Here is a 103,013-nt window from a genome sequence, read left to right as displayed (position 1 = left end):
ACCTTCATGTGGAGGCATGCTCACTCCATTTGATACGACTATATAAGCCTACACATTGGTCTGGATAAAGCCTATACGGGTTTTTCCACTATGGTGTAGCTTCTATATTCTTAATATGCAATAGGCATTAATATGCTAGGCTATATATGTTGTAAACACCTGTTCAATTTAATGTGGCTTACTTGAAACGTCTTTGTGGTTGATTTTTGAATTTTAATGTACAGGTCTATAATTGCTCCACGTTGTTATTTGTTCCTCTTCAGCTGCAACAACAATGGTTTAGCGTTTAAAGCAAGCCTATTTCTATGGCACTGTTTATCCAAGTTGATGTTTTTGATTTATTATTTTTCTTTTAATCAGTTAATTTAAGCTACATCCATGCATACTTGCATCGGTTGACCAAAAGTGATCAACATTGAAAATGCTGTACAGCTCATAAAAGTCGATTCTAAAGGCCTGTTCCGTGTGAATTATGCACTCTATAGAAAAAGGGTTAGTTATGATCACATTGAGCTCTAACTTTAAATAGGCTCACACTAAATAGGTCTTTAATGGACAATAATCGTTTTTAAATATAGTGAGTAAGCTCGATGATTCTGATTGACTGGCGAGGTCATGACGTCAACCCGAATAACCAGAAACTTTTTGCAGCGGAGGGAAAGATGCCACAGACCTCCACACTACAGATAGGTCTAAATCAAATGGCAAGAAACAGCTAGTGGATTCTATTTTTGTATTTTGCTAAAAAAGCAAACCAGAGAAAGATTGGAGGTCTGGGGCAATTGATGGAGCTATACCAGAAGAGAACCATTTCATATGAATAATGCACATGAGCGAGTGAGCGAGAAACCCTTCAAGATGCCCACCCAGCTAGTCTTGAGTCCTGTGAACCGTCGTACCGATCCAAGTCAAGGTAAAGTGAGTGAGATCGATAAACTTGTCGTTGTTTTTCCCCCCGGCTATTTTGGGGTTCGTTTTCTGATGTGATCAGTATGGAAACGACGGGAATGCTTGGCAACTCTAAAATCAAAACCCATGGCGGTGGCGGCGATCCTCCTCCCTCCATACGCACACCTCCACAGCCACAGCCGCAAGCGTTCAATCAGTTTATTGAACATCACCACCCACGACAAAGTCAAAATAACAAAAACAACCACCATCAGCAGTCGGTACAAGGAGAAAGTGGAAACCGCCAACATGGAGGAAAGGAAAACATTTCGGGGAATCGAGTCGAGCGCCATCATCCACTGAATAATAAAAGTGAGGAGGTGGAGGGGGATCTGTCGAGGTACAAACCCGAGGAGCGGATGGACAGCAGGTACGAGCATGTCAGCCGGGGATCAACGAACAACAACAACAACCCCCGCAATGACAACAGCTCTGTTACCCAGTTTAATAATTATTATGGGAATGGAAGAGGAGGGCCTAGCTTTGATCAACATGGCGGACAACAAAGCGTAGGGTCTGGGATAGTGCATTCGGTACAGAACACCATGGATGAAGTTCAAAACTCCCACGAAAGCTACAACAGCCCGTACAACCACTACCAGAACTATCGACCTGGCTACGGTACCAGTGGGTATGGAGGTATGGCGAGTCCCTCGCGCCAGGGCAATAACCTAATGGGCCCTGGCAGCAACGCTACGGCCACTAGTCAAAGCAAAGCGGCTATGGCTGCTACAGCTTCCCCGGGTGGAGGTGGTACTCGTGCCGGGGGTTTCCAGAGATTCCCCGGGCCAAATCAGCAGCATCCCTCCGGTGCCACGCCAACTTTGAACCAGTTGTTGACATCTCCAAGCACCATGATGCGGGGTTATGCGAGTGGCTACCAGGATTACAACAACCCTGCTGCACAACAGCAGCCCAACATGGGGCTCGGTAAAGATATGGGGTCCCAGTACGGCTCGGCTAGCCATGGCTGGGGAGGACAGCAGCGAAATCACCCCTCGATGAGCCCGGGAAACAACGGACAAGTCATTAGCCGAGCTCAGGTAAATGGCACGTTTGATTATATATGGTGTTTACGGCTCAATGTGAAACGGAAGTTTGTTGCAAATGAACCGTTGACTTGCTTAGCATTCACCCAGCTAGCTAACGATAGCAGGGCTTCGTTCTTTTTATTCCCACTGCCTTTTAGATGCATTTTTCATCATTATGTGTACATTTATTGGATACATATAATCGGGCAATGTAGTCTTACACGCAACTCGTTGGCCGTGCGAGCAAAACGCAAACACGGCCAACAGATTTCCATGGACGGTCTAAAGTTTGTTGCAACACCACGTCCAAGGTGACTTGTTTAGCTTGTTATGCTAGGCGAGGCTAGCATTTCAGAGCTAGGTGATTTATAACGAAGCCCCGAAGCGGTATCTAGCCCAGGCCTGCTTAGAAATGGAACACATGGAAATGGAAAATATTCCCTATTTATACTATACACGATCATTATAATACATTGTTTACGTTTGACGAAATGTCATTTGAGGTAGACTATATACGGATCTAGCATCTGCGCCCGTCTCGTTTTCTTTCCACAAAACCCCGTCATGGGGGGTTTCCTAGCAAAGGCTCTCAAGTCACCATTAAGTAAACATCACTGTCACTTTTTGTGTAGGCTTTTCAGACCTTAATCGCTTTACATATGTCATGGTAATGGCCTCGTCAGGGGAGTTTGTTTACGTTGTGTATTTGTGCTTTACACGGTAGTCTTGTTGCTGCCTTTGATGTGGCCTCACGCTTCTGCAGGGGGGCCCTGCTGTCCCCTGACCTTCACACATGCAGATTAGCCACGTGTCTTCGCCCACATGCATCATTTCACAACAAAACATACAAGTGGCCAATTCTACAGTGTAGTTTGAAGGCTAGCGGCCTTGTGTGTGGCATATTGCTGTGTTGTAATGACAGGTAACCGTTATTTATTAAATCAATATACCTTGTTTTTTTTATATGTACTTATGATTATCTATATATAGTTTTATATTGAATTAATTGAATTGATTCACTGAGAATGAATTCAAAGTATCGCAAAACTCTACGATGGCTGTCGGGGAACTCTTACCTTATTCATCCTCCCTTCCCTAGGGTTGAAACTTATTAATAAGTATGAATAGAAATACAATATATACAGTTGGTTGTTTATGAGCTTGTCGTACTCTATTATTGCCAGTGCAGTGGAGGATCAAATAATCACAACACCAATTTGGGCAGGCCAGTCGGCTGGCGTTTGATTGGGAGGAACAGCAGGTCAAAGTGAAAGTCTCTTGCAGTGGCGAACTCCAGGCATGTTACATTATAACAGGGTCCGGAGGTGGAATTGTTGAGGGGGGGGGGCGGGTGGAGGAGGCACCAACTCTGAGGAAACAGAAGAGCATGGTGGTCTTGGAGTTGCATGCGGGACTTTCTGTTCCCAACTGTATGTTATTGAATATAATATAAGACATTTGCCAATTTTATCCAAAATTATTTTCTGGTCATGCAAACGATGACATCCACTATGCATTATGGGTTAAGAAATCAGTGTGACTGACGAGTCATACACTTATTACACATTGAATAATCGGTAATAAGTTGTGCAACTTAATTTAAAAAAAAATCAGTGACCTTATCCATGGTGAATTAATCATAATAATTATATGAACAATTTTGTTAACCTTTCTTTATCGATAGTTAATTCTACCTACATTCTCTGTTAGTGACAATGAAAACGTTTCTTGGCTTTATTGAAGATGATAGGAACATGTCTTCCCATGATCATGCTCCATTAAACTTGGGTCAAGAAGTTTCTAAAATGAATTCTTTTTTTTACCAATAATATAGGGCACAGAAGATGGACCCATTCAAACACAGCCCTGGTTAGAAGAACTCTACATAAGGGCACTCCCTTGATTACTGGGACTACCATACTATTTACAAAGCAACTTCCAGTAAATTCAGATACAGGTCATTAAAGAGCAGGTAGGGATAGAGGGATGTTACTAAAGGATGCCTAGGTAGGCTGTAAAGCATTTAACATAGGCAAATGATAAAGGAAATCAGGTAAACACATTAGATTATCATGCATTCCTGTCTCAATATTAAATGGTAGCTTGCTAGCCTGTGGTATCTAAATGGTATTTACTTGAATAAGCATTTAACCAGCACCCTACTGTAATGTCTGCAGTGGAATATTCTTCGTTCAAGATAGCGTATTCACAACTAACGTGGGAGAAGGGGACTTGTCTGGTTTTGCATGATATATAATGCTAGGCTGCCAATGACAAGCTAGGTGATTTATAACGGAGCTCTGCAGCAGTGTCTAGCCCAGGCCTGCACAAATATTCCCTAATACAGCATAGAATGTTAATTATAACACATGTATACATTTGAAGACTTACAAAGGATTACAGTAGCCTCTTCTGGTTTTCTTTCCACAATACCCATGGGTCATCCTGAGTGGTTTAATCTCAAATGCTCTTGAATCCCATTTTAGTAAACATCAGTGTAACAATTTGTTTATCCTTTTCAGGCCTTTATCGCTCCACCGGTAGTTGCCTATTTGCATGATTAGGGGAGTTTGTCTCTTTAATGCTTTGTATTGGTACTTTACACAGAGGCTCTGCTGTTCCCTGACCTTTTGTATATGCAGATTAGCCACGTGTCTTCACCCGCATACATAATTCCACAACAAAACCTCCAAGTGGCCCTTTCCCCAGTGTACTATGAAGGCGAGCAGCCTTGTGTGTAGCATATTGTTGTGCCTTATTTACAGTGCACCGCTGTTCATCTAATCTAATTAATTAATTTACATTGCAATGTCAAGTGAATAAAGTACTAATACTGAGGACAGAGCAAGGCTGTTAGCTATAGCATTAGGAAAAAAACACTACTAATAACCACATACTTACTTATGTGGTCTTGTGGAACTATAGAAGCGCACCTTGCCCTGTACTTCATCTGGCCCTGCGAAGATGGAAATACAAGAACATTTGTGAAAGTGTCAGAAAATACCTACAACATAGAGACAGCCCATGGCTCATGTGTATAGATTGATGAGTGAAAAGGTGAACAATAAAATAGGCTGGACACCAACATGTAACACAGGTGAAATTAAGGTGGTCATCACAGTAGCGTCGGTTTCATGTGGAAAGGTCCATCCTGGCTATGCCCCCCACAGCGTCTTTGCTGTGGTTGGGCGAGGGGGGTCTTTCTGCTCCCATTGGGTGAAGCTCATTCGATCACCCGTCATCCAAAGCCAGGAGCTGTTGGAATAGGTCCTACCGTACAGACATTTGAAAAGTCACTTTGGCGGGAACGTAACAAGGCCAAAGATACGTTGCTCAACCGAGCAATGTAGGTGTTGAAAACCCGCACACTCACACACCTGTGAAACGTCTATTTCAATGTTCTGGCTGTTAAATTGTAGCTAATTAATTCCCTCAATGATAAATAAGGTACTGATGTGGATTACCTACCAATGAAACTGCATACAAGACCACTGGACCTTATGGTTCTGAGGAGTGAAATTACAGTTACTGTACTGCATTATTGAAATTTACAGTATATGCATATTGGTTTATTATTTGTAATGCTTATATTTAATTATTTCATGTTTATAGGAAAGATATACAATAATTTAAATAAAGAACCAAATATGCTCTTTCATTTTGATATGACATTCATATTGTGGAATGGACAAGGAACAGAGCATTTTTTGCCATAGTCGTCAGTATTTTTACCCTTACCTTTTTATGGTTTATTTTTAAGTTAAAAAAAGATATAAAGTACCGAATAGAAAACTTTGTATAAAAACTTTGAAATAAACAGACTTACCTGAATTGTGACACTCCTAAAATATATATATATAAATATTATGATTGATGAAGTATGATTTGAGTCAAAAAAAAGTCAAAAATAATGATCATATTACCGCAATTTGAGGTTACCATTACCCAGCAACCAGAATCCCAGCTAGTCTTGTCTTTGATTTGAAGATTGTACTCACGAGTTTAGCCTGGAGGTCCTTCAGGGATGAATAAATACTCTCTATCCAAGACAAGCAGTTTAGCTTGGATTTACATGTATACGGATGATTGATTGCAAATGACTTAATTTGCAAATTCTCCCATTCATGATGCAAAGAAGCACCTGCATACTTGAGGATGCACAAGAAAGCAAACCAATAAACTCAGTGCTCAGAATGGCCGTAAATCAAGTTTTACAATAGATTAAAATGTATATTATAATTATAACATATTGCAACATAACCACAATATATTTAACAATTATTCGCCAAAGGCGAAGTGAATAGTCGAAGCCCGAAGGTTGAAGAGGCTATTCCCCACTATTCACGGAGCCTGAGGTGAATAATTGTTTTAGTATATACTACATGTGAACACTCCAAAAATAAACAAGATAACACTTTTTGCCGGGATTTATTTGTTTTTATTAGCGGTTTATTTATTTTCATTAGCGTGACGAGACGACCGCCACGCGCGGTCCCCATTACGTCAGACTCAATAACAAACAAGCTACAATACAACTCAGATCATTCAACATTTATGGAAATAGAACTGAAGTCTTGAAATCTGTGGATATAAAAAGCCAAAATATGACATTGAAAGTGATCAATGGCCAAACGGATGGAGGTCAAACTTGTCTTGCTGTAGTATAGCTTTTCTTTTCTCTGATTGGTTTGAGGAATCCATCTTGCCTGTCAATCTCCTTCAGATAATCTAATAAAACACTCAATAGTAGAGAAACTCAGGGACTCACAAATCTTACCTACAGCCTCTAACCAGTTTTGATTTGGTTATTATAGTGCACATGATTAACAAAACATGTAAACCCACTATTGAGGGAGAGATTTTGCGTCTACCCGGAACATTGATTTTACTATTCAAATTTTACGATACTGCCCTACGCCACTTCTTGCCTCTTTCTCAGAATCATGTCCCCCTCAACTCAAATTCTTGGCACATACAATAAAAAGCCAACAGACACCACATAGACACAAACAGGCTGCACACCTTTTGCACATTAACAACTTAAAAAAAGGGATCTTGTCCATGGCTTGAAAGAATCTTCCATTAGTCTTCTTTGGTGTCTAAAGAAGTGTCTAAAGAAGTTCTTGATAGAACAACGTCACAGTAAATTCTCCACTTATCCCTCTTCCTCTCTCTGTTTAGGTCCCGCCCATGGACGCCATGGCGATGAAGCGTTCTCAGCTTTACGGCATGAGCAACAACCCGTACTCCCAGCAACAGGGAGCGCCGTACCACGGCCAACCCTATGGCTCGCCTTTGCCTCACCGTTATCCAATGGGAATGTCCGGAAGAGGTCAGATGACCACAATGGGTGGAATGCAATATCCTCAGCAGGTAGGCTGTCAGGTCGTTGTGTATGTTATCGATTTTCAGTTTGAAAATCGAAAACTGGTTCGGTTTTAGATATTGGTATTAACACACAAGCCCAGAGGCTCTGATTGGCCACCACGATGAGGCCAGATGCATCATTGGTTTGCTTGAATACACCTTGAGGGTACGAGCAGGAGCACTTTGAATGCACTCTGACCACTGGGCCAATGGGAAGGCAGAGTGGCCTGTAAGTCGAGATGATTAGTCTCTTGGTCGTTGCAGGGTTGCGGGTTAGACTCCCTCCTACTTATGACAAAGTATTGACGTGTGTGTGTGTGTGTGTGTGTGTGTGTGTGTGTGTGTGTGTGTGTGTGTGTGTGTGTGTGTGTGTGTGTGTGTGTGTGTGTGTGTGTGTGTGTGTGTGTGTGTGTGCCACAATACCAAGAAGATATTGTTAAACACTGTGCTCTTACGTTTAGAATAATCAACCCAGTGTTCCACAATGGGAGAATATCCCCATATACAGGAAATGCAGTCTGAGAGTGCTTCTTAGAAAGCCGTGGCAGGTTCTGTGAGGGGATGGGGTTTGCGTCCTGCAGCGTGGTAGTGAGACTCGGACTATAAGTACAACGGAGCCGTTGAAGGTGACATGCCCCATGGCTGCTGCCTCGCACGGCAGGCCGCCCGCCCGCCACCGTGGCTGGTGCTATTCCTGGGGCGCGGAGCAGCACTGGGCTCCGGTTATATTTAGACTGCCAGTGTTCGAACGCCTGTGAGAGTAAGATCTAGAGAGGACCGTGAAGCTAGCTGCACAGCTCTTAGGTCAGATGTTGATGACCCTGGCCTGTCAACTGTCCGTCTATTGACGAGATGTTCCACCAAATAATTATGAATCAATTCAATTATTGAATCAACCAATCAATTATCATTCCAATCCAACATTGGTCTTGTGTGTGTATTTATGAACGATGTTAGGTTTTTTCAGTAACGGGGTAATCTAACTAATTACTGTTTCTGTCGTTACAACGCTGTTATCGTTACTGAACGTTAAATGTGGTGCGTTACAATGAGTTGATTGAATAAACTGCGTAATCCGAACGCATCCCTGGCTCCATACACAAACTTCTAGTGAGGAGATCGGGTGGGTTAACAACGAGATAAGCGATTATTATTGGCTAAGGCAGAGTCATGTCAAAAGTTGGCATTTTCAAGGTGGAGATATAAGCACTACTTCAAATTCATTGACATAGCAACTTTTGTTTTTACAGTAACGCAAATAGTTACTTTCCCTGGTAACTACTACTACTTTTATTATAAAGTAATCAGTTACTAACTCAGTTATAACTAACTCACTTTTTGGAACAAATAGTGAGTAACTATAACTAATTACTTTTTTAAAGTAACGTTCCCAACACTGTGGAACACGGGTGCTTTTGAACGTAAAAGGTCATCGTACTAGCCCCAGTGGAATCTGTAGTACCACATTCTGGAATGAGACAAGGAGTCGTTATCCCAGCAGTGTCAAACTTAATGTTGTGACCTACTTCCCGCTGTCCCTTGTGACGGTACCCCTGCTTCGATCAATAACTCAGTGTAATTTTGGCCTGTTTGATAGGGTAATACATCCCGGGAACTGTAAAAGAAAAGCTCATTTTCCCCCTGGTGCTTTTCATTGAAGCGTCTCGGATGTGTGAGTGATAACCCCTCCCAGGCGCAACACGAGAACTTCTATTTATTCCAAGAGATGTTGTCATCATCTCATTACTATGTGTTGATTACATCATTACCCCTTCTCACCGTCTGCTTTCTCGTCATTGAGCCGAGAGGCGCAGTGTGCAAGCTTTTCCATCTGAGGTAGCGAGTGTGTTAATGACTTCTGGCAGCCCTGTTCCAGAGGGCCTGGGGACGTCCCCCCTTAAAGCCTCCGGGGTCTGGTGGTGGAGAAGGGCTCGTCTCTGGTATGGAGGGGCTGTCCACGCCGCTATCCTTGATTTGTCTGCTTATACTTTATTGTATAAAGATATTGACTTGGCCTGCTGGTTGTTTCAATTGTTACCGCGAGTTGTATCATTTTAAAATCTGCAACGAAAGCCTCGGGAATCTGTGCTAATGTAATGCATTTAATGTGTTGGTGCCAGTCATTAATTGATGACAAAATGTGCTGGCATGTTTGGCCTGGTTTCTGATCATCAGTAAATCAGGGCTCGCTGCGAACCACGTCCCTGATGTAGTAGAATGCATGGTGAATTCTAGCTCTGCATGTGATCCCAGTGTGACTGTTGTGGAACAGAGGACGGCCTCAGCCATCCTCAAACCACAGCCCTCACACATCACACGTTGTGATGGACAACGCAGGCAGTGTGCAACGTTAGCTTCAGAAGAGCAGTTATGGTAAGCTTGCCGGTTATTTCTATGCAGATATTCTATGCAGATATTTCCCAAACCTTCACGGGTTAATGTCATTTATCCGACTGCTCAGGAAGTTAACAGAAGAATGTGGAATGGGCTCTGATGAAAGGCCTTGCGTGGCTCAGTCACGTGAGCGTATATAATTAATTTAAAGAGAATCATCGCCATTAATTGTGTTCCTTTCGTCTACACACGCATTTCAGTGTAGACGCAGAATGTTATTCTGTGGAAATTTGTGGCGTCAAGCAGAAGTGCTTAGACTCTGTTGACCCTCAGATGAAAGCAGGCGGCAGTCCATTACACAAAGCTAGCATTTAAACTGTTAAACATAGTCCTGTTTTATCGTACACTGATCAGCCTGGACATAAACTGGCCACATGAAAGGGATGCGTATGAGGTAATTTAATCAAAAAGATACCACTTATGGTTAGCAACCTAATGCCATCTCGTTAAAACCGCCAAACATCCAGTAGGTTACGGCCGGAATGCATAAATGAATCAACTCTCAATTCTGGTGGGACCAGTGTTCCATGACGCTTAGACCCAAGATGGCCTGAAAGGGAATAAGTCCTATTCACGCTGGCTTCCGGACAATAGAGGTGGTTTTCCTGTGTTACTTGGTGTTTGGAAAATGATACCCAGCATTGAGGTTCATTCACAACTAGATCAGAGTGAAAGTGACATGAATCCTAATTTCTTCTTTTGTTTCTCCATACCACTATCTCCTCTCCTCTTACTCCTCTTTATCTCTCTTCCTCTCCCCCTGTCCTGCCCTCTCCTCTCTCCCCTCTCCCCACTCCCCTTGTCCTGTCCTCTCCTCTCTCCCTCTCACGCCTATCCTCTCTCCTCCCCTCTCCTCTCTCACCTCTCTCCCTCCCCCCTCCCTTCTCCTCTCTCCCCCCTCTCCCTCTCTTATCGTCTCTCCACTCTCCTCTCTCCTCTCTCCTCCTCCCGCTGGTCAGTTGGCATCGGTGGGGTACAGTCAGCAGGGTATGGGGGGGTACAGCCAGCCCGGGCAGCCTCCCTACTACAGCTCCCCTCAGCACCAGCCGGCCGCCCCCAGCCAGACACCGTACATGCAGCCTCCAGCACCCCTTCCTCAGCAGGTAGGACCGCATCTCCCACAATGCTCTGTTTTTCTAAGAAAAGGGGCCCTGTCATTTCCTTTTGGAAATGACAGGGCCCTGCCAGTTTTTGCATTTAACGTTTCCTTACAGGTTAGACATGATGATATATTTCTTTGACTTGGTTTTTGAAATGTTTTTTCCACAGAAATGCTATGATATATCATATTGTTAGCCTCTTGACCGATTGTATTTCCTGATGGTTTGAGGGCTTTTTAGACATGGGAGAATAATTGTATACCTCTTTTCCCTGACTCTCATGGACGAGAGTCAGTAGTAGCTGTAGACGGTAGATGTTGAGATTTGTGTAGAACATCTCCAAATTGTCCAACCACTTTTTATTTGTATTTATGAGCTTTGTCCCTCCATGGCCAGGAGAGTATAGACAGACCACAGGCCACAGCCCTTTTTGCTAACCATGCTGTCTACCCCCACCTGCTCCAGGAGGTGCCCCAGGAGGCGTATGGTACCAGGGGCCAGTCGGCTGTGACCCCTGGGAAGACCAGCCACGAGGACCTGGGTCTGAGCCTACAGGACAGACCTTCCAGCCTGCCTGTAAGACACACGCACGCACACGCGCAAGCACTCTAACAATACCATAACAGCACACTCACACGCAAACACTATAACAATACCATAACAATACCGTAACAGCATCACATGAACATCAGCGGACAAACAAACACGCACCCAAACACTATAATAACACTATAACAGCACACGCAAACACTATAACAATACTATAACAGCACACGCAAACATTATAACAATACTATAACGGCACCTGACACCCACAAGCAGACACTATAACAATACTGTAACTGCACCTGACACACAAACACTATAATAATACTATTACAGCCCCTGAACCACACACACACACACACACACACACACACACACACACACACACACACACACACACACACACACACACACACACACACACACACACACACACACACACACACACACACACAGAAGCCATATCTTGTGCCACTCTTCTCGCTCTCTGTCTCTGCGCTGCATTCTAACCTCTGTCGAGCTCCAGTTGAGGTGGCGACGTGCTATTGGAGGACAGACTCCTCAGTCAGGCAGAACCCCCGCTTCTCTCAACCAATCACAGCCCTCTGATTCTACCAAGTGTCCTTCTCTGTGTTAAATCTCTAGAATATATGTGGCTGTGTTTTGTGCATATGGCACTGTTAGGGCTGTTGGTTTAATAGGAGGGCTTTGAAAGGAGAGGTATATACGTTTGGCTGTTAGGCTTGAACACGAGTCTTTACTCGCTAACTCCACTTTTGTCAGCCATCTCTTTCATTCTCTCTGTCTTTCTCTTCATCTAACTCTCTTGTCCTCTCTGTTTCTAACTCTGTCTTACTATTTCTCTCTCTGCCTCTCTTTCTCTCTGTCCCTCACTCTCTGTGTCACTCTTTATCTCCGTCTCTCACTCTCTCTCTCACTCCCTCTGTCTCCAACTGTCTCTCTCTCTCTTCGTCTCTTTCGATCTCTCTATCTCTCTCTGTCCCCATCTCACTCTCTCTCCCACTCTGTCTCACTCTGATGTATTTATCACATTTTACTCTAAAAAAGCGGTTATCCTTACCCTCTCAAATCTCTAGTTACTCTGCCTCCTTCCTCTCCTCTCCTTTCTCTCTATAAATCCCTCTCTTCCCCATATCAGCAGCAGCAGCTGCAAAAAGCTGCTGCTGCTGATGGTGTTGCCATAGTTACAGGGGCCGTACCGAAAAACAGCGGTTTCTGGGAACAAAAAAACAGAAAACGCTAGTCTGTCCTGAAGGCGGATGGATCAGCCTCCTTAATCTAAACCTAAGCATTGCTTTTGCTCCCTCACTTCCATTTACAAATGGATTGGTGGGTGCAGCCAGCCATTGGTCCATCAATCTCCCCCGTTCCTCCCTTTGACTCGTGCCAAGCCCAATCACAGGTCAAGCGCCACCCGAGTGGCCTTCCCAAACTTGGAGTTTGCTCCCCCAGGGCTCTCTCGTACAATGGAAGACTCTCAAGAGACACTGGACATTGCTGAAACTGTGAGGGCTATCGCAGGTAGCTGAGCCCAGGAGGCTTTGATAACAATATAAAATCTGTTACAACCCCTCTATAAAAGAGAAATATTTCCTCGGAGCAGGGCATTACTAGAGATGTAAAACGGCACATAAAATCTAAAATGATTGTCCTATTAAACCACTTAACTGGTGGAGAATTCCTCCATTATTGAATTATGTGAATTATAGCATAAGGTTAGGCATAAAGCATTGCCTATTCACACTAAAAAGCTGTTGCATCTTTATTGCTCTATTCTTGCTGTATTAAACTAGTCTCAATTGGGTCTGTTTTTTTTGAGAGAGCAAGAGAGATATGAGTGATGCGCTGAGAATAACAGAGCTGATTTGGCTGAGCTGTTGGCAAGGGGAGGGGGTATGGGATGCTGGCCTGCCATTGGCCATCCCGGGGCAGATGGGAGATCTGAGAGCAGTTCCTCCCCTCTTTCATCCCTGTCTCTCCTCCTTCTATCCCTCTCTATTATTCTTCGTTCCACCTTCTCCTGTCGTCCTCCTTACTTTACTCCTCTGCTGAAAGGAGTGTCAGGGTGTGGGTTTTGATCATGGCCGCTGAAGGGATGATTCTCATCGCATTCCAGCCTGCTGTGATCAGGGATGCTTGCCTCCATGAGAATTTATCTGATTTATTTCTAGGATCTGAAATCAGTCGCTTTGCTCCTTTTCACTTGTGTGTGTGGGCCGAATCATGTGCCCAGTTATTGTGTAGCGTTGTATGTACTCTACAGAGTCTTTGGATTCAATTCTAATGGACACAGTGGATTCTTGGGGTTCAGCCCAGGGGTGACAAATATGTGCCCCATTCTGTTATCTGATTAGTGAGTCCCTCATCACAAGAATCAAGGATTTCACAAGCTATCAGTTCAACAGCTTTCCAGTACTTTATGCTACAATATTATTAATTGAGATTAGGATTATTTTATCTTAGAAAAGTAATTTATTTTCTTCAAATGCAATCTTTCATCTGTGCAAGAATCTGTAATCACAGCAATCACTGTAGTCAACATTGATGGTTTCTTGAGGGTTTTTTTCAGTTTTGGTGGCTTTTAATGAACTGTGGTAAATGTAACTTTCTATAAGCTTCCTGTTCGCTGAAAGGACATTTCTATTTCAGGGTTTCCACTAACCATTGTCCCGGAAACTGCTGAGAAACTCCCTATAAATGGCACAAAGCTGATCCTAATTATCTCCAACAACGTCTCTCGTAGCACTACTGACAGTGGATGCAAAAACTACGTGCAAATAGAGTTTTACCAACAAAATGTGCAAAGCAACGTTTTGAGGTTGGAATATTGTTGCATGATCTTCCATTTCCAGCCACATAAATTGCAGACCAGGTAATTATTTTAGCAACAACACAGAAGGTGGTCTTCGTATTGAAACCTATTGTTTGACGATGAGTAGCTGCTTCATAGAGAAAGAGAGAGTCATTCAGTGCAGAATATGTTACGCATCTGCTCCTCCTCTCTGGCTCTTGTGAGTCTAAAGAACCGCTCGTTCACCAGCCAGGCTCTCAAGGTGAAGTGGTCCTTCCATCGAGACCCACGCACACACGCGCGCTGTCGCTGGGTTCTGTGTGTCGTTATAAATCAATGTGTCTGTTGGCTTTGTGTTTGTAGCTCTCCTGATAGAACTTCATGTGCTCACATCAATTAAGTTAATTGTATACACATGCCCCGGCTCACGGCTATTAATACGCGTTTTATCACTATTCCTATTACTACCACCAACCCCACCCCCACCTCGCATTGAAGCGAGCAGGAGGAGGGAGGAGGGGTTTCTCTGCTGCCAGATCAGGGCAGTAACTTGGAGGGTCTGATAGAGTTGTCTAGTTTCTGAGTTTCTGAGTGGTTCTGCTGACCCAAAGGCACCTGTTTTATCTCGTCCTGCACACAAACTTCACGTGGGAGACCCATGTCTGGTCGTATCATTTTTTTCTTTTCATAAATAAATACACAAAATGAAGAGTAAACTGAAGCCACGACCATGCAGCAAAACATTCTAAAGTGTTGTATGGGACATGATACAGTGACATTACATAATTAAATCGTAGGGTTAACCCCCCCCCTCTTACGGGCATGTCTCAGAAAGTGAGACCTGTCTCCCCTGTCTGGGCCTCTGATCCAGAGCTGCTGGCTGATGAGGTGACTCATAAGAGGTCCCTGCTGTGGCCCCTCAAGGACCCCCGGGTCCCCCTAGCCAGCTGTTTGGTCCATGTCCTTCCCCTCCCAGTGACTCTGTTCCTGTCCTCTCTGTCGCTCACTGCATTTAGCCTCCTTGCCTTCTCTTTAATACCTCTTTATTTCCTCTCGCTCTCCCTTAATCTCTCTCCGTTATTCTCTTTCTGTCCCTCCATCACCATCCCTATCACCCCATCTCTCCCTATGTCCCTTGGTCTTTCTCTCTGTCCCTTGGTCTCTCTCTCTGTCCCTTGGTCTCTCTCTATCTTCTCTATGTATCTGTGTCTCACTCTCTCTCTGTGTCTATATTTAAAGGTGCAGCTGTCAGTGGAGTGCCTGGCTCACTCAAGGGGCTGCTGGGAGATTTTCTCCACTCCTAATTACTCTCAGCACTGCTATTACTCTTACTGTTTGTTAAAATCCCTTATCCTTCGTGTGTGTGTGTGTGTGTGTGTGTGTGTGTGTGTGTGTGTGTGTGTGTCTTTGAGTCTTTGAGACTTTGAGACACATCTGAATAAGTGGTGTAGCTGGAAAGTCCCCCTCGGTTGTGTTGATGTGCGTGCGTCGGGAGACCTTAACCAACCTTGGTAATTGTGACTATAAATCACGCAGGCAGCGGCAGCCGGCACACCTCAACCCCGACGCCTGCGGCCGCCGGAGACAGGAGCTGAAACGCAGCCAGCGCTGTCCCCCCCCCCCCCCTCCCCAACGGGGAGGTCGGTCCGCAGCATGGACATGGGGCGTCGTTACCATCCGGAATATACATTAGCATGCTAGGCGGTTAGCATGCTAATGTATTTAGAACAATAGCATGTGTTAGCATGCTATCAGTAATGGGCTAGCATGCGATTGGAGTCTAGGACAGTGTCTCTAAAATGGGGGTACGGTACGGTTTTTCTATGCGAGGGGGTTCTTTGAAGAATTGCAGGGGGTACTTGGAACGTTTCAACAAGGAGGAAACAAAAAGATACAACTAAAATACAAACACATACAATTGTCAGTTTCAGGGAGAATAAGTTATATGTTTTGATGGGGTACCTTTGCTGAAAAAATATCTTCTTTTGTTAAAAATGCCATGACGTAACAGCCCTGTGAGGATTTTGGCTTGTGAGCATTGGCCCAGATTGAAATCTCAGCATATTTTCTTCTGAAAATGAACCGAAAAACTTCCGAAAGTGCCATGGTCCTGTTGCCATGGTCCTGTTGTCCCTGTACCATGTCTGTATGTATGACATCTGGCAGAACAAAATTATCTGTACAAAATAAATGCGTAATCGTTGGCATCGCGATAAACATCTCGCCACAGAGTGTCGTAGCTCGTGGAAAAAGGCGCCTATGTTTTTCACTCTGTGAGCAGCCTTTTTCCGTGGGTTTGATGTTTTCATTTTGTGACTAACAACAAACCAGTTTCCTTAGCTGATTCAGGAGCGGGTGAAGAGTTTGTCAGTGATGTGTTTCTAATGAGGCTGTCTGACAACGTACCGCTGAGCTAGCACTGGAGACTTCAGGACTCGATGGGGAAACCACAGCTGGTTTTGCTGGCTCGAAAGAGAATGCAAATAAAGTAAAAACACTGTTGATGGGTGTTTTCCAATGGAAGGTACCGGATGTTGACAAGGAGATCAGAATGGGGAAGGAATTAAATTTAATTTCTCATGACTTCTATTTAAAGACTGTCCAATTGGTGTTGAACTCCCAGCCAAAAGGTTGTGGGTTGTATTTCCAATGTCGACCGATAGGCCTCCTCTGAGATTGATGCCGTGATCCTACCCTACCTGCTCCTTAATGTTGGGATCTGATGGCGTTTAATGTAAAATATAAGCGTCTGCTTAATGTCTAAAAAGTCAAATAGATATGGCTGATTGCTAAATCGCTCTCGTTTCCCTCCCTCCCTCCCCCCTCTCCCTCCCTCTCCCCTCTCTCTCCCAGGACCTGTCGGGCTCCATCGATGACTTGCCCACGGGCACGGAGGCGGCCATCAGCTCTGCGGTCAGTGCATCGGGGTCAACCAGCAGCCAGGGGGAAACCAGCAACCCGGCTCAGTCCCCCTTCTCCCCCCACGTCTCCCCCCGCCTCCCTGCCATGCGCGGCGGGGGGGCATCGTCCTCCTCCCCCGTGGCCTCCCCCGTGGGCTCCGGCCAATCACGCTCCGGACCCATCTCCCCCGCCAGTGGCCCCGGTAGGTCATGTGGTGCACGCAGTCAGTCAGTCAGTCAGTCATTCATTCATTCATTCTCCCTTACACACGTTGTCGCAATTACAAATGACTACATTGGTACATTCACTCGACAGTCTTTAACATGGACTGTCACAATAACACACAGCCACAAATACACATTTACAAGCAATTACAGATTTTGACTTCTGTTAAACCAAATCTGCACATAATCAACACGCACCACAAGGCTACATGAAAATCACCAAAAATTGGTTCAACGTTATTAGAACCATCATCAATGCAATTACTCATAATCAAACTATCAAACACGACAAAACAACAACCCACACATTCAAAAAAACGATGGGGCTGGTTTCCCTGACAATTGTGGTGGTAGTCAGTCTCAGCCAATCAGGCTGTTCTCACTAAATACCCACAATGCTCTGGGAACACAAACCAATTCTTCCCTGTGTGAGTCAACACGAAGACTAGCACCGTCCTAGCATATAGAATATAGCCTACATACAGACAGATCTATCTGTCTTTAACATTAAGAAGCTCAGCTTCTTCTGAAAGAGGACAAGTGTCACTTTCAACCCACTTCCATCCCTGCACCTCACATGCCATGTAAGGTTCCAATGCCAGATCATTTGGTGGTCTAGTTATGGAAGCCATTTTTTTCTTTTCACCATTTCCTCGGTCAGTTGTCTAAATTGCCAGTGGCATAACCCCAGACCCCAACCGGTTACACACACACATTCACACACACACGCACACACAAACACACACACACTCTGTGTGTCCAGCTGTGATAACGAGGCCAGCAGGTGCTTGCTGGACTGAGGCTCAGTCTAGGAGGTCCCATTAGTCTGCGTCGCCGTGGAAACCATATGCACTGTGGATGTACAGGTTCATCTTCAGGTCTCCCAATACTGCTGCAAATGCAGTGATATGCTCACACGCAAAATGATTCTCTGTTTGTTTCCGTTCTGCGTTTCATCATGTGATCATGGGTGTACCTGTGTGCAACATTATTAACATATTGATTGTTTTCTCCTGTGTGTTTCAGGGACCCAGGCAGGCCCCCTGACCCCAGGCAGTGTGGCCCAGGACATGGGCCCCCACGCCTCGATGGGGCAGTCCCCGATGTCTCAGGACATGGGCCCCCACGCCTCTATGGGCCAGTCCCCCATGTCACAGGACAGAGGTGAGGGCCCTCAGCAATTCTAGAAAGTTACACAGCTGTACCAAGTATGGTTCCTCTAAAGTATACTATAGAAACTGTGTTTCCCCGTCCGTCCGAAGGGTTTCCTCACGGCATGCAACGTAACGCCCCGGTACCTCAGTTTGGCCCCCAGCCACCGGGGCCCCCGATGTCCCCTCACGGCTCCCCCGGGGGGCCCGTGCACCACGGCTCCTCCTATCAGCAGGGAGGAGGCCCCTCCTACGCCCAGTACGGGCCTTCAGGTACAGCCGGGCCCTGAGCAAGACCACCTGTTCACCATAACCCATGGGTCCCCTGTCAACCGGGTCCACAGTTGAAGTGTGTGTGTTTCTCTCTGTACGCTTGGGTGATTAATCATCTGTAATGAATGAATCATCTGCTGCTGACTGCCTCAACAGATGTCTTACCACGAATGCCAAGTGTGTTCACATTTTGTTGTTTTTCACAGCAGGGAACTACAGCAGCCCCACACTCCTGTAGTCAGGGTTCAGTGTGAATTTTACAAAGAAAATATCCACATATAATGGAAGGATTTCACCTCTATGAACCACTTTGAATGTATTCACTCTATTCTGTGGTTGTTGAGCGTTAACTCTCGTTCCCTGTTTATTTAGGGAACAATAAGTTCTAGTTCCCTATTCATTCAGGGAACTAAATGTTCTAGTTCCCTGTTCATTCAAGGAACTATAATGAACCCAATTTTCCAACATGCTATGTTTGGGTGGGCTTTGTGCCTTTATAGACAGTGCAGTGACGTTCAGTATAGAGCCAGAATTCAGTCACCACAAGACATATTGCTTACATGCTGGTTTATGTCTATATGTCTAGTTCATGGTACCACGTGAGACCATTCAAATTTGCATTTCACTTGGCCGGGAGATAATTTATTGAATTGCCGCCTATGTATTGGGTGGGGTTTTAACATTTTTGTACTCAAATCAGATTTAACAGCTGAGCAATGCTTTTGCTCTTATTGAATCAAGTTGGAAGTGACATACTGTATGTTCATCCCGCCCTCTGTTGGCCCCAGGTAACTACCCGAGGCCCCCACACTACGGCGGGGCCCCCACAGCCGGCTACAGTGGCCCCGGCCCGGCCAACAGCATGGGGATGAACGCCGGCAGCCCCATGCATGGCCAGGGACCCTCTACCCCTTCAGGCCGCAGCCTGGGCCCCGGGGGCCCCGGCGGCCCCGGGGCTCCCGGGGGCCGGCCCTACCCTGGCGCCCCCAACCACATGGCCCCCACGTCCCCTGGCATGCCTCAGCCGGCTGGCCAGGGCATGGGGCCCCTGGGAACCAAAGGCATCTGCAAGCCCTGCGAGACGGGCCCCCACACTGTCCCAGGGTCCAACTTTGCCTCGTCCTCATCCGCCACACAGTCCAGGTGAGTGTGGCTGCAGTAGTGAAGCAAGGTCCAGCCACGTATGAAAGAGTGACATGTATAGTTTAACCATTATAACTTATTTAACTGCTATCGTTTGTTTTGAAGTAGTTTCTTTAGTTGTTCAGAAAGATGTATGGTATAGTCGCCATTTCCACCTGTCCATCTGTCTATAGTCGTATATTGTAGTGTATTGGACGTTATTTTCTTGCTTTGTCTTTGAGTTATTATCCTTTGGGTCCAGTGGTGGATGAAAAACACAATCAACCGCTGTGTGATTTCTCTCTCCCCTCCAGACCCCCCTTCCCCCGCTCCCCAGCCTACCCCCACCACCCCTGGCCGCCGGCGTCCCGGCCCGCTCTCTCCCCCACCCCGCGTCACCCACACCCTCCATCCCACCCCCACCCTCCACCCCACCCCCACCTCCACCCCAACCCCAACCTCCACCCTCACTCCCCCCAGCACCAGCAGCGTAGTGGTGTGACCCCAGCTCCCTCCTCCCCCCACCACCCCCCCAATCACCGTGGGTAGGTTCAGCATGCTGATGTCATCGCCCCGCAGAGTAATGAGTAACCGAGGGAGGGCAAAACCCGACATGTCTGGCTGCACAGACCTGGGAGCTGTCTCAACGGCCGATACTGGCCCAGAAACCAAGAACCATGAGTTAACAGAAGGGAGACTGGAGAGTACAGGTTTGGTTGTATTAGAGGTTTGGATCTCAATTGTCCAGACTACCTGGGGATCCTTGAGAGCCAGTTACCCTAGCAAACCCCTCCCGGCACATGGATCACTGGACGTCGCTTTGGTTTAAAGTGTCGGCTAAATAGTGAATAGGGAAAGAAGACTTTGGGCAAAATTTGACAAAACAGTTGGATAAACGTTTCAAAGCCAGTCTGAATAAATGGAGAGTGGGCCGGTTCTGCAATAGCACTCCCTCGGTTTATGTGTTACTCTGCGGTCATCTAAGGGTGTGACCGATGCATAACCTACTGCTGGAATGAAACGGAAACTCCCTGTATAACCGACTCAATCTACTGCAATCCTTACAGTACACTCGTGACATCCTCATGAGTGTACTCCCCTGTTCTTCACTTAACAGGCCTGCCACCTTGTTCTCTTCTGTCTCTGACTGTTGAAACACATGACTGGATTTGACATGTGCTGGTTGGGTCTCGGCCCACTGAAACGTAACCATAACTGCTTCTTCCCTTCCTCCTCCAATGACACTCTGCTTCTCCCCTCCCTCTCTCTGGCTGGCCGGCTGTGGTGCTGAATTGGTTCAAACTGCACGGCTTGTCTAAATACAGATGTGTGTTTGGTGTTAATGGACTAACCCCTCCCTTCCGTCTGTAAGACTGAGAGACGCTACACACTAGCTAGGTAAAGTCCAAAATGTATTAATACAACACCCATTTCTTCCTCTGTGGTGTCCAGACAGGGTAGTTTCCCGGGTATGGGGCCGATGGGAGGAATGGGCCCCGCGGGCCCCTACACCCAACAGCCAGGTAACAACTGTGGAAGAATAACCTCTCAAGGGCCCGCCTACAATGTCCCGCCCTCAGGTTAGGACTGTTGTGTCACTTCCTGTCCCTGAGGGAGCTTCTAACTGAATTAATGAGCCTGGAGTTCATTCGTATTTCTCTTTATTTTCCTAGTTGTACTGTTCAGCTCAAAACCTGAAATCTATTTGAAAAACAATTCCCCATGGCTACTTTGTTGTAACCAATGGGAATACCTTTCTCCCATCCAGGCCCACTGATGATGTCCCCAGAGAGGATGGGCAATCCCCCGGCCAAACAGAGGGCGGAGCTTAGCCAAGACGGCCACACCCCCCATACCACTACCCCCACTGCCCCCATTGAACCACCCAAACCCAAGGTAACCCTCTTCACTGACCGATCCTAACCCTCCAATCAGCATCCACGTGGTAAGGAGCGGTCGGGGGAACGCACCAGAAGAATGTTACGTTCTGGCAGCCAACGAGACGAGAGTCGACGGAAATTAAAACGGGCACAACATCAGAGGTGTTCAGCAGGCTGCCTTCCCTCTGTGGCATTTATTCGCTACATCCGACCAGCGATCAAGAGTAGATCTGCATGTCTAGTTATCTCCTGTATCAGTGCTGGTGTGCGCGGCGTGGAAGCAGCGTTAGATCTCCACCTGGGTGCTCACCACACCTGCAACACTCTCTCTCTCTCTCTCTCTTCTCTCTTCTCATCTCTCTCTCTCTCTCTCTCTCTCTCTCTCTCTCTCTCTCTCTCTCTCTCTCTCTCTCTCATCTCTCTCTCTCTCTCTCTCTCTCTTCTCTCTCTCATCTCTCTCTCTCCTCTCTCTCTCTCTCTCTCTCTCTCTCTCTCTCTCTCTGCGCTTTTTACCATTTTTAGACGGGCTCTCATGGGCCTCAATTGATGGATTCCATGATAAGATATCAGCAGATATCATCAATATTGTGAAAAAGTCCAATATAATCCTGATCCCTGAATTTTCAAAAAGATTAGAACTAGAATATTTTTGTGTATTTATACCGTTCATTTTCAAATTGTTTGAATTGTATTTATTTCAAAAGAGTCCCTGAATGGAAGTCCATAACTGGTTGATAACTCCCACCACATAGCCTCTCTCTCTCTTTCTCTCTCTCTTTCTCTCTCTCTAGACGCCAGGGGGCAGCACGTTCTCCGGGACGGGGGACAAGGCGGCGCGTCTGTACGAGCTGGGCGGGGAGCCGGAGCGCAGGGCCTGGGTGGACCGCTACCTGGCCTTCATGGAGGAGCGGGGGACCCCTGTACCGGGCCTGCCCACCGTGGGCAAGAAGCCCCTGGACCTCTACCGCCTCTACATGTGCGTCAGGGAGATGGGCGGGATGGCCATGGTGAGCTACTGGTGCATGATGGGAGATGGGGGGGGGGGGAGAGAAACGAAAGAGAAGGGATCCGTTTAGATATTCCTGGGAACGGTTGTTTTTGTTAGCTGCTGTTCTGGCGTTACACCTGGAAACCAGTCCGCCCTGGCTTTGAGGAGATGCCGCAGATAAGATGAGATCACGCATTTCAACCTAGTTTTTAAAAGTGGTAACACTACCAGGACGACCAGGTAGTGTGAACCAGAAATATAGTCAACGTGATGGCCCATTCTGGACCATTCCCACGCATGGCCATGACATTTATATTCTGACTTTTGCCATAACGATGCTGTTGATGCGGGAAGTTCATGCACAAATGTGCAGGACACGCGACCTGCACAGAGCAGTGATTATGCAGTGATTTATAGTCGTATAAGTGGGAACTGATTACATCAGTTCCCGCTAGACAACTATAAATCTGGCTTTTGGGCTCCCAGGCGAGCCAGGCTTCTGAGTTTGAATGAGGGGAAAGACAAAAATAAAAACTTAAAATGATTCATGTCAGATGGCGGTAGATTGTTGTTTTTTTTTAAGATGACTAACCACTTTATTAGTCGCTTTGTATAAAAGCGTCTGCTAAAAGCCTGCACCACCCTCTGGTCCTCAGGTGAACAAGAACAAGAAGTGGCGGGAGCTGACGGCCCACCTGAGCGTGGGCGCGTCCAGCAGCGCCGCCAGCTCCCTGAAGAAGCACTACATCCACTTCCTGTTCACCTATGAGTGCCAGGCCGAGCGGGGGGAGGAGCCCCCCGCCGAGGGGGTCCTGGCCTCGGGGCCCGGCCCCGGGGACCCCAAGATGGCCTCCCCCCAGCAGGCCAGGGTCCTGCCCCCCTCCCCTGGTGAGACACACCATCTGTCTGTCTGTCTGTCTGTCTGTCTGTCTGTCTGTCTGTCTGTCTTCAGCACTCCAGCTATAGGTCGGTCTGTCTGTCTGTCTGTCTGTCTTCAGCACTCCAGCTATAGGTCTGTCTGTCTGTCTGTCTGTCTTCAGCACTCCAGCTATAGGTCTGTCTGTCTGTCTGTCTGTCTTCAGCACTCCAGCTATAGGTCTGTCTGTCTGTCTGTCTGTCTTCAGCACTCCAGCTATAGGTCTGTCTGTCTGTCTGTCTGTCTTCAGCACTCCAGCTATAGGTCTGTCTGTCTGTCTATCTGTCTGTCTGCCTGTAGCCGGGCTGCTCTGTGTCTGTCTGTCCCTGTCCTTCCAGATAGGGGTCTGTATGTCTGTCTCTGTTGGTCCTCAGCCATCAAGCTATGTATCTTTAATGGCTGTCACCACAATAAAAGTCGCCAGTCGGTCTGATCGCCACAATAAAAGTCATCATTACACTATGAAATATGTGGGAAGCCATGAAATACATTATAAAACAATGCAATCTTTTAAACACTGTCATATCTACCACTTGCCAATCTCAAACCTGTTCTCAAAACGGAAATTGAGACATTGTTTAATTTCCCTGATATTGTTAGCATAATTAACTGCAAAACTGAGATTAAACCAGGAGGTCAGAGGTTAAAATGTGACTCGGTGGGTCTGGTCCAAGGACTGAGAGGCTGTTTGTTTAAGCAGCAGAATGTAGAGGGAGTGGGACAGAGTCACAGTCATCACGGAATCCCCCTGGCATACGAAAGTTTGTGTTGGTGGTAGATTAACACACACACACACACACACACACACACACACACACACACACACACACACACACACACACACACACACACACACACACACACACACACACAGAGACACACACACATACAGAGACAGAGAGTTTGTAAACAGCAGTGACCTGAATCTGACCTACTTTCCCACGGTTTACAGACCAGTGATACTCTCTCATCCTTGTTCTCTCTCTCTCTCTCTCTCTCTCTCTCTGTCACAGTCTCTCGCTCTCTTTGTCACACTCTCTCGCTCTCTCCCTCGGTGACACAGCATTCTTCATACACACACAGACACACACACACACACACAGTAGCTTTCTCTTATCCTGAGCGACACAACATGGGTTAGGAGCCAAATAAGAGCTTAAAGAAATCAAATCAAAAACCAAATAAGGATTTGCATTTATCGACAAAAGGAAGACACAGTTAGGGCAACCTGTCACCTGCTGATTTCATTAGAACTTTTGAATAGATCAGAGAAGACCAGAGTAGCAGAGAAAGGATTACATGGAATAATATCACCATGAATCGTCAAATCAGATTTTATGAATTCAGCCAAGTTCATACTATCAAATGCAACGTCTGCTGTATGTTAAATTCATCATAAATCAATCATAAAGCAAAGCATGCAGTATAATAATATGATGTACCAAATAAAACACTTGCTCCAGCTCCCTCGGGCCTGCTGCAGCGGCCCGCCACCCCCCAGGCCAGCGGGAGACCAGAGACCCCCGGGGAGCCCAAGCGCCCCACCCCCGCCTCCACCCCCCACGGACCCCTGACCCCCCAGCCGGGAAACAGGTACACCCTGAAACCAATGTTAATAATAACATTGTGGAAAAAAACTCTATTAACGTTGAACCAAGTTAATGACATTATACTCGCCATTTTAAAATAATGAATAATATCATTCTAACTATGTCTAAATAACTAATGCTATTACTTCCCACTCTAGCGACCCAGCGGTGTTCCACGGAAAACCTGGTCCAGGTCCCAGTGGTGCCCCCTGTCAGCCGGGGCTGGGAGTGCAGGGAGACGGACTGACCATGAGGCTGCCCTACGATGGACCCCCTCGCAAGGGTGAGACCACCGGAACTGTCCGACCAGACCAGCGGTGATGTTTTCTTCTAAGGGAGACCCAAACTCTGGTTTGCATTAGAAGACTCCCTCTCTAGGTCAAACACATGCTATTGCATGCAAAGCCTCTGATTGGCTGATATAGGTCCCTGGTCACCTGCTGATTAAGCCTTGATGCAACACACCTGTCCTCCGCTTATTTATACTTAATATAAGGGGTGTTTACAGGAGAGCCAGCAGCCCTTCCCCAGGCTGAACAAAACCTAAAACCATATCCATGTATCAAGATGATAAGGGTCAATTTGAATCAGTATTTTATTTGTGAGCAGGTCCTGGTCCCAGCGAGGTCTACGGGCCGGGTCAGATGCCCAGCGGGGCCATGCAGGACATGTACCCCCGGGGACCCCGCTCGGGACCCCAGCCAGGGATGGGGGGCGGCCCCAGACCGCAGTACCCCTACGGCCCGGGCTATGACCGCAGGTAACACTCACTCTCTCTCACTCACTCACTCACTCACTCTCTCGGTAGTCAATTGAGTCATTTAAGACTTTACCCAACCTTTGTCCCATGACACAGATTCTCCATGTAAAGTCGTTATATCTGTCATTTTACATCTGTCATGTTACATCTGTCATGTTAATCTCTACCTGTCTCCCCTCCTCCAGACCAGACCATGTTCTGGGTCCTGAGGGCAGCCTGGCGCCCCCTGCTGGACAGAACAGCATGGCTCCGTCCGGGAACGACCCGGGCCTGTACCCCGGGAACAGATACCCAGCCCAGAGGTAGGACCCCACTCAGCCCTGTTCAGAACCACCAGGCAGCCTGAAAACCTTTCTGAAATTCATCTAAATCTAGCAATAGTCATTAAAAAATAAGTATACAAATGATGAACCACCGGTGCCGACTCTCAAAATATGTCGTATTTTTGAATGAACCAGAATAAAGAAGTGTGTTTCTAACCCATTGATTATGATGATGATGTCCATGGTGATGGTTTCTTTGACTCCTCCCCCTCCAGGCACGCTCACGACGGCTACGGCCAGCAGCAGTTCCCTCCCAGCATGCCTTTCACCGCTCACCAGCCCAACATGTACCCCCAGCAGGTCAGTGTCCTGGCCACAAGGGGGTGCTACCACTTCCCCCGCCTCCCCATACCCCCCTCAATTACTTCTACAACTACTGCATTTATTCCTATTCCTAGATGGCTGTAGCTACTAACACTAGGGTCACTGTGACCATATATGGGCAGGGCATGTCCTTGTGGGTGTGGCTTCCCCCTGAGGGTTTCCTGTCGGTGGTAGCGGTTGACATATCTCCCCGTGCGTTATTGTTGTTGTTTGGCAGAAGGGAATGTTGAGAATGGCAGGAATGCAGTGAAGGACACAGAGGTTGGAGGGTCCGCTGAGAAAACAGTCGGTTGAATTCTCTACATTCTATCTTTCATCGTGTGGATTGGATTCCTTGATGCGTGTTTGATGTGTGACTCTGATGTACCACCGTACTGAAATGTCTTGTTTAGGTCAGCGTGCGTAGGTGTTTACCACTCAGGGTTCCTACGCAGTTATGGAAAAGTATGGAATTTAATTTGAGTCATTTCCAGGTCTGGAAAAGAATGGAAAAAGAGAAGAGTATGGAAAAAATGTTGTGTTGTTTCCAGACTATTATCTCACTTTCTAAAATAAAATAAATTAATGTATACAAATCAAAACAAGCTCACTAACGCAACATAACCTACCGGTCGATGATATGAAACGAATCAAGGTGTCTGGAGAACGGTGTCTGGTTACCATGGTTACCTATCGCCGCACGACTGCGACTCTTTCGTTAGATTTTTTTTCCATACGTGTCGTCGAGCCGTCATCAGTGAGAGTGTCATGGGTGACGGGAGGTTCAGTTCTCTGTTGGACGGCCCGTCTAATGATGAAACTAATCCTGATCAGCGGACTCTCTGTAGTTTGAGATATTAAACCGGACGCATGAGTTAAAGTGGTCCATTTTCTTAGTCCAATTATCTTAGAGGTTCGGCGACTTCAGATTCCCACGGTAACGGACCGAAATGTAGCTCGAGTCAAGTCGGTCCGATGAACGGAAGATTTTCCGATCAGTAGTCGTAGGGACGGATGTTATGGTTTGGACCGTACAGTAACTAGCAGTCCCACTGGCCAGCGTTTCTCATATATGTGTGTGTGTGTGTGTGTGTTTTGTATGTTTGGCGTTTCCAGGGTTACAAGAGGCCCGGGGAGGGGCTATACCCGCCAGCCAAGCGCCACGAGGGGGACCCCTACCCTCTGCAGTACAGCGGCCCCCAGCCAGAGGTTTACGGCCCCTACGCCGGAGGAGGGGGGGGCGGAGGGGGGTACATGGGCCCCGACAGACGGCCCATCCCGGGCCAGTACCCGTACCCCTACCCCCGCGACCGCATCCCTCCCGGGGCCGCCCAGGGGGCCCAGAAGCCAGCCATGATGAGTGGGGGCCCGCCGGTCTCTGGGGACTCCGGGGACCAGGCCCCGGGTCACGTGTGGCACCACAGGACAGACATGGGCTACCCCTACCCCGGCCGCCCGGGACAGGGGCCCCAGTACCCCGGTCGCCCCGCCCAGGGCCACCCTTACCCAGGAATGGGCAGAGGGGAGGACCCCGAGGGTAGGGGCCCTCAGGACAGCCAGTGGCCCCCGGGTCACCCGGCTCACCGGCAGCCTCCCTTCCCGCCTCACGTCTCCCCCTCCTTGTCTCCCTCCATGGGCCCCCTGTCCGCCTCCCGCCACCCCCCCTCCCCCTTCCCCGCCGGCGCCACCATGGCCAACCACGTCGCCCGGGCCCCCAGCCCCTCCTTCCCTCGGCCGACGGGAGCTGGCTCCCCGTCGCCGGGCCCCGCCGGCCCCTACATGGCGGTCCTGAAGAAGGGGAGCCCGGGGCCGGGTCCGTTCCCCGGGGGTCCCGGTCAGACCCTGCCTCCGGTCCAGAGGGAGCTCAGCTTCCCCCCCGGGGCGGTGGAGGCCACGCAGCCCCGGCTCAAGCCCCGCCGCCGGCTCACCCCCAAGGACACAGGTTCGAATCCCGGGCCTGCCACGCAACATGACACATCGCCCTGTTAGTCAGGCTTTAGAAACACAACCACTTTAAGAGCTTTTAACAGATGGTCCATGCAGCGGCAACTGTTTGCTGAGATATTCTTTCAGCTTTTATTAAAATACAATGCAGTTTTAGTAGTAATTAGAAATACCACCAGCTATTATAAATCATGGAAACAAGAATTGATTTCCAACTGAATAGTCATGCATGTGGGCGTCTACTGCAGGGCCTAGTCCGTATTAATAGCTTCATATCCTATTCCAAAGATTTGTCTTTTTGTGGTTGGATTCCGTTCCAACCACCTTTTTTTTTGAAAAATAGTCAGGAAAGATAACCTGAGCAGAACAGACCTTAAATTAAGCACTTTTCACACGTACAGAAATGACTCAGCCTTCCTACGTACCGCTACCGCTACAGCTACCGCTCTCACTCTCCTCTCCCCAGGAACCCCGGAGGCGTGGCGCGTGATGATGGCCCTGAAGTCGGGCCTGTTGGCCGAGGGCACGTGGGCGCTGGACACGCTGAACGTGCTGCTGTACGACGACAGCACCGTGGGCTCCTTCAGCCTCAGTCAGGTACACCACCAACCACCAACCACTTCGCAAAGAACCCTGTCACAAAATGGGAACATCCAATCGTTGATGAATCACAATCTTGACATTTTTTGTTTATTCAAATTGCTTTTTTTCTGTAACGTGTTGCCTCCCTTTGATTTGGTCAACAAAGGGAAACGACACTTAACAAGACATAAGTTTTGTTGTGCGTTATAATTTGTAGTATATTAAATGGCCATTCTGCCCCTCGACATATCCTTTTCTTACTTGGTAATTTCTCTCATTGGGATCACTTCAGATCATGTTCCCAACGCGTCCCACCCAGAGGACACAGTCCTTGTATCCCTCTCATTACGCCCTCTTGTAGTCCATTTATACCCCTTGCTCCATCTCTCCCTTCACCCACTGAGCTCCTCCATCTTTCTCCACCTCGACCTCTCTGCCCTCTACCTCTCTGACCTCTGACCTCTTCCTCCTCAGCTGCCGGGCTTCCTGGAGCTGGTGGTGGAGCTCTACCGCCGCTGCCTCATACAGATCTTCGGTATCCTGGAGGAGTACGAGCTGGGCTCCCAGGGGCCCCAGTCCAGCCTGCGCCGGCCCCTGGGGGCCAACCTCCCGGCAGAGGAAACGCCACTGGAGCCAACAACAACAACAACAACCAAATCCGTTGTCAGCCCTCTTCTCTCTGACGGCCAATCACAGCAGGAGGAGCAGAGGCTGCCCAGGCAGTCAACAGAGAAAGAGGAGGAGGAGGAGGAGGAGGAGAAGGAGGAGGAGGAGGAGGTGGTGTTGCTAACAACCGAGGAGCCAATCATCCGTGCTGTGAAGCAGGAAAAAGAGGAGGTCGGCATGGAAACGGAACCACCGCTGTCCACGATTCGGGCAAAAGAAGGAGTCAAGGAGGAGAAGGAGGGCACGGGAGGAGAAGAGGAGCCTTCGGAACCCACCGCTCCTCCTCCCAAGCAGGCCAGCAAGTACGACCTGCTGCCCCTCCTGCTGGAGGAGGTGGGGGAGGGGGCGGAGGAGGTGGAGGCGCGCTGGGCCCGGCTGACCCAGGACTGCAGGTTCACCAGCGGCCTGCTGCACTGGCAGGCCGGCGGGGGGGACTCCACCCGACACATCCTGACCCACATGGAGCCCCCGGGCGGCGGGCAGCACCGCCACGCCGCCCCCCGGGAGGAGGAGGAGAGCCAGGAGGAGGAGGAGGAGTGGGAGGAAGAGATGAGTGAAGAGGAGGAAGAGGATGGGGGCAAGAGGCAGACGGCCAATGAGCTGCTGGATGCCCAGTCTGGTGAGTGTGAGAGTGAGAGAGTGAGTCTCCCTCTGCTGGTAACTGCAAGAATAACATGTTGTTTGACATTGGTTAGCACTGATAGCTCTTGACAGCAAGAAGGCACTGGGTTTAAATCCCCATGAGACTACTCTTTTGATGCCCAGCAAACCTGACTGTGGACCATTTAATGAGTACATAACTCACCCAGCTGTGTGTAGTTTTTGGGGATAAATATATAATTACATAAGGGTAATTATATCACCATGCAGTTGGAACACAAATCGTGCACAAAAATGACCCCCCCCCCCACTCATATATTCCCCATGTCTGCCCCCACCCAGGCTCCTCCAGGCCAGGGGCCAGCGCCCCGCCCCGCGGGCCCATCAGCCCCCTGGAGGACGAGCCGCAGGGCTGGGCCGAGGCGCCCCTCTCCACGGCCGAGCCCTGGCAGGACCAGCTGGCCCGGCGCTGCGTGTGCGTGTCCAACGTGCTGCGCAGCCTCTCGGTCGTCCCCGGCAACGACGCGGAGATGTCCCGCCACCCGGGCCTGGTGCTGCTGCTGGGACGCCTGGTGCTCCTGCATCACCGCCACCCCCCCCGGAGGAGCCAGAGGACGAGGATGATGATGAGGAGGAGGAAGAGGAGGAGCCAGGCGGAGGAGTGGGAGGAGCCGGGCGTGGGGTGCAGCCGGGACGAGTGGTGGTGGGAGTGTCTGGGGGCGCTGCGGGAGAACACCCTGGTGACCCTGGCCAACATGTCGGGCCAGCTGGACCTGTCGCTGTACCCGGACACCGTGTGCCTGCCCCTGCTGGACGGCGTGCTGCACTGGATGGTCTGCCCCTCGGCCGAGGCCCACGACCCCTTCCCCGGCTCCTCCTCCTGCTCCTCCTCCCTCACGCCGCGCCGCCTCGCGCTGGAGTCCCTGTGCAAGCTGAGCATCCAGGACGCCAACGTGGACCTGCTGCTGGCCACGCCCCCGCTGCGGCGCCAGGAGCGGCTGTTCGCCGCCCTGCTGCGGCTGGTGGGCGACCGGCGCCACCCCGTGTGCCGGGAGATGGCGGTGGCGGCGCTGTCCAACCTGGCGCAGGGCGAGGCCTCGGCCGCCCGCGCCCTGGCGCTGCAGAAGGGCGCGGCGGGGACCCTGATCGGCTTCCTGGAGGACGGCGTCGCCGCGGCGCAGTACCACCAGCACCACCACCACCACCACCACCCCCCGCCGCCCCCGCCGGGGGGCGCCCCGCCGCTGGCCCCGGAGCCCCCGAGCGTCAACATGATGTGCCGCGCGGCGAAGGCCCTGCTGGCGCTGGCGCGGCTGGAGGGCAGCGGTGGCGGCGGCGGCGAGTTCGTCCTGCACGAGAGCCGCCTGCTGGACGTGTCGCTGGCCGCCGCGCTGGCCCCGCCCGTGGCCACCATCTTGTGCGAGGTGCTGTTCAAGGTGGGCCGCTCGTCGTGACACGCGCACTGAGCGTGCTCAGAAGGGGTGGGTGTGTGTGTGTGTGTGTGTGTGTGTGTGTGTGTGTGTGTGTGTGTGTGTGTGTGTGTGTGTGTGTGTGTGTGTGTGTGTGTGTGTGTGTGTGTGTGTGTGTGTGTGTGTGTGTGTGTGTGTGTGAGAGACGCGACGCTGGACGTATATTTTTATTTAAAAGAAAAGAATGGTGATGTACGAAATGTTTTTACATAAAGAATATATATCGAATATATATACAGCTTATTGGCTCCTTCCACAAATTTTTATTTGGGACTTTTAAATAATTTGAATACAAAATATTTAATACTTGGTATTTTTACGTTTTGGTTGATTTAGGTGTTTCTCGTTGTTTTAACCAAAGTTGGAAGGCTTTGGTTGCAGGGGGTTTGGAGGTGTGTGGCCTCTGGTTCTGTCTCCACGGAGGGTCTCTGTGGATGTGAACCACTTACTGTATTTAAATAGTGTGTAAATAGAGCCGTGTTCTGGTGTGTTATGACAGCTTGACCTTATGTCTAAAGCCTATGGTGTGCAATAGTGTTTATCCAGCTTGTCTTGGAGAATTCAGGGGATTGAGCAAGAGGGGTGTGTGGTTGCTAAATGTGAATAATTAAGATATATTTGAACTATCTTGGCCAACAATGTCGCAGAACCGTACCAGTATAAAACCGCGAAACATCCTAAACAAAGTTTTGTTTTAGGTTTATTTTTCATCTTTATGCATCACTCTCAACTGTCACTTCACCACCGTCACTGTCCAGGCCCCACGTGTAAATAAAGTTGTACATATGTTTGTCTTCCTCGCCAAAGAGGCTGTGGGATCGACACCGCGATGGTTAACTTTAAAAGAAAGACATTAAAACTCACAAATGTCCTTTACATGAACAGGATTTATCGGGACATGTGTGTGTGTGTGTGCGCTAACAGTACCTGTCATGCAAAAAATAGCATTTTTTTACATAAACATTAACATGCTAGACTTGCTGTACAGCTGAAAGTTGTTAACAGTTGGCCAGGTTGCAACAATTCAAACCAATGTAAAGAGAAGATGGCCACTGTTTATTCCTTATCTTTATACACTTGTTTCACAACATGATGAAATAATAAATGTACATGGCATCTGGTTGCACTGTGACCACTGTTTGGGCTAAATCTCTCTCATAAAACTCTTAAGCAATGCATACAAGTGAAGACCCATGTTTAGTGCATTGCCCTGTTTTAAAGTGCATTAAATCTCTTTATCAGCAACGCAACCACAGGCATAAGACACACAACCACTGTTCTTCAAAAGATGGTTCTGTCCATGAGAACTGGGTTTTGGTGTTCAGCAGAACCAGGTCTGGTCTGAATAGCAATTGACAACTGGGTGAACTCAATTGATATTTGAACGTGTTGGTTCAACTCCCAAAGATGCCCTTGGTCCGAAGTCCTCACGATGTCGGCGGTACAATGAGTTTTCACGTCGACCATCAATCCAAGATCAATCCTAATAGACTTGTCCTACTGTGCAGTCCTCGGGATGCTACAAACTGTCTGACTGAAACACAACAATGGAACATCAAAGTCTTGAGTCTTTTTTAGGGCCTCCCCAAATCAATCAGCAGCAGTCTATTTGGAGTTAAAGATGCCGTCCCAGTTCGTCTGCTCTGAACCTTCCTCTTCCTGTGGGCTCTTGGGGATGGAAGGGAAGATGGTGGCCATCTTCAATCTGAACTCTGATAGCTGAAACAAGACGAGAACGGGTGAGGACACTGGAGGAATACATGCAGCACCAGGTGAGAGAGAGAGAGACTCTGACTGGGAGTAAGAGTAAGGTGATTAACGGATAGTCCCAGTGGGAGTTGCATTCTAATTACATCACACACAAGCCAAGGGGTTTGTCATCCGCTAGTGGTCAGTGTGGGTATTGCGCTTAATCCCACCCAGGCAGATGTCACCAAGTCCTTTACTCCCGTTGCAGTTTTATGGTCATCCTCACATAGATACATTTCCAACGGTATTTAATGCAGATTACAAGCATCAAATCTGATGATCTGATAATCAACATTGCAGTCTTAAGTTTTACTATGAGAATGTCGACATGTTGATCACACTGTTGGTTTTCCTTGCGGCAATATAAAATATTCAATACAGTATCACCCCGGCCTCATAGGTTCCTATACTCACGCTGTGAACGCCCAGGGCCTTCCACACAGTGAAGCTGAGCAGGCCCACGCCGCACCAGGCGTACAGTGACCCCCAGCCCAGCGCCCTCAGGGCCAGTGAGGCCCCGCTCTCTGGGACCGCCGCCGTGGGCATGACCCCCTGAGACAGAGGGGGGGAGACGGGGATACAGTTATCTGATAAACACACACCATGGATTATAGTCTAGTCTTTTGGTTAGGGTGTTTGACTCTTAGGTGGAAGGTTCTGGGTTCAAACCCCCCCCATGTCTGCAGGTCTACCTGTAGGCATCTGGAGCGATGCCCCCAACCTCTACCTGCTCCATAACTCTACTTATGCAGAAAGGGCTCAGGTGCTTTGGATTAGAGTGTCTGCTAAATCACTAAATGCTAAATGGATAAAAAAAAGTAAAACAACCAATCTAAGTAAGTAGTCACTGGAGAAGGGGAGGTTTGTTACATCATTTTAATAACATAATTGGTAGGGGAGAAGCTGTCGTTGGGTGGTTGTCTCCCAGCCAAAAGGGTCTGGGGTTCAATCCCCAATATTGGCAGTCTAGCAATAGGGATCCTTGAGCAAGATGACTAACGCATACCTACTCCTTAATTGCCTATCTGAAGGACTTAACTGAATTCACTCTGAGTCACTTTGGATGAAAGTGTCTGCTTAATGAGCTGCAAGTAAATAGGCATAAATGTCATTTCCCTGCAGCATGGGAAATTCAGTGTGTTTTTCTGTCCCTTGAAAGTATGGCGGCTTCCTCTATGCATCCGACAGGAAGCCAACCATTCACGGGCTGCCGCCCCGCTGGTGAGCCAGGGTGACATCCTGCCGATCTCCTCCTCCTCCTCCACGACCTCATTACCACACTTCACCCCACGCTGCTGATTCAATTTGTCTGACTGTTGAGCAAGGACAGCAGAGGTGGCCAACGACAAGGGCCGTGGGACCGAAATAGCACCAGAAACAGTGGCTGCTTTGTGCCAGCAGGCCATAACGCATAAACAACCAGAGTATGTGGATGATCCTTGTGCGTCACTGCTGGTAATTAGTTCCAGTGAGGAGCTGATAAGCAGCAGGGAAACAGGAATATAGAAGGAAATATCAGGATAGTGTTGCTGTTGTACTCCTTTACATAACCGCTCAGTGACGTGTGACTGTGGTCTTTCTTTAACTTTTTGCATCGCTGGAGAAAATTGCATTTTATGCTAATGAAATAATGCATGTTTTAATTGATAATTGACTTGAAACTGAAAAACCCATCAATGCTGGCATGCTTGTTTACAGAGGATTTTGAGATAGTTTCCAGATTTCTATCTAACTCCTTTTGAGAATATCTCACTCATGCAATATTTTGTATAAAACTTAAAAATAAAAAGACAAATGTTGTGTTCTGATTGCTAAAGCTACGCTTGTTTTTTTTCATTTGGGTTGTGCAGCACTAAACATTTTTTGTAGATAGTTCAAAGATAATTTGAATTCTTTCATTGTTCTCAGCCTTACTCGTTAGGCATTTTGGATAAAATTGCCTGATAAATGGCCAAATGTAAACAACCAACAGGCCAACATTACCTTACTAAACCAGCCTGGGCTTTTCTTCTTGGCGAGAGCTAACGACGAACCAAATCCTGCGATTATCCCTGCGGAGCCCACGGTACCCAGAAAGGCGGCACCTGAAGAGATAGAAGAGCAGTTGGTCGAAAGCGTTCATTAAAATAACCATGATCATGGCTGCTAATATCTAGACTTGATACACCTTAACTGATGCGACTGTTGGTAGGTTTGTGCTGCTTTCAGGTTTCTCTTGCAAAATAGGGGCACAACCTCGATTAGACTAAATAAGAAAACGCTTAAATTAATATTTGAGAAACTGACAACCAGAACAGTGAACTTCGGACAGTATATACACGCCCACCCTTCTGTCCAATTGCACAGTCAGATGTCCGTATCATGCTATGTTACGCTATGTGGATACATAAAAAGGGGTCAAAACGTTATTGATATTGTACTAAAATGGTGTTTCTTCGTAACTACGTCCCAGGAAAAAAAAAGTTGTCTTATACGTTCATATAAATAGCAGAATGGGTCAGTGTCAGTGCCCTTATATTAGCGGTTAGCATCGACCTCGCAAAACATCGTGATGGAATTTACTTAAATGAACATCGATGCGTTGTTTGCCAAATTTAAAGCTCTCATTTGCCAAAGAGTCGTTCTCTTGCCTTTTAAGATCTGTAGTTTGTCTTCACTGACAGTTTCCATGGCAGTAGAGGAGATGACATTCAAACTCGCGTTTTCCTTCTCAGCTGTCATGTTTCCGTGGTCCGTTACCATAAAGACTCCGTGTAGAAACAACACAAACAGAACATACGAGCGCAGTCAATATTGTGCAAATCATCCACAATCTGGTGGTGTATTGTTTCATCTAAATTACTAAACGTTCAAGTTAAATGCAAATATCGGTCAAAGTGTGTGTGTGTGTGTGTGTGTGTGTGTGTGTGTGTGTGTGTGTGTGTGTGTGTGTGTGTGTGTGTGTGTGTGTGTCTGCCTGCGTGTCTGCGTGTCTGCGTGCGCGTGTATTCATGGGTGTGGGTGTGTGGGTGTCTCTGTGCTTATTGGCGTGCGATTCACGCCATCATTCATCATTCGATTCATCACACGCACATCTTGCCTGGACTGGTGCACACCCCTAAAACGCTTTCGCCATCAACACGCGAACGATAAATGTTATGTGGCTGCTTCTCTGGTTTGATGAGGCGTTATCATGTGGGCCTACATTGGATTCAATTAGCACGGAGGCGTGTGTTACCGAAACGCTCCCCCAGAACGCAAGCGAATGAAAGGGGCTTGTGGATGTGGAGGATGAGCATGCCACTCACACTCGTATCCTCTCGTGGAACACAAAGCACGTAACCTCGCGCGCTGCTGTTGCAGTAGCGAATGGGACGCTCGCGCTGCATTCTCCGCCGACATCTGCTCTGTTGACTGAATTGTCTCGGCTCACGCCTCATTCTGCGCGTCTGATGAACTGTCTCGTGTGTCGGTGCCCGCGGAGGGCTTGACGCTCCGGAGAAGAGAGACGTTAAACGCGGAGGCTGAAGGACGATCTTCGGTCGTCGGGTTCTCATTTTGGCTCCGGTGGTCCGCGAGGGGACCACCGGTCTTTTGTTTTTTTGTGAAGAGCGCACGTCTGACGAGGACCACAAGTTAGACCACAACAAAGTCGCTGAACCAAAATAAAATGGAAGGATATTCTAAGCAGACCTATATCCTAGGCTATCGACCAATTCCTGACGGAACCACCACCGATGAACGTTAACATGGGAATAACCGCCGTTTGATCAATTCGAGTTTAAACAAACGGATACAAAAGAAACGGGGTGGAAAAAATAATATCGTATTTATATGTTAATTTGCTTTTAATTGTGCGGAACGGCTTTCGGGAACGACAACATATGTCGCCGATGCATCTCGCGGTGGAGCAGGAGCCCGTGCGGGAATGCCAGTACAATCAGATATGCACGCGCAACTCGTCGCCCGCGGAGGGCTCGCTCGCGAGGAAGGGGGCTCACCGCAGGAAGTGGCAGGTCTTTCAGGGCAGGAATAAATTCTACTGTAACGGCAGGATCATGATGGCGAGACAATCCGGCGTGTTTTACCTGACGTTGGTTCTCATCCTGATGACCAGCGGACTTTTCTTCACCTTCGAGTGAGTAGCCACGAGAGAAGAGAGTGCACGCGATCGTAAACAGTGCGCTGTCGTGCACTCAAAACGTGAGCTCACCGTTTACGATCAGCGTAGACATAAATAATTCAGATTCAGATTCAGACAACTTTATTTATCCCCAAGGGGCAATTCGGTTTAGCAGACTCCCGTGAATATGATAATAATCCCGTGAATATGACGTTGCGTTAAGGATTTTTTAAAATGTATAATCTATCTTCACTTCATTTCAAACACACAGACACACAGACACACACACACACACACACACACACACACACACACACACACACACACACACACACACACACACACACACTACACACACACACACACACACACACACACACACACACACACACACACACACCATTGCGTGCCGTCAATGTGCCCACTTGACTCCCTCGAGGATGCCAGTTTCGGAGTGACAAAACAATCATGGACAGATTAAACCCTCACACACTGTTTATCTCCTCGCCTCAGTGTTGGCAGGGTTAGACTGATCACATGTCTTTGCATATCTTCTTGGTCTATCCAAAAGCTTAATACATCCTAAAACCAATAAAGTAGGCCTAACACATATTATGGGTATAGGACGTTATTAGACATCTGTTTGTAGTGGACGCCGGCCAACTACAAATCCCAACAACCTCCAAGCATTGGAAAACACTTCCTTTGCAATCTGTTTGCATTGATGTCTGACTGTGCATGGGACTATAAATCAGTTTATTCCACCACAAGCCGGGCTCTATCAAATCCCCAACCCAAACCAACGCCATGGCGATATGAAGACCTGGTCTGACCTATCAGTCGCCTACAGCTTCCCTTTTAAAACACACCATAGCCTATAATTAAACAAGTAACTTTTTAAATAAGTGTGTTTCATCCTCCCCCACACCACATTCCACAGCACGACTTCCAAACACCCCGGTGTTCCGGTTTCCTAGGTAACCTCCTTCCTGCCAAGGTGGTGGTGGAACAGCTTGCATCCCCCTGGCAACCGGCGGACCACGCCGCCCAGAAGAAGAGACTGTGGTTGTTGTTGTGCCCCTGGAGGGCTCCTCCGATCAGCACATACCAGGGATGGCTCGGTGTGTGTGGATATGAGTTACCCTGCGAGACGGTCTCGGTCGACGGTTACTCATACCGAGTGCTCTGCGGGCTCGCTGAACGAGAAGAGGCTTAACCGTTGTCAAACTGATTTGCTCCTCATGGAGAAACTGGTCTTCTGCAGTCAGCCGTCCTGGCAACTGAGCTATCCTAGTTTGAACCCTAGTCCGCTTCTAGAAACCAGTGTCGACTGGTCATTCCCTTAGAAACCCCTCTATCCACAAGGTGCCAGGGTGTCTTGCCCTACTTACACCGTTGTCAGTTCCTTACCCCCATATGTAGACAGGTGGTTGTTGATTCAGTGTCCTTCATTCACAGTGGGTTGTTGGTTCCATGCCTCCTATTCACAGGGGGTTGTGAGCTCTTTGCCCATATGCCTATTGCCTACCGCTCAATGTTCAATGCTCAAAGTTTTCTATTTACAGAAGGTTGTTGGTTCTGTACCCCCATATACATACAGGTTGTTGTTGGCTCAGTGCCCTTGAATCACAGTGGGTTGTTGGTTCCATACCAGACAGATGGTTATGTGTTTTATTATTTATTTTATTGTCATTTATCATACAAAGGTCTGTGTCTTGTACAGACAGATGGTTTTATGATTCAATGCCCTTTTCACATAACGTAGCACATTTGCTTCGTGCCACAATCTAACAGATGGTCTTTGGTTCCATGACCCAAAGACCATCCTGCTGTCTACAGCCAGATACGTCTTGATTTCATACTCTATACTTGTGGCAGGTTTTCAGCTCTCAACCCCCTACACAGATGAGTATTCTCTGTTTAGAAAGGGTCGTTGGTTCCCCAATCCAGATGTGTTTTTCTGATTCCATTCCCCTTTTCAATAGATAAAAGTCGATGATTCTATATCAACATGGGTGTTGGATCCACCCCCCCCCCCCCCCCCCCCCCCTACAGCCAGCTGTGTTTCCTCTGTTCACAGGGCTCTCGTCCCCATTACCCCTCACAGCCAGAGGGTTGTTTGTTCTCAGCCCCCCCAACACGTCTAAATCCTTGTTTTCATCCTGCTGTCCTGCAGCTGTCCCTTCCTGGCGTCGAACCTCAGTCCAGCAGTCCCGGCGGTGGGGGGGGTGCTGTTCTTCTTCGTGATGGGCATGCTGTTCCGGGCCAGCTTCAGCGACCCCGGGGTCCTGCCCCGCGCGACCGCCGACGAGGCCGCCGACCTGGAGCGACAGATAGGTAACTACAGTACATGGTTGAAACCGTTCACTGGACGGTTAACAGGAATACGCACACTGTGTGAAGGCTTAATTATGGTTCCACATCAACGCAGCACAAGGGGGTTTACGGACCCATTACGACCCATTACCCTTGTGGACCCTCCTTGCGTCCACCGCAAGGGCCTGACGTGCGCCTCCCAAAAATTGTAACCTTGCGTCGAGGCGACGCAGCAGCAAGGTCTGTGATTGGTCCGTTCACTAAAACCCAACGCAGAACCAAAACAGGTTCACGACTGCGCCGAAGCGACCACAACTGTGTGGTCATTGCGTTGTGTCGTCGTGGAACCATAACTGAGGCTTCACTGGTTACTCTTTACGTTACAGTGATTCTGGAGATACCCATCATTAAGGAGCAGGTAGTGATTTAGCGTTTTGTTCAAGGTTACAGGTGAGGTTAAGCTCTGATTACAGGTTAGGCTCCAAATATTGGGGATTGGACCCAGTTGGGAGTCAAACACCCGAGCCATTACGCACTACGCACAGCCCACTCAAATGCAACAACAATATGAAACAATGAAAAACAAGTGACCCCTTGAGATGTCATCTTTATTGATGTTATAAGTCACAGAGGCATGTGACATTTTCATTCCCAAAGCCCATTTTGTGACCTATATCTACTCCCTGAGGGTAGGTGATAGAAAGTCATAACTTCTCTCCTCCACACTGCGGCTTAGTCACTCTCTGCTCTCCAAGATCAACCAAGAGGCTTTAAGGGGAACCAGAACGCGCCATGTCTACCTCAATGTTATTATTATCGATGACATACACACACATGGACATGTCCCATGCACATAACACACCAGAAACCCTTCATGAAACCAAATCACTTATGAGGAAGATTGATCCATTACTTTTTAATCAATAATTAATAATTCACTTTTATTGTTAGTAGTAGTAGTAATGTTAAAATCCTTGCTGTTATTATATCATATTCACACAAGAATTATTTTGTCGCCTAACCTTTGACAGTCTTTTAACCGTTTGACCTTTGGCCTTCCAGACACCAGCTGTCCCAGCGGGCCGGGCTACCGGACGCCCCCCAGGACCCGAGAGGTCCAGATCAACGGCCAGACGGTCAAGCTCAAGTACTGCTTCACCTGCAAGATCTTCAGACCTCCCCGCACCTCCCACTGCAGCCTCTGTGACAACTGTGTGGGTCAGTACCAGGACCAGTTCCAATACTACCACTACCAGGACTCCAATAGTACCAGGACCAGTTCCAAAAGTACCAGGACTCCAATAGTACTAGTACTAGGAAAAGTACCTCTGTATACTATTTAGTACTATTAAGTTACTTTATCAGAAGTGACTTCTACAGTGAACTTGTTTGGAGATGCATGTCATGACGGAGCAGGTAGGTGTATGAGCAGCAGGGCATCTTACTCTAGGAGACCTGCAGGTAGATAAGGTACATAAAGGAAAAACATAATAGAAAAAATCGAATATAGTAGCAAAGAAAGGATGCCTGAAATGAGTATTTGATTGACACCAGCCAAAGAAGGGTTATCATGGTCCAGACTGGGAGCCTAGGAAGTAGGTAATTGCACATGTTGGCCACAGTGGTGATTACAAATGCAAACTAACATGACACCTTTCAATGGGAGAGAGGGAGAGACGGTTATATAATTTGTGTTATTGTTAGGATGCATTTTTCAATGACATTAACTCTCACCTCTCTCTTTCTCTGGGTTAGGGTTAGTGTTAGTGTTTCCTCCTTCCTCTCTCTCTCTCTCTCTCTCTCTCTCTCTTTCTCTCTCTCTCTCTCTCTCTCTCTCTGTTTCTCTCTCTCCCTGCCTCTCTCCCTCTGCCTCTCTCCCTCTCACTCACTCTCTGTCTGTCTCTCTCTCTCTCCCCCTCCCCAGAGCGTTTCGACCACCACTGTCCCTGGGTGGGGAACTGTGTGGGGAGGAGGAATTACCGCTACTTCTACCTCTTCATCGTCTCCCTCTCCTGCCTCACCCTCTTCATCTTCTCCTTCGTCGTCACCCACGTCATCCTCAGTGAGTACACACCTGCTGGTCCCGGGACCTTCCCTCCCCGTTGGTCCGAGTTGGGGTAACTTGGGCCATTATTATGCCGCGTTTCCACCAGCGGGTGTGCTTCGGCCCAGCATGCCTCGGCCCAGTAGTGAATGTGCGGTTTGGCCCAGCTCAGTTACGGCCAGAGCCGGATTAACCCAAAGGCAAACTAGGCACGTGCCTAGGGCCTGATTGGCGGGGGGGGGCCCAGACAGAAGGACAAAAAAAAAAAAAAAAATTGAAGAAAAGAAATAGCCTATACAAATGTCCTATCTACTATTTATTTCAGTGTTAATATATCAATATATATTAATTAACTAAAAATAGTGACGTTGTTTATCTTAACGTTACGTCACATTAACGCCAATCAGTTAAGTCCGAGGGGAGGTCAGCGGGACAAGACTAAGCGGAACAATAAAGCTAGCAGGCAGGTCGTTTTTTGAGTAGGCTAACATTCAAGATGCTTTCGGGTGTGGCAAAACGTAAAAAGAAAAAAAAATGAAGAGGAACAAAAGAAGAGACAGCGGGGGGCTATTGAGAATGAGGAGTTGTCGTCACGGCACAGAGCCCCTTCCCGCCATGTTGGAAGGTACGCCCCTCCGAGTGCAGCTGAGCTTTGCGTTATTGTTGACACGGTAGCTGCTAGCAGAGGAGGTTGTTGCAATTCTGTACTGTTTAAACAATGGCTGGAAATAACTGCTGCAATGCCTCACACGATCGTCGAGGAAACCATAAGTGGGCTACAGTTTGTCTGGTTCCCTAAATGGACAACGCACTGAAGGCTGCCCCACACTACGATTTTTGAGTCGAATGTACACCACACACATAAAGAGAATCTCAGCCGATTGTTGCTCTCCGATCGTAAATACAAATACATGAGATTCGAACACAAGACGGAACACCACACACTATAGGGCAATCTTGTCCGATAATTGCCCGCTGCAGGGCTGTACTGCGGTCAAGCCAGGCGACGCTTCGAAAACGACAGTCAAGGCAGCCGACCAAGCTTTTTGCTGTACGCGTATATACTAGCCATTACGGTAATAGCGTCTCAGAACTGTTTTTTTTTTTTTTTTAAATGCACTCGTCGCGTATACCAATTGACAGTCAATAGAAGCCTTATCAATTTAAAAAGAAACGCCCTGTTATCATAGACTAATTACACTTCAGGGTTATAGTACACGACCCCATAGTGTGACCCAGTAAATTTCAAGACATTCTGATGTCTGGTTTCAAAATAAAAGTCCACCAAATATAAGCATATGAGACAAATTACATGAATTTGGATTTCAATTAAAAGAAAACGCCCTGTTATCCCAAACTAATTCCACATCAGGGTTATAGCACTCGACCCCATAGTGGGACCCAGTAAGTTTCAAGACATTCTGATGTTTGGTTTCAAAATAAAAGTCCACCAAATATGAACATATGAGAAATATTACATGAATCTGGCTTTCAATTAAAAGAAAACGCCCTGTTATCCCAAACTAATTCCACATCAGGGTTATAGCACTCGACCCCATAGTGGGACCCAGTAAGTTTCAAGACATTCTGATGTCTGGTTTCAAAATAAAAGTCCACCAAATATGAACATATGAGAAATATTACATGAATCTGGCTTTCAATTAAAAGAAAACGCCCTGTTATCCCAAACTAATTCCACATCAGGGTTATAGCACTCGACCCCATAGTGGGACCCAGTAAGTTTCAAGACATTCTGATGTCTGGTTTCAAAATAAAAGTCCACCAAATATTAGCATATGAGACAAATTACATGAATTTGGATTTCAATTAAAAGAAAACGCCCTGTTATCCCAAACTAATTCCACATCAGGGTTATAGCACTCGACCCCATATTGGGACCCAGTAAGTTTCAAGACATTCTGATGTTTGGTTTCAAAATAAAAGTCCACCAAATATGAACATATGAGAAATATTACATGAATCTGGCTTTCAATTAAAAGAAAACGCCCTGTTATCCCAAACTAATTCCACATCAGGGTTATAGCACTCGACCCCATAGTGGGACCCAGTAAGTTTCAAGACATTCTGATGTCTGGTTTCAAAATAAAAGTCCACCAAATATGAACATATGAGAAATATTACATGAATCTGGCTTTATAGTGGGACCCAGTAAGTTTCAAGACATTCTGACGTGTAGTTTCAGAATAAAAGTCCACCAAATATTAACATATAACACAAATTACATGAATTTGGATTTCAATTAAAAGAAAATGCCCTGTTATCCAAAACGAATTCCACATCAGGGTTATAGTACTCGACCCCATAGTGGGACCCAGTAAGTTTCAAGACATTCTGATGTCTGGTTTCAAAATAAAAGTCCACCAAATATGAACATATGAGAAATATTACATGAATCTGGCTTTCAATTAAAAGAAAACGCCCTGTTATCCCAAATTAATTCCACATCATGGTTATAGTACACGACCCCATAGTGTGACCCAGTAAATTTCAAGACATTCTGATGTCTGGTTTCAAAATAAAAGTCCACCAAATATTAGCATATGAGACAAATTACATGAATTTGGATTTCAATTGAAAGAAAACGCCCTGTTATCCCAAACTAATTCCACATCAGGGTTATAGCACACGACCCCATAGAGTGACCCAGTAAGTTTCAAGACATTCTGATGTGTAGTTTCAGAATAAAAGTCCACCAAATATTAACATATTTTAAATAACAAATTAGGCAAAACCTGGCAAAACTATTATACCAATAATACCTAGAAATGTTGTCAATCAATCAGAAATCTTTACATTGAGAGGACTTTTAATTTGAATATATAATGTCTATGATAAGAGGGCATTTCCTTTTAAATTGAATCCAAATTCATATGTAATATGTCTCATATGTTAATATTTGGTGGACTTTTATTTTGAAACCAGACATCAGAATGTCTTGAAACTTACTGGGTGAAACTATGGGGTAATGTACTATAACTCTGATGTGGAATTACTCTGGGATAACAGGGCGTTTTCTTTTAATTGAAATCCAAATTCATGTAATTTGTCTCATATGCTAACATTTGGTGGACTTTTATTTTGAAACCAGACATCAGAATGTCTTGAAACTTACTGGGTCCCACTATGGGGTTGAGTACTATAATTATGATGTGGAATTAGTTTGGGATAACAGGGCGTTTTCTTTTAATTGAAAGCCAGATTCATGTAATATTTCTCATATGTTCATATTTGGTGGACTTTTATTTTGAAACCAGACATCAGAATGTCTTGAAACTTACTGGGTCCCACTATGGGGTTGTGTACTATAACCCTGATGTGGAATTAGTCTGGGATAACAGGGCGTTTTCTTTTAATTGAAATCCAAATTCATGTAATTTGTCTCATATGTTAATATTTGGTGGACTTTTATTCTGAAACTACACATCAGAATGTCTTGAAACTTACTGGGTCCCACTATGGGGTCGTGTACTATAACTCTGATGTGGAATTAGTCTGGGATAAAAGGGCGTTTTCTTTTAATTGAAATCCAAATTCATGTAATTTGTGTCATATGTTAATATTTGGTGGACTTTTATTCTGAAACTACACATCAGAATGTCTTGAAACTTACTGGGTCCCACTATGGGGTCGTGTACTATAACCCTGATGTGGAATTAGTTTGGGATAACAGGGCGTTTTCTTTTAATTGAAATCCAAATTAATGTAATTTGTGTCATATGTTAATATTTGGTGGACTTTTATTCTGAAACTACACATCAGAATGTCTTGAAACTTACTGGGTCACACTATGGGGTCGTGTACTATAACCCTGATGTGGAATTAGTTTGGGATAACAGGGCGTTTCTTTTTAAATTGATAAGGCTTCTATTGACTGTCAATTAGTATACCCGACGAGTGCATTTTTTTTAAAAACAGTTCTGAGACGCTATTACCGTAATGGCTAGTATATACGCGTACAGCAAAAAGCTGGGTCGGCTGCCTTGACTGTCGTTTTCGAAGTGTCGGCTGGCTTGACCGCAGTAGGGCTGTGGAGGTAGAACTAGAGCAACTCGCGTCAACAGTGAAGATGGATCAGCGTCTTTTGACAGCAGTGGTTTCCGCGGTGCTTATGCTTACATAATATCAGAGAATATCCGTGTCAGTTCGGCCGCGGCGCAATTAATGAATAAAGATCATAAACATCATAAACTGAATGGCTGTACAAGTGTTGTGAGACACGGCTGCGAACCGGCAACTTTCAAAAAAAGTAGTGCCGGTTTGGTTCCGTGCCGCTGCCGTATCCAGTGGAATAGCCTACATTGACTATAATGGTTTCTAAAGCCCAGTTCAGACCAAAGATTCGCGACGCAACTGCTTGCAACTGCTTGCAACTCGCAACTCCTTGCGACTCCTTGCGACGAGACGGGCTGAGACGTTCTAAAAACGGGGCAGTTCACACTGCTGCACCGGGCGGCGACGGCAGGTGGTCTCCCTAGTAACTGTGAACGCTCTGGCACAGCTGAGAGCCGCATCAGCATCACTTCCATCCTGCTAAATAGTAACCTAACTTAGGTTTGCGATTAGTTTTATTTTGGTTGAGAGTAGACTAGAGTTGCTGTGTTTCGCCATTCTCCTACGTCTGCATTGTAGTAATTCGCTGGAGTTTAGTTTGTTTAGATCCCGCTAGTTGGATACATTGCATTCTTTCGTAGTGGCGACTTCTCGACTGCAAGGGAAGCTCGGCTTCACCTAAAATTTCGAAAATTAAATGGTCGGATATATACTGTTGTGTTAACATTTCATTGATTACAAATGCGTTAGAACACGTCCATCTCGAAGACGAGTTCGTTCAGAATCAGCTGCTTATCGCAGGTCGACTGACTCGATTTCCTTCTCATACACTTAAGCCCAGTTCAGACTAAAGATTCGCGACGCAATTGCTTGCAACTCGCAACTCCTTGCGACTCCTTGCGACGAGACGGGCTGAGACGTTCTAAAAACGGGGCAGTTCACACTGCTGCACCGGGCGGCGACGGCAGGTGGTCTCCCTAGCAGCTGTGAACGCTCTGGCACAGCTGAGAGCCGCATCAGCATCACTTCCATCCTGCTAAATAGTAACCTAACTTAGGTTTACGATTAGTTTTATTTTGGTTGAGAGTAGGCTAGAGTTGCTGTGTTTCGCCATTCTCCACTACGTCTGCATTGTAGTAATTCGCTGGAGCTTAGTTTGTTTAGTATGGGGTGCCGTTTGTAAAAATTCGGTTACATTTTTTTAGCTGATACATTTTCAACATTTAGCTCACTTTCCTCACATTTAGCGCATTTTCCTCACATTTGAGACAGAAATTCATGTAAAACAACACGTTATATGTAATTTTCAACAATATGTTCAAATGTAAAAAATCCATGTTAAAAATTATATATAAATGTTATATCTAAATCTAAATGTTATATCTAAATGTTAAATCTAAATGTAAATGTTAAATCTAAATGTTACATTTATATCTAAATGTTAAATGTTAAATCTAAATGTTAAATCTAAATCTAAATGTTAGGCCTATATCTAAATCTAAATCTTAAATTCATATCTAAATGTTAAATGTTAAATCTAAATGTTAAATGTAAATGTTAAATGTTAAATCTAAATTTTAAATCTAAATCTAAATGTTAAATCTAAATCTAAATGTTAAATATAAATATAAATGTTAAATGGTAAATGTAAATGTTAAATCTAAATGGGTCGCCAAGTGTAAAGCATAAACATTTAGCTTTACACTTGGCGACCCATTTAGATTTAACATTTAGATTTAACATTTAACATTTAGATTTAACATTTAACATTTAACATTTAGATTTAGATTTAACATTTAGATTTAGATTTAACATTTAGATTTAGATTTAACATTTAGATTTAACATTTAACATTTAGATATAGATTTAACATTTAGATTTAACATTTAACATTTAACTCGAAGACGAGTTCGTTCAGAATCAGCTGCTTATCGCAGGTCGACTGACTCGATTTCCTTCTCATACACTTTGTTTAATTTGCGTGTGTTTAGATGGGCGCGCACACACACACCCGCATTCATTCATTCTTTTAAACACTCACTCGCGGTAAAACTATGTTTTCTCACGATCAAATACTCATAAATCCTAAAAGTAATGGGCTTGTACACGATGTCTTTGTCAAGAACATATGTGTTTGCTGTACGGTGTTTGCAGATGACATTGATTTAAAAGTAGGCCTACAATTTACCGCTGTATCAGCTGTTCTTTCCCAAATCATTTAACCAATCATTTACCCTAAAACTAGATTTTGTTTTGGAAGCCTGGAATATACTTTCTCGAATGTATTATTGTTATTATTATTATTATTATTATTATTATTATTATTATTATTATTATTATTATTATTATTTTAACGCATGGCATAGCTTATATACTTCATTCATGTTCATTCATGCAGCCCTATGGAAAAAAAAAATGTTTCCACAATCCACACGCTATTTCTATGCAGTTTCACACGTATGCATAATCTTTGACATCATATATTTAACATGCAAGTGTAGTGGTGCCTGGTTGCTGCGGGGGAAAATCAGCTTTGCGCCGGGTGCAAACTAGCAACGACACATGCGTCGGTGTAGAAAGTAAATTGCGCCGGGCGCAAGATAGGGCCCTTCTTCTGTTTGGCGCACATGACTAATTTGCATACGCGCACAGGACTGTCGGAATGGGAACATGTCGGACTGGCAGCATGTAACCATAACAACGGCTAACATGTAACGGTAACGGTGGTCCCGTTAAAATAATGTCAATGAATCAGCTCAAGCCTAACGTTATCTACAATCGTTGTTCTGGAACCAAAGATAAGGATCTACAACTTGAAGGCCTATTTAATAAGCCTAAATTGTTCTGTGCTGTGTCCTGATTGGCTGAAGAGAAATAGCCACGTCGTTGCGTTCTAAAACTGGACCTGGCGATTTGACATGTTCAATCTTTGGCGACTCCTTGCAACGCCTTGCGACGCCTTGCGACGACCAGTTCACACTGCTGCAACTTTTCCCCTGCGACGTTCTAAAACCGTCTCGTTGCAAGTCGTTGCGTCGCGAATCTTTGGTCTGAACTGGGCTTAATGTCTTCGGCGAACGTTTTTATTGCCGTGCCGCTTCCGTGACGGTTCTGGTGGAAATTGCCCTTCACTCAACATTCCGAAAATATCTATCATGTTGGATAACCCCGATTTTGCGATCGGGTGCTCTTGGAGTTGATGAGATTATATCTTGGAACACTAGAGACAGGATAATCTTGGCCGATTTTCGTCGATGAGAGTGTGTTCTCTGCATTTTCACTAGGACCCTTTTCCTTCGCCTTATTCTTCTCCATTTATTTCTTTATTTCTATCTCGTAATGTCTCCTGCGTCTCTATGTCGCGTATTTCCTCATCTGTCTCTATGCCGCTCTGACAACGTTGCCCCTGGCAACCGATAGCCGTGGATGCCATCATGGCGGACGGACTCAAACCCCTCCCCAAAAATCATGTGAAAATCACGAGCCGTCCGACAACTGTGAACCTGCAATGCTGACACCTATTGGTGATTTACTGGTACTACTGCCTTAACAATGACACTGGCAATGGATAAGAGATAAGGATAATTTAATAGCATTTAATGGAGCCGTGTAATAACATATAAATAATAAAAATAAAAAAATAGTCTGATAGACTAATATACAACACATGACTTATTTTGGCGTACAAATAACCAACTTGTAACCAAAGACTATGCTATGTAAAATGTGAATTAACTTTTATTAGTAACTTTGGTAAGTTTCAGATTTCAATTTATGAATAACATCGATGGAGGGGGGCCCAAAAAATACAGTCTGCCTAGTGTAGTCCATTTATTTAATCCGGCTCTGGTTACGGCTCGCGTTTCCACCGCCGCCATCCGGCTTAAACCCCGCCCTACCATAAGGGTTATGGTCAAAGTCTACCTAGTCTCTGTTATGGTAGGGCGGGGTTTAAGCCGGACGGCGACAGCCACGGCAGCTATGTAAGCATCGTGATCTCATAGCAGCCCGACTCAGTGTAGCCTGCTAATAAGTCCAAGGAAAAAGAAGAACGTGGCACGATGAATAAAGAGCATCAATGTAGGACGTCCAAGAAGGACGTCAAACTTTTTAATTTTTTTTAACATTCTTTTTATTTGGACGTCAAACTTTTGTGCGACATTTCCTTCAATGAATGAAGCTTTCGCCGTTGTCCAGAAATACCTCACGGGTACTGTGTTTGTTTGTTATTATCCTCCTGTCGCACGGAAGTGACGATTCTGTCCACCAATCAACGGACGCCGTGTGTAGCTCAAACTTGCCGGTGTTACACCGAATTCTGCGACCCACCGAAAAGTGTGACCCCAGGGGGCGCTGTTGCACATTTTCTGCATACATGCACACAGCACGAGTTTGAAATAGACAGCCATGAAGTCGAAAAAACGGTGTGCATTATAACAAAAACATAAATAAGATCTCCCCACCCCCTCACCTTGTTAATAAATGTGCTTAATAAATAGATTTTAGGGCGTTTAGTACGGTCCATCACCGTTGCTTCTTTCCCCATTAAAAGCTACAGTCAGTCTTTAATTACGTAGATTTACCTTTGGGCATTTCCTATTATAGGCTACTGTGTAAAAGGTTGTTTAGAATTAACGTTTGTATCAAGAAAAGAAAGACCCGCCCCCTGGGGTCACACTTTTCGGTGGGTCGCAGAATTCGGTGTAACACCGGCACCCTTTCAGACGTCTCCGTACCCAAACGGAGTACTGCTAGACGAGTACGGCTCATCACGGCTCAGTCCGGACCCCGCCCACTTTTGGCGTTGGTAACGCGAACCATGCCACATCTTGTATACCGAACCGACCCGCACCCGCTGGTGGAAACGCGCCATTATATAGTGGGGTGTTGGTGTTGGTTGAGGCAGTGTGCACTTTACAGGAGCAGTAGGCAAGATTTAGAGGAAATTCAACTGACTTCCTCCTCCACACATTAGTGTGTCGAGAGAGTAGGTCAAAGGTCAACCGTCCTCAAAGCACCTAGTGAGGAGACAATGTCTATGCTTAGAATAATCAGGGCTAGAGCTTGTCTGGCTCTGAAGTACTAGTCCTAGGGAATACACAACTCTGACCCGAGTTGTATTCCCTCTCACTCTCTTTCTATGGGTCTCCTCTCGTTCTCTCTCCGACTCTCTCTATCTCCTGATCCCTTTGTGTGTGTGTCATACACTTCATCAGAAGTCATTTATAAGTCATTCCTTTTATGCAATGTTTTTACATTTTTATTACATGAATTAAAAATGTGCTACTATATTCTCTATGCCCTTTTGGGATATGGGACATCCATTATATTCAACACAATTGCTCTTGGATAAAAGACAGGTCAGGTAAAGTCAAGTTTATTTATTCAGCACTTTATCACGGCTACAGTCTCAAAGGGCTTGTTTGAGATTAATTTCCACCAGGGTCATGCAGGGTCATGTGTCTGTATGAGGGCATTATTGCCTTGCCAGTCCACAGATTTACTGCCGTCTCCCTGACTCAGTCGCCTACCCACGTCTCGCCACTGCCACACAAAGTCACCCTTACGCCTCCTCCTCAACACTCTTTCTCCTCGTCCCTCTCTCCCTTCTCCTTCCCATCATCCCTCTCCCCCTCCTCCCTGTCCCTGTCTTCCTCCTCGTCCCTGTCTCCCTCCACCTTCTCCTCCTCCCTCTCCCCCTCCTCCTCCCTGTCTACCTCCTTGACCTCCTCCCTGTCTCCCTCCTCCTCCTCCTCCTCTTCCTCCTCCTCCTCATCTGTTAATGAAAGTGATGAAGCTCTTCCATCAATCACCCTCCACTCCCTCTGTCCTCGTCTTCCATCCTCTTCCTATCCCCCCCTACCCCTCTGAAAGGGCAAAGAAGCCGCTGCCTTGTCTCATCTGGTCTGAGAAATGTGTGTGTGTGTGTGTGTGTGTGTGTGTGTGTGGGGGGGGGGGGGGGGTGTTTGTAACCTCCACTATTTCTACCATTGATCGATCGATCAAGCAAATCAATCTTGGAAAAAAGATTGAGCACTTTGTCCTGAGGTATAAAAAAGGAGCACCAAATCCTACACTTCTTGCCTTCATCTTGTTGAAGAGATGCTCTCTTCCAGGGGGATTAACATTGAATTCATATCCATTTCATTAAGGATCAGGCATCTCGTCAAGGGTGCCTACGAGGCTGCAGACACTGGGAATCGAACCCTGTTCCCTTTGGCTGGGAGTCTAACACACTATCCACTCCAATATTCTGCCCTCTAGTGTTCCCATGTTATTTGGAGTAAGTGTTGTGTGTCTTTATAAATTTGCAACTGGCGAGCAATCACTGAATATGAAATATGTATATGATAAAAACTGCCTGGGGTGCATTTTGTAACATAACAGTGGAATTGATTTTCTTTTAAAGAGCATGTGAAGAGTTTATTAGGACTAGTCATGAGATGGCCTTGTCGTGTTCATTTTGCACACGCACTAGAAGGTCAGAGATGAACGTGCCGCGAGCACATTTGACCCCAGAACCAGCTGATTCATCATTGGCATCATCTGACCATTTTCCTTTGTTAAATATTATTCCAAGAATGTTTTGTTTTCTGGACCTATGTTGTGCTAGGGACACACACACCATTCACACTAAAAGCATTTGATCTGAGGCTGAAGTGTGTGTCAACAATGGCGGTACAGTTGAGAGACTAAAGCAGTTGAATCAATTGACTCAGTTCAGACCAATGTATTATGTATTATACTAATAATCTCTCTCTCTCTCTCTCTCTCTCTCTCTCTCTCTCTCTCTCTCTCTCTCTCTCTCTCTCTCTCTCTCTCTCTCTCTCTCTCTCTCTCTCTCTCTCTCTCTCAGGATCCAATAGGACAGGATTTCTCAGTGCACTCAAAGACAGTCCAGCCAGATATCCTTTCTGTGTGTGTGTGTTGTAAGCTTCCTCTGGTGTCTTCTCCTTTCCTCCCATCCCCTTCTCTCCTCCCTTTTCTCTCATGCCCTCTTCCCTCCCTCTACCCCTTATCCTTCTTTCTCCCTTTCCCTACCTCTTGTTCATGCTGTATGACTCACTACATCAGCAGGTCAGTCAATAGACGTGACTCAATCACTACTGAGTGGTCAATATGTCCCAGCATGCATTGCCAACGTCACATGCTATTTAGACACACTTTCCATCCTGATGGGATTATACCGCAGTCCTTGACATTGTGTCAGTGTGTGTGTGTGCGTGTGTGTGTTGGTGTGTGTATGTTAAAATGATTAAGGGCCATTCTCATCACACAAGACTGTCGGGGTGTAGGCATGCATCCAACATCAGAGTCTTTACCTTCAAGATGACCGAGACGATAAACTGTGACGAAGACAATGTCGATTCACAGGATGCTGACCAAGATAATACACAGACCTCATTTACATTTGACAGAGCCCACATGATGGTCGTTTACAGGTTAAGACAAGCACGGCTCACAAATGTTCCACCACACAAGTCCGCACATTAACCTCTATAGCATATAATAAGACGTATCACCCTTCTTTCTTCAGTTGCTTGTTTGTTTGTTGTGAATTGTCTCTATATGTCCCACCAAAGACAATTGTCTTCCACTGTTTAAGGAAAATGTTTTTATATTCTAAAGAAATTATTACTTTTGGGAATGACAACATCAAATAAGTTGTACTTCATTAATCCCAGACAGGAAACTGTATTGTTCGGCTTTGGTTGTCTCTGCCCGGGTTATGTGTGTGTGTAATTGTGTCACTGGTTCTCCTTAACTCCTGGCACTGTCCTGGAGGTGGTGGTGTGTTTCTTCTCTGTCTGGTCCATCGTGGGTCTGTCCGGGTTCCACACATACCTCATCAGCTCCAACCAGACCACCAATGAGGATGTGAGTACCTTAAAACCCTCAGACCTAACTCTAAGGGGAAACCCTCAAACCCAAAACCAAACCATCAATCAGAATACTTAATGAGAGGAAACCCAAACCCTTAAAGCAAAAACAAAACCCCAAAACCGAACCCTAGTAGAAACCCTTAACCCTAAAACTAATTCCTTGAATTAAAAAGTGAACCCTTAAACATAACTGAAAGAGGAAAACCTAACCCTGTTGTAGGCGACTAAGGGCGCCCAATGCAAATGTCCTTAATTTGGGCAACTATAGTTGGATTAATTGCTACCCATTTAACCCATTTTGCTGTCTTGAGGAACTTAAATGTTTGGCTGAAGAAAGAATCTGTTTGCGATAAATGTCATATATTATGTTCCTTATTATTTTGTGAAATCTTACCTGGTGGTCTATAGTAACTGTTTTAGTAACTAAATACGCTTTAGTAATTGTATTTTTTGTAAGCACGTCTTCTTCTCTGCCTCCCATTCCTCTGTGTGTCTGTCCTGGTTCCTGGGTCGGCTCTTGGGGTCCTGGGCCTGGTTCAGATTAAGGGTGCCTGGTCCACTAAGAGAGGCAAGGACAACTATAACCCCTACAGCTATGGCAGCATCCTGACCAACTGCTGCGCTGCCCTCTGTGGTCCAGTCCCCCCCAGGTCAGAACACTATCTCTCTCTCTCTCTCTCTCTCTCTCTCTCTCTCTCTCTCTCTCTCTCTCTCTCTCTCTCTCTCTCTCTCTCTCTCTCTCTCTCTCTCTCTCTCTCTCTCTCTCTCTCTCTCTCTCTCTCTCTCTCTCTCTCTCTCACCTCAGGCATCTCACACATAGTCTCTCTCACACTCTCACATAGGCATCCCTATTTCTCCTGGGTTCTTTCTTTCTTAATGTTTCAGCCTTTTCAACCCTTTCTCTCTAGTCTGATTGACAGGAGAGGTCTCATACAGTCAGATGACCCCCAGCCACTGTCTCATTCCAACGGCACCAGTTTGTACACGCCCACTCCACTCTACAGTCACATGGTATGACCAGAAAAAGATCCTTTGCTTATTTGATCTGTCTGCCTGTCTGTCTCTCTCTCTCTCCCTCATCCTCTCTCTATCTCTCTCTCATGCTCTTTCCCATGCTCTCTCGCCCCCTCAGTGTGACCAGGACCAGTGCATCCAGAGCACCAAGTTCGTCCTGCAGGCCGCCGCCACCCCGCTGCTCCACGCCGACCCCGTGGTCCTGGCGCCCCTGTCGGGCAAGACCTCCCTGGGCGACGGGGCTGGTCCCTGCTCCTACCTGTCCCCCAGCCAGCCCTCGCTGCCCCCCTCCTCCAGCGCCACCGGCCCCAGCCTGGGCTGCACGGGCGACATGCTCCTGCTGAAAGAGGCCGAGGCGCGCTGCCGCCACCACCACCACCACCACCACCACCTCCATCACTTCATGGGTCACGAGGACACGCCCCCGCCTCCCCAGTCGCCGCCGTCTGCGCCTCCCCCACCCCCCTCGTCGCCGCCCCCTCCTCCTCCTCCTCCTCCTCCTCCTCCACCACCATGCCCCGCCCACGGCCACGCCCACCACCACGCCGGCGGTCTGTCCCAGGTGTACGACCTGGCCAGCCAGGACTCTCTGCACGACAGCTCGGTCCGTGGTCTGGTGAAGCTGAGCACCGTGTGACATCACACACACACACACACACACACACACACACACACACACACACACACACACACACACACACACACACACACACACACACACACACACACACACAGGGGTTCAGGGCGGGGTCACCCTGGACCCCGCCCTGACCTTTAAGGACTGTGGATTCTGAGACGGTTTACTCGGGTGCTGCAGTGGTGTCTGAACATTTATATAATGAATGGCCTGTGGGAAACACACCCTATGAAGACCAATAGGAAGACACCTGGGATGCCATGTATGTTACACTGAGGCCGTGTTCTGGGCACATCACTAATGCACTACAAACTAACCCTCTGTGGTCCGTTTCCTGGAACTCCAGGAGATCTTTGTGAGAATTCCCTGGGTGAGCAAAAAAGTAAAAGGCGGCCATTTTAGTCATTCCGTTAATACCACCACTTTCTCAGGACCAAGACGACGTCTTGTATTTTTTTTTTCTGACCTCACTGCACTCCGGAACTCACACACCCACACGCACACACGCGTCTTTGGTTCATTGTTTACCACAGGCAGCTCCAGTGCCAAAACGATAATCATGGCCCAGAGCAAAAGCTCCTATCTCCCAGCTCTGACTGGTGAGCGTGCAGGTATGCTGGTACGTGACCCAGGGACTCTGCAGTAGTTATGACTGAGGTCGCATTGTGTGAGGGGGAACGGTTACCCATCAACTGTGAATTCCTCCACAGCAACACGGCGCCATGCCAACAATGACAAACTGTTTTCGAAGGAGGCTCTACGTTCCCTGGACCGAGCTCGGGCGATCCTTGGATCCGTCGAGCAAGGCAGAAACAGTGCCAGGGTTGAGCGTGTTATTCCTCAGTCACTCATGTGAAGTATCCAGTCAACAAGTCAGATGTGACGTCATTGTGGTTCTATTGTGTGTGGCTGTGGTCTACAACTGTTGCCAATAGGACCGACAAGATAGCGTATCTTGTCGATAGTAGTTGTTTGTGTGAAATTATTCTGATGGCGTTCCATCTTAGTAAGGGACCTTAGCCAATCCGGCCGTGGCGTCTGAGGCTCACGGCCTCTCTGCGGAACATGTCTGGAAGCTCATTGGACGGACTCATTCAGTCCGGTTATGTTGGAATTTTTGCATTAATGCGATTGTGTGCCAAGTATCAACTCTTGATCGTAATAAATTCACAGCTTTTATTGTGACTTAATTAGGAAATTCTTTTGAAAATTACTTTTAGGGATAACATTTGGGGGTTGCTTTTACAACCTATCAAAATCACAAGGCAAAGGAGCATTTCCTTCTGATAGGCCATAAGTTACAAGACCACTGCAAAGAAAAGTGGTTTCTCTCGCAGGAGGACAAAACCCTCTGTCTAAACATTAATAACTTTTTTTAAGAAACCATTTTCCCAAACAAAAACATGACTGAGTGTGACAGTAAGGGCTTATTTTCTGGGGATAACATTAATTGTCACTTCCCTGTAAGCTATTTGGATGATTTATTCAGTCCAGATATGTGACAACAAGCTATTATCAACGCTTGACGGTAATAAAGACACAACCTTGCACATGACAAGACTTGCATATTTTATTGCACTTCAATGGTAAATGTAAGCTTTTGTTTTCACTGAACATGGATTCACATTGTTTTATTGAATATGGTTTGAAAGAGCCCGGCACACCGGACTGGACATAATTACACACAGGATTTATGGTTACTACACACATGGTTAATGCAGTTACACACAGGATTTATGGTTACTACACACATGGTTAATGCAGTTACACACAGGATTAACAGTCATGCTCGTTAGTAACTTGGTTTGAGCCATACGCTATGGATTACAAAGAAAACATGTTTGTTCCTCTAAAGCTTTACATACAGACTTGCTGACTGGCTTGTTTATTGTATTGAAAGTTACTTCAGAGTATACAGATGGTGAGATGACAATTTTGATTAATCTACCGTCTTAACAAATCTCAACATTTTCTTAAAATAGATATGCCATGTACACGAAACAGTTGGGGTAAAAAAATATATATTATCGGAAAGATAATTAACCATTTATCCAGTGATTAATCCAGAGTATATCGTATATTATTTTGTTTCTTTGGAATACCAACAACACCCCATTCACTGTCCTTTTAACATTTTGGGTCATCATATTAAACCTCTGGGAGACTACTCACCCAGGTTTATTTTTTATTTTAACACAATCCCTCTTAAAAACACACACACACCTAACTTATTCTTAGAAAACATATTTGTATCCCTCCGTCCTGAGTTGCTTGGTCATGTATTAACAGATTACTCCTGGTTTCACAAAATATGGAAAGACTGTGCAAATTACATTTAAATGAAGTTCCTGTTGTAAGTAGGGTTAGTGTTAAGCAGCACAAGCTGAGCTAATCGCAGATTAGTCACCCAAAGCGTTTAATTTTACACACAAACTTGCATATGGAAATGTATATCAGTGCAAAGTTCTACATTATTGTTAAAATTCTGTAGTGCATCACTGAAGAGGCTGTAGAAAGCTCTTCTTTGAACGTTTTAAATACTTGTTTGAAATACAATGTTTGAAAGCATTTGAAATATTTGGAGTATTTATCAAAATACCTTTATCAGCAGCTAATACTCAGTAAATATGCCAAAACTTGTCACCATTTGTTCCCCCAATCGAGCCCAAAATGACCACTTTTGTATTCTAGAAAGAGAAATCGCTTGTTTTTCCCAGTGGAATGTCAGCCAACCAAAGCATGGTAGCAATGCAGCGCACAATTTAAAAGGGAATTTAATTTGCTTTTCCAACCACACACCTTGTCTCTGGAGTCAAGACACAGAACTTGAACACAAAGCCTTTCTACACTTAAAAGTGGTTAACCCGCCCCCTGCCTCCTAATGCAGTGGATACACCCGCTCTGCCTTTCATATGGGGTGCTGTGATGGGGGGAGTGGGGTGGAGAGGGGGTGGTGTGGGGGGTTTAGAGGATCGGTGTCCGAGGTTACCACAGCTTGACGTCCAGCAGCTGCACGTCCCCCTGGATCTCGAGGTCAGTGATGCGGGTCAGGTCCTGGACGCGGTGACGGTACACCAGCTGGTGGACCCCGTTCACTGCCACTTTGAACTGGTGGGCCTCACACAGGATGATCATCTGGAGGGAGGGAGGGGAGAGGGACAGTAAGAAAGCGGGAAAGATGGGGAAAGAGGAAGGGAGACCGATTTTCATGTCTTAGAAAGCAGTTGGGAGAGAGGATTGTTGTTGAACAAACATCTGGCCAGGGGTGCAATCCAAAAAAAGGTCAGGAAGTTAGCATTTTGCCGAAATATTACTGAGCCCAGTTGTACTATGCAGCAACCGAAGTACAAGTGTTTCCCAAAAATCTCCATCTAACATAGCAATACTTAGCTGACCTCTTCGTTGATAAGCTGAGTACTTATCAGCTAATACATAGTGAACAGATGTGGATGGAGTTGCTCTGAGGCATTCAATCATTCACAGGTGGAAGCCTCACAAACTTTGAGATTTAAGACTACATGCTTGTTATACAGTTGTGGTTAATATCCGCCTACTTGATTGTGTCTAGCCTACCTATCCTTTGTATCAACATTGGAAACAATTTTGGAAATTATTGTTTGTTTGGAAAAAAACCTCACACAAATTTTTAATGACACTGGCGAATTCATCAGCATAGGCACTTGCTAGGCAATACAATATAGTTGCTGCAAACGGTTGATACGATTATGGAAAAAAGATAATTCAAACAATGAATTTTATGAGAAATTTACATTGTCTTCACTATTCTCTGGGATATGGTTGAGTAAATAAATACTTTTCTCCCCTATTCTGTGCAAGAGTCAAATGGCTCTCGCCCTGAGAGTAACATGTTTGTTTTTGTGGCCAGCGGTTCAAGCCCTGCCAGATGCGTCTTATTTCCTCAGTTCTAATGACAGATTTTTGATGTTTGAAGTCTGTCGATCTCTTAACAGTACCTAGGCTGTATATTTCCCCTCTACAATATTTTGATAGCCTATTCATTTTGACAGGGGGGCAGCATCTCGTGTTGTCGCTGCAGTGGATGCTTGTTTCTTGATACTTATTAGGGACCGAGCCAAACATGGCAAGGTCCCTATTGAAACCCTCTTGATTATTATTATTCTTTTCCAGCACTTTGACTGCCTTTTTCCCCCCCTGCACATATTCTAAAACTCATTTTTTCTTGGTGCAATTGTGGGGACTGGTGAAAAATTTGATAATCTAGCCCTCAAATTCACATTCGCCCCTAGGTGGCGCTATAGCAACTGTTCAAAAGTGCAAAATTTGCACAAGCAGCACGCGTCACCGGTTTGACCTACACTCATGAAACTTTGCACACATATGCATGTCCTCATGATGAACAAAAAAGTCTCTTGAACTGAACACTTCCGGTAGCCATATTTTCCGCCATTTTGAATTTAGTTAAAAACAGTAAATTCCCCAAGGATCCCAGGTTTTTCGACTTATAGGCACATATCATATATGGCCCATTATCTTCAATCTGACTTAAGGATTAGTCTGTACAATAAATTTTAGAGCACCAATGAGTTCTAAAAGGGGTGTGGTTGAAACCTCGAAAATAGTTAATTGCTCATATCAACGTCAAGTTGGACGCCTATGATGTTGGCCCCAATACAAAAGTTGTTCAGAATCAAATTATGAACAATATAAAGTCAACATATTTTCAAATGGGGCGTGGCATCGAAATGGGCGTGGCCTGACACTAAAATCGCCACAGTTCATAGACGCAATGTTTGATTTCAGCAGGACTGACTTAGTGGCCGTTAGGTACCAAAGTTCTAACTGCTCACCAAAAATTTAGTCGATTTAAAAAACAACATGGCCGCCAGAGCCTCAAAATCACTGTGCGGAGACCGTAATAGTTATGAATATGAAATTCACAGCACACGTGTAAACTGGTGCCGATAGCTCACATACCAAAATTCGTGTTTCTATTTTTTGTAGCGCCCCCTACAGGAACTTTAAAAAGCAGCCCCTGCGCCACGTTTCACCAATATGTATGAAACTCAGTATTCACGTACAATGTGCCCATACCTACAGAAAAGCCTCTTGGACCCATGCCCCAAACCCCACAGGAAGTCGGCTATTTGTATTTCTAATTTTCACTTTTGGCGGCCATTTTGAATTTTTTTCACTTTTTTGCCTTGTATTTGAATGAACTCCTCCTAGGGAATTTATCGGATCTGCTTCAAAATTGGTCAGTACAGTCATGAAGTGGGGCTGAACCAAAATCGTGCTATTTGTGATTGTACGTTGAAGGGCGTGTCCGTGACATGCCATTAAAGTTGGCCATTTTTTAATTCCGTCGCCGTGTATTTGAACTAACTCCTCCTAGGGAATTTATCGCATCTGCTTCCAAATTGGTCAGTACAGTCATGAAGTGGTGCTGAAACAAAATCGTGCTATTTGGGACTGTACGTTGAAGGGCGTGTCCGTGGCGTGATGTCAAAGTTGGCCATTTTGAATGGAATTTCACTTTTTCGCATTGTAATTGAACAAACTCCTCCTAGGGAATTTATCGGATCTCCTTCACAATTGGTCAGTACAGTCATGAAGTGGTGCTGAACCAAAATCGTGCTATTTGTGATTGTACGTTGAAGGGCGTGGCCGTGGCGTGCCGTCAAAGTTGGCCATTTTGAATGGAATTCTTTCACTTTTTCGCGTTGTATTTCAACTAACTCCTCCTAGGGAATTTATCGGATCTGCTTCACAATTGGTCAGTACAGTCATGAAGTGGTGCTGAACCAAAATCGTGCTATTTGTGATTCTACGTTGAAGGGCGTGGCCGTGGCGTGCCATCAAAGTTGGCCGTTTTGAATTCCGTGGTCTTATTTTCGCTTTTTTCCCCTTGTATTTGAACAAACTCCTCCTAGGGTATTTATCGGATCTGCTTCACAATTAGTCAGTACAGTCAAAACATGGTGCTCAACCAACGCCGTGTTATTTGTGACTGTACATTGAAGGGCATGGCCGTGGCGTGCTGTCAAAGTTGGCCATTTTGAATGGAATTCTTTCACTTTTTCGCCTTGTATTTCAACTAACTCCAACTAGGGAATTCATCGGATCATTGATGTAGGGTTAATAATGTTAGTTAAAGTTGTTACAACATGTAATTCAGTTAAATGTGGTCTTACATGTTAATGTCAAAACAATCAGTAGGACACCACAGGGCACCTCTGCTTCTACAGATTACATATATTTGCGAATTTTTTTTAAAACTGCGCTTTTTTAAAACTGCGCGCAGTGATGAACGGGACCTCGTGCCGGCTTGCGGCTGCGTCACGTGCGGTCCTAACATGTGCACATCTTGCCAGCACACATGTTACGACGGCACGTGACGCGGCCGCAAGCCGGCGCGATTTTTTTTTAAAACTGCGCGCAGTGATGAACGGGACCTCGTAGTGGCGGCTGCAAGCCGGCGCGAGGTCCCGTTCATCACTGCGCGCAGTTTTAATTTTATTTTAAATTGTTGGCCATCACTGAATTCACTTCTCTAAAACCCACTGCCCAGAATCTTATTACATATGTAAAAGTAACAGGGTTGTTAAAGAAAATATTTGTGAGCCATTAAATGTCCAGTGATGTTCCACACCCTAACATTTGGAGGTGGTACTGCACTAACTCAGAATGCTAATTGGGTAAAAAAAAGACAAAGAAGACTGAAAATCAGTCATGTGACCAGGAATATCCAGGAAGCATGTGGCCTAATATGGACCTACAACAGCCCAAGAGCCGTTGTAAATAATTTGCCTCTTTACCATGTGGGTAATAAGGACTCAGCCAGACTATGTTGTTGGAAACAGTCAGGAAGCCTTACCTTGCTAGTACTATGGAGTTTAATAACTTACTCCATACTATGAGCTTACTATGTAAGTGAAATGGTTTTGGGGAACACTTTCCTATTAACTGTTGAGTCCCTAAGAGGTAGGTTGCTAAGGAAGTTAGCAGCTATGCTTTTGGGAAACGAACCCCAGCTCAGTTTCCATGAAAACATAATCATGTGAGCTTTAGAGGAAGTTGCCTTTCGGATAGAGAGGATGATATATTGCCACCAGATAGAGAGGATGATATATCTAGACGGTGGCGACCCCAGGATATGGCTTAGCTAGGAAACAGATGGCCATTTTTATTTTCTCTCCTAATTAGTAAGTATTCTCTTAAATCCAACATCAGCATCTGCCAAGTACAATCTTTGTCATATCAGACGTATAGTCTTGCCTTATCGTTGTAATGACAACCGACGCACAAGGACGGACGCGGAGATGGCCTGGCTCGCCCTGTGATCGGATCACAATCCATCAGCAGTGATGACCAGCCAAGTAATTAAAACCCTGTCCCACACACTGAGTGCGTCTACGTGCGTCTGAGTCTACATGAGGTAACATGAACAGTAACACCAGCTACAATGTAGTCATGTGTAGTAGTGCACTCGTCTCTGCACCAAAGCCAAGTTAGTTTCAAATGTATGATACATTTATTATGGCCAACCACATTCTTTGTCTTAAAGTATTTTTTTTATTGAATATGAAACTGACTTAACCACATCTGGTATTTTCTCCCGAATATAGCGTTTGTTGCAGGTGCTACAAACAGGCCTACATGACATCCATTTTATGAATAAAGACAAAGATGAATGTCCTGTCCCAAAATAAACCTAAAAGACAAAGACCCCTTTAATTTTGTAATCACCATATACCAGGAAGTATTCAAAAACATTGACAACTAGACTTTATGCTGTACTACCCCTCCTTCTCCCCCCAAACATACAGACCAACCCTATAAAAATATCAATGAATGTCCTGTCCCAAAATAAACCTACTAAGACAAAGCCCCCTTTCAATTTCATAATCAACGTTATTATACCAGGAAGTAATAAAAAACATAGCTAATAAGAGATCCATTCACATGCTTTGACACATAGTTTGCATCTAACGTCTAGATGGAACGTTATGTAATTTTTTCCCTGTGTTTTCGCAATCTAATTAAATTGTTTGAAACCTCTGATACTGGTTAAAATCGTTGGTAAGACGATTTTAATAAAATGTTTTACTTTTTAGTAAAAAATAATTTTTTGCCATTTTTTTGCCATTTGAATGGATCCAGAATCGTAGAAGATGAGAACGGTGACTCCGATGTGAATCGATTTCCCCGCATCCCCTATCAAACACCCTGAGCCACTTAACAAATATCCTACCCCGCCACACAGCGCACGTCGAACATAAAAACAAACGTTTACCTCAAAGTACTGATCGGCAACGAAGGGGAAGGCGGAGTCCAGCTCCAGTTCCTCGTCGCCCCAGCAGTCCGACAGGAAGGAGTTCCTGACCAACGCGCCCGCCTTCAGCCGTGGGTTGAGGTGGAGGGCGATGTCGCTGCCGTTGGAGACCCGCAGGTTCACACTGAAGCTAGAAGGAGGAGGGATGGAACACACAACGGTGGGCAACACCCGGGAAACTCAGATGGTCGCATGACGGAAGAGGGAGTTACTTTTGGTTGTATTCTCTGCACTCTCTCCGGTACTTTCTGGATTTATTTGTGGATATTCTAATATTGATCTCATGGTTTAAGCGTTAGACGTCTCAGGGGTGTGTCCCTTTGGATTAAAAAGTCTGCTCAATGAAATAAAGTATGTACAGTATGTACAGTACTTGAGTACTCTCAAACTCAAGTCCTGCTTGAGTTATCAAATTTACGCCACTTATTCTACCTTTTGGTACTTTGTTAATACTTTTTGGGGGCAGAAAGATAAACAGAATAGTCCAATGCTAAAGAAAACAGTGCCAGTTGTGGACATATGCATACCTGTGTGGGTAGAGACTGGTCTTTCCTTTGATTGTAATGGTTTGTCCGGGACTCAAACCCTTCTCCATCTGTCCACGGAAAGGAAGACTCTGGAAGACAAAAACAATATTGTATTTAAAAACATGTAACATGCCTGATGAAGCAACACAATATTAGCTTCTGGTGTTTCTGTATCATGTTTGGCCATCAACAAATCACTGTCTCTCTGATAATGTGTGACATTATCAGAGAAGTCCCTCGACCACACCCCCAAACTCTTTACCCCTCAACATCCACACAACCTACCAGATCGTCTGGGGACTTCAGCAGCGCCTGTCAGACAAACAGAAGAATCACCACAATAAGAGTCATGTTTGAGTAGAAGACATCAAACCGGTAAGCAAATGTTAAATTTTCTTTATGTTTTATCTGAAGGTATACCTCAGAAAGAAAAAAAAAATAATAATGTTGTTAGTTTGTGAATGTACAGTATATCCATTTTTTTAAACTGATATCATTTTGGTTACAATTTCTCCAAAAGAAAATTCAGCGGCTACGGTTTAATGGTGTGTACTCTGAAATAAATACAGCCAACGCTAGATTTGAATGCTGCATACAGGAAAGGCATGCAAGAAGAACGCAAACATGCTGAAGTGGCATGGGAGTGCCACCATCTTACGTGAGGTTTGGTGTCTCTGTGGACTAGAGAGGGCTTTGCAGCTGCAGTCTAAAGAAAGGGGGGGTTCAGCAACAATCCAACTTTAACACAGTGGTCCCGTTTGAATATCTATTAATAACTATTGCACCAGCATTTTCCCATGTATTCATTTCTTTGCTAAACCCAGGAACAGAAGTCACTGGACATAAAAAGGTTTGATGGTAAATTAAATGTTTACATCATAGGAGAAAGAAAGGAGAGAAAGCAGAAAGGAGTGCCTCACTTTTTTTTAATGCACAAGCCACTTTAGCTGAGCTGAACTAGCTCTTCGGAACAACTTCAAAATGCTGACTATAGAAACACAGCTCTTTGATCAATAAAGTTCTCGAAGGAAAATAGAAGAAACAATCACAGACTTCATGCTGCACCTCCTCCCCCCAAACATACACACCAACCCGAAAAATATATATATGAATGTCCTGTCCCAAAACAAACCTGCTAAAGCTAATGAGAACAGGGTGAACATGCTGAGTTTATACATACTTCAGCGGGGAAGAAAGCGATGGCTTGAACGCTGACTGTGCCCGATATGCCCAGAGTGTCCACCTGGTCGAGGTCCACCCTCTGAGTGTACTCCAGCAGATGATTCCCGTTCACCGCCACCTGTAAGGGGACACGCACAGGGACGTCAAGTCATGGGACACTCATGTCATCATGTGACTTCATAGACAAAGATGGCAGCCAAGGCTCCAGATCCAAGACTCACACACATTCTTTTTCATGTATATAAAATAAATAATACAAAAAATCTGAATTTGCTGGAGATTTTAGAGCTAATAATTTTCAATTTTCAGAGCTTCCTCAGAGTCTCGGCCCAAAGACATTTATTTCTTAATCTCAGTGTTCGATTTTGAGCTTAAACAGAGGGTTCACTTGGGTTATTTTCCTACTTTGTTGCTTTATTCTGGGTTCACAGGGGCGAACGGGAATTGGCCATTTCATAGTGCCTTATTCAAAACGCACCTTAAACACTTCCTTTTGCACCAGGATGATGATCTCAAACACCTCCCCGGGGCTGAAGGGCATCTGCTGGTGGATCTCCTCCTTGCCCCAGCGCTCTTTCTGCAGGCTGTTGCACACGATGCCCAGGGCCTTCTTCTTGAACCGGGGGTTGAAGTGGAAGGCTACATCCGCCCTGGGCTTCACACTGCTCCCACACTGGAAGTCCACCTGGAACCTGGAGAACAGTTGCTGGTTGGACACACCTGGCCTTCATGTATTGGTGATCTTTGTTATATCAAGGTTTTTATTTCAGGGGTTTCAGGTTTCGTGATTTTTCTTTCATACAGTATCTCATCCCCTCCCTTTGGAAACTGGCAGTATTCCAGCATGATAATGGCCCCAAACACACCTCCGAGATGACCACAGCCTTCCAAAAGAAGCTGAGGGTAAAGGTGATGGACTGGCTGAGCATGTCTCCAGACCTAAACCCTATTGAGCATCCTAAAAACGGAAGGTGGAGGAGTGCAAGGTCTCTAACATCCATCAGCTCTATGATGTCGTCATGGACGAGTGGAAGAGGATTCCAGTGGCAACCTGTGAAGCTCTGGTGAACTCCATGCCCAAGAGGGTTAAGGCAGTGCTGGAAAATAATGGTGGCCACACAAAATATTGACATTTTGGGCCCAAACATTTTCGCTTAGAGGTGTACTCACTTTTGGTGTCAGCAGTTTAGACATTAATGGCTGTGTGTTGAGTTATTTTGAGGGGATAGTACATTTACACTGTTATACAAGCTGTACACTGACTGCTTTACATTGTATCATTGTACTTACATTGTATGTATGTAAAGTGTAATTTCTTCAGTGTTGTCCCATGAATAGATTTAATAAAAATATTTACAAAAATGTGAGGGGTGTACTCACTTTTGTGAGATCCTGTATATGATATGAGATAAAAGATATGTCAATGAACAAATTTATTTGATTGTAAGAGATTCATTTCATGGAGGTATATAAAGGCAGATAGTTGTTGACTGCCCATGTGGACGTTTGTGAGGTCTACCCGATCAGATGATGTAGCTCAATATCTAATCCAGGGCTTCTCAATCGTTTTGACCCCACCCCTGCAAACCTATTTGTAAGGCACTCATGGGCCCGTCCAAGGTACTTTTCAGGGTACTGGACCATATGGGGCCTTTGGTTCTATGCTGCGACCGTTCCCCAATCCCGAGTCCCATTGGGGTCGTGTGTAGGAATTCACCTTTTAATTTACAGCATGTTTTATTTTTCCCCATGATTAATAGCGTACCGTAGGAGCAATCATGTGGCGGACATTCGTTATCCACTACCACATACATATCTCCATCGATGCAATTTTACCTCTCGGAGTTACTGGGGACCCTGCCTTGGATGAGCAGCATCTCCCCCGGAAGCAGACCTCCAAGAATAGTCCCAGCGAAAGGGATTGCCTGTTGAGAAAATTCGCATTTAATCTAAAATTGTCAAATATGGGGGGATATCAAGTGTAGGTGAAAAATATATCCACTTTCACAACTCCGGTTATAGACGTAGCTACTTCATTGATTCATAAACACAACTTTTCAAAATAGTCCCTCGTTTACAGAGACTTCGATTTTTACTTATTACGAGTAGCTTACCGGATTCAATATAGTCTGTTTAGCATTAGTCGTAGACATCTTGACTGACCCGCAAGATAGAAAGGGTTTGTTTACTTCCGTGTACGTAGACTGCAGGCGCATTAACCAATCAGATGGTCTTTTGTTTAAGTGAGGCATTCATTGGATGGTGGCTACATACGGCATGCAAACTGGTTTGGGGTGAAAAAGGTGAGAATGATGCGTGAGCCAAGGACAACACAGACCCACTAGGGGGTTCCAGGGTTATACTCCAGGGAGTTTAAAAAAAAAAAAAAAAAGATGTATATTAAAAAAAATTATAAATAAATGTATATAAAAAATTTTTTTATAAATTATATTTGACCTGCGCACATCTCTTTTTTTAGACCTGCGCGTGCATCTTTTTTATTGGACCTGCGCGCATCTTTTTTTTTTGACCTTTTGGACCAGATCAAAAAAAAAGATGCGCGCAGGTCCAAATTTTATTTTATTTTTTTTTAAATAATTTTTTAATATAATTTTTAATATATAATTTTTTTAAAATATTTTTATTTTTTTAACTCCCCGGAGTTTATTTTTTAATCATTATTTTTTACGCGTCCTCCTTGGTCTGTTGTTGTTTTGGGATGCACTAGCTTTATTTGCACTCAGTGGCCCATCCTTGTCGGAGGCCTTCTGTACCTGTGAGGTAGAATGGAGGGGGTCCGATTTTTCTGTCTCTCATTCACTCTTGTCTCTCACTCAAACATACGCGCACACACAGCTCCAAGTTGTCTCTATACTATATTTCTGCTCCTTTCTCCCGTCATAAGAACATTACTGTATGTAACCGTGGCTATCCCACTAAGATAGCTTTCTTTATAAATCATTAGTATTCATTTTTAGTGTTTCTCATGTCACAGAAACCACAGTGAATCCTGTGTTTCTGTGCCCCGCTGTGGTGTCGACAGCACAGAGCTCCGGTACCGTCACAGGACAGTGGTTTCTTTCAGCTTGTATTGTATTCCAATTTTAGCGAAAAACACACATAACATTAGCTTGAAAGAAAAAACTGTTTAAGGATGCTTATCTTTGCGTGAATTTTGGGATGACTCGTCTACCAATGACTTCAAGTTGGTTGTGTTTTAACCGGTGATTGTTGCGCCAAACTGTTTACAAAGGGACACTTGCTTGCGACGCAGCAAGCGCCTGCTAGTTGACCTGCCGGGCGGGACAATCAGTACTTCCCTAGACTGGGTAGCCCCACCCCCATCTGCCGGCAATTGGAATTCGCCCTGCACATGCAATCTACTACTACTACTTGGTCTGGCAATAGCCAGGCTAGTACTTCCCCACATAAAGAGCTTAGTTCTGATTGGATCGCTTCCCAAATCGTCCCGCTTACATTTTCGTCTCGTTTTTTAATTTAGTTATCGTCTAGACCCCCCCCCCCCACCCCCAATGTTTTCACAATGGATCTCCATGAATCACACAAGTGGCCAATTTTGTTTAAAAAAAAACTCGGCGAATTTCGCCGAAAGGTGACTAGTTTGCATGCCTGTACATACAATTTAACTTAGAGGCCTAGAATTTGACTCAGATATGACTCAGAAATATGGAATTAGGGTTTTTTGTTGATAATGTTGGGATATTTCCGGAACACATTGCTAGTGTAATGAAACTGGTCCCCTGTGGGCCCAAGGAGCCAGCCAGTGACTTGGGACTAGAAAGTGGGCACTTCAAATTGTTGACAATTTGATTCTGACTAGTCATAATTCAAGTTCAAGATATCTTTAATTCACCTCAATTCAAGATATCTACATGTCCCTTTTCAGATATCTTAAATGAAGTTTTGACTAGGCAAAATTAAGTTGTAGATATCTCTAACTGGAGTTATGACTAGTCAAAACGACGTTGTAGATATCTCAAACTGGAGTTAGGGATAGTCAGAATCAAATTGTAGATATCTCAAACTGGAATTACAGATATCTACAATTCAGTTGCAGATATCCGTAATTCACATAGTGGATATCCTCAATTGAATTGTAGATATCTGTAATGAGAAACCCCATAGACATGAATGGCAAAAAAGACGTCATTTCTCCTAGGAGGAATGTCTTTGTGGATATCTGAAATGACAATTGTGGATAGGAGGAATGTAGTTGTGGATATCCAAAATGTTCTTTTTGACTAGGCGAAACTGAATTGCAGATATCTTTATCTGTCGTTTCGACTAGTCACAATTACATTACAGATATCTTGAATTAAAATTCCAACTATTCAAAATGTAATTACGACTAGTCAGAAAGAAGTTGTTGATATCTACAATGTTAATTCCGGATAGTCAAACTTAGTTGATAAATGACAATTCGGCTTGCCATAACACGACTGGCTTGCCTCTCCCGAATAGTAGCCGTTCGTGTCATACAACATGAGCTCAAAGTACACCACATAAAGGGCACCAACATAACTGATGTTATGGGCACCATTTCAAGTACAGTGGGACCCAAGACTTTCCCACATTAGTCAAAGTCAGGGTTAGACATACAAAGCAATCGAGAAGACGTTTCCCACTATCCCATGGTGAACCGATAAAGTGACAAGACATATCCTAACAGGGAGAGTGACTGCATCTACACGCGCCGCCATCTTAGAAAAACATTAAGTGACGTTACTAGGGATGTCCGATAATTATCAGCAATTATGACGTCATCCCGATAAACCCGATAAAATTATTGATAGCTCCGATAATACAATATATTTTTTGTTTAAAAAATGCGGTGTGGGTGGATTTCTGTAGGCTCCTCCCGTTTTGAGAGTACTGTGGTACGACTGATAGCGTATGGTTTAGGAAGAGGGAGTTTTTCACAAATCCAGCGCTCCCTTTCTCATGCCTGGCTGTGACGTAGTCACGTAACTTTCAGAAGCAGCATGTTAGTAAACAAACATGGCGTCGGTAGTGTGGGACTTTTTCAGTTTCGGAGGAAAACAGTTCGCTTGCTATTTTTAACAAATGCAATGCAGGTTTCCACGAGGAGGGAAAGGGTAACAAGCTATAACACAGCCAACCTAATAAGTCATCTGATACATCACCACCGCTACGATGGTTTGTTAAAAGCCTACGAGGACGCGCAAGCTGCTGCGAATCCAGAGCCAGCTGCAAAGGAACCGGCGGGGCTTGTACCTATTGACGAGGCGTTTGCAAAATTGAAGAAGTTTGACAGAGATGACCCAAGGGCTCAAGCGATCTCTGACTTGATCACAGAGATTATGGCACTTGACGACCAACCCTTTTCCCTCGTCGTTTATTTAATTTTTGAGGCGTGCTGTCCTATAAATGCCAAGTAATAGTTGTTTCATGGACCAAGACCTCCTCCTCCAGTCTCCTGTCTTTTGACAGCAGTGGTTTCCGCGGTGCTTATGCTTACATAATATCAGAGAATATCCGCGTCAGTTCGGCCGCGGCGCAATTAATGAATAAAGATCATAAAGATCATAAACTGAATGGCTGTTTTGAGACACGGCTGCGAACCGGCAACAGTTGAAAAAAGTAGTGCCCGGTTTGGTTCCGTGCCGCTGCCGTATCCAGTGGAATAGCCTATTGACTATAATGGTTTCTAATGTCTTCGGTGAACGTTTTTATTGCCGTGCCACTTCCGTGACGGTTCTGGTGGAAATTGCCCTTCACTCAACATTCCGAAAATATCTATCATGTTGGATATGTTGCGTATTTCCTCATCTGTCTCTATGCCGCTCTGACAACGTTGCCCCCATAGACTATGGTTGCCCCTGGCAACCGATAGCCGTGGATGCCATCATGGCGGACGGGATCAAACCCCTCCCCTCCCCAAAAATCACGTGACTCCTCATTCTCAATAGCGTCAAATGTTTTATCTGCTGACAAAGCACAATACCTGTTGGTTTTTAGTTCACTCATTGTTCAGGGAAACACATTGTTAATGACATTGACGGATTGTGAATTTTGTGATTGACTCAAATTGTATAGAGGGTATTCGCACGCCCCTTTTTACGTCGCCGCGGCCATTTTGTTGACATGACATGATTTAGAGTGAGTTGTCTGAACTGAGTGAAGTGAGCTGTCGTTCTGAGTTATCAATATTATGGCTTCGTTCGCACGTTATCAAATGGAAACCATCCATCGTAACGTTACAACTTACTCCCTGTGATAAAATAATGTATAGACTGTGTGCTAGACCGATCTAACGGGGTCATCCCTATGTTCCCCGCTTTGTATGTGACCGGTGTTTATCGTAGGTGGAATCCGGAAGAATGAATATTGGGTTACGGTTATGGTTAGGGTTAGGATGAGGGTTACGGTTATGGTTATGGTTAGGGTTAGGAGTCAGCGTGTGAGTTTGCCTGACAGGCTGTCTGTCCAATCCTAGCGCTTGAGGCGGAACCTTTTCCGGATTCCACCTACGAAAAACGCGACCGGGGAACATAGTTTACGCTCCCGATCTAACTCTAACTACTACCACAGGTAACTCTCTCGTTACCTGTGGTGAAATGTTGGGAACAGACTTCGCTATGAGTAGTCGGCTGAAGTCTCGCCTATTAATTCTAGCCAGCCATAAATCTCTCCTTCGCTGGCTCAAATCCTCAGTTTGTCGCGTAGAGCCTATGTTAGGAATGTCAACTATGTCAACAATATGGCCGCCGCGAACGCGGTGACGTTTATAGAATAAGGTCTATATTTATTATTAAATAAATATGGTCACTTTATTTGAGTCAAAACTGTTTGTTTTGCTCATAGTAGTAATGCTCATGTCATGATAAATCTGGTTAGGTCAAAACTACAGCAATATACATTTTATACTACTGTAATACTACTATAATACTATATATATTATCGGTTATTGATATCGGTATCGACCTTGAGGAGCAGAAAGTTATCTATATCGATATCAGGTTCAAAAAATCAATATCGTCCACCCCTAGACGTTACTGACATTAAGTGTCAGTATTTCTGTTGCGGGGCTTTCTAGAAGTCAGCGTCAAGTCTGAATGTGTTGTCTTTGGTGCCCGACATGACTCCCATCCTCTGGTACTCTCCCACACGCTTCTCGAAGAAATTGGTCTTCCCCTCCAGGGAGATGTTCTCCATGAAGTCGAAGGGGTTCTCCACCTTGTAGATCTGAGTGACAAAAACGGCAACGGTTAAACCACAAGTTTACGTGACACATTTGCTTATGTCAATACCTAGCTAAAGTTTAGCACTGTTTGAAAATCAACCAGAAACTCTTTACATTGGACACATGTTCAGTAGTACTTTGACCCGGCGTTGCTCAGACCAGCGTCTGTATCGTGCTGACCCCTCCCCTGCCAGTAAGCCACATGCCCGCCGACAGAGGACCCAGGCCAGCACCCAGCCCCCATTACTGGCTGGGGTCCGTACCCCTGCGCGTCTCATCACGGCAAAGCCTTCTCCCTTGTCACTAGCCTATGCAGACATTTAACGTCAGACCAGTTGCGTGAATTTTGGGATGACTCGTCTACCAATTGATTCAAGTTGGTTGTGTTTTAACCGGTGATTGTTGCACCAAACTGTTTACAGTTTCAGATACAGGTCAGATACAGGTCATCAGGTTGCACATGGTAGTTGTATGACAGCTAGATCCCCTGAACCACAAGAGTAATGGTGCCTTTTTTCTGACATGTTAAATGAGAAAGACTTGATAACTAGCAGAATATGTGGCAGGATTAACATACACCACGGGCCACTAATGACCTCTGAACACATGAGGAGACTCTTTACCTTGTTGAATCCAAGCTCTAACATCAGTCTGTCCGCCACAAACTCAATGTACTGCTTCATCATGTCACAGTTCATCCCAATCAGCTTCACTGGCAGGGCCACGGTCAGGAACTCCTGAAAACATAATTGGTATTAGTTTGTGATAAGGGAGCATTTTATTATTCAAGTCAAATGACTTGGACATGCCACATTCAAAATTGAATGTTGTGATTAAACAAACATTTAGCAGAATGAAGTTCTTTGACCCAGCTTTGCTCAGACCAGCGTCTGTATCGTGCTGACCCCTCCCCTGCCAGTAAGCCACATGCCCGCCGACAGAGGACCCAGGCCAGCACCCAGCCCCCATTACTGGCTGAGGTCCATACCCCTGCGCGTCTCATCACGGCAAAGCCTTCGTCCTGGTCACGAGCAGTGTTGTGTGTAACTTGTTACTTTGTAACGCGTTACAGTAACGTAACTACTTTTTTCCGGCTAAAAGTAGTGTAACGCGTTACTACTGAAAATATGGTAACGAAACGTAGTTCCTTTTTCAGTTGGGCACAACGTTACTTTTCCCAGGGTCAGATTTGACAGCGACACTGCCTCAGCTGCGTGCTTGTGCAATAGTCGCGGGCGCTCATTCCACACTGAGGCTGGTACTAGCAATAGCATGCAGAGAGCAGTCAGTCATCATGGCAAGCGCAACAGAGCAACCAATGGTAACTTTTGAGGGATGGAGGCAGTGGGGGTTTTAGGCACGGGCGAAGCGGGCATTATTTTATGTCACATTGGGGGTGGCACGAGCACACAAGCAAAAAAAAAATCATCCGCGCAGCGAAGCAGTTTTCTATTATCTATCATATCACTGTGTGGGGAATTGGCATATTGGCGCCCTCTCCGGCTGCAGGGGCCCCTGCTTGCTGAGGAGGTGCCGTGCACAGAAGCTGTGTGAGAAGGGGAAAGGGGAGGGGGCGTGGGGGACAGTTCACCTCTGCATCTCCCAAATGGAACGGACAAGGGGGGGAACGGGGGATCCACTTTTAGCGCGGATTGAAATCCTTATTGAAGCCTGCAGGGTTATGTGATAAACATACGAAGGAACGCGATCGCTGAGCTGCCCTGCCCCAACATTGCATGAGACGTAGCTAGAATCGCCGCCCACAACCATCATCCAAAATGTGATGTCAACAGACCAAAACCGCCACTGGATGGAGGTATTCACATTATTTCGAACTGATTGAAAATAAGCAACATAAAAGTTAACTTAAATGTAACGAGTAACGGTAACGAGTTACTTTCCATAGAAGGTAACTAAGTAAAGTAAGGGACTTTTTTAAGAACTAACGAGTAACGAGCAAACACTAACACTTTTAAAAGTAACTTCCCCAACACTGGTCACGAGCCTATGCAGATGTTTAACGTCAGACCATAGTGTTTCCTTTTATCGCATATTTTCCATCAAACAAACCTGCTCAATAGCTACTGCATCCATGATGAGGTTGGCAACCGTCTTTTCCGAAGGCTTGTTCACCAGATGTTTGAACATCAAGCAGGCGAAGTCACAGTGAAGTCCCTGGGAATAAATGAAAACATTTACAATACTATCTTGAGTTGGCTGAAGTGTCATGTTGTTGTGCAAGCATTACAGCAAAAATATACACACACACACACACACACACACAAACACACTATGCCTACCTCATCATATGAGTAGCCCGAAGGCTCTTCCTACAAGATATCCAATGCAAGTGAGGTCCTCACCTCGTCCCTGCTGATGAGTTCATTGGAGAAGGTCAGACCGGGCATAAGTCCCCTCTTCTTCAGCCAGAAGATGGAAGCGAAGGAGCCAGAGAAGAAGATTCCTTCCACAGCAGCAAAAGCGACCACTCGCTCACCTAGACGAACAAAAGTGATCAGTACTGTGGTCCAGCAGCCATACCTTAAGTGCTGCGCAATGAGTAGTGTCAAGAAATCGATGCTTACCAAACTCTGCCTCCTTGTTTCCAATCCAGTTCAGGGCCCAGTCTGCCTTCCTCTTGACACAGGGTAGTGTCTCAATAGCATTGAACAGGTACTCCCTGAGAGAAAGTTGCTTTTAGATACAGGTAGCGTAATGTAATGGACATTACAAATTAACATTTGTTACAACCCACCTCTGAGTGGAGTCCTTGATGTAGGTATCTATGAGCAGGCTGTACATCTCAGAGTGGATGTTCTCCATGGCTATCTGGAAACCGTAGAAGCAGCGAGCTTCAGTCACCTGAACTTCCTGGCTGAAGCGCTCCACCTAGTGGTCCCAAAATAGAGACAAATCGGTCAGACCCACACACAAACTCAATGTTTCGTTGCTGGCTTAGGTTTAAACAATGGACAATGAGTTATGAAGTTTATTGTTCATTTTAATGTTGCGTGGCTTACCAAGTTCTCATTGACTATGCCGTCGCTTGCCGCGAAGAAGGCCAGGACGTGGGAGACAAAGTACTTCTCCTCGTCCTTCAGCGACTCCCAGTGCTGCAGGTCCTTCGTCAGATCGACCTGGAATAAAACATTAGTTCCGCAATTATTGTTTAGGCCATCATTGACGGAAACGTTCAGAACGAGGTTAAGTCCAACTAGAAACATGCCCGCCCCATTATAATAAATGGCACCATAAAATCTGGTAGTACCACACGCATGAGTTACCTCTTCGGCCGTCCAGAAAGAGGCCTCCGCTTTCTTGTACATTTGCCAGATGTCATGGTACTGGATGGGGAAAATGACGAAGCGCCGGGGGTTATCCCTCAGGAGAGGCTCCTCTGCGTTACACTTCTCCGACTTTTTAGACTATAAGCAAACAAAGGATATACGAGTCAAGATACATTGCTGTAAGGATACTACACCATTAAGTGGTTATTAACTACACAAGTATACATCTAGCATTAGGGGTGGACGATATTGATTTTTTGAACCCGATATAGATATCGATAACTTTCTGCTCCTCAAGGTCGATACCGATATCAATAACCGATAATTATTTTTAAAATATATATTCCTGTAGTTTTGACCTAACCAGATTTATCATGACATGAGCATTACTACTATGAGCAAAACAAACAGTTTTGACTCTTCAAATAAAGTGACCATATTTATTTAATAATAAATATACAATTTGAGTCAATCACAAAATTCACAATCCGTCAATGTCATTAACAATGTGTTTCCCTGAACAATGAGTGAACTAAAAACCAACAGGTATTGTGCTTTGTCAGCAGATAAAACATTTGACGCTATAGAGAATGAGAAGTCACTAGATTTTTGGGGAGGGGTTTGAGACCGTCCGCCATGATGGCATCCACGGCTATCGGTTGCCAGGGGCAACGTTGTCAGAGCGGCATAGAGACAGGTGAGGAAATACGCAACATATCCAACATGATAGATATTTTCGGAATGTTGAGTGAAGGGCAATTTCCACCAGAACCGTCACGGAAGCGGCACGGCAATAAAAACGTTCGCCGAAGACATTAGAAACCATTGTAGTCAATAGGCTATTCCACTGGATACGGCAGCGGCACGGAACCGTCACCAAAACGGTACTTTTTTTGAAAGTTGCCGGTTCGCAGCCATGTCTCAGAACACTTGTACAGCCATTCAGTTTATGATGTTTATGATCTTTATTCATTAATTGCGCTGCGGCCGAACTGACGCGGATATTCTCTGATATTATGTAAGCATAAGCACCGCGGAAACGACAAGGGAAAAGGGCTGGTCGTCAAGTGCCATCATTTCTGTGATCAAGTTAGAGATCGCTTGAGCCCTTGGGTCATCTCTGTCAAACTTCTTTAATTTTGCAAACGCCTTGTCAATAGGTACAAGCCCCGCCGGTTCCTTTGCAGCTGGCTCTGGATTCGCAGCAGCTTTAGCTGCTTGCGCGTCCTCGTAGGCTTTTAACAAACCATCGTAGCGGTGGTGATGTATCAGGTGACTTATTAGGTTGGCTGTGTTATAGCTTGTTACCCTTTTCCCTCCTTGTGGAACTTCTGCATTGCATTTGTTACAAATAGCAAGCGAACTGTTTTCCTCCGAAACTGAAAAAGTCCCACACTACCGACGCCATGTTTGTTTACTAACATGCTGCTTCTGAAAGTTACGTGACTACATCACAGCCAGGCATGAGAAAGGAGCGCTGGATTTGTGAAAAACTCCCTCTTCCTAAACCATACGCTATCAGTCGTACCACAGTACTGGCAAAACGGGAGGAGCCTACAGAACAGGGGCGTTTCTAGACCAAGAGCTTTGCTGGGGCACAGGCCCCCAACTCCCAATCCATTTTTAACAATATTCTTTTAATATGCGAGCAATCTGAAATAAACGGCTATGGACAGGGAAGGATTAAGAACTTTAGCACAAAAGGGCCCCCAGTAGTTGTTGCATAAGGGGTCAGGGGGGTCTGCGGGTCCTCCCCCTGTTTGATGTGATTTCCTGTATTCTGGTGCATTTTGGGGATGGCCAACACCTAAATTCAAGCAGATCCATAGCCTACATCCTAATTTGCTGATAATATTGAGGCAATGACTTCATGCAAAGGCTTGGGCTAAAGGGCTCCCCTAGGTCACAGACATCCTCCCCCCTATTCTGAATAGTTTTACGTCTAGCCCCCATCATGTCGTCATCTGTTTCTTGCCTGTCTCTCTCCTCCTCCTCTTCTTCCCCCTGCCTGGTCCTGGACTGCCCAGCCTGCACTCTTAGCCTTTCTCCTCTCTCTCCTCCTTCTCTTCGACCTTCTTCTCCTCCTCCTCCTCCTTCTCCTCCTCCTGCTCCTCTTCCTGCTCCTTCTCCTCCTCCTCCAGCACTGTCCCTCACTTGTTGTAGCAGCCACTATCCAGCAACATCCAAACGCATAGGTATAAGTATACTCACTGCATGAATTTAATAGGCTTTCCTAAGCTTATTTTTAGACAAAATTGAGATATACTTCCCTCCCAGGCAAGGGTCCTATAGTCATCCTGGCAATACTGCAGTTCTTTGTAGTGTAAATACTAAAGCCTTAATACTGACTTTTAGTGATATATAGGCTACCCTGATTCTGTGTATATTTTTACCATTGACAGCACTGTCTATTACCAGCATAAATGTTAATGTTACCGTTAATGTGGGCAATTATCATACCTCCCTCGTCCTCCTCCTCATCTCTCCTCACTGTTCCTCTACCTCTGCCTTTGTTCTGTAAGAATCTTCTGATGTCCATCTCTTAATAGTTTTTCAGAAGGCTGATTAGTTTTACAGTAGGACAGCTTCACAAACAATATACTTTATAGGACTCTCTCTACAGTATACGTATAAAGTATTAATTGTCTGCATGTGTACATAGCCTACGCATGGTGTGTGTGTGTGTGTGTGTGTGTGTGTGTGTGTGTGTGTGTGTGTGTGTGTGTGTGAGGGAGAGATCGCAAGCTGGTACACTTAAGCTACAATGACGCTAAAAGCATTGGAAAAACAGATGCTAATTATGTTGGCAACATTCTATAACAGCGATTAACTTGTCATTTTTTCTGTCAAACAAGTTGTGAATTTGTTTTAACTAGGGGTGTGATCGGGTACACGTGTACACGTGTAACCGGTTAGTAAATCATAACCGTTTAGGAAAAATCAGTAAACGAAAACCGAAAAAAAAAAAAAAAAATCAAAATCAAAATTAACATGTACTATTTATTTAGAGATTAATAAAGCTACAAATGTTCCACTTTGACAACGTTAATGCGCTAAGAAATGCACATGATAAATGTTGGGTAACTGACCACCGTGCATTACGTCATGTAACACGTAAGTTTCACTCCCCCCCCCCTTTCCGCCATGTTGGAAGGTACGCCCCTCCGAGTGCAGCTGAGCTTTGCGTTATTGTTGACACGGTAGCTGCTAGCAGAGGAGGTTGTTGAAATTCTGTACTGTTTTAACAATGCCTGGAAATAACTGCTGCGTTAAAAACTGCTTCAATGTGGGTTACAGTTTGTCAGGTTCCCTAAATGGACAACGCAGTTGTCCCACACTACAAGATTTTTTAGTCTTATGTGATTTTTGAGTCGGATGTACACCACACACATAAAGAGAATCTCAGCCCATTTCTTGCTCTCCGATCGTAAATTCAAATACATGAGATTCGAACACAAGACGGAACACCACACACGGACAATCTTGTCCGATAATCGCCCGCTGCAGGGCCGTGGAGGTAGAACTAGAGCAACTCGTCAACAGTGAAGATGGATCAGCGTCTTTTGACGGCAGTGGTTTCCGCGGTGCTTATGCTTACATAATATCAGAGAATATCCGCGTCAGTTCGGCCGCGGCGCAATTAATGAATAAACATCATAAACTGAATGGCTGTGCAAGTGTTGTGAGACACGGCTGCGAACCGTCAACTTAAAACAAAGTAGTGCCGGTGTCGTGCCAGAAGTTGATTTTTGCCAGAAACTGATTTCCGGTCCGCTGATTTTTACATTGTAATGGCCCTTTACACATTATTCAAGCACTGGTTGACATCAAATCTTGTCAGTATTACTTTGCTGAGTGATATCAAGCCATTTTGAGGCAGAAACACAACTTTAACAGACAGTGCGCGCTCCCGCGGACCGGAAATCAGTTTCTGGCAAAAATCAACTTCTGGCACGTTGTGCCAGAAGTTGATTTTTGCCAGAAACTGATTTCCGGTCCTCTGATTTTTACATTGTAATGGCCCTGTAATGGCCCTTTACACATTATTCAAGCACTGGTTGACATCAAATCTTGTCAGTATTACTTTGCTGAGTGATATCAAGCCATTTTGAGGCAGAAACACAACTTTAACAGACCGTGCGCGCTCCCGCGGACCGGAAATCAGTTTCTGGCAAAAATCAACTTCTGGCACGACACCAGTTTGGTTCCGTGCCGCTGCCGTATCCAGTGGAATAGCAATAGCTACATTGACTATAATGGTTTCTAATGTCTTCTTGTGTTCTCTGCATTTTCACTAGGACCCTTTTCCTTCGCCTTATTCTTCTCCATTTATTTCTATCTCGTAATGTCTCCTGCGTCTCTATGTTGCGTATTTCCTCATGTCTCTATGCCGCTCTGACAACGTTGCCCCTGGCAACCGATAGCCGTGGATGCCATCATGGCGGACGGGCTCAAACCCCTCCCCTCCCCTTCCCAAAAATCACGTGACTCCTCATTCTCAATAGCGCGACTGCGGTCCACTTAAAAAAAAAAAAAAAAAAAACGGTTAACCGTGTACACGAAAAAAAAGGGGTCGTGTAACCGTTTACAATTTTTTGTAACCGTTCACACCCCTAGTTTTAACATTAAAACAGGGGATGACTTACCCTGTGCTCAAAGTTATGTGGCGAGCTCCAGCGAGCGGTTTCCACTGTGTGTGTGTGTGTGTGTGTATACACCGAAACACTCGGAAGAATCAACGATTTTCATTGGTTATTGCGTTATATGTTACCCAGATACAGATGTGCTATTTCCTGATTGGCTATTATGGCCCCTTTCTTTTTTCCGTTTTTCTTTTTCCCTTTTTTTTTTCATTGGCTGGTAAGTGACAGCCTCGAGTGAAGACTAACTGTGTGTTCACACCAAAAGACACAATTTTCGCCTGTTCGCGCGAAGCTGCGTATGTTGTCGCGCGACTCAGCGAAATCTGTCGCTGTGCTTAATGTGTGCACAGAAACGTGTCACGGGGCGAATTTTGTCGCGGAGCGTTTTGCCTGCCAACGGTCATTCATGCCAATTCAATCAACCATGGCCGAGATGTGTCTGTACCTGTTGTGGAAGAGGGAGAGACGTCGGAATGCCCGTCGTTTATGAGTTAATAATATAATCCGGAGGCGCACACCGCTTTGTGCCGTGATATTATATATATCGTATATATTATATGATATAGATATTTATATATTATATATAGATATAGAGCTCCGGGAGTCGCAAACGGCAACAATCACTTTCTCCTCCAAGCTGCGGTTCACTGAACGGTTGAACACACAGTTGTGTTCACACCGCACTTCGCCCCGCGACACGTTTCAATGTTAAGTGAACGTAGAGACGCGTATCGGGCGAAACTTTTTGTCGCCGGGACCCGCGACAAGATTTGATTGACAGGGCGACAGTTTTCCCCAAGACGGGCGGGCGCGTTCACGTGGATTTTGTTGCGCGAATGAGCGACAGATTTCGCAGAAGTTGAAATATTTCAACTTCTTTCGCGGCACTCGTGGTGAGACAGCCAATCAGCGTTCACTCCCTGTGGGTAACGTGGGTGAAGTAACGTAAAACAGCCAATCAGCGTTCACTCCCTGGGTGACGTCACGTAACAGCCAATCAGTTCACTCCCTGGGTGAAGTAACGTAAAACAGCCAATCACCGTTCAGCCGGGTGGGCTAACCGTTCGGTACCGGCCGCAACTGTGGGTCAATTTAATGATATGCGGCTGATATTAACAAACATCGTTTGTTACCAGTATTGTATAGATTATCGTTGTCGACTTGTGTTCATAATATGCATGTGTCCCCCTGTTAATATACATCGCCATGGACCAACCGTTCCCTGCACTCCGCAGTGAACCGCAGCTTGAGGAGGAGAAAGTGATTGTTGTCGTTTGCGACTCCCGGAGCTCTATATATAATATTATATGATATAATATATATAATATATAAATATCTATATAATATAATATATACTATATATATAATATCACGGCACAAAGCGGTGTGCGCCTCCGGATTATATTATTAACCCATAAACGACGGGCATTCCGACGTCTCTCCCTCTTCCACAACAGGTACAGACACACATCTCGGCCATGGTTGATGAGAATGAATTGGCATGAATGACCGTTGGCAGGCAAAACGCTCTGCGACAAAATTCGCCCCGCGATACGTTTCAGTGCACACAATAAGCACACATTAAGCACAGCGACAGATTTCGCTGATTCGCGCGACAACATACGCAGCTTCGCGCGAACAGGCGAAAATTGTCTATTTTGGTGTGAACGCACAGTTAAGCAGGCAGGGAGATGCGCTTTTGAATGCCGGTTCCAACGAGAGCGGCATTAGAATTTTACTGGGGCACTGGAGACTTTTACCGGACATCCCTATCTAGCATAGTTTATGATTGTTGCAAAAAATACTGTCAAGTATTTTGATGATTTAAAGAGTGTTGAATACAATGGTCTGTGTAACGCTTATCAGTTTAATTTTCAATTTCAAAACATAAAAATGAAAATTGGAATATTGAGTTAAATTTCCTAATATTCTGTTTTTTGTTCATCGAGTAAATACGGAAATAAGATTTTTTTGTCATTTTTTTAATTTTGCAAATGTGTTGCGGTTGATAGAAATTGGATAATAGAAAAAATAGAAAATCTGAAAGATTCTGTTTCTGAATGCGTCTCTCTGCTGCCGGGGAAGCCAAACCCCTCCCTGAATGATCAGTGGCTGTGCACAGAAAACGCAGGGGACTCGTTGCATTACCTTTCAATGTGCAAATGTTTATGCTTTCACGCAGCTAATTTTGTGCAGGTGTGTGTGTGTGTGCTCTATACTATAAGCAGATAATGGGCAGCCAGCACAAACTACACGAATGATGACACACTTGAAATTGCCAAATTAATATTGCAATTGTTAGTGATGTCCATGCTATATTCATTATAATCACTATGGCCCAATGCTGCAAGTGAACCCTCCTATGGCCTAACGATATGCCTAGTCTCACCCGGCATCTCATCTTCATATTTAACTATGTACACTGGTGCTGAACTTCCATCATTAAACTATAAATGATCATGCATGCATGTTTGTATACTTGACAATAAATGTGTTATCTTTGCACCAACTCAGTAGAGATTAGTAGACCCATTAGAGAGATAGATGAGTGTGTGATTTACCAGAAAAATAGTTTATTCTCCATAGCAACGTATGTTCAGAGTACAGGATTAGATACTTGATTAATTTGAGGTCATAGCAATACAATAACAGGTCATAGTAAATGTAAATAAGTATCAACAGACAATAGGTTCAGGCATCAAGTGTTTTTAATAAAACAACTTTTTTTGTTTTTTAACCAAAAGGTTATAAAAGGCAGATTATTCACAAGTCCCCTGCGTTATCTGTGCGCAGCCACTGATCATTCAGGGAGGGGAGGGGTTTGGCATTCCGGGCAGCCGAGAGACGCATTCAGAAACAAAACCTTTCCGATTTTCTATTTTTTCTATTATCCAATTTTTCTATCAACCTCAACACATTGGCGAAATTTAAAAAAATGACTCAAAAAAAGTGAATCTGGTGTACACGTTACTAAACATGGATAGTTATAGATAGAGATTGTTTAAGAAAAAAGACTCACCTCAGCATAGTCAAATATTTGACGCGCGTTTCTGGACGCCAGGACGCGGGTGCTGTTCAGACATGTGGGCTGAAAATGCAAATACACAAACGCAACGAAGGTCTTTAACCAAATATGCCTAATGCCTTTTACAGGTTATGCCTTTTGTAAAGGTCAGTAGTCAAGCTCCATTTCAGAATAATTTTCAGCTCGAGTTAACGTGATTGAGGGAATGGCTGTACATTTTGCTAATCATTACTTTTACGGGTTTCATAGAGTATTGGAGCTTACCGTGTTTTCCTTGTCCTGTAGCGAAATGGTGTTCATCCCGGTTGAAATAATATTTTCGTCCTTCTTTGAAAGTGGAGAGCCTGCGGCAAGCATATATTGGTTACTAGTTTGTAAGACTGACTTGTTGACAATAAATATAAAGAAATAAGATTACAAAAGTTTAAAACGCTTTACTATTTTGCTTTGTAAGCTTGTACGGTGACACACGGTGACAAACGGTAGAAAGCAAAGGAATGTAGCTATCTCGGTTTCTGACTGTGCCCCTATTTTACCGCCTCAGCCAATCAGGTTCGAGTAAATTCGATCTCATTTAAATTTTACACGGCTCTTCTTTTTTGTTAAGATTTTTTCAGCTTTATTATAGAGAGAGATAGAGCGGAGTGATACCAAAGACATGAAAAAAATCCACTTTACTTGACAGCGATCATTATATACGGAAGAATACGGATTCACAAGGGGAAAAAAAAATGGAGTTCTTATTTTAATCTCAGAATTCTGACTTTAAAATCAGAATCCTGAGATTAAAGTCAGAACTTAATGGATTTGTGTGTGGCCCTAATGCTCTTCTGTACTATTCAGATTGTCTTTTGGGACATTAAAAAAAATAGTGAAACATTAATTTGACAAATTTGAGTAACATTTTTAATCAAACCTATCAAGCCCAGAATTGATTACTCAGCACACATTACGAGTGTAATGAAACTGGTCTCTGTGGGCCCATGGAGCCAGCCAGTGTCATGGACTAGAAAGTGGGCATTTTAACTTCTGAGGGTAGTGCCTATGCCACCACACCCAAACTTAACTAGTGGCATAGTATCACATTAGTACCATGAGTTAAAAAGACAACCATGCAGAAGTTACAATTTCAAAAACTTTATTTATAAATATATAACTGTACAGTAAGACTTAACAACTTAAAAAAAATAAAACACACTAAAGTAACACAAGTTAATTCATCTTTAAAACTAGTTTGCAATGGGGAGCATTATGGGTAGAAACTGCAAGTGGCAAGAGGGCAAGTTGACATGCTACAGCCATGAGGTCCGGTCTGTAAAATATAGAGTTCAAGGCACCACGACTACCTTCCACCCCAAGAGCTCATGTCATACAACCACAGCTTGCATGAGCTCAAAAAGTACACCACATAAAGGGCACCAACATAACTGATGTTATGGGTGCCATTTCAAGTATAGTGGGACCCAAGACTCTCCCACATTAAGTGTCAGTATTTCTGTTGCAGGGCTTTCTAGAAGTCAGCGTCGAGTCTGAATGTGTTGTCTGTGGCACCCGACATGACTCCCATCCTCTGGTACTCTCCCACACGCTTCTCGAAGAAATTGGTCTTCCCCTCCAGGGAGATGTTCTCCATGAAGTCGAAGGGGTTCTCCACCTTGTAGATCTGAGTGACAAAGACGGCAACAGTTAAACCACAAGCTATTAGGTTTACATATACCCACACTTGCTTATGTCAATACATTCAACTAAAGTTTAGCACTGTTTGAAAATGTCTAATTAACCACCACAAACAGTAGTTCTTTGACCCGGCATTGCTCAGACCAGCGTCTGTATCGTGCTGACCCCTCCCCTGCCAGTAAGCCACATGCCCGCCGACAGAGGACCCAGGCCAGCACCCAGCCCCCATTACTGGCTGGGGTCCGTACCCCTGCGCGTCTCATCACGGCAAAGCCTTCTCCCTTGTCACTAGCCTATGCCGACATTGAACATCGGACCTATTGCGCCTGTTTTTCTGACATGTTAATTCAGAAAGACCTGCCAACTAGGGGTATATGTTGCAGGGTTAACAACTTCTGAACACATGAGGAGACTCTTTACCTTGTTGAATCCAAGCTCCAACATCAGTCTGTCCGCCACAAACTCAATGTACTGCTTCATCATGTCACAGTTCATCCCAATCAGCTTCACTGGCAGGGCCACGGTCAGGAACTCCTGAAAACATAATTGGTATTAGTTTGTGATAAGGGAGCATTTTATTATTCAAGTCAAATGATGGGACATGCCATGTTCAAAATTGAATGTTGTGATTAAACAAACATTTAGCAGAATGAAGTTCTTTGACCCAGCTTTGCTCAGACCAGCGTCTGTATCGTGCTGACCCCTCCCCTGCCAGTAAGCCACATGCCCGCCGACAGAGGACCCAGGCCAGCACCCAGCCCCCATTACTGGCTGGGGTCCGTACCCCTGCGCGTCTCATCACGGCAAAGCCTTTGACCTGGTCACGATTTCTTTCATGTATTTTCCAACAAACAAACCTGCTCAATAGCTACTGCATCCATGATGAGGTTGGCAACCGTCTTTTCCGAAGGCTTGTTCACCAGATGTTTGAACATCAAGCAGGCAAAGTCGCAGTGAAGTCCCTGAGAAAACATAGAAAAAAAGTATAACATTTACAAAACCATCTTGAGTTGGCTGAAGAATTTCCTTGTGCTTTGGAGAAGCTGAATCAGCCAGTTTGACTGGAGTTTCATGCTCTTTTGCAAGCATTACAGCTAAAATATACACCAATATGGTTCCCTCATCATACGATGAGGCTCTTCCTACAAGATATCCAATGCAAATAAGGTCCTCACCTCGTCCCTGCTGATGAGTTCATTGGAGAAGGTCAGCCCGGGCATAAGTCCCCTCTTCTTCAGCCAGAAGATGGAAGCGAAGGAGCCAGAGAAGAAGATTCCTTCCACAGCAGCAAAAGCGACCACTCGCTCACCTAGACGAACAAAAGTGATCAGTACTGTGGTCCAGCAGCCATACCTTAAGTGCTGCGCAATGAGTAGTGTCAAGAAATCGATGCTTACCAAACTCTGCCTCCTTGTTTCCAATCCAGTTCAGGGCCCAGTCTGCCTTCCTCTTGACACAGGGTAGTGTCTCAATAGCATTGAACAGGTACTCCCTGAGAGAAAGTTGCTTTTAGATACAGGTAGCGTAATGTAATGGACATTACAAATTAACATTTGTTACAACCCACCTCTGAGTGGAGTCCTTGATGTAGGTATCTATGAGCAGGCTGTACATCTCAGAGTGGATGTTCTCCATGGCTATCTGGAAACCGTAGAAGCAGCGAGCTTCAGTCACCTGAACTTCCTGGCTGAAGCGCTCCACCTAGTGGTCCCAAAATAGACAAATCGGTCAGACCCGCACACAAACGCATTGTTTCTTAGCTGCCTTATTTTATAACAGTGGACTAAGAGTTATGAATTTTTATCTTTAATTTAAATGTTGCGTGGCTTACCAAGTTCTCATTGACGATGCCATCGCTTGCCGCGAAAAAGGCCAGGACGTGGGAAACAAAGTACTTCTCCTCGTCCTTCAGCGACTCCCAGTGCTGCAGGTCCTTCGACAGATCGACCTGGAATAAAACATTCGTAGGCCTACCGGTAAGTATTGTAGATGATTATAATAAAATCGGTTGTATTATTTACACACAACACATGTAATAAACGCCATGTGTACCGCATGCATAAGTTACCTCTTCGGCCGTCCAGAAAGAGGCCTCCGCTTTCTTGTACATTTGCCAGATGTCATGGTACTGGATGGGGAAAATGACGAAGCGCCTGGGGTTATCCCTCAGGAGAGGCTCATCTGCGTTACTCTTCACCGACTTCTTGGGCTATAAGCGCACAGAAAGATGAGTTAAGATACTTTGCGGTCACCATTAAACCAGTATACACTTAATCATACTTAATCGCATAGAATATTGTAAAACTCAAGTTGACATGTATACTTGTTTTAAAGTGCGATGTATACAATAGGTCACATTACCATTGTTTACAGCTGTGCATTGTTAAGACTTCGCGCCGGATTTATGGCAAACACGAAATATGAGCGGTTAAAAGCTCGAAAGGTGAATATAATGTAAACGTAGAAGTTACTAAACACGGATAGTTATAGATTGGGATTATTTAAGAAACAAGACTCACCTCAGCATCGTCAAATATTTTACGCGCGGTTCTGGACGCCAGGACGCGGGTGCTGTTCAGGCTTGGGGGCTGAAAATGCAAACACAACGAAAGTCTTTAACCAAACATGCCTTTTGTAAAGGTCAGGAGTCAGGCTCCATTTCCGATTACTTTTAAGCTGAAGAGTTTTGCTTATCACCATTACTTTTACGGGTTTCATAGGCAGTATTGGAGCTTACCGTGTTTTCCTTGTCCTGTAGAGAAATTGTGTTCATCCCGGAGGACATAATATTTTCGTCCTTCTTGGAAAGGTGAGAGCGTGCGGAAAGCATGGTTACTAGTTTGTAGGACTGACTTGTTGACTATAAATATAAAAATGAGAAAACAAAAGGTTAAAACTCTTAAACTAAAAAAATGCTATGTATCTACACACGCAAGCAGGCAGAGGAATGAACGAACACAACTCCCGGCTTCTGTGTCCCTCTTTATAGGGAGCTTGGCGCTAACGCAATGACGACCAGGGTCCTGCCCATCTAAGCCAATCAGGTTCGTTTAAAGCCTTTCGTGCAAGCATATATCGCGGGAGATTCAAATGCTTTGTTAGCGCCGAGTAGTTACACAACCGGAAAAATGGGTTACGAAACTGTAAAACGCGCACTTATGCAAGTCTTTCAATGTAGACAATAAAACAAAAGATAATATAAAAGACCTCAACTGGACCACCTTCGTATAATGTGACAACAGTTAGAGAAATTGCAGCATTCGTTAACCTATTCGTTAAATACCATCGTTTTTCATTTGCCTAAATAGCTGGTAGTTATTTCATAATGGTCACTAAATAACCTTACCTTATGCCTTATGTTACTTATGTAGATTCTGGGCGCAGGTCTATGAGACCTATGTCCAGATCTGTTAACTGGATGCTTTGGCCGAACATGGTATTTAGTGGTTATTTGAAGTTGAATTTTACTTCTTGGTCAGCCCAAAACCAATCTAGCCTAGGGTGCAATTGCCACGACATCAGGTAGACTGTTCCACGCATCCAACATAAAAATAAACGTATGTTGATGGGCATTGACATGTCTTAATCGTGGTATTTGCAACGGGACTCGTACCACCCAAAGAATGCTTTTCCCGCCGTTGCGCTCTTTAGATGTCGCATTACTGTGCCTTTTATTTGCTTGACGTCTCATCACATCGAACAACATTTAATCCACATCATATATTAACATCTGAGACCTTATTTCAATACGAATTTGCCATTTTCTATAGAAGCCAAGTCACGTATGTCACTGTTAAGACGATAGCTTGCAGTTTCTTTATAAAGCCATCGTCGAATGATCAATTTTCCCTTGCATTTTACGTTTGAATACAAGCGATTGGGTTATTCTGTCACGCTGGTCAGATATAAACTATATCAGCCTAACAATTAGCCCCTTAAGGTGTTATTTAGTAGGCCTAGCAACTGTTATTGTGTTCGCTCCAGTCCTATTCTAGTTCCGGGGTCTGAAGCGCGCTTCTTTGTGTCTGGAGAGAGAGGAGGGGACACCCAGTGGCCAGGAGGAGCAATGCAACATGCAAAAAAACCTTTTCACGATGACGTTATCAAAAAATTATTATTGTTTTAAAGTGTAAAGTGTTTTGATGTGAGGCACTGTTAAGTAGTGCTATAGCCTACACATATAATTGATAGCGCATTTTAAAGCGCGCTTCGAACAGATGACGACCGCAGAGTTTGATTTTAACAAAGAACTGCATTTTAGTCTGCTGAACTGGGTTTCATTTAGGCCTTTTGCTTTGCAGGTAAAACAAGATACGAAACTTTTAGTGTGGCTATTGTGTGTTGGGCTTAATATCCTGGTAATAATTATTCTGTCTAACGTGCGTCATCTCTTTCCAAAGGCTTTTATAACTAACTTTCAAATTAAATGTATTGTTTTAGAATGTTTTCCCGTAGGCCTAATGGATTTTTTGTTTTTATCAATCAAGGAACATATATTGTATGCGTTTGAGTAGGATATTGAATAACTATTACATGCAATTACATTTTTAGAAAAAAGAATCATGTGAATTTTTATTTTCCAACTGAGCCATTCGTGTAAATATACTGCGTTATCGTTTTCAGCCGCTAAGCGGTGCTGTAGCAAAGGATGTAAGTATTAGGCCTACATGGCGATACAGCGCCAATTCTTTTTTCGTGGTTGAATCAGAGAAGTCTAGTTGAATGTCGGTCAGTAAGGCAAATGGGCGGGTGCCTAGTCAGCCGTTGACGTGATCAGATCTGGTTTCCAGCTCATCGTCGTCGCATCCCATTGGTCACACCCCCTCAACGCTGGAATGCCATTCGTTGAGCTTTGTTACTGGGTGGTGTGGCAAGACCAGCGAGGCTGGAGGCTGCTCTTCAAATTGTCGATAAGCCTGGACCGAACAATTAGAATTTAGAGGCAGTATATAATCGGTAAATATATTTTACCGATTTTTTTTTAAATCTTAATTATCTTAAAACACAAGGCTACCATTGTATTACAACAGTTTTCTCTAATCAAATAATGTGTTATTTTCTTGGTTATATTGTTGCTCTCAAATCCTATATCTTTGATTCAGATATATTTACTTATATTCTAACTATTAACTATAGCTATTTCTAGATGTCATTCCTCTTGTTAAGCACTTACCATTGCTGTTTTGCATGAAAAGCCTGCTATAAATAAAGTTTGATTGATGAGGACATTGATATAAAGTTAAAAAGAGTGACTCAAGAACAAGAAAGATTTAGTGGTGCATTTTATTACAAAAGCCATATTCTTTAACATTGCTTACAGGCAAGTGTTCAGAAATGGGATTATTTTGATAAAAGATGTTATTAAGAATAACATTTAATATGAGGTATTTTCTTACTGGCGACACTATAGGCCAAATTAAACTATCAAAAACAGCACTTTTAAACAAAAGTTTATTAAATAATATTGTATAAAGCAAGATGGTAGGTAGTATCACAGTGAGGAATACTGTCCACTGATATTTTTAAAATATCAATAAAATAATTAATGTACTATCAATAAATGCAGAATGGAATACACATAACATTCATATAGATATCAATACATGTACATTATTTACAATAGCAAAACAAATAAAAACAATTGGCTAATAAAAGCACAATACAGAGGCTTTGGCAAAAACAAGAGTGCATACATTTGCTAAACATGACATATAAACATTGAGTAAACATGATTACCTGTATGTAAAGAGTACAAAACAAGCATAATACAAAAAAATCCAGTGCAATGTCAGTTTTGTCTGTGAATTGTCCATGACTCCTAGCAGCCTGGTCTGTATGTGTCCTTGTTCTCCATGTGGTTGGTGAGGAAAAAAAATGTCCTGAGCAAGCTAAACTGCCTTCCCGCCGTCCCAACAACTTTTCCCATTCCTGATCCTTCAACTGCCAGTTGTGATATCAGTTATTTCAGTTATTAAAAAAGTACGGGCCAATGGGTGGCTGGGTCCTATAGCTGACGGATACAGCTGGAAAAGATTTACAGACAACAGCCAGGCCCGGGTGGATCTTTACCAGTATCCCCCACCTGATCACCTTATAGTCTTTATATGGTTTTTGAGTTAATTCGGGCTGGGCACCAGCACACCGACAGGATGTGGAGAGGTCCTGGCCTGGGTCTTGGGCAGCGGCATTTTGTTGAGGTCCCGTGTTTCAGTTGGCCACGACGACGCCCTCTTGGTGGTGATGTGGCGACGGGCGTGTTTCGTCAGGTGGTCGCTGCGCATGAAGCGCCGCTCGCACACGTTGCACACAAACTTCTTCTCGCCGGTGTGCGTCCGCCGGTGCCGGGAGAGTTCGTCGGAACGTGCAAACTTTTTGTCGCAGCCCTCCCAGTGGCAGCTGAAGGGTTTTTCACCTGTAGAAGAAACACGTCATCATTAACAATATGATAATAAAGACACACTCCTCAAGGAGCCAACACAGGGATCAATACACATTTTAAATTGGTTGCCTTTTAATATGCTAGCTAAAAATAACAGTTGAAGCCTTTGAACTTTATTAAAAATGTACCACAATGATTGACTGAGTTCTTATGAAAAATATATGTTTTTTATCACTTAAATTGATTGTCGTAGGTAAACAATAAATAAATAATAGTATAAATAAAATAATAGTACATGGAAATGTGTTGCGAGGCCACTCACCAGTGTGGGTTCGGAGGTGAGCCTTGAGGTGGGAACTCTTGAAGTACGTCTTCTTGCACCCGGGGAAGTTACACACGTAGTTCCGCCGGCGGGAAAAGTCGGCCTGCGACGGGCCGCCGTTCTGCCCCGTCGCCATGTAAACAGGAGCGGGCGCCAGGGGGAGGAGCTTGGTGTTGCCCAGGGTCATGACCTGCTGTGCGCCCTGGGGGGCCTGCGACACTGAGCTCTGGGGCACCACGAACATCACGGTGCCCTGGGTGACCGAAGAGCCCACCAGGAGCTGCTGAGAGAAGGAGGGAGACGACTGGGGCAGGATGGGCTTGGGCCCCCCCGGGGATTGGACCTGCACCGGAGCCTGGACAAACGCCGAGATCATCCCAGACCTGCCCCTCACTGGGTACACCTGGCACAGGACCGGGGAACTGGGGAGTGCAGCTGGGGGGGAGGGGGAGGGTTGGTAGGAAGATGCTGCAGGGGGCGAGTGAACCAGGGAAACCACTGAGGAGGAGGTGGAGGAGGGGCTCTCGGGAGACGAAGGAAGAGAGCTGTCTGAGGTGTCCATGGCGCACGGACCCCCGGCAGTATCCTCTTTGATCTGGAAGATCTGGAGCTGTTGTTGTGGGGCGGGCCCCGTGGGGCAGAGGGTCCGCTGTGTGGGGCCCCCCGGCTGCTGGCAGGGTGAGGAGGCCGGGGTCGTGCTGTGGCTGGGCAAGGAGCGATCTGCGGTGTGTCTGATGACGCTGGTGACCATGGCCCTTCCAGGGGTCATCGCCGGCCCCTCCGCTGAACCCAACTCAAAGGGCTCCGATGTCAGGGTGCCAACGGGACAAGGCCCCCGGACGAGACCAGGCTGGGGGAGGCTTGTGCGATGGAGGGGGCGGGAGGAGACCCGGGGCCTGGGCAGCACTGGTCTGGCACCGGTACTGCTCACAGAGGAGCAGGAGGTGGTGGTGGTATTGAGGATAGTGGTTGTGGTTGTGGTGGAGGTCTCGGAGAAGCTCGGACTGTGAGGCGGAGTCATGCACTAGAAGAGAGAATGACACAGAAGATACACAGAGTGTGATTATAGGTTCCTATGGCACCAAAACACTCAAATCAATCCAGGGGGATAACAAACAAGAGGTTAAGTACTTGCCGTTCCTGATTGGATCAGTCTAAATTACACATTTGATCCAATCAGAAACAAGGCTACTGTAGCGTCCCCTGTTGCACCAGAGGGGGTGCCATTCATATGCATGAATTGAAAGTGCCTGGTGGCTCTATGAAAGGGATTTTCCCTTACCAGGGTGGAAAGTGCGACAAGGTCTTTTGGAGTGTCTGCCACTTCCGGCTGCAGATGGATGGAGTCGCACGAGTCTGAGGTTGGGGTCAGCGGGCGTGGCTTGTGTGACCCTTGACCCCAGAAACTCATGCTGACCAGGGCCTCGGCCGCCTCCAGGTCGTGGTACTCCACGGTGCCGCTGCAGCCGGTGGGCCGGGCCACCCACCGGGCCTGCTCCATGGTCAGAACGGCACGCTGGTGCATCAGATCAGCCTGGAGGGGACACGGGATGACATCACACGTTAGCGCCCAATCTGATTGGAGGAGGATTCTTTCCTTTACTATATCTATTCCTTCACTATTCTGTAATCGTCGACATGTTTAAAGGACTTTTTTCAGATGCATGTCATCAAGGAGTAGGTAGGGGGTCATCTTGTTCAAGGGGGCGTCCTGCTTAGGACATTGGGGGTTCGAACCCAGGACTTGTTTAAGCTGGGAGTGAAACACCCTAGCCACTCGGCTACCCTCCCTTTGTTTACACAGGGAAGGCCTCCACCGAGGGTCAGATTCAGATCCTGCTGAGTACCCTAACAGGCAGGACTTTGGCGAAGAAAAAAAAAAGGAAACCACAATTCCCAAGGGGGAAAGTTTGTGAACACAGAGAGCAACCACGCCAACTCCACACAGAACCGCCCCAGGAGCCGGCCCACCACCTGAACCCAGAACCAGGTGACTTCCACTGCACCACTGTGTCAGTGGAGGTAGATCCAAATCCCTGTCGTCATACAATCCGCCCAAAGAAAACAACAACCCTTTATAAAAAAAAAAAAACTAAAAAAACAAAGAGTCCGGACCTCAACAGCTGAAACAACTTATTTGACTTATTAAAAAACACGAGCAGCCATTTCCTCACTCAGAGAGAAATCCCCAATGTCTGGCTGCAGATGGCAGCAGACAGCCCGAACAAAGCCCTCTACATTCCCTCCACACTGTTTTGATTCTGGTTCATTTGAGGACACGGAATGATAGAGGGAGGCAAACAATGGCTTACTACGGGTTTCCGAAGCTTGAAAGCCCATAAAGACACAAATCTACTCACACCGGATATTGATCTGGGATTATGTGAGGTACCAATCGGGAGCCACCTATTAAATGTCATGAAAGTACATTGTGTACCGTAGCCCACTCCACCATCAGGGTGACGGCCAAGCCTTCAGGACTCCTGTTGTTCACACACACCCAGCTGAACTGTTCTCCTATCCACACAATAACCACCCCTGTTAAGCATGCAGCTTAACTGCACCTGGTCATATACCACTGCCTGTTCAAGGAGCGAGAGACAGGGGGGGAGAGGAAAAGAAGAACTAACTTTCGTATACTCCCATGTAATAGCCTTATGGGGGGGGGGGGGGGGGGGGTGATTGGGAGGGAGGAGGGGATGACATTTTATTGCAGTGACGGCATCGGTGGTTGGTCCAGACTCGTGGATGCCAATAAACAACCGTGCTGGGCTGGGCTATAGAGGGAGGGGTGGGTGGGATTGAGGAAAGGCTATCTGAGGTAAAGTCCCTGGTAAGCAGCAGCAGCAGCGGCCGGGGCGTGTGAGGGGAACAAAAGCTTTCAGACTCCACACACCGTTAAGTTGGCTGGCATCTGGTGAATACTCAGCTGTACGGGGCGAAGCCCAGATAGGGGGGGGCGGGAGAGAGAGCCAGAGGGAGACCTCGAGAGGGGCCCTTACTGCAGTAGTGCCATGAGACCGCGGGTACACCCAGCGTCTCGCATAGCGTTGGACTTGGTGGGAGAGGGAACCTCCCATCACCCAAGAATAGACACGAAAGCTGCGTGCCAGATCACCGAAACCGCCTCCCGTACCTCACACACACACACACACACACACACACACACACACACACACACACACACACACACACACACACACACACACACACACACACACACACACACACACACACACACACACACACACACACACACACACACCTAGGAAGGCACGAACACTCACACACACGCGCACACAATTAACATGCATAGACTGGCGCACGAGCGCAGAAGCTCGCACCAGGAAGTAGTTGGGAAAACAAAGTCAATCTGTTCTACAACACATCCATCTCTATCGCGATTAAACAATGCTGATGCCAATTGTGTTAATGAAGCCATACCTAAATAGGAGAAACAACAGACCAATTACCAGATATTGTATCCATCTATACCAATAGAAATACCATATATTGCATAAAAAATATTATTATTTTCCTTATTCATGCGATCAACGAAACACATTATAAAATGTCAGCAAGCAGTTTTGGTTTCTGGCATGTGAAGCAATCTACAACACTTGTCATTACTCTTACATTACACAACCATATCATAGTAAAACTTGTATCCGCATATTGAGGAACCCATTTTACGTTGATTCTTCAAAACCGTATTCTACAAACCAACTTTAACACAGTGTTTCAATGCAGTGATGCAACTGTTTGGACTTGATAGTAACGCTGTGATTCCCCCCGCTGATCTCCAGTTTGGTGCAATAAATATGTGACCTTAAATAAACTGGCAGCACCAACCCAAAAATACAGTTTTCGTTTTAAAAAGCGCGTCTAGAAACATATTTCACTGTCTCTGTATAGTTTGCCAATTATGCATCACTGTTTGGATTAAAACAGCCAGCATCTCTGCTATCACCGCTTACAACTTAATTCAATATAGAGTGAACACAAAACGTACAAAATAGTCAGTTTAATCCACTTACCTCACAGGACCTAAATGGTGTAGAAGGCTACTTTGCGCCGTAAAAGTGGGCATACAGAGGTATTAATACAAACTACAGAAGAGGCTGGTCAATAATAAGCCGCGAGCCTCTTCCAATAGCGGAGACTGGCTTCAGCTGAGTGAATCAAACGAGGCGACGAGAGAGGGGAAAAAAAACACAGAAACAAAATTCAGAGCAGTCTGGCGGGTGGTAACATGTTACCAATCAAAAACAAAGGTGTAGCGGATTCGGGCCAATCGGGGGAAGGGCGCTGCGTGATCAGTACGTGATCGTACTCCCATTGGTCACATCGGGGTGCGTGGCTGTTGGGGGGCGTGCCGCAGGAGTCAGTGGTGTCAGAGTAAACCCGCTGAACCCGGCGCGCTGGAACTGGGGGAAAGGTTGGAGCGGCGCGAGCAGGCGGAACCGAGAGACACTATGCACGCGTCTCGCTGCCGTTGCCAAGAGCGCGCACCCCATGCGCAGAGTGGGACGGGCGTGCGCACAAAGAACGGGACTAGTGGAAATACTGTAATAAGGATCGGGCTGGTTGACAGGGTTCATTTCAGGATATAAACAACACACGACTTAAGTCTGCATTACTGACTGGCACGCTCGGTTTTTTTATGAGTAACATATCCCTGTAAGTAGGCCGCTGTAACGTAAACAAGCGGGAGAGTAGGCCCATAGGAAGCTGTTATTGAATAGGAAGAAAGTCTAAAAACAAATGGTTGTGCACGACGTCAACTCATGCTTGATGCATGCAACAACCAACTGCGAACATACGATTAATGAGTTAACAAATCATTGATGGGCGTGAGCGCTATGCTAAAACGACTGTCTATCGCCATGTCAATATGTAGCCTATTAATCGACGTGTGTATCGAAATCAATGTTTTAATAATGCCAAATTGCTAATTAATAGTTTGATTTATTTCACTCTGTTTCATTTTGAACAAATGCTCTTTCTCTGCATGTCACTGCCACAAACTAACTTTCGAAATAACACAAAACATCCAACCATTATACGAATATTAATTGGGTAAACAAATGTTAAATTACAATCTAAACATGGCAACGACTGCTGCCAATTCAGCCGTTCCCACTCATAGGCAAAAATAAAGCGTTTTTGGGAGAGACAAAGAAAAGAGAAAATATGTTGAGAACCCAACGGACAAAAATACAAAAAAAGGAAAAAACGATTCCAACATATTTTCTCATTGTCTTCTTCCTGTACGATTTTCCTCTCCGGTCTCTTGTGATGATATACCACACACACACACACATACACACACACACACACACACACACACACACACACACACACACACACACACACACACACACACACACACACACACACACACACACACACACACACAACAGACGCTAACATGTGCACGAGCGCTCTCTCTCACACATACACGTGCTGACACATGCACGAGCGCTCTCACACGCACGTACACACACACAAACGAACGCGCACCCACACGCACATAGAACCCACCAACCCGTGTCCGCCTCTCCCTTCTCCTTCCTCCCCAGCCAATCAGAGAGGCGGGCCACGCCCCCCTGCTCACCCCCTCCCCTTGGCTTGCAATGAACTCAGGGACTCCTGTCTCTGCTCGCGCTCAGGTTGTAAACAGCCTCTTCTATGAAGAATTCCTGGGCGGGGACAAACGAGGGGAGCCGAGCTAAACCCCCCCCACCCAAGCCTCCCCTTCACCCTCACAGCCCACTCACCTCCTAACACCCCCACCCCCACCCGTCCCCCTCTTTGTTGTGGCTGTACATTAACCCCTTAAAGGAGCCTACGTGCTGTATCAGACTGAACACACACACACAGTGATATGCAAATACACACAGCAATATGCACAAACACAAACACACAGCAATATGCATACACACCCACCCACCCACACACACACACACACACACAGGGTGCAGTGTGTGTGTGTGTGTGGGGGGGTGGGTGGTTCTACAAGGCCAAGAGAGCCAACACCACTTGTATAAACATAGCCCGGCTGCGGTTGTGTGTGTGGAGGGGAGTTGTGTGTGTGTGTGTGTGCGTGTGGGTGTGGTGGTACTGTATACGTGAAGTGGAGGTGGGGAGGGTGGGGGGAGGGTGGATATCTTTGTGAGGATCCATTGGTGCCGTGTGTGTGTGTGTGTGTGTGTGTGTGTGTGTGTGTTGAGGGGGTTGGGTGAGGAGGAGGAGGATGGATAGAGGGAGGGAGGGAATACGTCACTCTAGTCTCCGCTCCAGCGAGACAAAGAGGTAGTTTATTCCCCGCTGGCTGTGCTGGCCGAGCGACGCAGGGCTCCAGCGGGCGTACCCTGCTACCCAGTACCACCTCTGCCGTGTGCCGCCCGACCCGAGGTCCAACACCACCGGAGGCACCTCCACGCCTCAGGCACTGTCCCCGTCCCCGCTGCCCTTAAATTACCCTCTCGTTGTAGCGACGATGGCTCTTCTGCAACCACACACACACCCTCCACCACACACACACACACACACACACACACACACAAACACCCACACAAACATACACACATGCTCACACATGATCATGGCTTCAACCCGCAGCCTGGATGTGCCGTCGATAACGGGCCGAGCGTGTTCTATACATTCCTGGGAGGGAGCGCGCGCCCGCCGCCGCGCTCCATCTATAGGAAGCAGCGAGGTGCGAGGGGAGGGGGCGCCGGGTCTGGTGTCGGAGGGGGCATCGGGTTTGTTCGCTTTTCCTTTTTTTCCCTCGGTTCAACGGGGTGAAGGAATGAAAAAAGGAAAACACACGGAGCCCGCCGTAAAAGCCGTTTCCAGGCAGAAAAAAACCACGGCAGACTCCTGCTGCAGCAGGGAAAAATCTGAATCAAAGTCTCTGATAATCTCTCTCTCTCACACACACACACACACACACAGTCTATGTCCCTCTCTGTCTCTAAGTCAATCACTCAATGTCTCTCACTCTGTCTCTCCCTCTTCTCTTTCTCCCAGTGTCTCTCTCTCCTTCCCTGTATCTCTCACTCTGTCTCTCGCTCTCTCTGTCTTGCTCTCTCCCTGTGGCACTCTCCACCCTCTCACTGCTGTCTCCCTGCTCTTCCCTCTCCCTCTCTTCTATTTCATCGCTCACTCTGGCTCCCTATCTCTCTCTCCCTCCTCCCTTTGGCTAATCTCTTCATCTCTATTTTTTTTTGTTGTCTTGCACGCTCTACCTCTCTCCTTCTGTCCGTCTCCCTCTCCCTCTATATTCATGTCTCTCTTCCTCTATCGTGTCCATCTCTGGCACTTTCTCTCCTTTCTTTGTCTTTCGTTTTCGTTGCCTGTCTTACTCTTCCTCTCTTATCCTCACACCACCTCCAACTCTCTCTCTCTCTCGCCTCCCTTAACTCTCTGGCTCTCACTCTCTCCCTGTATCTCTCTACCAGCTGTTTGTGGGATGAGGTCAGATTTGGTGGTTTTCTACCAAACCGAGTTCACCTGCGTTACTGCTCTCTATTCCAACAGCAGCATACAAAATACACATTAGACTGGCGCCGACAGTTGGTGTTTTTGATGGCATTTTCCACTAGTTCATATGCCAAAACACAGACAGACTCATTATATAATTGTGATAATAGTACTTTTTCAACAGAAATAGCTTCACATATTCGCAAACTTAAATGCGACCCCTTGAATGGTTTTATCGTGGAATGTGGAATATGGCAATCGGATACATTTAATGTTTGTGTTTGTGTTTTGTTTCTAATGTATGCCATTGGGTAGATGCAAACCTGTTGTTTAGGAGGGAGTGTTTTTCTTATTGTTTGTCAGTTACTACTTTATATGGGCTTGTTATTAGGCTTAGTTAGCCAGAGAATGGGACTTTATCCATTGTTCCAACACATGCTCTTATGTTTAATCAACCAAACACTTGTCATGTTTATCTTTGAGATTTTACAAAAAATATCCCCAAAAGTGTTTTCAATTAACTTCTTGATTGTGTATCACTTGGTTTAAAACCACATATGTAACGGCTGGTGTAAACAATGCAAAGAGGACTCAATTGCACGCCACAGAGGCAATCTCGGTAAAGGTTCAGTTAAGAGATCAGGCAGAAAATCTGGCAAGGAGAAGACAAAGGGGAGGTCAGGACAGAAACTAACGGAGAGACAAAACAAGAAACCAAAAACCATCAAGAACAACATGACCAACATGGACACAGATCCCTGTCCAAAACATATGCTGTCGCATAAGGATGTAGCCTATTGTGAGGGCAGTCCTTGAATTCTCCTTCACATCTTTCCTTGCCCTCATCACATTTTCCTTTGGGTTCAAGGAAAAGTGGTTAGGAAAAGGGCCTAAGATTTGGACTATTCGACCAGAGCCCTAGACTTAATACACTAGTGGAGGATAATGAGGGACAGGTGAAACTTACCAAGGCAAGGGAGGGCAATCACAGAGGCAGAACCACACAAGGGCAGGAAGTGAAGTACCTAAGGAACAGGGCGAGACGTCACAGCATTTCAATGACCAGCATTCATGCGCCCATTCCAGGCCTTTTAATTTAATTATTTTAAAGATTAAATTTTAAACATATACTGTATATTGATGGTGCATGGTATAGAATTTAATGGCATCCAGCATAAGGGCTCTGCATAAATGGAATATAATATTTAAGTATGAGAATAAGAATTGTTGTGTTTTCTTGACCTTAATGTGGCGCCTCTTCCATGGCCATCTACAACTTTTATGTTTATCTTAAATGGAATCTATGACATATAGTTTTACGATTTAATGAATAAATACTAATTATAAATCTATAAAGGAACCTCATCACTTGACACTTGGCTGTTCTATGCTAATAATAATTGTAATTGTACAGGGCAGTACAGGCAACCGTAGCTTGTCGCTGGAAAGGTAGAGGGGGGAGGGAAATTCAGTTGGTTGCAATCGGCAATTTAAATCATCTTTACTCACAGCCACAATTAGGGTTTACCAACAACTCTTGGCATAGTTTGCACATCTTTTTACAACGGAACGGAACCTGTTGAGAATGTGTTCCGCTTCATGTCCACCCATCTCTTCAGTGTGCGCTTTGCTTTGTGTAGGCCTTACTTATTGGTCGAAAACTATTAAAAACAGGCCTACACCTAGGCTACAAAAAAATCTATCAAATCGAATAAAAATGTAATTATAATTCACATTAAAGGAAATTGTATTTCAAAAACAGGCTGCTCTGCTGCAGTAGCCTGTTTGTATGCCTGAACTCGAACGCTCTTGGAAGAAAGAAGATGTAGGGCTGCTTCAAAGAAAACTAAATTACAAACACCTTGAGACTAGTTTTTGAGACATTAGCCTCGATTCCTTTACGCTACTATATTTTAACGCAGCGTTGCTATCTCACCTTGTTTAATACCTCCGAAAGCAGACAGTGTGTCATAGAAGGCAGGCATCGTACGGCAGCGGGCTGGCTCTGGACTGCAGGTGAAAATGACGCCATGTCTGAGGCGTTAATTGATCGCCTGTTGTTTAAGACAGTTCCCAGTGGATGTTCTGCATGCCATGATTATCATTTGATCAAATTACGAACCAACAACAACGACACCATCGTTGACTAAAAGTACCATATTATGCAAATCACAAAAAAAACGGAACTACGTATATAACGACATAATAAATTATATGTTTGGGCTAGCTTTCCCTGTTAAAAGAAGCATTTCAAACTGCAAAGCGACGTGTTTAAAAGATAATAGATTAAAGCAAGGTAATGGCTTATTGTAAGATAATGGCTGCCGTAACATCAAAATCACAACTTATAACGTAATCAAAATCACAAGTTTTGATTACGGTCTGACATGTTGCCCCTCACAGTTGAGGTGGTTTTGCATATGAAGAGTGAGGGTGAAATGTAAATACGAGTCTGAAGGTTGGACAGTCTATCATCTCCGCGCAAGAGACTGGAAGCTCACGAGGTGTTGCCAAGGGGGTTCGATACATTAGTGTGTGTGTGTGTGTGTGTGTGTGTGTGTGTGTGTGTGTGTGTGTGTGTGTGTGTGTGTGTTCTATCCATTATGTATGCGATACTATATATTTGTGTGTGTGTGTGTGTATGTGCGTTCTCATGAATGGAATTATCTGTGTTTTCAAACAAGTGGGAGTGTGTGAGTGTATAAGTGGATGTTCCCGTATAACATAGTCTTGAACCCTAATCACATTGTGCATAATATGCAAGCTTACTGATGCACCTGTTTCAGCCTACCTGTTCACACGACACGCTTCCTTACACACACTAAAATGCCCCTACAATACCCTGTGATGCCCTTTTGAAGATTCCCAATTGAATAAATCATTGTAAAGTGGAAGCAAACAGAATCAGCTACATTTCTCTGACTGGAAATAAGGCCTGTTTCATCACTACCAGAGTATCATAAATAACACATCTATTACATGTGTGCTTATCCTTCATGCCGGATGTCTATGTGTGTGTGTGTGTGTGTGTTTGTTGGCATTTATGCATGTGTGTGTGTGTGTGTGTGTGTGTGTGCGCGTGCACATGGGTGTGGGCGTGGCATGTGCCTCGAGTCATGACCCGTTGTGCTTGTTGCAGTGCACATTACCACAGGGTCAAAGGTCATCCCTCCCTTCAAGCTTTCCAAGAAAACCCCCGCTCTTCCCCAGCCCCACCTACACCCCCCCCCCCCTCCCCC

At 45.4% G+C, this 103,013-nt stretch overlaps 7 protein-coding genes and 4 non-coding genes across 13 annotated transcripts; 2 read left to right on the top strand and 9 right to left on the bottom strand.

Moving 5' to 3' along the window:
* Nucleotides 1–723: 723 nt before the first annotated feature.
* On the top strand, nt 724–31,993 carry arid1b (AT-rich interactive domain 1B). Of its 2 annotated transcripts, none has more exons than XM_084483966.1 (21): nt 724–1,991; nt 7,161–7,352; nt 10,700–10,843; nt 11,306–11,416; nt 17,052–17,301; nt 18,350–18,487; nt 18,586–18,747; nt 19,536–19,890; nt 21,322–21,392; nt 21,638–21,765; nt 22,541–22,756; nt 23,394–23,625; nt 25,117–25,246; nt 25,401–25,525; nt 25,852–26,002; nt 26,188–26,304; nt 26,541–26,625; nt 27,745–28,570; nt 29,039–29,169; nt 29,629–30,439; nt 30,763–31,993. In XM_084483966.1, the coding sequence occupies exons 1-21, from the start codon at nt 993–995 to the stop codon at nt 31,872–31,874; spliced, it is 6,486 nt and encodes a 2,161-aa protein (XP_084340092.1). In that variant the 5' UTR covers nt 724–992; the 3' UTR covers nt 31,875–31,993. The 2 variants fall into 2 exon arrangements, with proteins under 2 accessions (XP_084340092.1, XP_084340091.1); XM_084483965.1 differs by having other exon boundaries at nt 21,322–21,449.
* Nucleotides 31,902–36,757, bottom strand: tmem242 (transmembrane protein 242). The gene is made up of 4 exons (XM_084483967.1): nt 36,269–36,757; nt 35,622–35,722; nt 34,053–34,190; nt 31,902–33,608 (listed from the first exon to the last, which is right to left on the bottom strand). Exons 1-4 carry the CDS (start codon nt 36,378–36,380, stop codon nt 33,495–33,497), a joined length of 465 nt encoding a protein of 154 aa, XP_084340093.1. The 5' UTR covers nt 36,381–36,757; the 3' UTR covers nt 31,902–33,494.
* A 405-nt stretch (nt 36,758–37,162) lies between these two features.
* zdhhc14 (zDHHC palmitoyltransferase 14) lies at nt 37,163–55,705 on the top strand (the record flags this gene model as incomplete). The annotated part of the gene is made up of 10 exons (XM_084484268.1): nt 37,163–37,755; nt 39,917–40,077; nt 41,119–41,274; nt 41,981–42,118; nt 53,028–53,091; nt 53,947–54,049; nt 54,595–54,704; nt 54,963–55,065; nt 55,187–55,516; nt 55,631–55,705. The coding sequence occupies exons 1-10, from the start codon at nt 37,502–37,504 to the stop codon at nt 55,703–55,705; spliced, it is 1,494 nt and encodes a 497-aa protein (XP_084340394.1). The 5' UTR covers nt 37,163–37,501.
* A 1,574-nt stretch (nt 55,706–57,279) lies between these two features.
* Nucleotides 57,280–67,900, bottom strand: lgals8a (galectin 8a). 2 transcript variants are annotated; one of them, XM_084483803.1, is made up of 9 exons: nt 67,843–67,900; nt 67,565–67,653; nt 66,207–66,420; nt 65,727–65,846; nt 65,205–65,252; nt 64,832–64,858; nt 64,547–64,635; nt 63,981–64,149; nt 57,280–58,840 (listed from the first exon to the last, which is right to left on the bottom strand). In XM_084483803.1, the coding sequence occupies exons 1-9, from the start codon at nt 67,879–67,881 to the stop codon at nt 58,691–58,693; spliced, it is 945 nt and encodes a 314-aa protein (XP_084339929.1). In that variant the 5' UTR covers nt 67,882–67,900; the 3' UTR covers nt 57,280–58,690. The 2 variants fall into 2 exon arrangements, with proteins under 2 accessions (XP_084339929.1, XP_084339930.1); XM_084483804.1 differs by lacking the exon at nt 65,205–65,252.
* Nucleotides 67,901–72,260: 4,360 nt separating this feature from the next.
* LOC311363823 (ribonucleoside-diphosphate reductase subunit M2-like) lies at nt 72,261–84,354 on the bottom strand. Its single transcript, XM_084483799.1, has 10 exons — nt 84,173–84,354; nt 83,903–83,971; nt 76,238–76,378; nt 75,974–76,090; nt 75,709–75,842; nt 75,539–75,633; nt 75,317–75,450; nt 75,024–75,128; nt 73,577–73,690; nt 72,261–72,955 (listed from the first exon to the last, which is right to left on the bottom strand). Exons 1-10 carry the CDS (start codon nt 84,263–84,265, stop codon nt 72,803–72,805), a joined length of 1,155 nt encoding a protein of 384 aa, XP_084339925.1. The 5' UTR covers nt 84,266–84,354; the 3' UTR covers nt 72,261–72,802.
* On the bottom strand, nt 73,102–73,240 carry LOC311364407 (small nucleolar RNA SNORD94). The gene has a single exon (XR_014639214.1). It is a non-coding gene; the product is annotated as a small nucleolar RNA SNORD94 (small nucleolar RNA).
* Nucleotides 73,827–73,965, bottom strand: LOC311364402 (small nucleolar RNA SNORD94). The gene has a single exon (XR_014639210.1). It is a non-coding gene; the product is annotated as a small nucleolar RNA SNORD94 (small nucleolar RNA).
* A 670-nt stretch (nt 84,355–85,024) lies between the features above and the next one.
* On the bottom strand, nt 85,025–88,576 carry rrm2 (ribonucleotide reductase M2 polypeptide). Its single transcript, XM_084484113.1, has 10 exons — nt 88,323–88,576; nt 88,105–88,173; nt 87,654–87,794; nt 87,417–87,533; nt 87,153–87,286; nt 86,983–87,077; nt 86,761–86,894; nt 86,443–86,547; nt 86,006–86,119; nt 85,025–85,571 (listed from the first exon to the last, which is right to left on the bottom strand). The coding sequence occupies exons 1-10, from the start codon at nt 88,413–88,415 to the stop codon at nt 85,419–85,421; spliced, it is 1,155 nt and encodes a 384-aa protein (XP_084340239.1). The 5' UTR covers nt 88,416–88,576; the 3' UTR covers nt 85,025–85,418.
* On the bottom strand, nt 85,719–85,857 carry LOC311364404 (small nucleolar RNA SNORD94). Its single transcript, XR_014639212.1, has one exon. It is a non-coding gene; the product is annotated as a small nucleolar RNA SNORD94 (small nucleolar RNA).
* Nucleotides 86,255–86,393, bottom strand: LOC311364403 (small nucleolar RNA SNORD94). Its single transcript, XR_014639211.1, has one exon. It is a non-coding gene; the product is annotated as a small nucleolar RNA SNORD94 (small nucleolar RNA).
* A 2,291-nt stretch (nt 88,577–90,867) lies between the features above and the next one.
* On the bottom strand, nt 90,868–96,463 carry klf11a (Kruppel like factor 11a). Its single transcript, XM_084484142.1, has 4 exons — nt 96,324–96,463; nt 93,569–93,820; nt 92,287–93,310; nt 90,868–91,997 (listed from the first exon to the last, which is right to left on the bottom strand). Exons 2-4 carry the CDS (start codon nt 93,809–93,811, stop codon nt 91,702–91,704), a joined length of 1,563 nt encoding a protein of 520 aa, XP_084340268.1. The 5' UTR covers nt 93,812–93,820; nt 96,324–96,463; the 3' UTR covers nt 90,868–91,701.
* Nucleotides 96,464–103,013: the final 6,550 nt, after the last annotated feature.

The sequence above is a fragment of the Micromesistius poutassou genome, assembly GCF_964030765.1.
Source record: "Micromesistius poutassou genome assembly, chromosome: 19".
NCBI lineage: Eukaryota > Metazoa > Chordata > Actinopteri > Gadiformes > Gadidae > Micromesistius > Micromesistius poutassou.
The sequence above is the reverse complement of the archived record's forward strand: the minus strand, read 5'-3'. Positions and strand labels throughout refer to the sequence as shown.

What these genes read in the sequence shown, in the direction of transcription:
- klf11a (XM_084484142.1), bottom strand. Translation starts at nt 93,811, where the DNA reads ATGCACCAGCGTGCCGTTCTGACCATGGAGCAGGCCCGGTGGGTGGCC. An exon ending in TTGTCGCACTTTCCACCCTG is followed by an intron (nt 93,311 to 93,568) that starts GTAAGGGAAAAT and finishes TCTCTCTTCTAG; the next exon opens with TGCATGACTCCGCCTCACAG. An exon ending in TCACCTCCGAACCCACACTG is followed by an intron (nt 91,998 to 92,286) that starts GTGAGTGGCCTC and finishes TTTCTTCTACAG; the next exon opens with GTGAAAAACCCTTCAGCTGC.
- rrm2 (XM_084484113.1), bottom strand. Translation starts at nt 88,415, where the DNA reads ATGCTTTCCGCACGCTCTCACCTTTCCAAGAAGGACGAAAATATTATG. An exon ending in TACAGGACAAGGAAAACACG is followed by an intron (nt 88,174 to 88,322) that starts GTAAGCTCCAAT and finishes TTGCATTTTCAG; the next exon opens with CCCCCAAGCCTGAACAGCAC. An exon ending in TGGAGCTTGGATTCAACAAG is followed by an intron (nt 85,572 to 86,005) that starts GTAAAGAGTCTC and finishes TTTGTCACTCAG; the next exon opens with ATCTACAAGGTGGAGAACCC.
- tmem242 (XM_084483967.1), bottom strand. Translation starts at nt 36,380, where the DNA reads ATGGTAACGGACCACGGAAACATGACAGCTGAGAAGGAAAACGCGAGT. An exon ending in CAAACTACAGATCTTAAAAG is followed by an intron (nt 35,723 to 36,268) that starts GCAAGAGAACGA and finishes CTATCTCTTCAG; the next exon opens with GTGCCGCCTTTCTGGGTACC. An exon ending in AGGCCCTGGGCGTTCACAGC is followed by an intron (nt 33,609 to 34,052) that starts GTGAGTATAGGA and finishes GTCTTGTTTCAG; the next exon opens with CTATCAGAGTTCAGATTGAA.
- arid1b (XM_084483965.1), top strand. Translation starts at nt 993, where the DNA reads ATGGAAACGACGGGAATGCTTGGCAACTCTAAAATCAAAACCCATGGC. An exon ending in CTACAATGTCCCGCCCTCAG is followed by an intron (nt 21,450 to 21,637) that starts GTTAGGACTGTT and finishes TCTCCCATCCAG; the next exon opens with GCCCACTGATGATGTCCCCA. An exon ending in ACCCCCCAGCCGGGAAACAG is followed by an intron (nt 25,247 to 25,400) that starts GTACACCCTGAA and finishes TTCCCACTCTAG; the next exon opens with CGACCCAGCGGTGTTCCACG.
- lgals8a (XM_084483803.1), bottom strand. Translation starts at nt 67,881, where the DNA reads ATGTCTACGACTAATGCTAAACAGACTATATTGAATCCG. An exon ending in ACCAGTCTCTACCCACACAG is followed by an intron (nt 64,150 to 64,546) that starts GTATGCATATGT and finishes TCCTCCTTCTAG; the next exon opens with CTTCAGTGTGAACCTGCGGG. An exon ending in TTGCCGATCAGTACTTTGAG is followed by an intron (nt 58,841 to 63,980) that starts GTAAACGTTTGT and finishes CCCTCCCTCCAG; the next exon opens with ATGATCATCCTGTGTGAGGC.
- LOC311363823 (XM_084483799.1), bottom strand. Translation starts at nt 84,265, where the DNA reads ATGCTTGCCGCAGGCTCTCCACTTTCAAAGAAGGACGAAAATATTATT. An exon ending in AAATATTTGACTATGCTGAG is followed by an intron (nt 76,379 to 83,902) that starts GTGAGTCTTTTT and finishes GTTTGCTTATAG; the next exon opens with TCTAAAAAGTCGGAGAAGTG. An exon ending in TAGAGCTTGGATTCAACAAG is followed by an intron (nt 72,956 to 73,576) that starts GTAAAGAGTCTC and finishes TTTGTCACTCAG; the next exon opens with ATCTACAAGGTGGAGAACCC.